This window comes from Xyrauchen texanus, chromosome 16, assembly GCF_025860055.1.
Source record: "Xyrauchen texanus isolate HMW12.3.18 chromosome 16, RBS_HiC_50CHRs, whole genome shotgun sequence".
NCBI classification, from domain to species: Eukaryota; Metazoa; Chordata; class Actinopteri; order Cypriniformes; family Catostomidae; genus Xyrauchen; species Xyrauchen texanus.
In genome coordinates this window covers 45,639,301-45,754,587 of record NC_068291.1, presented here as the reverse complement: position 1 = coordinate 45,754,587, position 115,287 = coordinate 45,639,301, and the positions used below count along the sequence as shown (strand labels likewise).

Here is a 115,287-nt window from a genome sequence, read left to right as displayed (position 1 = left end):
ACACACAAACACACAACTTCAGCTGACAACACACAAACACACAACTTCAGCTGACAACACACAAACACACAACTTCAGCTGACAACACACACACACACAACTTCAGCTGACAACACACAAACACAACTTCAGCTGATAAACACACACAACTTCATCCTGATGACACACAAACACACAACTTCAGCTGACAACACACACAACTTCATCCTGACGACACACAAACACACAACTTCAGCTGACAACACACACAACTTCAGCTGACAACACAACACACAACTTCAGCTGACAACACACAAACACACAACTTCAGCTGACAACACACAACTTCAGCTGACAACACACAAACACACAACTTCAGCTGACAACACACAACTTCAGCTGACAACACACAAACACACAACTTCAGCTGACAACACACACACACCTTCAGCTGACAACACACACACACACACAAACACACAACTTCAGCTGACAACACACACACACACACACACACCTTCAGATGACAACACACACACACACACACACAAACACACAACTTCAGCTGACAACACACACACACCTTCAGATGACAACACACAAACACAACTTCAGCTGACAACACACAAACACAACTTCAGCTGACAACACACACACACACACACAAACACAACTTCAGCTGACAACACACACACACACACACATAAACACAACTTCAGCTGACAACACACAACTTCAGCTGACAACACACAAACACACAACTTCAGCTGACAACACACAAACACACAACTTCAGCTGACAACACACACACACCTTCAGCTGACAACACACACACACAAACACACAACTTCAGCTGACAACACACACCTTCAGCTGACAACACACACACCTTCAGATGACAACACACACACACACACACAACACAACTTCAGCTGACAACACACAACTTCAGCTGACAACACACAAACACAACTTCAGCTGACAACACACAAACACACAACTTCAGCTGACAACACACACCTTCAGCTGACAACACACACACCTTCAGATGACAACACACACACACACACACAAACACAACTTCAGCTGACAACACACAACTTCAGCTGACAACACACAAACACACCTTCAGCTGACAACACACAAACACAAACACACACCTTCAGCTGACAACACACACACACCTTCAGCTGACAACACACACACCTTCAGATGACAACACACACACACACAAACAAACACAACTTCAGCTGACAACACACACACACACACAAACACAACTTCAGCTGACAACACACAACTTCAGCTGACAACACACAAACACACAACTTCAGCTGACAACACACACACACACACACAAACACACAACTTCAGCTGACAACACACAAACACAACTTCAGCTGTACACACACAAACACACAACTTCAGCTGATCACACACAATTTCAGCTGATAACACAACTTCAGCTGATAACACACAACTTCAGCTGATAACACAAACACAATTTCAGCTGACAACACACAAACACACAACTTCAGCTGTACACACACAACTTCAGCTGACAACACACAAACACACAACTTCAGCTGATAACACAACTTCAGCTGATAACACACAAACACAACTTCAGCTGACAACACACAAACACACAACTTCAGCTGACAACACACAACTTCAGCTGACAACACACAAACACACAACTTCAACTGACAACACACAACTTCAGCTGACAACACACAAACACACAACTTCAGCTGACAACACACAAACACACAACTTCAGCTGACAACACACAAACACAACTTCAGCTGACAACACACAAACACAACTTCAGCTGACAACACACAACTTCAGCTGACAACACACAAACACACAACTTCAGCTGACAACACACAAACACACAACTTCAGCTGACAACACACAAACACAACTTCAGCTGACAACACACAACTTCAGCTGACAACACACAAACACAACTTCAGCTGATAACACACAACTTCAGCTGACAACACACAAACACAACTTCAGCTGACAACACACAACTTCAGCTGACAACACACAAACACAACTTCAGCTGACAACACACAAACACACAACTTCAGCTGACAACACACAAACACAACTTCAGCTGACAACACACAACTTCAGCTGACAACACACAAACACACAACTTCAGCTGACAACACACAACTTCAGCTGACAACACACAAACACACAACTTCAGCTGACAACACACAACTTCAGCTGACAACACACAACTTCAGCTGACAACACACAAACACACAACTTCAGCTGATAACACACAACTTCATCTGACAAACACAACTTCAGCTGAGTTACACGAGCAACCACCCACAATCCTTTCTGTGATCAACACATTACTAAATGATTAGGGAGATTAACTGATTGATTATTGGTTCCGAATCTGCCTGTGTTTGGCAAATACAGTTTAACAGAAATAAATCAATAAAAATGGAACGAACCTCTCACGATCCGCTTATCTGTTTTTTCTGTTCGAAGTCTGTTCATTAACAAACCAACAGATCCATAATATGACAAACTCCACACGCAAACTAATCGATTAAAGTAACACATGAACAAAAACACGCTGAAATCTTGTTTAGGGTCCCTTTGATCAGCTACGTAACACGCGCATAACGTTTATCGTTCCGCGCGCTTCGATCCACACATCGCGCATGCGCACTAAACACTCGTACTGACCTCACAAAGATGGCGGCGTTACAGAACCAGACGCTATTTCCGGTGGAGACTTTCTTCATTTAAATTATATGAATTGAACTCAACAGCGGTGTAAACGAGTTGTCATGAATCTGTAATGTTTTTAAAAGCTTTTCCGCGCGCGCAGCTGCTGCTCAAAATAAACAACACAATCAGACGAGCACGTGATTAATTACTGACGATCAATCACTTCAACTGATCAACACGACTGATCATTTCACCGCAACGAACACGACACGAGCCGCATTAAAAACACACTCCATTCACTAGCCCATAATTCTCTGAAACGGTTCTGATGTGTTCATTGCTGTTGGATCTTCAGGTTGTGTTTAGATGCGGCGGTCGAGCACCAGAAACATCTGGAGAACATGTGGAACGTTCTTCCCAAACATCTCCTGCATCGGGTCTCACAGAGAATAACGGCCGAATCCTAGAACACGACTACACGCTTCATCACGTCACACATGTCCAGAACAAGAATATTAGTGTGAAAACTCCGGACACTCGTCCTCAACGTCAGAGAAACACAAATATCCTTCATTTCATTCGACCATTTTTACTAAATATTTCCAGCATTAAATACACGTCATTAATAAGCCACATCAAACATGGACTTGTGTGGAGATTGTTACAAGTGTCATTTTTATGATTAAAATATTTCTTTATTACTAAACATTTAATTCTTTGTGTGCAAAAGATCCATTTATAATCACAATTCTGAATCCGATTTCAACACTTCTGTTTTTCATTCTGTCAATATCATCACAATCCTGATCATTATTTTAATAAAGAAACCTGAAGTGTGTTTAATAACTCAGCGACAGATTCTTTTAAAGTTCATCAGACTTGATTAAATAACTGAAGATGGGTTTATTAACGGGTTTTAGTGAAAGTGTTCTCCCTTATTTTCATTTCTTTTGTACAAGAATAGAATTCATGTGATGGATTGTGAATAAAAACAAAGCTTACGCCATGTTTCATTCATTCTGTTATAAAATATAACTTTTATTTGAAATATTTAGTCATTGAAAACACAATTATAAGCATCTCTGGAGTTTCAACAGCTTCACTTCTTCTTGACTGTTACAAGGTTCGGAGCAGAAACCTTCACTTTTCCCGGCATGTTTCTGGACAGATCCGTGTCCTGTAAGACAGCAGCATCATGACATCACAGAATCATGATGATCAACGATCAGACGCAGGAAATATGATAATAATACCTTCACACTGCGGAACAAATCTTTCTCTCGTGTGCTGACGTCTTTCGCTCGTGTGAAGTTCAACACGGCCGTGCGGGCAGCTACAGTCCAGAGATCACACGTTATATTCACACTTTACATCATCACATTCAACTTCAAAACAATCTTTACCTTTGCCCTTTTTCTGTGTCCCAGGAGTTAATTTGACTTTGAACCTGAAGACAAAATAGAGCACATTTTCTTCAGTAACTCGTTTGACATTATTCGGATATTTTTACTAAACAGGTTTATGTTTTTTTTTTGAGTCTGCGGATCGGTGGGCCGCACGTCTGTCCCTGAATGTCGACAAAACAGGAGAGCACAAGGTGACCGTTCTCCGCTGAACATCGATGGCTCCTCTATGGAGATCGTCAAAAGCACCAAATTCCCAATACTCAGAGACTGGTTTGACACACACGTGTCCTGAGTTGCACTTTAATTACTGTCACTTTATAACTGTCTGCTACCTCAATAACTGCTATGTGCATAGAACATTATCTCATAGTATGTTATGTTTACATTTTTAGAAACTGTCATCTTTTGCACTACTGAGTACTGGTCAGCGCTGCACTGTCTCTCACTGTGTCTCACTGTCTCTCACTGTGTCTCACTGTGTCTCACTGTGTCTCACTGTCTCTCACTGTGTCTCACTGTGTCTCACTGTGTCTCACTGTCTCTCACTGTGTCTCACTGTGTCTCACTGTGTCTCACTGTGTCTCTCACTCTCTCTCTCACTGTGTCTCTCACTCTCTCTCTCACTGTCTCTCACTGTCTCTCACTCTCTCTCACTGTCTCTCACTGTCTCTCACTGTCCCTCTCACTCTCTCTCACTGTGTCTCACTGTGTCTCACTGTGTCTCACTGTGTCTCACTGTGTCTATTGTCCTGTTCATTGTTAGTCATTTATTGTACTGTCCCGTACATTTTGCACGTTTGCATGTGCACTTTATATAGGTATATATAGGTATGTTATTTAGTCTGTGTAGTCTCATGTGGTTCTGTGTTGATCCTATGTTGTTTTATGTAGCACATGGTCCTGGAGGAACATTGTCTCGTTTCGCTGTGTACTGTACTAACGGTATATGGTTGAAACGACAATAAAAACCACTTGACTCTGTGTGCCGTGCGTCTGCGGACCGGTGGGTTCTGTGTTTGTGTGTGTTCCTGGTCGGATCAAAGAGTTAAATGGGGGTAAAATGTACTTGTAGTTGGAGAGTGCCATGTACGGAGCACAGACTGGCACTGCGAACATCAACACATCATCCGTGTGTGGCACACCGGTCAAAGAGTCCAGAATGTTTTCACCTTCCTGAATGACAACATAAAAACAATCAAATCACAACATATTGTGTCTCTATAATCTGACTACAGTAACCCACACTGTGAAATACTCTCCGATACAGTTCTGTTACTTGCATTAAACTTTGAGACAAAATATCCATGTTATAAATCCGTTATAAACTTAATTACACTGTTATAAATGATTGAGAATTCATCCTGCAGCACATGAGAGTAACACACGCGGATGCCGCTGTTCTGCACAAAGCGACAACTGAACGAGTATTTATAAAACAAGAGCACGGCATTCTGGGTAGCAAGATGTTTTTATCTTCACTCACTTCAGCGGCGGGATTCTCCATGTCCTCCGTCTCCTGAAACACAATCATGACATCATCAGTCAGTTCCTCTGTTTCTGATATTCAGTCAATAATTCATAATAATAGCATCAATCATACAGAGAGACCCAAACATCTCCTGTAGAAGTGTGTGACCTTCTCGTGACCTCCTCCGAGCGGATCTTCATGATCTTCGGCAGGTTCTCCGATTGTCCCGCTGCTCGTATGTTCGGGTTCTCGTGGTTTCACCGCAGGTTTCTGCGGAACTTTCTTCACTCGTTCGACACTCTTTTTATCTTTCTTGCTCTTTTTTTCTTTCTCCTCTTTTTTGGATCCTGCGGACTGATGACATCACGTGTGAACGACACGTTTATCTGATCATGTGACTGAAAACACGTATGAAGAATGACAGTGACATGCAGAACTGACCCCCAATAACCTCATCATCATCTGCCGGTCTTCTTCATCCTGGTCTTTATATTTGTCCTTCATCTTCTTCAGTTTGTTCTGATGATGAACAGAAGAATCATCATGTGATGTCATAATGTGTTTCATTGATTACATCATATAGAGTTTGTTTTCAGACCTTCTGTCCTCTCTTGAGCGGCTGATTGGCTGTTGAGCTCTTACACGCGTGTGCGTCGTCACTTGTGCTTTGCGTTTCCTGTTGTTTGGCATCTGTTTCCTGCACATCATCCGTGTGGTCATGTGTCTGCTTCTTCATGTCTCTGATGACAGTGAGGATGTTTCATTAGTTTGTATGTGTTCATGTAATCGTTGTTTTTACATTTCCTCTTAGTTACCGTCTCTGTCGGGCTGTCAGGTGTTTTATGCCGTGTGAGTCTGTGTTCGCCTGCGGGACAAACAAACATTTATTCGTCACATTTCAAGCAGAATCTTTATTGAAGTGTGTCATGTGATCTGACAGTTTGAAGCCCACCTGATGTGACACTTCCTGTTTGAAGGCGTCGCTCTGAAGCGTCCTGCAGCGAGAGACACAAACACAAGTCAACACACGTGTGTGAACACATGATCTTCTGAACACAACACATGTTTGTTTGTCACCTGTTGTGCTGGAGGTGTGACAGTGAGATGTTGGTATCAGGGAAGTGAATCTCTGCACTGGAATCTTCAGCAGTTTCTTCTTCATCTTCCTCCTCAATCTTCTGATCTTCAGTCTCATCTTCATCATCTGCTGCGGTTCTGCTGGAATCCTCTTCCTCGTTCCCACTGTCTTCACCTGACACACAATAAACACGTCATGAACGGTTAAGAATGAGAGGATCTGAAGATGGTTGATGACATGAATGTGATGTCACACCGATGAGCTCCTCCTCTTCCTCCTGCACTTCTGTGTTGGACGTCACGTCCTGCTCTTCCTCCTCCAATGTCTTCATCTTTCTCTCTCCACGATGTCTAAAGACACTCTGATCATCCACCTACAATCAGAAGAAATCATGTGACAGGAAACGGAATGTCCTTCTGGTCACATGACCGCAGCCGCAGGAAGTACAGCACACGCAGAACATGATGCGTTACGGGCTTCAGTGTGTCGATCCAGAACTCTTACTGGGTTTGAACCTACAAGCCTTCAGTTAGCAGCACAGACCTTTAACCACTTAGCCACATCATTTGAACAGTGATGTCATTGTATCATGTGGCGTGATGTCATCGTTTGATGTTTTACCTTGAAGAGAAACCCGTAGCCCATAATCAGATAAGACGGCGGCAGAAAGTTTTTCTTCCCTGTGTAAAATATGAAATATTGAATAAGACATCATGAAACTCCACACGCATCAGAATGTCACATGACATGAACACAGATGATCAATATTCACCTCGAATCATGAAGCTTCCGGTGGTCAGATATTCTCCTGTCGGCGCTGTTTTAGAAACCTGCACACAATAAAACACTGCAGTGCATGTACACACATATCTTATATAGTGACATCACACACATGATGAAGATGATTCTGCACACAGTGACTCTCACAACGACTCACATGTGGCGGTTTTAGTATGTTGTGTCCTGAACTTTAGCAGAACTGCTGACAGCAGCGATTCAAGCTCTTATAAAGATCCGGTTCGGTGTTTGTGAACACTCACAACAAGCAACAGATGACGACTAGCAAAGCTGCAGCGGAGGCTCAACTGAATCATGTCAAAATGGAAAAAGCAGGTTTGGAAATTCTTTGTATTTGAGGCTGATGAAAAGGGAAACTTCATCGATCAGGAAAACCCTGTTTGTAAACGGCGCTTTCGCAATTTTCTGACGAAAGGAGGAAACAGATCAAACTTAATAAAGCACCTGAAAGACAGACACACGGATTTATTCAAGCAACCAAAGGAGGCGAGTTTAACAGCACATTATCATTTGCATTAGCGCTGAAACATTTAGTCGACATTATCCACATCGTCAAATACAAAATTGTCGAGAAACATTTTCGTTGTTGAATAGTCGTTTGATCTCATTAAACTGTAACGATGAAGCGTGAGAGCCGCAGTTCAGAATAACACAGACGCACTTGAAACTTTCACAGCTTCATCTTCATCAGACCCTAACCCTATTGTATGCTTGTTATTTAGGTTTTGTTTTTTAGTACTTGGTAAAAACTTAACAAGTTACAAAAGTTGAAGCAAACCTTATAGAAGTGTTCAAACATACTTTAAGCACATTGTTCAGTTTTGTTATAATTAAAAAATAATATATTTAATAATATATATACATATTTCTGTTCTTAGTTCTGCTGTTGATGTTTTGTTAACTTTATTAATAGTGTTGTTCAGAAACCTGTTTCTGTGTTTTGCTTTTGTACAGAAAATGTATCGAGTACCGTAAAACTTCACTGGTATTGGTACCGACTACTGAAATGTTGGTACCGTGACAACACTGATGAAGATGGTTTGGCATGTTTGTGCACACGCTCCGTTTAGACTAATCCAGATTTATTAACAATAAACGACAGTAAGAACAAATTCATGTGAACACAAACTTGTGAATGTTTCAGTTGATCTTTTCCGGTCCGTATAAGAACATTTTCACCATTATTGACCAGGAAAGAAGATGCAGATCATTAAACACGTGTGGACACAACTGTGGCGTGTTGTCACACTGTATGGGGTAAGTTGTCACAGGTTTTATGTGAACATTAGGAGGTCACTTTCCCCACATCATCACCACCAAAACACAATCTAACCCTACATTTAAACACAGGTAAACACCTGCCCCCAAGAAAGTGTGACAAGATGCCCAAACTTGACCAATAAAACCTTTGTCCCATAAGAACACATTTAACCCTCTTCTGTCGACTCGTGTCTTCATGAGGACAGTGTAATCTCATTATGTTTGCTTGTTCACTGACATTATGATTGTGAAAAGTTACTTTGGAGAGTAAAAGTCACAAAAATGGATGAATTTAAGAGTGTGTGAGACACTAAACCTCTGCTACAGAAAACCCATTTGTGCAATCAGATTGTTCAGATCAGTTTCTAGAAAAGACACAGAACAGAATCAAACTATCATAACATTCAATTTAATAAATGTGCAAATAGCACTCCGACAAAATGAACTTAACTGATCAATATTTAAATACATTTTTACTATAAAATCTCCTCCCTGCTCAGTCAATCTCCACTTTAACTTTTACTTTCTTCTTCTTGTGCTTTTGGTGATTCATATCTTTGTGTATATCGCCCCCTTCTGGGCAGGGAGGAGAATTTATAGTAAAAAAGGATCAATATTTCACCGACACCTGTCATATCACTTCTGAAGACATGGATTAAACCACTGGAGTTGTAGGAGTTACTTTTATGCTGCCTTTATGTGCTTTTTGGAGCTTCAGAGTTCTGGTCACCATTCACTTGCATTGTATGGACCTACAGAGCTGAAATATTCTTCTAAAAATCTTCATTTGTGTTCTGGTGAAGACAGAAAGTCACACACACCCATGAGGGTGAGGATGAGAGACCATTTTTTGGAGAACTGTCCCTTTAATGAATCACATGTTTGACACATAAATTAGGACAGTTCACATATGATGCTGCCGTATCACCTCACCTGATTGTGATGGACCCACCACGCGCTGGTGATCACTTTAGCGTCCCACGCGGCGCTGTAGCACACGGCCATCGTCCCGGCTTCAGTTAGCGTTCGGGGAGCGGCCTCACCTGAGGAACCAAAACAACTTCAGCACCATCATGAGCAGAACAACAGCTGTGTGTTTGAATGAAACAGTCTCACTCATAGACGACAGCTTCAGACTGACATCTGACATATAAGAATGATAAATGAATCATGAGTGTCTTCTGATCATGATAATTGTATGTGTTGAGATCATGTGATGTTCTGCACCAGACGGGTTCTTGATCACGCAGCTCGTGGCTCCGTGAAGATCCGCGTGAACATAAACGTCTCCTGAGGAAACATAGAATCACAGCAAACGATTAAGAACATAGAAACGGTTTATTCCATTAGAGCAGAATGACGTGCCGTCGGGCACACCTGCTCTCAGGTAACGTTTGACGATCAGCTCGTTCTGCTGCTGGTCTCGTCCTGCGATGAGCAAATAATTCTCTGAGCTGATGAACCACAGAAACTTCTCAAACCTGCAAATAAACAATGAGTAAGAAATGAACACAACATTTGATTGTTGAGAGCAGTGGTTCCCAACCTTATTATAATGCGTTTCCATGCCAACAAGGTATGTACTTTTTATATGTTTTTAGCAGTTTTGCAGTGCAGGGTTATGATGTTGCAGTGCGCGGTTTGGACGTTGCTGTGCGCGGCTTGGACGATGCAGTGCACGGCTATGACGTTGCAGTGCGCGGTTTGGACGATGCAGTGCGCGGCTTGGACGTTGCAGTGTGCGGCTATGACGATGCAGTGCGCGGTTTGGACGTTGCAGTGCGCGGCTTGGACGTTGCAGTGCACGGCTATGATGATGCAGTGCGCGGTTTGGACGTTACAGTGCGCGGCTATGACGATGAAGTGCGCGGCTATGACGTTGCAGTGCGCGGCTATGACGTTGCAGTGCGCGGCTATGACGATGAAGTGCGCGGCTATGACGATGAAGTGCGCGGCTATGACGTTGCAGTGCGCGGCTATGACGTTGCAGTGCGCGGCTATGACGATGCAGTGCGCGGCTATGAGGATGCAGTGTGCGGCTATGAGGATGCAGTGCGCGGCTATGAGGATGCAGTGCGCGGCTATGAGGATGCAGTGCGCGGTTTGGACGTTGCAGTGCGCGGCTGCGGCGTTGCAGTGCGCGGCTATGGTGTTGCAGTGCGCGGCTATGGCGATGCAGTGCGCGGTTTTGACGTTGCAGTGCGCGGTTTGGACGTTGCAGTGCGCGGTTTGGACGCTGCAGTGCGCGGCTATGGCGATGCAGTGCGCGGCTATGGAGTTGCAGTGCGCGGCTATGGCATTGCAGTGCGCGGTTTTGACGTTGCAGTGCGTGGCTATAATGTTGCAGATGTGTAGAGAGGCTCTGGTCGGTTGAGTGATATTTCATGAAGTTTTTGAAGAGTGTTTTTGGTCATTTTTTATGTTGAGATTTTGCTTATCATGAGTTAGACGAGAAAGCTGACATGTTGTCTTGTATTGCACATTTTATCAATCTTTGACCCCCTCAAAGTGCTTGAGGTTCCGCGCCCCCACGGTCATCCCAGGTTGGGAACCACTGGTTTAGAGGACAGACAAACAGACGGGATGTTCAGCTTTACCAGTAGATCTTCCTGGCTTTCTGAATGCTGGTGACTGTTTGAACTTCTTTCAGGGTTTGTTTGGTCTTTTTCTCAGCAGATTTAAAGGCCTGTGAGACAAAAGCACACACAGAAAGTTCATCAGATGTGCGGTTATAAAAACAGATTCTGGAGTCGTGTCTCTTTTTACCTTTTGTGCCGCCTCGACAGTTTTCTGCTCTTTTTTGGCTGCAGTTCTCTTGTTGTCGTAATATCTGAAATAATATATAAGAGATCCTCAATTTTCTCCTCCATAAACATGTTTTGCAAACATCGCATCTGATCACACATTACAGTATTCATATAAACGACTCACTTCTTTGCATTAGCGTAAGCAGAAAGATTCAGATCGACGTCCACTAGAATCGGTTTGTTCTTCTCAATCTTTCCCTTCTGTCCTTTATCTTTATTTTTATTCTTTTTTCCCTTCAAAGCGTCTGACAGCCCCACTGATGATGTCACATCCTCCTGATCGACCTCACCTTCCTCTGAGCTGACAAATGGGTTCCTGTGTAATTAATTAAAATTAAAGTGTAATTGTGTCTCTTCCAAAGTTTGGATCCAAAACCGTAATGAAACAGACATCTTTAATGTTCATGTCTCGTACTTGAGCAGCATGGTCATGTGATTGCTCTGTAGTTTGAGTTCTTTAATGGCGCAGGCGACGGGGTCACCGGCCGCTTGAGCTTCTTTTACAATCTGAGCGATCTCAGTCCAGTCCACCTGATTGGCCAGCGCGCTTTGCACCACCTGTAGCGCTCGTTCAACCATCTGAAGATTCATTTCTACCAGCTCACCCTTCAACCGGTCCACTTCCTGCAGCACAACACATCACACAATCATGTTCATGTACTGTAAAGAATCCACTTCCTTTTTTCTCTACACTAACAAACTCCTTGTGGAGTCAAATTTGTCTTGTTCACTGAGGGCCGAAAGACATTATAAGGCCGTATTCACATATACTCCATGAGCGGGGCGTGACCAGAGCATTTGTTTCAGCGCCGATATTAACAGATCACAGCCTTCACATTCAGAGCAGGAGCCGCGAGGTGAATCTTCAGCAGTGAGCAGATCGTTTCAGTGTTGTGTCTGTTTTAGCCGGGCGACTCAGTTTAGGGTTAACAACATTAATCAATCACAACCAAGTACACTGATGAACATAAACAAGTGCACCTGTCTGCCGACCGTTGTCATTGAAGCAACAATTTAAAGGAATATTCCGGGTTCAACACAAGTTCAGATCAATCAGCAGCATCTGTGGAATAATGTTGATTAATTTCGACTCGTTCCTTCTTTTCTTTAATAAAGCACAAATGTGTGTTCCAGTGAGACACTTATAATGCAAGTCAATGGGGTTTAATCTGTACACATTAAAATACTGTTTCACAAGTATAAACACAAGACATAAACAATATGTGTGTGAACATGATTTTACTGTCATTAAATCACTTAATAACCACATCTGTGTGAAGATATAGCCAAACAATATGTGTGTTTAAGTCCTGGTGAAGTGACCATCATTCGTTTGATGACAGCTAATCTATTAGTTCAATCCAATTCAATATACTTACACACAGTCCATCCGGACAGTATTCCCAGAGCTTCACTTTTAACACATGTTTTTATTTTACATACCTTATTCAAAAATGGGTTAAACAAAATTCTACAAACAATACCCCATAATGACAACAAAGGTTTGTTTGAAATTTTTGCAAATTTATCAAAAATAAAAAACAAAAAATACAACATGTACATAAGTATTCTGTTTCCACTGATCATCTTTGAGACGTTTCTACAACTTGATTGGACAACTTGATGGTTCAAAACGTCTTTGCAAAACAGAGCGTGAAATTGCGATGCTACAGCCCGGATTAGGCAAAACTGAATGGAAGCAGACAGTAGCTAATCCGGGCAGTAGCATCGCAATTTCGCGCTCTGTTTCAGAAGTATGCGAAACCTAGTTGTCATGGCAACTGAATAAACAAAACATGGCCTGCTCAATATTTACTGGTAAATGCCCTGACTATTGTAATCTATTGTGCTGTAGGTGTTTTGGGTTTAGTGTTAAAACTGAATGATATCAACATTGAACATTATTATATATTTGTTTATTAATTAGAAGATGAATCCATGTAGGGATACATGCAGTAGTCCCAACAAGCATTTTCTTATTTTAAATGAAACTGTGTTTTTTTAATTGGTAGATCTTATTGAGTTGGTCATTTAAAAGTAGATCATCACACAAAAGTGTGGACACCCCTGGTCTAGTGTTAGGGGATGGTGTTTTGTAGTTGGTAATGTCTCTCAGACCTCTCCACACTGATGCAGGGCCGTTAGCTGAAAACTTTTTTTTCAGCTTCTCAGATTTGCGAGTTGTGAGTTATAAAATGCTGTAAATGCCTCAGCATTTCTTAAACAGTTATTTATTAGCAAGGAATTGGTGTGGCATGCAGAAGCTTGGTCAGATTTGTACATTAAGTTCATGTTTTAATTTTCTGTTGTGTGTCATGCTTTCACGTCGTAAATTATAGTCTACTAACATGGTTTTGTCAGGTGATTTAATATAACAATATAAATATAGCTTTTATTATTGTTATAATTTTATTTTCCTTATAAATTTTTGGGCTGTTGGACTGGATGTAAACTCTTGATGCAGGTACACAACAGTTTGTGTCCTCTGACTGAAAGCACTCAATAATGTATGGGGGTGGGATATATGTAAATTATTGCTATTGTGATGTAAATGTGATCCTCCACATACGAAGTAGAAATTTGAATCAATTACCGCCTCTCAAAAAAAAATTTTTATATATGGCCTTTAAAGAACATAATTGCTGAAGGAACCCGGAGATCATTTATTTCCCAGTGCACCTCCGCAGCTCAGTCTCGCAGAAGCCGACGCCCCCTCATGGAGCTCCAAAAATATATCAAACAAACAACACTACAGATATGCACAACACATCTCTCCTGTTTGACCCGTGTGTACTGACATCAGAACATGTGAAGATCACACCTGAACCTGATGAAGAGCCTCCAGTCTCTGCTCGTGATCTCGTCTCACGTTCTCCAGTTTTTTTAAAGCTTGTTTCTCCTGATGGAGCGCTTTCATGTCCAACTTCTGACCCTCCATCTTAGAGAAGAACTCATCCACCGCCTGCCATCACACACACACACACACACACACACACACACGTCAAACCTCCAGCCATCATCTCCACACAGAAACGCTTTCAAGAGTACAAACCTTATTAAAAGACTCAAACTCCACATGAGGACTTTTTACATGTTGGCAAAAGAGAAACGGATGAAACTCTTCATACCTGTTCAACAGAAGAGAGTTTTATTCCTGCACAACAACATGATAAAACATGAAAGAAGTGAAAGCAGAGATCAGATCATCATACGTGAGCAGTTCTTCATCAGGTCGATCCGCACACATGCTCGGCTTCTTCTCACTCTTCTGTACGATGAAGCCCTTAAAGTGAACAGACGGAAATGAAGCTTCATCCAGACAACAGGAAATACATCAGTGTTCTTTATTCCTAACAGAGGAAACACCTTTCCACAGAAGTTTGCCGTCTTCTCCATGTAATCTTCAGCCATCTGTAAAGCCTCCAGGATTTTAGGACCCGCTGCAGAGAACGGAAAGATCTTTCCGTGAGGAATGTTGCGTAGGAGATCATAATAACTCTTAACTTTATAGATAAATAACTGCAATGAGCTGATTTTACCCAGAGAAACATCAAACTGACTGTCTGTTTTCATGAGTCCGGGCAGTCCGAGCGCCATGAGACAGTGTTCGATGAGAGGACCGCCATACGCTGCACAAACACAACAATATATGAAGATATATATATATATATATTATAGCTGGAAAATATAAAAAATGATGTTTATGACACGTGACATACGGAGGTGAGGATTGAGAATCCTTTTCACTTGCTCTCCATTCGGAGCGCTCGACAAGATCTGTGTGAGTCTGAGGAGACACAAATGAGAAGATTCAGTCTGACTGTAATAAACAGTGTAACAGGAGTTATTACACTCCAGCGGCGACACGCGGCGCATGTGGCAGGGCATCCAGGCCATCACCAACTACAGGACAACATCAGTTGCCTGTGACAAAGATGCCTCCCTTCCAGATGCGCTGAACGACTTCTACGCTCGGTTTGAAGTGCAGAACGACGTGATGGCGAGGAAGTCCACCCCTCCTCCCAACGACCAGGTGCTCCGTCTTACCACGGTGGATGTGAGGAAAACTCACGGAAGGCTGCTGGACCAGACAACATTCCTGGCAGAGTGCTCAGAGGATGTGCAGACCAGCTAGCAGATGTTCTTACCGACATCTTCAACATCTCTCTGAGCAGCGCCGTCGTTCCAACGTGCTTCAAGGCCACCACCATCATCCCCATGCCAAAGAAGTCTTCAGTGTCCTGCCTCAACGACTACCGTCCCGTCGCACTTACACCCATCATCATGAAGTGCTTCGAGAGGCTCGTCATGAGGCACATTAAGACCCAGCTGCCCCCTCACTAGACCCACTGCAGTTCACGTATCGTTCAAACCGTTCAACGGATGACGCCATCACCACCACCCTCCATCTGGCCCTCACCCACCTAGACAATAAGGACTCATACGTTCGAATGCTGTTCATAGATTTCAGCTCAGCATTCAACACAATCATTCCTCAGCACCTGATTGGAAAGCTGAACCTGCTGGGCCTGGACACCTCCCTCTGCAACTGGATCCTGGACTTCCTGACTGGGAGACCTCAGTCAGTCCGGATCGGGAACAGCATCTTCACCACCACCACACTGAGCACTGGGGCCCCCAGGGCTGTGTGCTCAGTCCACTGCTGTTCACTCTGCTGACTCACGACTGTGCAGCAATGCACAGCTCGAATCACATCATCAAGTTCGCCGATGACACGACCGTGGTGGGTCTCATCAGCAAGAACAACGAGTCAGCATACAGAGAGGAGGTGCAGCGGCTGACTGAACTGGTGTAGAGCCAACAACCTGTCCCTGAATGTCGACAAAACAAAAGAGATGGTTGTTGACTTTAGGAGAGCACAAGGTGAACACACTCCGCTGAACATCGACAGCTCCTCTGTGGAGATCGTCAAGAGCACCAAATTCCTTGGTGTTCACTTGGCGGAGAACCTCACCTGGTCCCTCAACACCAGCTCTATCACCAAGAAAGCCCAGCAGCGTCTCTACTTTCTTCGAAGGCTGAGGAAAGCACATCTCCCAACCCCCATCCTCACTACATTCTATAGAGGGACTATTGAGAGCATCCTGAGCAGCTGCATCACTGCCTGGTTTGGGACTTGCACCGTTTCGGAGCGCAAAGCCCTGCAGAGGATAGGGAGGACAGCTGAGAAGATCATCGGGGTCTCTTTTCCCTCCATCAAAGACAATTACACAAAACACTGACCCATCCGCAAAGCCACCAGCATTGTGGACGACCCCACACACCCCTCACACAAACTCTTTATCCTCCTGCCGTCTGGCAAGAGGTACCGAAGCATTCGGGCCCTCACGGCCAGACTGTGTAACAGCTTCTTCCCCAAGCCATCAGACTCCTCAATACTCAGAGACTGGTTTGACACACACACACACACATGCAGTTCACACATACACACTACTGTCACTGTTATAAGCTGTACTGCTACCTACTATAGAACATGCTATGAGATAGAACATTATCTCATAGTATGTTATGTTTACATTTTTAGAAACTGTCATCTTTTGCACTACTGTGTACTGGTCGGCACTGCACTGTCTCTCACTGTGTCTCACTGTCTCTCACTGTCTCTCACTGTGTCTCACTGTATCTCTCACTCTCTCTCACTGTCTCTCACTGTATCTCTCACTCTCTCTCACTGTGTCTCACTGTCTCTCACTGTGTCTCACTGTCTCTCACTCTCTCTCTCACTGTGTCTCTCACTCTCTCTCTCACTGTGTCTCTCACTCTCTCTCACTGTGTCTCACTGTCTCTCACTGTGTCTCACTGTCTCTCTCTCTCTCACTGTGTCTCTCACTCTCTCTCACTGTGTCTCTCACTCTCTCTCACTGTGTCTCACTGTCTCTCACTGTGTCTCACTGTCTCTCACTCTCTCTCTCACTGTGTCTCTCACTCTCTCTCACTGTGTCTCACTGTCTCTCACTGTGTCTCACTGTGTCTCACTGTCTCTCACTGTGTCTCACTGTCTCTCACTGTGTCTCACTGTCTCTCACTGTGTCTCACTGTCTCTCACTGTGTCTCACTGTCTCTCACTCTCTCTCTCACTGTGTCTCTCACTCTCTCTCACTGTCTCTCACTGTGTCTCACTGTCCCTCACTGTCTCACTCTCACTGTGTCTCTCACTCTCTCTCACTGTGTCTCTCACTGTCTCTCACTCTCTCTCTCACTGTCTCTCACTCTCTCTCACTGTGTCTCACTGTCTCTTACTGTGTCTCACTGTCTCTCACTGTCTCACTCTCACTGTGTCTCTCACTCTCACTCTCTCTCACTGTGTCTCTCTCACTGTGTCTCACTGTGTCTATTGTCCTGTTCATTGTCAGTCATTTGTTGTACTGTCTCTGTACTTTTTGCACATGTTTGCATGTGCACTTTATATAGGTATATATAGGTAGTTTATATAGGTATGTTATTTAGTCTGTGTAGTCTCATGTGGTTCTGTGTTTGTCCTATGTTGTTTTTATGTAGCACCATGGTCCTGGAGGAACATTGTCTCGTTTTGCTGTGTACTGTACTAACTGTATATGGTTGAAACGACAATAAAAACCACTTGACTCATATATGTACCTGTCCAGACTGATGAGCGGTTCTGCTGGTCTGGCGTTCTCCACAGGATATCTCTCTCTCACGGCGATCTTCACGTCTTCAGCTTCACCTTCAGCCGTGCGGAAACGCAGCAGATTCAAGATGAGGAACTCGTGATCAGTCAGAATTATGTTCCCCTGAAAAACAACCATTAACTGATTCATGACACTTTTATAAACACAATATGAACTATTGCACAATAATATGAACAATTTCTCACAAAGTCATTGTGGATGATACTGTCAGTGAATGTGTGTTGATGGATCTGTATGTTCAGATGTTTATAACATGTTAATAACAGTGTTGTGATGAAGTTCTCACACGGTCATAAAGCTCCAGAATCAGATGATACGCCGCCTCCTCTGATCCGAACTGGATGTCGATGATTCGGTCGACACCGAGCTGCTTCACATGAACCAGACGCCTGGACTTCAGGTGTTTTCGACACTGACACATTCAACACAATCACTCAGTAAAATTATAATGACATTTATGAACTTATAATATAATAATGAATCTTTACTTTCATGGCAAATCCAGATGGCATGATGTTTTTCGGCCAATCAAACTCAGTGCGGTGAATCCTGATGCCAGACTCGATCAATAACACGGATTTAGTGTCCGGCCTGAAGAAACATTCACACATTATATCTGACACAGTGTGTGTGTGTGTGTGTGTGTGTGTGTGTGTATGACTGTGTAATTGTTTGTGTGTGTGTAATTGTGTATGTGTGTCACTCACTTCTGCAGTCTTATCAAGTATGTTTTATTATCAATGTCATAGATGTTGTTCACCCGCATCCCGACACAGCTGCACAAATAAATCACACAATCATCATGAAACATATTAATAGTGATTAATAACGGCGGTATATTAGCATGAGTGACGTCAGTAAACCTGATCAGATCCAACGACACATCAATAAGGTTAAACTTGTTACTAAAAGGAAATATTAAAGATTATTGTTCTTACTTGGCGTTGATTTCAGCAATCACCGCTCTGATATCCACCGTATTAAACCTGCCCTTCATGATTACTGATTATTGATTAATGTATATTATAAACTCTGATTTCAGACATCTAACACGCGTGATGTCTCTACGCAGACTGAGTGCGCATGCGCGTCTGTGCGTTACGGAAGCCCGTTTGTGTTTTATTCCGAAGCGATCAGTAAATAAAATAATAATAATGAAACAAAACGCGCTTTAATGGATTCATGATCTAACGATAATAATAATCAATACATTTATAAATGCGAGGTGTTGCGACAGCTGGATTAAGAATGTCCTGTGATATGTGTTCATTAAATGGACATTTGTTCTGCTGTAATTCGACATTCTAAACGCTTTGAAATGAAAAACTAAATTCAGTGTAAATGTGTATAAATGAGACGCGTCAGACTGAATCAGCGATGGAGCGCCGGAATCACCTTATACACAGAGGTGAGAATCATCGATTCATATCGAATAATATCGTTCGGTGGGAGGGGTCATGTGCATGGTGACCTCGGGCTGCAGGTCAGAGTTCAGGCGCGCTCCGTTGTCATGGTGACCGCGTGTCTCGCGCTGAAGCTGCATTAGAATGAATGTTTGTGTAATGAACACATTAATTAAATGTCGCCTTCGTTTATTCGACATATAATTTAAGCGTCCATTGTGTGTGTGATGCGGAATGAACAGTACGTCAAATCGATAGAAACATTCACTCTTTTAATGTCATATACTTCATCTGTGTGTGTTTGATTTACAGATTACAGAATCATCAAGAAGATCGGAGAAGGAACGTTCTCTGTGGTGATGAAGGTCCAGAGCTTGAAGGACAGTAAACATTACGCCTGTAAAACCATGAAACAGACCATCAAGAGGTATGACGTCATCTCAGCCTGCCCATGACACTGAGGTCACATGTTTAACCCCTTCATATGCTTCACTCGATCAGTAATATGTGACTTGTTGTCAGTGTGGATCAGGCTCATAATCTGAGAGAAGTTCAAGCCATGAAGAGGTTGAGTCCACATCCAAACATCCTGCTGCTTCATGAACTCATTTAGTGAGTATTGATCACCGCTGCAGTATGAGTCCCAATATCTGCAGATGATTGACAGATCCAGCTGATCACACTGTTGTTTTACAGCGACCGTGACACTGGAACTCTGTCATTGATCTGTGAACTCATGGAGATGAACATCTACGAGTTCATTAAAGGTGCCGTATGTTTATTTCACTGACATCATTGTGAGGTTTAGGATTTATAATGTGTCATGAATTATGATGTTCACCTGCAGGGCGGCAGAACCCGTTACCGGAGAGTAAAGTCAAACACTACATGTATCAGCTGTGCCGGTCTCTGGATCACATGCACAGGTGACTGTAGTGTACACTTCACACCCTCAGTAGTGTGCATCATGTATGACTGTAGTGTACACTTCACACCCTCAGTAGTGTGCATCATGTGTGACTGTAGTGTACACTTCACACCCTCAGTAGTGTGCATCATGTGTGACTGGAGTGTACACTTCACACCCTCAGTAGTGTGCATCATGTGTGACTGTAGTGTACACTTCACACCCTCAGTAGTGTGCATCATGTGTGACTGTAGTGTACACTTCACACCCTCAGTAGTGTGCATCATGTGTGACTGTAGTGTACACTTCACACCCTCAGTAGTGTGCATCATGTGTGACTGTAGTGTACACTTCACACCCTCAGTAGTGTGCATCATGTGTGACTGTAGTGTACACTTCACACCCTCAGTAGTGTGCATCATGTGTGACTGGAGTGTACACTTCACACCCTCAGTAGTGTGCATCATGTGTGACTGTAGTGTACACTTCACACCCTCAGTAGTGTGCATCATGTGTGACTGGAGTGTACACTTCACACCCTCAGTAGTGTGCATCATGTGTGACTGTAGTGTACACTTCACACCCTCAGTAGTGTGCATCATGTGTGACTGGAGTGTAACTGTTGATCTCTGTTGCAGTAATGGAATATTCCACAGAGACGTGAAGCCTGAGAATATCTTGATCAAAGTAAGTGAAATGACATGACTCCAAACTGTGGTGAAGAGCTTTTAAACGTGTCAATAGCGTGTCTGTTCCTCACAGGATGACGTGTTGAAGCTGGCAGACTTCGGTTCCTGCAGGAGCATCTACTCCAAACCTCCACACACCGAATACATCTCCACACGCTGGTACCGCTGCCCGAGTGTTTGCTGACAGACGGCCATTACTCTCAGAAGATGGACATGTGGAGTGCTGGATGTGTCTTCTTTGAGATCTTCAGGTGAATGATCATGTGTCATGTGTTTGTTGTTGTCATCATCCTGTTCTGATTGGTCGTTCCAATGTCTTCTAGTTTGACTCCTCTGTTTCCTGGACGGAACGAGTTGGACCAGGTCAACAAAATCCACGATGTTCTCGGCGCTCCAGACGGTGCACTGCTGCAGAAGTTCAAACGGTAAGTTTATATTAAAAACAAGATATGAATAATTCTTCTATAACTACACAAGACAGGAGAGAAGCGCTTCATCTTGGGATGTCTGTGTCTGTTGAAGGTCTTGTACCACACACTTTGATTTCCCTCCTCGTAAAGGCTGCGGGATTTCTCCGCTCATTCCTCATTGCTCTGCAGTCAGTCTGTCTCTGCTGCACCAGATGTTGACCTATGACCCCGACGAACGCATCAGCGCGCGCACGGCACTGCAACACTCCTGCTTCAGAGAACTGCGGTGAGCTGCGACTGACAACCATCTTGACTGTTTCATACTTCTGATCTGTCTCTGAAACAGGAACATTTATGAATGTTGTCTACAGCGGTGCCAGAGATGAAGGGTTCATGTTGTCTCTGTTGAACAGTAATTGGCATAGTAACACCCATCCCGGTTTGAAAACACCCATTTTGTTTTGCAGAGACACAAGTATAAAGATTTCTCTTGCTTGAACACAAGATATAAACATGTTCATCTGTTCCTGCAGTTTAGTCACACATGACCTCTCTCGACCTCAAACACAATCCCTCTGTCACAAACACCCCCACAGAGGAAGTCTTGCATCGTTTACGCTCGTTCTTTCTCGTGTTCTCTCGTAGGATGGCCGAGAGAAAAGCAGTGAGTCTGCGTAAGGTGATCGGGACGGTAGAGGGAGAATCGAGCAGGACGCCCGCATCTGTGGATCAGCTGTTGCGAATGGGACGACATGGCAGAAGACAGGTGACGTACCCGATTGGCTGATTAACTGAAGCACTAACTTCACCGAGTGTCCTTCCAGAATCTACTGTCAGTCATATTCCTGACAGAACATTCCGGTTCAGTTCAAGTTAAGCTCAACCAGCAGCATTTGTGTCATAATATTGATTAATTTGGATGCGTCCCATCACAAATGTGTGTTCCAGTGAGACACTTATAATGCAAGTCAATGGGGTTTAATCTGTACACAGTATTTTAATGTTTCACAAGTAGAAACACAAGACATAAACAATATGTGTGTGAACATGATTTTACTGTCATTAAATCACTCACTGACACATCTGTGGAGAGAGAGACAATGTTACAACTTCATTACCATGACGACATAATGTCAACAAACACTACAAATATATAATAACTGTAAATATGATCATTTAAACAACTTTTTTGTTTTCAAATTTGAAAAATTCTAATTTTAAGTGCTTTTATTAAATTATAAGCGTCACATTTCTGCCTTTAAACCCTGTAATAATTGCCCCCATTGACTTCCATTATAAGTCTCACTGGAACACACATTTGTATCTTTTTTATTAAAGAAAAGAGTCGAAATGAATTTTTTTGCTAATCAACATTATTCCACAAATGCTGCTGATTGACCTGAACTTGTGTTGAACCCGGAATATTCCTTTAAGGGAAAGTACACAACATCACACCATTAATTGAGCCAATATTGTTATAGCAGAATGTTTATATATATATGGTGGATATATATTCATCACCATTATATCAGCCACTCAGCTCTCTCGATATCAGTATCAGACATTATAAACACATATCGGTCCAACACTTCTCTTAATGCATTTCATCTTTAAACCGGTTCAGATTTGTTTAGTGTTATTGATGGACTTCCTCTTTGCAGCATCTCAAACTCACAGGCGACCCTCTCAGCAGACGCCATCATTACCCTTTAGAGCTCCCGAAACTCAACGTTGTGGTCCCGACTCCAAAAACCCTCCATCCAGTGTCCACCTTCCCAACTCGGAGCATTTCACACCGCGGCTCTCTTCCTGCCATCTCCAAAAAGTGCCACTCGCGTGTGACTAAAGTAAACACTTCAGATGTTCACATGTGATTATGAAGAGAGTTTTAACAGTTGTTAGTGAAATATCTGTGAATCTCTTCTCTTTGTTTCATGATCTGAAAAGCCCAAAGAAGAGACGCATCGACTGAAGAGTTACTGCTTGCCGCCGCTACAGCACAATCAAGAGCGTTACTGAACACAACCGATGATGAAGTATTATTGCCACTTAAGGCCTTCGACCTACAGTTTTCTATTTGCTCACTTCAATTAAAAAGGTTTATTTTGTTCCTGCACTTTTTATGTCATGTAATATTAATCCTTGAGCGCGCACACACACACACACACACACACACACACACACACACACACGCTGTTTCAGACCAATAAAACTCATATTTATATGGGTTAGTGGCAGATCAATGCAAACTATTATTACATCCCCATACAGATATTGATTACATCATTGCACTTGTTTTGTTTCAGAAACTAATTAGAAAGAAATGTAAATAAAGCAGCAGACATTATAAGTTGAATTCAGAAAACTGAATCCCTCTTAACAACTCTGATTAATCCGCGCAGCTCCGACACGTGTCGTTCGTTTCCGTCAACGGCACGTGTCGTTTGTGCCAATCATTTCTGTCAATGACACATGCCAATCGTTTATGTCAGCGACACGTGTCGTTTGTGCCAATCATTTCTGTCAATGACACATGCCAATCGTTTCTGTCAGCGACACGTGTCGTTTGTGCCAATCGTTTCTGTCAGCGACACGTGTCGTTTGTGCCAATCGTTTCTGTCAGCGACACGTGTCGTTTGTGCCAATCGTTTCGGTCAGCGACACGTGCCAATCGTTTCTGTCAGCGACACGTGCCAATCGTTTCTGTCAGCGACACGTGCCAATCGTTTCAGTCAGCGACACGTGCCAATCGTTTCAGTCAGCGGCACGTGCCAATCGTTTCGGTCAGAACGGCACGTGCCAATCGTTTGTCAATGACACGTGCCAATAGTTTCTGTCAGCGACACGTGTCGTTCGTGCCAGTCGTTTCAGTCAGCGACACGTGCCAATCGTTTCTGTCAACGACACGTGTCGTTTGTGCCAATAGTTTCTGTCAACAACAATTGCCAATCATTTCAGTCAGCGACACACACGTCAGTGTCGTTCGTGCCAATCGTGTCGTTCGTGCCAATCGTTTCTGTCAGCGACACGTGCCAATCGTTTCTGTCAGCGGCACGTGTCGTTTCTGTCAGCGGCACGTGCCAATCGTTTCTGTCAGCGACACGTGCCAATCGTTTCTGTCAGCGGCATGTGACGTTCGTGCCAATTGTTTCTGTCAGCTCTTTGTCGTTGGTGCATATTGAATATTTCAAGAGATTGTACATTGACTGTTATTGGTTAAATAAAGAGTTAATTTGCTTTTAATGCAAATCACCATGTTTTTACAACATATTGTTGTATTCATCATAAATTGGTATTTGCTTTAATGATTTCGTACTGTAACGGTCACTTCCGTTTACTGATTCACAGAACAATTAAATCTAAACAGATATTTAATTATTGCTTTGTATTTTACAGTAAGAATGCAACCAAACACATTACAGATATTATTTACCAGCAAAACTCAAACAACAAGCTCTTTGTTGTGATGGAAATATGAAATAAAAATATGATTTTGTTTTTTAAAGCAAGGAATGTTGGTTTACCCAGCCTGAGGTTGATTTGTGTCCAAACAAACATGTTTATTTAACTATCCTGAACCATCAAATAATGTTTCAACCCAGTAGAGGTTCGGTCCGGTCAGGTCCAGTGAATTAAACATCATCTAACACAACACACACAACACAGAACATCCATAGACTTGTTTTTAATGAAGATGTGAAATGTTGAGCACATGGATCAGAAACATGAGCACATGGTCGCCTCTCCCGGTTAGTGTAAATTATGAACAATGATTGAACATTATAACGTTTAATAGTGTCACACTGTAAGATCCTACAGATCCACATTCAACGGAGTTTCTAATGGGCATTTCTGAAGCGTTGCCTAGAATAACTTCAATCTCTTTCATAACTAGTGTTTTCTATGTCATGTAAACTTTTCGTCATACATGTGATTAGCAGCGTGAGACGCTCTGATGTCACGTGACCACGTTTGTGGACCAACAGTTAATCAAGCGTTTCAGCTCCGTCCAGCCATACATTAATCTCCTTATCAAAATACACATGAATTCTGTGCAAGAGACAGGAAGAAAAACAGAAACCTGCATATTTGAGATTATTTTTAATATTATTAATTAGTTTTTCTGCTTTAGAAATATCACTATTTCGTGTAATGATGACAAAACGTCCTCTAGAGTACTGATCATTTGCTTTTGTCCCATTAAATCACTGATTTACAATATTATACATATAATACAAAGCAGATTTTATCTGAAACAATATTAAAATAAATGCTCAATAGATACAAAGTTTTAATCTTAGTTCTCCGTTATACCAGTCCGTGAGTCCTCGACACAAATGTAAAGCCATTCTCTTCTAATAAACATTTAAGTGCAAACTAATTTTCTTTTAAAAACTATGATTGCAGCATCCAGCCTTTCAGATTCCCATTTCAAGAGAAGATTAAAGCCAAGAGCATCAAGGCCTTCCCCGAACCTTTCTTTTTATCCTTTATCACATTTACAAATCATCAGTGCACTTTTCAACATCAGGGCTGGAATCTGTTCCGTATGAAAGATGAAAATAAACTTTATTAAAATGGGATCGGGATGGAAGCGAGTCTCGGGTTCGTCCACTAGGTCTCGCGGTGTAGCGAGTTCAAGACAGACTCGTATTCCACCCTTGATTAAACAATTTCCCACACCTTCACCAAGCTTCAAATACACAAAAATCATAAAGTGAGAGTGAAAACAACAACAAAATGCAAATAAATACTTGGGAAAAGAGGGAAAAACTAAAGAAACTGCACTTTCCACTGATGCACACGGGCCACCGGCGAGGAACATCTTGAGCGGATTAAGAAGTGAAATCCATGAAGAGCAGGAATATTGTGGCTATACCACAGTTCCGCTCGGAGAGTTGGCTTGATTTTGTGATGACAATAAACCCTGGAAAAAAGAGAAAGTTTCTGAGAAGTCATAAATGGCATGTCTATACTGACACGCATGCAGCATTATAACACAATGATCTCCTTTTCCTCCAATGCAGGAACATTTCATTAATGAAGAGAATGAAACATGATCACTCAACACTGAATCATTGAAACACGTTTATATGATGAAATCTGAGATGCTCTGATACTGAATCACACATGTAAAAGGACACCTGCCTCTGTGTGACATGTTTATTGTGTACGTGTTAACATACATACCTAACCCTAGTTATCTGCCCTGCTGTCTACATAGGGAACATCCGGAGATGACAGCGCTCCAACTTACAACCGCTTCCAATACAGCAAATTCAATCATACTTACATAAGCTTAAACATATTGTAGGTTGCATGTTAACCGTCTACACTATAAGCGAGCTGCGCGACATATAACGAATCCAAAATATTCCTAAATTATGACTATGTTCTAAAGCTTGTTTTCATGAGTCAAGTGATGTTTCTTCAGCATGTAACAGAGATGAAACAAAGTGTTTGTGCTTCAGACTGTTTCAAGCTTCAGTTGTTTTTATGATTGGACTATTGACTATGGAGAGTGTTATTGACCTTCTCTGATTGGTCAATGCGGTTTCACCGCTCAACAGATATGTCAGGAATTAGTGAGAATACTCGACCTTTGACACAACAGCAGAACACTTATCTGGAGTGATGTAATCGTCCGGTTTAATGACTAGTTAAATTACATTAAATGTAATTGTAATCTCAATTACATCTTTGAATGTGTCGCCTTATCAATACGAGATATCTTAGAAAGTATCTGAGGAATTCTAGCAGATTTAAGGCTGGGCAATATCGCAAAAAAACCAAATCTTGACCCTAACCCAAGTACTCCACTAAAAAGTAACTTCAACATGACTGAAATTACATGTTCTTTATTAGAATGCAACCTCGTTAAAGAACTCAAGATTCATTACAGAAAACAAACTGCGACATGCAGGAAGATGTCAACATGGTGTAAATGTAAAAAAAATGTCTTTATTTAAAATAAACCAGATGTTCAGAAATAAAAGCATAACATAAAAACTGCAAATAATTTATTTTAATTAAACCAACTCTTTCTAAAAAGTTATCTAGAAATCAATATACAGAAATCATTAAGTTTATCTAGAAAGTGCTCACTGTAAATCAAACAATTAGTATGTATAATCATAAACCTTAGCAGATAGTTTAGATATCAGAAAATAAAAATAAAAAATTCCCAGTTTAGAACAGGAAATAAACTTGCGTTACATGCGTGAATAAATGGACATGTAAAAAGGTAAAAAACTAAACGCTGTTAGGTTAGGTCATTAATTCTGCACAACCGATTTAATAAAGACTGAAATCACGAAATGGCCGCAAGCAATTACTAAACATTAAAAGACTGCGTTTGAAAATCGAACTGTGTATTTACTACAGTCAGTGAGCACGCGGCGCCCTCTAACGGTTGGGTTCTCAAATGTTGGCTATATATGCAGTACACTTGAAACACCTCGCGTAAAGCAATAATTAGCGATCTCTGAATCCTCATGGTAAAAGAACTAGCTGTGGAGGCAACATCAAGCCAAATGCTTTGAACATTTTTCTCTTCCTTATTCCATTACAAGCAAAACCTAGATTCAAAAATATTAAATAAAATATTGTTTAAATGTCAATTTGAATTAATCAACAAAATTGAAGAATAAAAACAAAATATTGCCCAGCCCCAAGTGCAATCTACTAGAATTTTCTCTCTCTCTGTGTGTAATATCAGTGTTATATAGCTTCTTCACGTCAAATCTGAATACATCAATACAAGAGAAAAGTCTCAAATCAAACTACGTCAATGTGGGATGCATTCAGCGGGAAGGGGAACGTGCGATTCAAACAGAACTTACCACTTTGCCGGGTCTCGCCCATGTGCAAATAAATCCTTCTTGACAAGCGGTAACGATACAGTCTTCTAGAAAGATGAGAACTGTGAGTCTCTCGTGTGCAATCTTTTTACAGATGAGCGGTTCGAGCAAGGGCACGTCCTCCATACGAGGGCACAGCTGCGTGCCCAGGGTCTTGGCGGGGTCCGTTTTGGTTTTGGTGAGCAGGTTAAGTTTATCGCTGCTTTTGCTGCTTATGTGACCCATACTGTGATTGCGCTTGTGGTCTTTTTCGGGATGCCGATCTTTGCGGTCGTGCAGCGAGAGCGTGGCGAACTTGCTCACGCCGGTGGCGATGGGGTTATCCGAGACGGCGCTCTTGCTGTTGCCGGCGGCTGAATGTGGAAGGCTGTTGGAGCGTGGCAGCGTCGCTGGGAGCGAGTTGCCCGGCGTGTTTGAGCCGCTGTTGTTACTGCCATTGGCGCTCGGGTTGTTGGTCATCGTTGACACCGTGCCACCACTGCTTCCTGTGGCAGGCGGGCTGGTGGCGTTCATCACGTTAGTGTGCGTCCTCGTCCGGGAGAGGGGAAGGTGAGGGAAGAGGATGTCCTCCGTGAGGTCCCATAGGCAAAGCTGAGTGTCCTGCCCCACCGAGCCGAAGCGGTACGTGACACTCACTGGCCTGCTGTCCGTCGAGTTGCGTTTGGAGAGGCGTGACTGCGTGCTGTTAGCCCGGTCGCGGCCAAAGTGGATCTGATCTTGGAAGTCCTCGTCGCTGCCGCTGAACTCCATGGGGTCACTCTCCTCCACGCTAGTTGTGTAGTGATCGAACGCCACAACGCTAACCCAAGACTTGTGTCCATGTCCACGCGCGATCACTCGACAGTCCACGAATGACCACACGGTCACTAAATCGTCCTCACCGCCTGCTACGATGTACTTGCCGTCCGGGCTCCAACACACACAAAGAAGCCCGCCGAAGTAACTTTTCATGGTCCCGTGCAGTTCGACCGCATCAAAGTTAAAGACCCGCAGGAAACCGTCCTGACTCACACAGGCCAGGAACTTCCCATCGGGAGAGAAGGCAAACTCGTTCAGCGCTCCCTCCCCGACCATCCACTTGAGCAGGGGGTTGCGTGTGGACTTGCTCTTGCAGGTGTGAACAGCGTAGTTGTTGCCCTGCTTGAGCAGCTGGTAATGAGCGCTGTGGTGCCGCACGTGTGCTCCACGTTATACAGGTACATGTTTCCACTGGAATGAGCGACTAGGAAGAGACTCTCGGAGCCCGGCACCCACTTCACACACGTTACTCTGGATTTATCTATAAGTCTCTGAGTGTTGAAGAAGATGAACGGGAGAAAAGCAAAAGAGATCTGTTACGATATGTAGACAATGCCTCCAACATCTAATACAATGATTTACAATCAACAATATGTAATAATGGCAGCACTTACTTCTTCATTAAAGAGTTTGCTCGTCTCTTTCTTGATGGGGTCGATGAGCTGGACCTGCCCGGCTGAGAAACCCACCAGCAGCGAGACGCTCTCGGCCGTGGCGGTGAGATGGTTGAAGTCATGACACGTGGGCTGCGTTCCCTTATATATTCTCTTGTCTATCGGCTTACTCAAGTCAGCAGCCTGTGGCCACAAACACAGAACTCAAGACTTTAATACCAGCAACACCTCAAAACAACCATTTAAACTTAACCTAACCCTATTTCTAGTCAATGTCATACTGTATGAGCAGCGCAGCAGAACCGACACATACAGAACAACATTTGAGAACTTGATCATGTTTCTGTTACAGGAAGACTCTCACACCAGACGCCATTCACAAATTCTACAGACAAGCTGATGAATAAAAAGGACATGAATCGGTGGCTCGTATTTAGTGTGTTTTAACTGTGGATCTAAACATGATACATCAATGAAACATATGTAACAGTCTAAACCTAAAATTAAACACTATTATTAAAACTGTAGATTATCAATACAAACAGACCTTGTCAATTTCGATTTATTGATCCTTGATTTACCTTCGCTTGAGCCCTAAAGTTCAGTATAAAGAGTCTAAGGGTGTGTTCACACTTGGCAGGTTTGCTCAAATTGTTCTGTTAGTGCGGTTCATTTGAACAAATGTGAACGCTGCCATCCGAACCTGGTGCGCACCAATCAAGCGGACCCCCCCGTGAATAGGGGGTCTCGGTCCTCTTCCAAACGAACTCTGGTGCGGTTCGACTGATATATGAACGCAGCATGGACCAAAGATGTCTAAACGGACCAATAACAGGACGGACAAGATACAACCCTATAAATCATGTGATTTGATCACATAGAAAGAGCCGTAAGAGCGGTGTACGCAAAACTAAATGAGCAGAGGGCAAACATGGAGCCATGAGGTGGTCAAGTTCCTTATTAACATTTGTCCGACGAGCATATTTACAGTATACATATTTACAGTATACATGTTTACAGTATACTACAGTAAACAAATGCACAAAAATGCTCAAATGTACAAAATGTTCAGTGATGGAGGGAAAGTGGCTCCAACGAGCACATTTATCCAGCAGACAGCATTGTTTTGGATATTCAGTATGTTCTGTCACAAAATATACATAATAAAAGCTGTCCAATAATGTCGTGACCTTATCCTGATGCCTTTTGTTTTGTATCTTTAGGTTCGGTGTTATAAATGCCAGTGTGAATGCTAAACGAACCAGGACAAAATATAGCACACCCATATAGTGAACCAGAACACAGTTTTAAGTGAACCAAACCCAGTTCAGTTTAAGTGAACCAGAAAGGGAACCAGCTGCAAATGTTCCCGGTGCTTTTGGCGTTCACAATGTAAGTGGACTTAAAACAGGACCTAGACTCTTTTATGGTCCTCTTCACATTATTGTGATCTCTGACCCCTTGTTGATCACCACAGCTCCTTAATACCCCTTTGCAGCGGTCACGATTATGACATTTGGCTGACAATAATTTTTCATAAATAACTGTATTTATCATGAATAAGTGATTGTTATACAAATTGTCATACTTCTTAAAGTTCACGTATGTTTATTACAGATAGACCTACACCTTAAGAAGTAATTTATTGGGGGTCTGGGTATCTCAGCGAGTATTGACGCTGACTATCACACCTGGAGTCGCGAGTTTGAATCCAGGGTGTGCTGAGTGACTCCAGCCAGGTCTCCTTAGCAACCAAATTGGGCCAGTTGATAGGGAGGGTAGAGTCACATGGGGTAACCTCCTCGTGGTCGCTATAATGTGGTTCTCGCTCTCGGTGGGGCGTGTGGTGAGTGACTCCAGTCAGGTCTCCTTAGCAACCAATTTGACCCGGTTGCTAGGGAGGGTAGAGTCACATGGGGTAACCTCCTCGTGGTCGCTATAATGTGGTTCTCACTCTCAGTGGGGCGTGTGGTGAGTGACTCCAGCCAGGTCTCCTTAGCAACCAAATTGGGCCAGTTGCTAGGGAGGGTAGAGTCACATGGGGTAACCTCCTCGTGGTCGCTATAATGTGGTTCTCGCTCTCGGTGGGGCGTGTGGTGAGTGACTCCAGTCAGGTCTCCTTAGCAACCAATTTGACCCGGTTGCTAGGGAGGGTAGAGTCACATGGGGTAACCTCCTCGTGGTCGCTATAATGTGGTTCTCGCTCTCGGTGGGGCGTGTGGTGAGTGACTCCAGTCAGGTCTCCTTAGCAACCAAATTGTCCCGGTTGCTAGGGAGGGTAGAGTCACATGGGGTAACCTCCTCATGGTCACTATAATGTGGTTCTCGCTCTCGGTGGGGTGTGTGGTGAGTTGTGCGTGGAAACCGGAGATTCGTCCTCCACCACCCTGAATGAGGCGAGTCACTACGCCACCACAAGGACTTAGAGCGCATTGGGAATTGGGCGTTCTGAATTGGGGAGAAAAAGGCGGGGAAAAAATCTAAAATAATAATAATTTAAACAAAAGTAACTTACTTACGCTTAACTTGAAATCATATAATAAAATAGAGTTATATGATTACTTTTAAGGCTTTAAAGTATATTGAAGTTTTCAGTAAACATTATTGCACAGGGATGGAATTACATAAATATTGTGTGTTATAGAGGTCGACTGATATATTGCCGATTAATCGGCACCGATAACGTGTCTGGAACTATCAGTTATCAGCAAAAATCCACACCGATAGTTTTCCCCATTGCGCCCGGTGCTGGAGTGGCTGGGACGGGTCCGCTGTCATTGTACAGTATGAGAGCGTCCTCTAGAGGCGAAATAAAACACTTCACTGATGGTGCTGTTTGTTTGTTAGAGGGTTAGCGTTAGGCTAACCCACGTGAGACTACATGGAGGAACAGATACAGATTTAAAACATCAACAACTAAAAGGTATGTATACAGTACACAACACATCAGATCATTATAAAGTAATTAATATGTTGACTAGATGCTGCATTAGTGGAGAACAGCAGTATGTTTGCCGACAAGGCTGAGAGGATGCTAACATTAATGCTAACTCTAGTGGTTAGAACAATGTGATAAAAATACATGCAAGTCCTGCTTAAATGTTTAAATCTCATGATTGTTCTCATATATTACCATCTATTTGCATTCGTTTATATCCAGCTGGTGATGTTTATGCATTCGTTAGTCAGCTAAGTCACATAATTAAAGCTAGTGACATGAGAAAGCAAATGAATATCTTCATGCAGCCGAGAGAAACATATAAACAAATCAGAAATGCATCTGATTTCAATTACATGTTTTTATCCTCACTGTAATACTTTGACTTCAGATCAATCACATTCTTGTGCTAATAAAGGCGAGACACAGCACAACAAATTCAGGTGTCTCATGCTTTTAAAGTAAAAAAAACAAAGAGTAATGAAGGTGTTCATCTAGCACACTTTTACATTGAAACAAACGTATGGTTGCAAAAGCTCTCGGTGTGAACAGCCCCTTAGAGTTGGTGGAGGCCTTTGGCCATTGCGTCTTGCACTCTTAAGCATTTCTCAGATTATAAGTTGTTTAAATGCTTTGTCAGGAAAGAGGTTCAACTTGGAAATGTATCTCGTGATCCTCCCTTTCAGTTCCAGTCTGTTGTGTTTCGTCTGATTGAACAGCCCCTGACCTGTTGTGTTTCGTCTGATTGAACAGCCCCTGACCTGACCTGTTGTGTTTCATCTGATTGAACAGCCCCTGCCTGACCTGTTGTGTTTCGTCTGATTGAACAGCCCCTGACCGACCTGTTGTGTTTCATCTGATTGAACAGCCCCTGACCGGTTGTGTTTCGTCTGATTGAACAGCCCCTGACCTGTTGTGTTTCGTCTGATTGAACAGCCCCTGACCTGTTGTGTTTCGTCTGATTGAACAGCCCCTGCCTGACCTGTTGTGTTTTGTCTGATTGAACAGCCCCTGCCTGACCTGTTGTGTTTTGTCTGATTGAACAGCCCCTGCCTGACCTGTTGTGTTTTGTCTGATTGAACAGCCCCTGCCTGACCTGTTGTGTTTTGTCTGATTGAACAGCCCCTGACCTGTTGCGTCATCTGATTGAACAGCCCCTGACCTGTTGCGTCATCTGATTGAACAGCCCCTGACCTGTTGCGTTTCGTCTGATTGAACAGCCCCTGACCTGTTACGTTTCGTCTGATTGAACAGCCCCTGACCTGTTGCTTCGTCTGATTGAACAGCCCCTGACCTGTTGCTTCGTCTGATTGAACAGCCCCTGACCTGTTGCGTTTCGTCTGATTGAACAGCCCCTGACCTGTTGCGTTTCGTCTGATTGAACAGCCCCTGACCTGTTGTTTCATCTGATTGAACAGCCCCTGACCTGTTGTTTCGTCTGATTGAACAGCCCCTGACCTGTTGCTTCGTCTGATTGAACAGCCCCTGACCTGTTGAGTTTCGTCTGATTGAACAGCCCCTGACCTGTTGCGTTTCGTCTGATTGAACAGCCCCTGACCTGTTGCGTTTCGTCTGATTGAACAGCCCCTGACCTGTTGCGTTTCGTCTGATTGAACAGCCCCTGACCTGTTGCGTTTCGTCTGATTGAACAGCCCCTGACCTGTTGTGTTTCGTCTGATTGAACAGCCCCTGGCCTGTTGTTTTTTGTCTGATTGAACAGCCCCTGGCCTGTTGTGTTTCGTCTGATTGTACAGCCCCTGACCTGTTGTTTTGTCTGATTGAACATCCCCTGACCTGTGCATATATTCTAAGCCGCTTCACCACTGAGTTCAGCCGGATACTTCTGCTATCTGTGAATATTGCTACTCTACACACAACTGCACTGAATCAAACACAATGTGATATTTCACTGGTATTATGAAGCTTGAGTCTGGAGGAGGAATCAGTGCAAGTGTGACATCATGTGAACGGTCTATTGAAGCAGTTCCCGCCTCATTTTACTTTTGACTTCACATTTGAGAATATGGACTGACTAAAACTTTTTATTTATTTATTTAATGCGCATTAGTTGAAAATGAAATGCTCTTTTTTAACAGGCAGGATAGGGATGTTCTTTGCAATAATATATGGGTGCTGAATGATTTATGTATTTATTGCACCCTCTTGTGGACTAAAACAACATCAATTTAAAAATAAGTGGAGTTTGAAATTAGAATATTAGTTCATATATATTAATATTTATTTCATTTAAAAAAATAACAAAACATTGTCATAGTTCAGTCAGTACGGTTTATTTCTGTAATAAAGTTCAGCGCTATTTTACATTGAGTGTCAATTTTAAATCTATTGGTTGATTAATGTATAATGTATTTCTGTCTTAAATTCTTCACTCTCTCACATTATGGTAATTATGGTATATCTACAGTATATTCACTTATAATTCCCATCTGTGGGCAGTAAATTGTGACTGGAATATGAAATATGTAATGCAGTTATGTATGACAAGCTACGAGGTACTTGTGTCATAAAGTGCAAAGCGGACTGGTACCTCTTCGCTTTCACATCGCACAAATCAAAACCACAAACAAACCGTACTCAGACCCCCTCCTGAGGTGCTGCTTTTGGGTCCTTTTAGTGAATCCGAGAGCTCATGGGTTGTTCACATACACACGTTATACCGCTCTGAGAGCTCATGGAGAACTCAAACAAACTAGGTGTGAAAACATCCTGACACACTCGATTGAGCTGAAATTCTGTCTGCACCATCAGAGCCACAAGATGTGTGATGATGTCACATGAACAATAAACTGAACACACTCGTTAGATCATACATGATCACACATGCATTACATGCCATACTGCAATAAACACTGCTGCCAACATTCATGCTTGATCAGGTTTAATGACAAACATGAGATTAACACATGTACCATCCTCAAACTCACTCACCAGCACAAAACACACACACACACACACACACACACACACACTCACTCACTCACTCACACACACACTCACTCACACTCACTCACTCACACACACACACACACACACACACACACACACACACACACACACACACACACACACACACACACACACACACACACACACACACACACACACTGACTGACTGACTGACTGACTGACTGACTGACTGACTGACTGACTGACTGACTGACGGGTCACTTTGATTGGCACGTCTGGAGTGAAACAGCGCGTGACATTCACACATGACGAGTTGCATGAAGTTTAATAAGTGTTTAAATAAAAGAGTGCCGCTCTCACCTTCCGGACGCCTTTATAGATGTAGAAGTAAAGCTCCCGGCCCACATTAAAGCAGATTCTGTCGCCGTTCCCGGACTGGTCGTTGACGTTGACGAACGTGACTCGGACGGGGTTCGAGCCCTGAGAGTTGAAGGGCACGCGGTTCGGTCGGCTGTATTCGGAGTGCGTGAGGAGTTTATACGCACCTTCCCGCGTGCTGAACTGACTCTTGATCTCGTTCATCTCCTTCCCTCCTCCATCCGCCGCCATCTTTAACATTTACATTCATCTTCCGCAGACCCGGATCTGACGCGCCGCGCATGCGCAGACACTGCTGGGACAGTGACGTTTACTTAATATTACACAAGAGCAATATAGTTTAGCCCGTAACTACTTTACAAATGGTAAACAAATATTGGCACAATTTGGTATTTTTTTCAACAGCACAATAAGGCTATTGTGCATTTATTTTGGCCATGTTTCTGTGGAGAGACCCATTTTATAACTGAAAATGAGTTTTGTTGATTTTAGGGGAAATGATTTTCTTTATTGGCACAATAGGTTGGAAATCTGACGGAATGTAATGTTCATAAATGTCCATTTTCTATCCAGGTGTCCATTTTCTCTGAGTAGATTGAGATAATCTAGTAGTTTGCATCACTCTTGACAATTATATTTCTAGTGTGCTTGCTTATTTAATTATCTTTTGTGATAGATACATGTTTAAATCCTAATAAGTGAACGTTTCTTCTGATGAGAACAATAAACAGTGAATATTTGATATAAATAATAATGATGAACGCGCCGCGCATGCGCATCACCATACTACGATAAACGCGGCACATAAACATGTAGTTTAATGCGCTTTTTCTTCTAAAATATTTATATGAACTTCTTCTGAACTTAGATATACAATTGGTTTCGTGTACCATATAGTCACTGGATAATTATTGTGTGGCAATTGTTATTACAATTTAAATCAACCCTTCCTCATTGAAAGTGATATTAAGGGATATATTGGCACACCAGTAGTTAATATGAGGTTGAATATATTGATGAGTGAAGGCCTCGACTGAAGCCTCAGCACATGCACACAAACACACATGTGACATGAGAGGAAGGGTTGTCTACATGTTGAGTTCAGAGATGTTTGTGATGCTCAATGACATTTACTCACAGTGATCTGGAATGGAAGAATTGATCAATACAGGTCTGTCAGATGTTGTTGGTAGACTGGCATTCAACTACATGGTGAGAGATCCCAGATTCGTTTTTTAATTATTGCTCCTGTTAATGACTTCATTAAACTCTGCAGATTCAGCAGAATGTGTTTATCACTTCATACAAATGAATTCTGCTGCATTTCAAGTAACACGTGTGATTTTCTGTCAGGAGATGTGCAAAGTTGAGTCCAGTTTAGACTCTGAATCAGAGACTAACCCGAGATGGTCTGATGTCAGTAGTGAAGTATTCTCATGATAACTTCCTCCAATGCTTTCATGAACTGAACAGATTATCTCACATAAAGTCTATGAGCTCTTCTTCTCTCTCTTCAGGCTTGTGAAAGCTGCACACCAGAGAAACTCCAGCGTTTAAGTGGACAAAACTACCAACAGGTCATTGAAACTGTCTGTGAATGGAGATAAATATCTAGAAAATCAAATGTTCTCTAAACTAATGTGATGTTGTTTCAGTGTTTGGATCCATATGATGGGAGTTCAGAAGACTCTGATTCCTCTAATAAAGGTGCAAAGCGTCAAAGGATGAAAGGAAGAGGCCATAGATCGGACAGAGACGTGAGGAGAGAGGCAACGAGACGGGACCTCCCAGAACATCATGATGTGGACATCCAGATGAGGTCATCCAGTGACTCTGAGCAGGACTTCTGGTCTCCCTGTCAGGCCATCACATGTGTTAAAGTGGATCTGTCCGACTCTGGCTTCAACACCAGATCCTCCATCAACTCGCCTGCAGTGCCGTCAGGAACAGAGACCTCCAAATCCAAATGGATCCAGTCTGGATGGGTTCAAGCGAGTCCCGGGTCACCTGAGAGTCCTGCGCTCCATGGTGCATTTTCCAAACGGAAGTTCTTTCCTCCTTCGGGTGACATGGATGAGGGGATGCGGAGGAAGCGGCCGTGCATCAGTGATATGGAGGTTGAACATGTTGCTTTCTGAGATCGTTGAGAACCTGAAGACAGAACTGTGTTCAAATGAACATTGACTCCCTGTCTGACACCATTTGCCTGAAACGTTTCATTTGAGAAGTGAATTTTGAGCCAATAATTCTTTCAATGATTATTTTGTCATTTGTGAGCATCTGCAAAAACACAAAGTGAGATCTCATGTGTTGAAGATGCTGTTGCATGAGATGTCTGTCACTGATGTCACAAAGTTATTTCATTATTTATGATCATGATTTCATTTGTGTTCCCTGATCACAGACATGTTCATGTGTACATACCAGCGGTTGCACACAGATGAAGATGTTTGTGGACAGTTTTGTGTTTCTATATTGTTAGTGTTCATATATGATTTTCTTCTGTAGGTGTTTGAGTGCTGCAGACATTTGATTTTAAGTTTGTTATCTGCTGCACACTGTATGTCGTTTGCATTCCTCACGGGTGACAATAAAATGTGCACTTCACGATGATGTGTTCCTGTCATTAGAGAAGAATCCTTCAGTCTTCTTGCAAACATGTCAAACCCATCACAGCTGTAATCATTCACATCTACACTACACAATACTACACAAGACAATACTACACAACACTACACAACTACACACAACACTACACTACACAACACTACTGACACTTCTGATGCACAGAAATAAAGTTACCATATCAGGACACAAGGTGGCGTGATATGTTAACTTTATTTCTGTGCATCAGAAGTGTCAGTAGTGTAGTGTAGTTGTGTAGTGTGGTGTTGTGTAGTATTGTGTGTAGTGTAGTTGTGTAGTATTGTGTGTAGTGTAGTCACATTCTGACTCATTACAGAATTTAAACGGGGTCAAATCGAATTATTAAAATGTGGAATTTGGACAAATAGACAGAAATAAAGGAAGAGCTTCTGTTCCATGTATGAGAAAGAGACTGATAAGAAACTTTAATCAATTACATTTGTGGTTTTATAATTAATAACTACTCGCTGTTCTAAACTTAATGTAAACATTTATTCGATTGAAGTAAATCTAAAGAAAATCAGCAGCTATATAAACTGCCAAAGCAAAAACTCTGACAGAACTTTAATATTTGTATTTACATCGAATGTATGAAAGTTGTTCTGTGAAATGGATGAAATTAAACATTCTTCACATCAAATCTGGAGACAGATTCAGCAGATATTCTGGGATGGCACTGAGAAGTGTTTCGTTTTTATAATTGGTACCAAAAATTGCACTTTACATATTATTGCAATCAGTAAAAACTAGGGCTGTCAATCAATTACAAATTGTAATCAAATTAATTACATGGTGTCCCGTATAATTAATCGCATTTAATCGCATATACAAATATTTGCTGAGAAAGCCCCTCATATAAAAATAACTCAATATATAATGATGAAATAATTATACAGTTATCTTTAAATATTTATATATATATATATATATAATACAAAATTTATATAATTAAAATGTAGAAGAGTTAATCATTAATAAAACAAAAAGCGGCTTTAGAATTCAATGTATTGTTTACTATCATATTATTGATCATAAGTACATTTACATTTATAAATGGGACAATCCCCCCGGAGCAACCTGGAGTTAAGTGTCTTACTCAAGGACACAATGGTGGTGACTGTGGGGATCTAACCAGCAACCTTCTGAGTACCAATGTATTATACAGAGCACTTATTACAGAGACAATCCCCCCGGAGCAACCTGGAGTTAAGTGCCTTACTCAAGGACACAATGGTGGTGACTGTGGGGATCTAACCAGCAACCTTCTGAGTACCAATGTATTATACAGAGCACTTATTACAGGGACAATCCCCCCGGAGCAACCTGGAGTTAAGTGTCTTACTCAAGGACACAATGGTGGTGACTGTGGGGATCTAACCAGCAACCTTCTGAGTACCAATGTATTATACAGAGCACTTATTACAGAGACAATCCCCCCGGAGCAACCTGGAGTTAAGTGCCTTACTCAAGGACACAATGGTGGTGACTGTGGGGATCGAACCAGCAACCTTCTGATTACCAGTTATGTGCTTTAGACCACTACACCACCACTCCAACCAATAAGTCAATCATTGACACACAGTTCACAGTAATCCATTACACAAGTGAATTTATCAATCAGAGATTTATTATGAGGGCTTGTTTAAGGACCGTCAATGTACACCTGCATCAGACATGCTTGTGTCGCGTCTCGGGTGTGTTGTGTCATAAATATACATGTTTAGTTCACTGTGTCCAGTTAAATATAGTTTAATACTCAGAACACATCTTGAGATCTCTTAGTTCAGATTTGTGCTCATCAAGTGTTTTGAACACAAGAATGTAACACACGTTTGTGTTGTTCTGCTGAAGTGTTTCTTCACTGTATAAACTGTGTGTTGCTAACACAGCTGAAGTTTCACTTACTGCCCCCTGGAGTAAACAGGTGGTACTACAAGCATTTCTCAGGAATCTTCTTATTACAATTGGGGGTCATTGCGATTAATTGCGTTAATTTTCTTAATGCATTATTTTTTATAAAATGAATCTCACTGAATTAACACATTAAATCGACAGCCCTAGTAAAAACATCAATCTGATCAAATATTCATGTGTCATATGTTGTTGGAAAGATCTCAGAGGAAAATATAACCAGACTATTTGTTTTACTCACAGATAAACATATAGTGAGTATAATAGCTTAAAATATGTCTTTGACAATTACGTTTGTGTTGCTTATATGCAGCATTTTCGCTTATATTTTCATGATATATAAACAGAACATGAAACATCACATATGATTATTTAGAGTCTGTGATTATCTTTCAATGGAGTCCACACACAAGATAATCAGATGTATAGATCATTAGATAATCCACATGAAGCACAATGTTACATATGACCACCAGGAGATGGCGCCAAATACACAGCACAGACTCAATGATGACTCAAATGACACAGAATGAAACTCATTCTGTGAAATCTCATGAGTAAAATCATGTGTGCATGCTATGCAAACCTTTAGTCATTGTTGTGTTTGCATGTGTAATTAGTTCTTATGTACAATTATTATCTTTTATTTGTTTGGAGATGTTTTTGGACACTATGATCAATTATATTTGTAATGTTGGAACTTTTGATTGATTTGTCGTATCAACACAAATGTTTCTCGGATACAGTCGACATGATTGAGAACAAAACAAAAGCAGTTGGTCACCTTATTTACAGATATATATGTATAATGCCAAATAATTAAAAAAAAAAAAAGAATTTTTGGCTCAAGTTGTGCATGTCAGAATGTTTCATAATCTATACATTTAAAAAATGTCAACCAAGTTTTCTTTACAATTTTTCCCAAACAACTGATTTCTCCAGTTATAAGATTTTAATTTTGGGTACGCCACTGAAACAGGATATCTGTAAAAACACCTCCAGAGATTAAAGGGTTAAACAGATCTGATCAAAACAGCGTTTACAGAAAAAACACATTCGTCCATCATGGTTTAATAAACTTCGTTTCAACAATAATTCTGGAGATATTTCTTCAGGCAGCTTTATTAAAGCTTATCGAATGTTGATGCAAAACGTCCCCTATAGATGCTCAAATGAGTGAAGACACTAAACACACTTCATTAGAATATTACATACATCATTATAATAAAGGAGACACACAAAATCAGCTTTATTTGGAAACCATCATGTCAAGCTTTAATCAACTTCCATTTTCCATCTAAAACACATCCATATTCCTTCCACTAAAATCAACATCCGTCTCACAAATCCAAACAATCCATCGTCCAACCTGCTTCTGACTTTCTAAACTCGTCCCAGAAAAACATTTTACATGCAGAATCACCATTTCACTACATCAACCGTCCGTCTACCACACTATTAGGAATGATTAGCATAAGTGAATAGGATTAATTATGGGTTATTAGTGTTGTGGTTTAGGAATGATCTAATCCGTGCAGAGGACGGCGACTCCACGCTCATAGAAGTGATGAGGGTCTTCTTTAGTGGCGATGTCAAAATCAACCGTGAATATGAGATCAGCACGTGTGAAGTTCAGATACACGGGCAGAGTGACCTGTAGGTATACCAGAGAGAGAGAGAGGTTAGATATCAGGAATGCCGGCACGAGTGACGTCAGTGTTTGTCTCATGACTGACCATGTTCCTCTTCTCAGTGTTGCTCTGCTTCAGCCAGTGCAGCTGCGTCAGAGGAAGTTCAGTGGAGATCGTGGCGGACAGAGAGAGCTTGTTGTTCGCACACGTGGCGCCCTGAAGCTTCAGTCCTGTTTACAGACACACAGAACATGATGAACAACGGATTTACACAGGAGGAATTCTTGGACTCGTGTTCTGCTGGCCGCCGTCTCTCACCCTTGATGCCGAAGCTGCAGGAGTCGAGCGCCACTCCCTGAGCCGACGTGACGTTCACCTCCAGACAGAGTTCCTCCAGAGACCAGCTGTTGACCTGAGCCACATACTGACGTGTGGCGGTGATGTACGCCTCCGGAACAAACAGACTGCCCAGATTCACGTGGATGTTCTAAAGAGGATCAAAACGTGTTGATAAACGGTAAATGTTTACGTTGAACTCTACTGATTTAAATGCCGCACACCATCGGCACGTACAGTCGAAGTGAACTGGTTTATTTAATAAGAAGCGTTTGAGCTGAACCTTGAGCTCCTTCGCGCCGCCGCTGGCCGCTCCCTGCGAGATCTGCTGCAGCTGTTTAATCCTCTCACTGAAGTCGGCGATCCACTGGATGACCGTCATGGCCGCAGGGACGGTGTAACGGCACCAGCTGCGAGGGAGAATGCCTGAGGAAAACCACATTTCAATCATCTTTTGTATAACGCTAAGATGAGCACAAATAAAGTGTTTGACACAAACACAGCGTTACCTTTAACGAGGTCATTGATGAGCGTGCGCAGGTCGTTGGTCTGTTTTCTCTTCCCCTCACACACCTGCACTACATCAGTGAGATCCTGACGAACGTCCTGCAGCATACGGGAACCCATCTTCACCTCCCGCTCGAAGAAACGGAACAGAGGATCCTACAAACGGAGAAGATGCAGGTGCTGTTATTCAGATCAGTTCAAGACAGAAAACACGAATTTTTCAAAACATTCAAATTTGAATAGAATTACTTGATATGCTGATTAATAAAAGGAATTAAATTGCCAGCAGTCCACAGCATCCATTTAGCATCTGACCTTCGCTAATATAATCACACTGAAATAACGCGTTGAATGAACAGCCTTAGTAAAAACATACGAGGTGTCCTGGTTCGGTCCAGCGCTCAAGCGTACCTTGATGTTCTCCACAGTGCGTTTGAGAGGACTGACGGACTCTGGGATGAGCTGCAGCCAGTTGCGGGCGGTGGCGAGCAGCGTTCTCATCCAGGCCGGCTGCGCGTCAGATGAAGACGTCGTGCTCGGCTTCTTCTCAGTCTCATACGCCAGATCGTCCTCATCCTCCAACATCTGCATTTTCAGCAGCTTCCCCATCATGTCAATGCCTGAGGATGGAGCAGCGGGTGGAGGAGCAGCGGGTGGAGGGAAGAGCAGGAGGAGGGGTTTGAGGTACAGGAGAATCAGGAGGGAGCCGCCCACAGGAAGTGAAGGAGGGAGATCAAATTAACTGGTGAACAAACTTGCCCGTTAAAGCACTGTGTTAATAAACGTGACAGGACGTTCCTGGTGTTCACGAGTGCATCACTAATATCACAGATCTAAAGACTGTTGAGGATCACATGCATTTAAGCAGTGCACTAAACAAACAAAACAGCTTCAAAACATCAAAGAAAACATCACAAGGGTTGCAGGAGTCAGTGACATGACGGCAGTGAAATACAGCTGCTGGAGGAAGAGGACACAGAACCGAAACACTCTCCACTGTGTACGGCCCGTTTCCTGTTAATCGAACACATCAGACTAATCCTGAACGGCCGTACACAGTCAAGCAGGTGCGTTCAGCTCCGACAAGATCAAACTTCTGCAGAAACTGACAGAATGAACTCAAGAGAGAGAGAGAACAGAGGTCAGAGGTCACGAGAACATAATGTCTCTATTGCACCCAATACGTTTAATACGTGCAGACGCTCGTACCCTGAGTGGTGAGCAGGACCTTCTCTGCGTTGCTCGGCAACCCCAGCCAAGATGGCGTCTGTGTGTCTGGCAGCATCTCGACCCAGTGTATGAACTCTTCACGCCTGACAAACACACAAGGAACACGTCACGAGAGTGCATCACCTGCAGTGTGACTCAAACACAGAGACAAATACACGGAGTATAAAAGCATGTTTGTGCTGACCGGATGCCGTCGGGCATTTTGATGTCCTTGTGTCCGTCCACTTTGAGCGCCAGCTTGAACTCGCTGTCGAAGCTGCTGGTGGTGAACAAACGATCAAGGAAGGTGATGAGCAGCCGCTGGTCAAACTCATTATCGATGCGGCCGCCGTAGATAGACTGAGCCATCAGGGTCTTCAGCGCCGCCCACGGGATCTTATCTGGAGAAATGTTTTGACGTCCCTGTAGAGAACAACATGCAGTTCAGCTGATTATCATCAATTACGGTTTCATTTTACAGCAACATGCCTCTAATCAGACCGAAATACATGAACACACTGACCTTTGCGGTGTCGTCCAGCCAGGTGTCTACAGTGTCACAGGCGGACCGCAGATCAGACTCTCCAAACTCGTATTTCTTAGACCAGCCCAGCGGTGCATAACGCAGTCGCTCCTGAATGACTGCATGGAACCAGGCCAAGAGGAAGTACAAACGAGCTCGTTCATTTGGAGACTGCGACAGAAAACAGACAATATGATTGACGGTTGAACTGCTCAATGACAGAGAAACAACAACTGAAAACTCACAGCGGTCGCTCACCTTGCACATGCGGGCCACTGGAATATTGCTGAACGTGCGCAGCATGTTGGCCTTCACGCCAGGAGGCGGCTCGAAAACAAAGATGCGTCCAGCACGCAGCAGGTTCACAGGGACCTGAGGGAGATTCAGTCAGAGTCTGTTGATAAATGTCAATCACCCTTCATGACATTAAACACAAAACACAATGACCTCTGACCTTTGGGTTGATCTCCATGGTGAGGAAGAGACGGAAACTAGCGTGTGGCTGCATGGAGTGAAGCTTCTTCTCCAGCTGCATCAGCCAACCAGGAGCCAGATGGACGTTCTCCAACATCACCCACCTTCAACAAACCCAAGAGAACATGAGCCCCTCCTCATCCTCATCATCATCATGAGTAATGAGGGATCGGTCACTCTCACCTGCCGGACTTCACGGCTGTGTTGATGTCTCTGTCGGCTTTATTGAATCCTTCAGCAGAACCTGAAGGTGTGTGTGTGGGGGGTGTTAATAGACATTTACGCTCTTCACAGTTTAGATGTTTGTGGAAATTGAAGGTTCTTACCGATGGAAATGGAGGTGATGTGCTTGTTCTGTTCGGCAGCGAGATCCCGGACCAACCCGCTGGCATCATAACCCGGCACAGAACACATGAGGACTGGCGTTCCGGGCTTCACCTGTAGATTCAAACATCTCCATTAATGCATGACCAGCATCCATCACACTGACAGCAAATAATCTCCAGTTCATGATGAGAAGAGTGTGAAACCTAAACTCCAGAGTCTCATCTTTACCTCACTGTCCACAATGTTGGCCAGGTCAAGCGGCTGTTCAATGATGGCCATGAAGTTTTCTCCCATGACTTTAGACACAAAGATGTGTGTCATGGCCAACAGACGATCAGGTCTGAACGCTTGAATCAACAGCAGCTGATGCACAGCCTGACCAATCACAGCTGAGGACAAACATCAACACACACATTACTTCTGTACACTCCAACAAGACGTTTAGTGTGAAAACGCATGAACACTTACTGGACGCCTTCTCTTCAGTCCACAGATACGGCACAGACAGTTCTGGAGAGTTGCTCTCAATCCACATAAAGAATTGCTGGAGAACAGAAACATTTCACATTTAGACACCGTATCAACCCATGTGATCCAATTCATTTCTGTGACAGTGGAATGGATGGACGGTCACCTCATCAGCCTGAACTTTAGACACCAGTTCATTAAACGCTGGCAGACGGCTGAGGCGCACCATGGCTTCCGACTGCTCGGTGGTCAAACCCTTCACCTTCGGCACGGTCGTCCCACTCAACACAATCTCCTTTCCACGCAGAAAGTGCTGGAACTCTGCGTCAAATGACGGTTCGCTGGAAAACACCAGAGCAAAGAGTGAAGCAAATTACAGGGACAGATTAAATAAGCAAAACAAACTCACTCGTCACATACAGCAGGACCGCTCTGTCTTTCAACACTCAAGTCTATTTGGGAAATCTAGAAGTTGTAACCGTTCTTGATGGTTTGTACCTGGTCAAGCCCTTCAGGTTGATTCTGGCGAGCAGCATAGCAAACGTGATGTGATCCTGATGCAACATTCCTCGAGCAACTCTGTTGAAGGCAACCTGAACAGAAAAACACCACATCACAATATATTACAACACAACTAGGGCTGAAATGATTCGATAAAAAACTGCCGAGAAACATTTTCATTGTGGAAAAGTCGTTTGATGTCATTTAATGCAACACGACGTCACATTAAACTGTAACTCTGTGCGCAAGCTGAATAATCGGTTAAGAGCTCATGATTAATCGTTGCAATAATCGTGAATAGTCGATTAATCGATATAATAATCGCTAGATTAATCGATTATCAAAATAATCATTAGCTGCAGCCCTAAACACCCCCTGAATAAGTCCTTCAAAGACATCTTCCTCCTCTCGGAGTTTGTCTGCTTGTGTCTGAAGGCTGGTCATCCCTCAATCTTTAATTAAACAAAGATGGAATAATTGGATTCAGGAGTCTGACCTGGAACAGATCTTTAGTGATGTGGGACAGGCGCTGGGTGTGGTCGCTCACACTCTTAAGATTAGAGTTCTCGTATAACACCGTGTGGTAGATATCCAGGAAGAAATGCAGCGAGTACTGATACAGGAAATGCATCTGAGAAAGACACAAAAACAGCGTAAATGAAGAGGAAGTGTAACGAACGTCACAACAGACACACAAAACCATAAGTCACATTAGATATGTTCTGCCTAGAGGAAATCACTTGAGCATTATTAATGATCCAGATGTTTGTGTCACCTGGTTTAGAGACTCCATAGTGAAATAGATGCTGCTGCAGGCCGAAGACAGAGACAGATACTGCTGAGACACCGTCTCCACTTCCTGCATTATGATATCCGTTTCCTCCACCTTCCTGGTCACTTCTGCTGCTTCCTTCTTCAGGTTCTCTAGAGTGGTGATGATGGTGTCATCGTCCAGGATACGACCCTTGACCTCGTTCAGGGCCTGCAGCAGAGATTTCTCCAGTTGACGCAGACGCAGCTGGAATTCACCTGCACAGACGGTGGTCATGTCAACATTATTAACACGGCAGAACTTGAACAGTCCCTTCCATAGCGATCCGTAAATGTGCTGTGGCGTTCCCAGTCACTCACCCTGCAGTTTCAACAGGTCTGATCGTTTCTCGTCCACGTCTGGACGCTCCGCCTTCAGGACCTCATTGAGACACTGACTCTGCAGGCTGCTGCGGGTCACGGTGAAGTTCACAAAGGTCACACGTGAGCAAAGATCTGGTGGGAACTCAACCTGTGAAGACACGTCAATCAATACATGCTTGTGTGTTTCAATACTGGTTTATAATTCACAGCCAGTCTGAAGACAATGATATCCATGTCATCAGATCATGTACCGTTGGGTCTCGTGTGGAGAGGAAGATGACAAATGAAGGAGACAAGTCGATGTCCTGATCTCCGAGGGTGATGAGAACACGCCCGCCGGTCCTGCGCACCTCTCTGTTCAGCACTGGGTTCAATATGGGGTCGTAACTCTCCACATCCTAAGAGACGATTGCACAAAACCTTGAATCATGAGCAATAAATGATCCAAATACCAGATTGACACAGTTGACAGACATTAAGGCATGATATAGATAAAGCTGTTCACTGGAGGATTAAAACATCACAGTTTTTCTGTAAAGCTCCTTTAAAATGATACATATAACAAGACACAAAGTTTCTATTATTTGTGAGTTTAAACATGGACATGAAATTCTCCATTTGGTACATTCAGGTCCAGACCAGATCAACCAGTTCCGTGAACGGCTCCATACCTGCACCAGCAGAGGGTTGCCGAATCTCAGAGCACTCTCCAAATTCTTCCTGAAGGCATCGTCCAAAAAGCTGGTGCGCGTCATCTTTTTGTCTTTGTATTCGTTCATGATGAACTCAGTGGCTTGACCTGATGGATCTATTATCAGTGGATACCTGCAGAACAAAGTCATAACCAAATTACCCATCTTCACCCATGTCAAGTCATAGCAGTACTCTTCCCATGTACTCCGATGAGGTGCATGAGGTCACTCGCGACACTCACCTGTTGAATCTCTTGAGCATGATGGCGTTCTCGGTGCAGAGGTCATCAGCGGGCAGCGAGTTTGCCTGCCAGCGCAGTCGCTCATCAGCATTAGACAGATACTCCGTCCTGGCAATGTCTGTGCGGAACTGGTTTAAAAACAGAAATTGACTTTAATAAATGTTAAACACTGAGGATTACTCTGAGGTGGCGCGTTTTAATCCTCTGTGGTGTCATCTTCATGGTCGTGTACCCATACCTGAATATTGGCCTGTTGGAGATGATGAGACCAGGTGGTGAAGAGGTTCTGCCTCATCTGCTGATCAAAATAGCCAGCGTAAGCGATGAAGGCAGCCGAGAGGAGACAGTCTCCAGCGATGGTGGACATCTGATTCTTGAAGGTCTCGCTGGTCTTTTCCCAACGCTCTCTCTCGGCAGATAAACTCTTCAGCAAAGCTGTACTGCGGTTCACCTGCAGAATAAAAACACAATTACTGACTGCTGATCATCATGCTAGTGACGTCAAATGTTCTGAACATACTACAACATCTTAAACTAGCATACACTGCGCGCGCACCTTTGGTAGCCATTATAACAGCAGTTAAATCTTGTGCTAATCGTCTCAATGTGCTAAAGTAATGAAAGAGACACAAGAGGACAAAGAGAAAGAGAGAGCAGTCCATGAGGTCCCTGGTGTTGTACCTTTGCCTCCACAGCGGCCAGATCCGCTTTAATGGCCTGAGCTTCAGAGATCAGCACGGCGTACTCCTCCTTATAGCGAGCAATGCTGGCCTCCAGATCCCTGATCATCTGCTCAACTTCCTCCGCCTTCGTCTTGTTGTCTGTAGCGTCATCCTCCAGTTTCTGCAGCTCATTCCTCAGAGGCTCGACCCGCTTCAGCATGTCTGCGTAATTCAACTGAACACAAACATCTGTCATGACCAGAGTCACTGCGGTCACAGCAGAGGTGCAGCAGTCCAATTCATGAGTTCATACCTGAGCAATCGCCCATTTGACCATCGGCCCACAGGCCAGAGAAGCACGGTTGACCTGCTCGTAGTTGTAGCTGGGGTTGGACATGTAGTTCTTCTTCATCTTCTCACGTATGGAGTCACTGTGATGAACAAGAGTTCGTTAGAATTACGCTTACAGGTTTTGGCTGTAATGACACAGAATTAGGAAAGGACTAAAGCATCTACACTTCTGTCAATAGTGTCTGGACTACTGAATATCTCTTCACTAACACAGTAATAACCAATCAAAACAAGTTCATGTGATGTGTGATTAGCCTGTGACAGTATCTAAGAGTCCATCTCTTGTACCTGAGAGGATTATATAAGTATGAGAAGAGATGATAATACCTCGTGTCCTCAGAGACAAAGTTGACTATGCTGGAGATGAAATTGTCTCTGATTATAACTTGTCTGATCTTTTTCCAGTCATTAGTTTCCTCCCCCAGCAGCAGACAGATAGACTCTAGAGCCAGTTTAACAGCTGCCGGCGGGTTCGCCATAGCACGCACTTCAACAAGATGCTGCTTCTTTATAGAGCTGACCGCTAAAGAGGAAATGGAGGGGTGGGGAGGTGGGGGTGGTTTAGGGCCATGAAGGATGAACGGGTTCATATGGCGGGAGCAGAACAGCCACGGCGGTGAAAAGAGGGACTGTCATGTGACCTGCTAATCTGACTGATTGGGCCTGATTCTGGGTCTATACACGATCTGTATTTATTTGATCACGAGGTGCAAATGATTTATGAACAAACAGTTTTCCTCTTTTAAACACAACGGCCGCTGCTCCACACCAAGCACGACAGTCACCTGATCTCATCAGCAGAAAAGTTCACAATAGTGGGGATGAAGTTCTCGCGCATTATGATGGAGCGAATCTGTTTCCAGTCGGTGGTGCTCTCGCCCAGCAGCAGGCAGATGGACTCCAGAGCCAGTTTAACTGCCGCCGGCGGGTTGGCCATCGACCGCACCTCCACTAAGTGCTGCTTCTTAATAGATTTAACAGCTAAACGGGTCACAAGATCATGAGCAGAGAGAAAGGGTGAAGACAGATGGAGAGCAGAGACGTTACCGCAGTGAACAGAGTGAACACCACTGCCAAACATACAAAGATAAGAGGCGAGAAGAACTGCAGAAAAAACAGAGTTTCACAGAAGGAAATATTCACCATTTTCTCACATCATCAAACCAGTGATGCTTTGCATTACCAGGTAGCATCACCAGTGTTTACATTTCTCTGTTAAGAACACCAATATTCTAATATAAGTGAGTTGAGACATTATACAGCAGATGATGTGCCTCTTCAGGCCCTCGAACATCACACGGAAAAATGGTGAATATTTCTTTAGAAGCAGAAGATCACAATATGACAGGAAAACATAATATTTCACATAGATATGAACTTTAATCAGGGTCATTTACTGTAATCAAAATGTAAAATCATACTGTGGCACGGAGGAAAGTGTGATAATTCATCGTTCATACCATTCTGAGCTTCAATAACAGCCGGCTCCACTTGATCCAAATCCTCCTTCACACTCAGCTGCTTGTCTTTAATCACTTCCTGTTGCTTGTAAACTGCTTCCTGTATCTCTTGACTCATGACCTGTTGACCGAGATGAGGGTTATGAGACTTATTTTAACCAGTTGAACACAAGGACGTCACAGGTATATGTAATCTCTCCTCTTGCCTTTTTCTTCTCGGCCTCCTGCTGATCTTTCACCATCTTCTTCAGTTTGTCGTTTGCAGCAGCGTTCTTCACCTCCAGCTCTTGACTCTTGATGCGCAGGTCACGCCGCAGCTCCTCCACCTGTGACAACACAACGTCAACGCTTATAAAGATGCGTTCAGGTCACATGAGGTGTTTGTTTGCTCAAGTGATGATGTCACGACATACCTGATCTACAGTCTCTTTTATTTTGCGCAGTCCCACGTTGAGATGCATCTGCTGCTCCTCCAGCTCGCTGCGTTTCTCATTGAACAGGTTAGCGTAGTGGTTGATGAAGTCCAGGTAGTGTCGGGGGGTGATAGCCATGGTGCGACCGCCACGCTTAGCCAGACGATTGTTCGCCTAACACACACCAGAGTAAAACACAACCGTGTGCTGCAGGTCACCAAATAAAACTTCTAAAGAAACAGATCACGTGACAGCAGAGCGCGTTTCTGACCTGGTGCAGCGTCTGATGCACAAACACGCAGCCGTTGACAATGGCCTCACGGTGAGTGGGCAGCTGGGGCAGTTTGTCGTACACTGTGGGCATGTAGTCGGGCACTTTGTAGTTTGGTTTCTCCAGGTCCATCTTGCTGGTGAACTCTTTACCCACCTGGTAGAGTGCTTCAGTGGACCAATCACCAAACCAGTTCAGCACACACCTGCAGAGAAACCACCATCAGTCCAGAGAAACTTTGACCCATACAGACACACATCCAACACATGACACTCTGCAGGAGATACTGGCTGAGAGCACACGTCAGTCAGATCAGTTCTCTAAATCACATGAACAGGTTAAAAATTGCTGGCATTTGTAGTACCTGTTGAAGAGGGCGGGTGATGTGGCCGCACGGTCCTTCAGGCCCTCTGATGAAGGATTCATGGTGAAGACCACATGCAGGTTCCTGATCACTTGACTGGTGAACCATTTGTAAAGCTCCTCATGGGTGTCTAACATCAAGCCCTCCTTCTGCGCGCCCTCCTTACACTGAGTCATCAGGGTGGCATATTCATCGCCTTCAAACAGGCCGGGCACCTGCAGCAGCACATGCACTTCAGAATGCTGAACTCAAAACAAACATCAATGGAGGGCTGCGCTTCAAACGTGTCTCACCTCTCCGTTGGCCAGCAGCGTGTTCATGCGCTCCAGGAAGCCAGAGTCCAGCACGTTAGACTCATCCATGATGAAGGCGATCTTCTCATTCTTACATCCAGACCGACGAAGAACCGTCCGCAGGTCTTCATCAAAGTCCTCTCCGGTGTATTTCCTGTGTACCTGTGAAGATGATCAAGGTTATAAACCCTAAAACACAGACAAGGCAGCACAAGTTTCTCATGGTGTTCATTTGGTCATTTTCACCTTGATCTGATAGACACTCAGTCCGTTCATCCAGGCCACAAATCGAGAGAGTGTCGTCTTTCCAGCACCGCTGACTCCAATTAGGAGCAGATGACCCTGCGGCTGACGGAAGATTCTAGAGAGAGAATCAGCCAATCGTTAATGACCCATCAACAGAGTGAAATCATGCACAGTAACATTGATTGTGACTCTCCACACCTGTCGATCCGCAGCACGTGATCCAGAACCTCATTGAAGAGCACCAGAGGAACGTCCAGTTCCTCCTCGTAGAAGACCTTCAGACGGGCCTTCACATAATCACGCAGCTCCTCCTGCTCCACAGGAACATAGTCCTACAGGAGAACAGAAACCGCTTAATCATCTCAAAGAGTTTACTGGTGACCTGCAGAAGTTCTGTTGACGTGTCTCGTCCACTCACCTTTGAGAGCCAGTTGCTGTAGAGGATGGGTCTGTTGAGGCCTTTGTCACGGTCGACGTTGGGAAAGTGTTTGAGGGCCACAGTGTCGATGTTCTCATCGGTCCAGCGTCTCTCCTCGTCCTCCACCAATCTGTCAGAACAATCAATTCAATCACTGTGCAATCTCACTAGAGTAAGACACGAGATCCGACAGAAACATTTACTCCTTTCCAAACTCACCGATCCTGGAAGAGTCGCAGAGCTTCATGCGCCCAGATGCGAATGAGACCCTCCACAGGTAATGTCTCTAGCGGGCGTAAAGCCTCGAAGATGCCCCTCACCCAGCGGGTCATCTCTCGAGGGGAGTAGATGTAGTGCGGCTGTGTGTCCTGAGTGAAGCGCTCCTGATTGGAGAAGAGATTGTTTTTGAAAAAGTGGTTTGTTCATTTTAAATTCGTTTACTTCACAGACAACTTTCATCGAAGTGTCTTTCAGAGCATTTGTATAATCACACATTTTATCAGTATGTTTGTTCCCTGGGTATTAAACCCCTGATCTTGGCATTATTAGCGCTTTGCTTTACCAGCTGAGCAACAGGAGCTGATAAGGTGTGTTCAATATTCAAACCTGAGACATCGTGTAGAACTCCACCATGGCAGCGGTGAGCGGTTCAGCGAAGGTTCGCAGTGAAGGAATCAGTCTGAGCATCGCTCTGTTGAACGTGCCGTAGATCTGCGTGAGGGAAGCGGGGCCAGGATAGTCCACGTACACGACCGGCACGTGCCGCAAGAATCTGCAAATATGCACATACATATATTCTCATGACATCACTAAACAAACACTATATGTAGCATTTTAAAACAATGCAGATCACATGACATGTGAACCTGTGAGTGAGGGGCTTCCTGCCGGGGTCGGTGGGGGGGTTACAGGCACCGACAAACTGGATGCGTTCGAGTTTCACCCACGTCTGATCGGAGGTGCGATAGAAGCCGCCGTGCTCCACCATCTGAAGTCAAAGACACAATTGCGTTAAACTCCTCATCATGAACTGCTCATCACAATGACATCACTTGCTGGCGTCACACCTGTCTGATGAAGGAAATGACGCGCTGTGTGCCGTATTTGTCCATGTCGGGCAGGTTGATTTCATCACAGAAGAGCACGAGCCATTTGCCCAGCTGTACAGGAGCCAGAACGACGCCGTTGGGAGTCCTGCGGTACTCGCAGTAATGATCAAATGTCTTCAGCAGCAGCTCGGGGGTCGTGGCACTGGAGAAGTTCAAACCTACAACCTGGTGACAAACAAACCAACACTCTTTATGATCATGCCAAGCAACAAGACACTCAGGAAAATCTATTTTAGGGGTCGAGCACTGGATGAGTGTAGACACCTGCTGCCGTTTCGGTTAAGAGTTCTCATTACTGGCAGGCCATTGAACCGTATGTTAATGTTTGTGAACTTTTAATGTTTAAAAAGTGTAACTATCATATTTGGATTTGTAAACATGAAATTACTTTTAATGTACTCCGAGACAGTGACTCTACAACTCACCTCCATGTCAGGCAGGGCTCTCAGGGCACTGAACAGGGTCATGGTTTTACCGGAGCCCGGCGGGCCGCACAGCACCAAAGGCTTGTGTTCAGCCAACCAGGTGTACAGAAGAGCTTCATGACGCACCGTATCCAGAGTGGGCACCACCACATCCGGCGACGCCACCTTGTGTGTCTCCACCTCAATCTGAGGTACCTTACCCTGCCAGGACTGCCACTCGCCAGAGATGAACACCTGATGGACACAACAGTTCAGTGTGTCACATTAACCTCAAAAAAACACAATGAATCCCTGAAGCAGTTTGAGTCTTCAGATGACGCGTGCATCTGTCTGTTCACACCTCATAATCGATGATGGGAACGTTGGGTGCTGACGGAAGTGAAACCGTAGTGATGCGGCGAATGTATTCTCCAAGCTCCGCCCTCATCTTCAGTCTGCTGTCACCCGAGAAGGACCACAGGACAGCGTAGATCAGATATTTCTGTGCACAATGGAGAACATTAGCATGTTTTCTGTTCATAGCAGGATTCTCTAGCATCTATTCTCAAACATACGCTCTTTCTGTACAAGAATGAACATCCGTTACACACAACCGTCTCTCGTACACACCTGCATGTATTTCTCCAGCTGGTCGATGGGCATGGGGAAATCCGGGTGGTTGTTGTTGTACAGGGCAACGTTGCGACAGGCCTGATGCAGCATGGAGAAGAGTGACCCCAGCGACGCAGGCGGGTGAAGTCCATGATGTGCTCCATTTTTGAAGCGTGCTCCAGAGCTTTGATGACGAGTCCAGTGGAGGTGAAATATGGCTGCAGAATCGCAGCGGAGTCTCTCTGGATCTGTCAATCAAACACAATGAGATGTAAACGCTGATATAAAAACAGACTAAAACTGAACGTGTGCAGCACCTGCACTCGTACCTGCAGCATGGGCGACGCAGACTCCTCCCCTTCTTCTTCAATGCCCTTCCTCATGCGCTGAGCCTCGTCTTCACCCTCATCCAGCGGGATGCTCCGCAGACGTGCAAGGAAGTTATTGAAGATCATGTCCGTGCTGAGAACGTCCTCGCTGAACCAAACCATCCCGCAGCGAGACACCGTGGCCAGTGTGGCGTATTTCAGGTCCTGCACTTCAAACATGATGCGCACCTGTGTGATGAAGGCAGTGACATCATTATGACACGCTACACACTCACAACAGACAACAATCTGAGTGTAAACCGTTTCAGTACGTTTGGCGGCAGACTGAGACGCTCTCCGTTGGGAAGAGTCAAGAGTTTGTTGTCGTCCAGCACAGAGTTCAGATTCTCCACCCACTCGGGATCCACGTCACCATCAAAGATGATCCACTGTCTCTTCTGCAGCTCTCCACGGACATTATCAATGATCCTCAAATCAAACACACAAACAGTCAGTGACTTCAGTGTGTGATCTGATCAATGACTTAATGAGGCCTGACACAAATAAAGCTGCTAATATACAGACATTTAAACTCAAGAGTCCCTTCAAACACCAATGACACATCACAACAGTCTCCGACACTCACTTCCTGAGCACATGTGTGAAGAGTCCGTCGGTCCACTCGCGTGTGTTGGGGTCCAGGGTTCCGTATAGGTGGTCTTTGCTGATGGCTTTGGGGTCGATGATGTGGGCGACGCCCTCCAACCCCTCCAGTCTCTCCAGAGCTTTGAGGAGAACTCTCCAGGCCATCGTCTTACCACTGCCTGACGGGCCGACCATCATCAGACCATGATTGATCTGAGTGATCTGATACAGCTGCAGCACCTGAGGATCATCGAGATAAAGAGGAGTCACTCGTGATGCAGTTTTGGGTCAAGCGTGCTTCTCTAATAAAATGTTCCTTACCTTCTCGACCCACATGCTGCCCACATCGTCTCCGTCTCCATACGTGAGGTACATCTCAGCACAAACCTTCTTGAGCTCGTCACGGAGCGCAGTCATCTCTCCTCGCATGTACTGAATGCCAGGGAAGACGTCAGACAGCAGACTGAAGAGCAGAGGAATGTCTTCTGCCACCAGCTTCGGCACCATCGTCTCACAAACGCTCTGGATCAGAATCTGACACATGGGAACATACGGGGAACAGGGTCAGAGGTACAAGGAGACACTCTTATGTTTACTCCTGTAACTTCTAAATAAAGTCATGAAATCAAAATGTGATTATGTAAAAGGAATTTCAATCGATTACATACAATTTCTTTGTAAAGAATGAAAACGTCCTAAACAAGAAACATTTCTCTGTTCCCAACCCTACATTTGATTTCTCTTTGAATATTCGTTTCACTAACAAATGCGTCACATTACTCAAGCAAAAGAGTTTGTGAACACCATTTCATGTTGATGTTAGCTCAGTCATTTGTACCTCCTGCTCCGGAAGATTCTCTGCAATCTCGTTCTCGTCCACGTCCTCTCCTCGTTCACCCTTCTCTCGTTTGATCTTCTGGATTCGTTCTCGCTTCACGTTCCCGGCGCTGATCAGCACACTCTTAAGCGCACGCAGACCGAAGTCATAATGCGACTGAGACGACAGCTGCTCGTCACACAACCTGCAACGACGAGATGAACGTCACTGTGCATTCCTAAAAACTTCATAAAGCTTCTGTAATCAGTGCACAAACCATAATGCATCTGAAATTCAGCTGGCAACAGTGGATCATCAACAGCTGAACTACATGAATACTGAACAATAGCTAAACATTGGCATACTTGAAGAACGGGACGATCTTCTTGGCGAGGATCTCGGCGGTTCGGAAGCCCTGCGAGTAGAGCATGACCTGAGCGATGAGCTGTCGGTCCGGTTTGGTCATGGCTAAACTTCTGAAGAGCTTCTTCAGGTTATCGGGCAGGTTGGAGCGTCCAGCGTAACCAGGATTCATGGTGATGAAGATGGCCATCTCAGGACTCACCTTCACCTGTTTGTTCAGCAGCTCTGTGGTGATGGGCACACCTGAACACACACACACACGATCTGATCACCTTCATTTAAACAATGGAACTGGATTCCAGATAGGACTGGTTCCTAAACAAAGCATTTCACACCAACATATGGGATGTTTGTACATACTGCGGTCTCTGTTGGGGTTGCTGTGTTCTCTCAGCGCCACCTGGATGAACTGAACCTGCTGAGATACAGCAGACAGCATGCGTTCCTCCAGACGGTTGAACTCATCAAAACAGCCCCATGCGCCCACCTGACACAGACCCACAAAGATACGGCCCATCGCCTGAAGAACACACACGGTTTCAACATGATTAAAAGACACGCGTTACAAACAGTCCCCTGATATTCAGCCAATCCTCTGACGTGCATAAATAGAAGTTATGGACATATAACATGTGTAATGGGTCAATTCAGCGCAGACTGATTCTTATTTAACCTCTAACCTGAGCAGGTTTATATGCCATCACATTTCATGAATGCAGGTCAAAGTAAAATGTTCTGTACCTGGAAGTCAAAGGTCTCGTCGCAGTTGAAGACCAGCACGAATCGTCCGAGCTGGTGACCGAGAGCTTTGACAGACTCCGTCTTTCCTGTTCCAGCAGGACCTACAGAACAAGAACAGCTTTTATAACAGCTTCACCTCACGTGTGCGAACATCTAAATGCTGCTCCATTCTAGAAGACAGCTTAAAGAAGTTCTGAAACTGGACCGACCGAAGGGAGATCCGCCCAGACGGGCCTCCAGCGCCTGTGTCATGGTGAGGTAGCAGCGGTCAGTTAGAGGCGTTTGCACCAGCTTGTCCTGCACCCCCAGATACTCAAAGCCATAGTTGAACTTTGCGTTGGCCATCTGAATGGAGAGCTGCTGCAGGACGTCCGTCTGTTTGGGGTCAAAGTAGAAGCGCATCTGACAGAGCCACTCGAAGGATTTGGGGTTGTCAATCTTGTTCTTGAGCAGAGTTCTGGTCACGTCTCTCTGGTGGACCATCTCAGTGATCTAAAAACAAGGAGGAAATCAGAATAGTTGGAAGGGAGCCATTAGTTTCAGTCATAAGCCTTCCTTCCTGTCTAAGTGGCCGGTTCTCAGCTAGAATAATCTGTAAAGCGGACCAGACTACATGTCCATTGGCAGAAGTCTGGCTCTGCGAGACTAAGAAGCCCTTATGAGATACTGTGTCATGATTAACCTCACAAACATGTCTAAAGCTCCAGACGAGTGCAGCACTAACAGTGTTCATGGGAAGTTGTTTGTGGTCTACATGTACCACTCAAGGTTCCCAGACTTCCCACTCTTGGATCAGGATTTTTCCAGTATTTCCAATGACAGGATAAGGATTTGTAAAAATTATTTTAGCGAGGTAGCACTCATGAAGAACACTTTTAGCCAATTAACTATTTTAGTGAAATTAAATTCACTGAAACACATTTTTCATGACTTTAAGGTTTAAATTCCTTAATAAAATTCCCTGGTATGTACAGGTTTTCCATGACCGTGGGAACCATATCTGAATGCACACATTACAATATACAGCATCTGTGGTTTGAAACAATCAATATGAGCTTCTGATGTTCTGACCAGATGTTCCAGTTTCCTCCTGCGTAGCGGCGGCTGCTCCATCAGAACCGTGTCGGCCAGCAGGTTCAGAGTGGCCTCCACATTGGCCAGAACCGCCTGCAGTGGAGCCAGGTTCCCTCCGCCCGCAATCGTGGTCAGAGCGTTCTCCACATTCTCAGACCAGTCGATCTGAGTGGACAGAACCACCAGCTGGGCCTGAATGGTGCAGACAGAGTTAAGATTGAGTTTGTGTTGTGTGTGTTAACTTAGATACTCTCAGAAAGCTGCTGACCTGGTATCTGTCAATCCAGTCGATGTAGGTGCTCAGGTCGACGGCGGTGCCCTTGTTAAAAGCGCCCACCTCAGTGACGGACTCCGCCAGCAGTTTAGCCAGCGTCACTCTCATCTCGCGCTCCACCAGCGTGAGCCACTCGTTGATCTTCGGATGCTCCGTGATGGACACTGGAGTTTTGTAAAGCACCTGAAATTAACAGTGTACATGTGAGAGACTAGCGCCGTTTTACCTCTGAACAAACAAACGTTCAGAACGTTTCATTAGGATGATGGATTTAACAAGAGGCTTCTGATTTCTTCTGTGTTGTACCTCTTCTCCCTCTCTGGATGAGATACCCAGCACTTCAGTGTTGTCCTCGTTCAGCAGGATGCTGGAAACGCCAGCAAACATTTTCTTGAAGTGTTTCTGCAGTTTGGCCACGTTCTTACTGTTGCCGATAATCTCCAGCAGATCTTCATCACCGACAAAGTAGAACCTTCAGGAAACAATATAGTTATAAAACAATCATCTCTATGGGCAAATCAAACTAAAACCTAAAACACTCAGTGGTATGATGGTGATTACAGCACGGCAAAATATGTACCATCTAGAACATTCTGCACAATTATGAAGGTCGTTTCAACTGAAATAACAAGCTTAATTCATTATTCACCGCATTTACCCAGTCTGATTATGTGTCGTGCATCAGCAGATGTGACGGACACTACACAGCTGATAAAATATCTGACCTGGGGAAAGAAGAGCGCTCTCTCTCCAGATATTCTCCCAGCGCTTTCTGGATCTTTCCCAGCAGATCTGCAAGTCTCTCCAGTGACCTTTGAACCCCTTGAATGTTCAGGACGTCCATGACCAGCGGAGACTTGGTGACTTTCTTCATTAGAGCCAGAAACTCCGTGCTGATGCTGGGAAATCAAGCACATGTGTCACACGATCAGGTTCACACTCTGTTGTGCGGTACATTAATCCATTGCATCATAACACTCACCTCTGGAAGCGCTGCGTCTCCACTGGCAGGAGGTGTTTGATATCGGCACTTCCTGTAAAAATGCCTTCGAGGTAAACCCAGCGGCGCTGCACATCAATCCACACATCAAACAGAGCCATGATGCGGTTCAGTTTATCCTCCCAGCTCAGAGCGTCTTCTTCAAACACCTGCACGGTCAAGTCTTTAAATCAACACAGACCTTTTCACACAACCTGCATCAGAGAAACTAAATCTAACTACATTACCTTGTAGTAAGGAGACAGTTTCATGGCCGACACACTGTTGATGTGCTCCTTGACTTTGTTGAACAGATCGTCCCATCCGCGAATCAGGCGACACTTATTCTGATAGTTGACCAGATCGAGCTCGTAGGAGTTCCACACTTCACGAATCTACAGTTCAAGAAACAGAGTTTGACCTTTGACACAAACATCTCATAAAGATCCCTAAAGTCAATGGAGTTATGAGATATAGATACAGCATTATAGATGAGAAACCTGTTTGAGGAACTCCTCGAGCGCCATCTCTCCCTGAGCCACCAGCAGCACGTCCTTCACCACCATCTCGTTCTTCTGCAGGTCCACGTCCCAGATCTGCCCCAGACTGAGTTCTGACAGAACCCAGTTCACATGCAGACGCTTCATTAGCTGCTTCCAGTGACGGTCCTTCAGAGCTTCAGACTTCAGCTCGATCACCAGCATGTTCACCTGGAGACCAACACAGAGTTCAGATGGACCACTGCAAGACCACAGTCTCTCACCCAACGTTCACCAGCGCAAGTGTCTCACCTTCATGTATCCTTTGAGCATTCTCTGCACATGCTCGTATGAAGCGTACTGCCGCAGACGAGCGGGGAAGTTCTTCAGCTGGTTGAGAAGAGCGTCTAAATTCTGCCGCAGCTGTAAACACCAACATGAAGTCAGTAACACAAACGGACTGATAATCAGGTGTCACGCACTGAGGTGCAGGTGTGTCGTTCACCTTGCGCGGCTGCACAGAGACCCACGGCTGCTCCTTCATCTGATCGATCTGCTCCCAGACCTTCGACAGCTCAGACCAAACGCCCTTCAGATCCTGAAGCTCCTCCAGAGCAACCTGACAAACCACACACACACACACACACACACACACACACACACACACACACACACGATCTCTAGATCCACTTTCTATCCTGTCAGTCTTTTATAATAAGCATTTAACCAAAAAGTCAAACTTCACACACACACAAGTTTTCTTCAGGAATGACATCACTTTTGGTGGGAAACAACAGCACAAGTATCCTATCCTGTCTTATTTGATAAAATTACAAATTGGTAAGACAGCTGCAGTGTTTGAGCTTGAACGGAGCACATTTCTGAAAGTCTGCTGCACTCATTTAGAGTAATACTTCATTACAACCCAAAGCAAAACTATAGATTATTTTAAAGGTTAGGGTTTTAACGGGAGTCACCTGCACTCTCTCCTCACTGCTGCTCAGTAGACCCGTGTCCGTCAGCTCTAACGCCTCTTTTGCTTTTGCACACTTCTCTCGGTCATCCTTCAGACGGCCAAATTTCCCCTCATAGATGGTGAGCGACTGCAGCGCTTCCTCTGGACGCAGACTCCCCTACAGATCAAACAGCAGAGAAACACTCAAGACCTGAAATGAACTTGTAACTGCTGCTGGCAGATGGTTTACACAAATGAGCTGAACATACCGCCACTGGTTTGGTCTTCTCCCAGTCTGACAGCAGGTCTGTGGTGCGGTTCTCCACTGCACGATCCTCCTGAACGATCTTCATCTGAAGGTTAGCCACCTGCTGCTGGATGGCTGTGTCCTTGCGCTTCATGATGTCACTGAACGCGCCCCACTCGCCCTCGATATTATCAATGTACAGCCACGAGGGGGGGAACTGGAAGCGCTGCTTTTCCAGAAGACGCTGGCCATTACGGAACAGCTTCAGGGACGAGAAGATTTGTGTCATGTTTCCTCAACAGAAATACATTTATGAATCTAAATGTGGTGGATTACACTCACATCTACTTGCTTCTCAAACTGTTTGATCTTGCGTTTGAGGGTCTGCACGTACGTAATGAAGGTGACGGCGTCGGAGGTGCTCGCCGTGTCAACTGAATGCTGCTCCAGTTCTTGACGAGACTGAAGAATCACACAGAATTTCAGACAAACTCACATGGACGAACAAACACGACGCTTCAACGCTGAGACCTGCACTCACCTTAGAGATCTGAGAGTGGAAGTCCAGCATGTTGTTGCCCAACATCTGCCCAAACTTACTCAGAACCTCCTTATGCCACGAGTCGTACTTTAGATTCACCTTGGACTGAACCTAAACCATCAAAGATGAAGCATTGACAGAAGTTTAGCAAATGACAACACTGAACACATCATGAAGAATGGAGATGCAAGCGGTCACATTCTGACCTTGCCGTAGTCTATGATGACGGGTCCAAACTCTTTCCTGGTCTCTGCGTTGTCAAACGTGCCTCGAGCTTTGCGGATCTGCACGAGCAGCGCCTGCCACTTATTGAGATCTTCTCCCAGACGGTTATAAATATTCTCCGGCTGCATGTCCCACAGACACTGATACTGCAGCCACACCTAAAGGAGGAAACACAATCAGTCTGCTTGTTTCTGTACAAAAATAGGACAATCTTTAAAAAGCCCAATCAGAGCAATGAACATTACCTTCACATATTGCTCCACCTCAGACACATTTTCCTTCACGGCATTATAAGATTCCTCCAGCGCCGCCGGCCCATCAGGCATTCTGGTCAGAGCATTCCTGTAGAACTTTTCCTCTTCTGATAACTCGTAGTGAACACCAACCTGTTTCAAGAGCAGAAGTTAACACACGCACGCACGCACGCACGCACACACACACACACACACACACACACACACACACACACACACACACACACACACACACACACACCTGATATCTCTGACTCTGAATTCTGGGCAGTGACAGAATGACCATCTTCCAGTAGAACATCTCCTGATAGAGTCTGTAGCGGCAGTCTTCAATAGGCGGGTTCAGATAGATCACTTGGTTTGTGATCCTCAATTCATGGATGACGTTCTGTTTGGACAAAAGACAATAATTCAGTGTAATCGAGGTAAAACAGTCTAGGGTTACAGCAGCGGTTTCTACACATAAGCAGAAATGAGGGGTCAAATCTACGCTGTGATGCCTTGCCTTGATCTTTGGTTCTCCTCCAGGCTTGTGACTGAGTTGTGGAGTTTCAGTGTCCATGTCCACATCAGCCTTGTCCTCCATCTGTCCCCTGAGGACCTGCGTCCAGGCCTTGAGTCCCGCCTGCAAACGCACGCCAAGGATGCGCTCGATCTGCAAATGAAACATGGACCATGTCGATTTATTCTGTGAATGCCTATTTTGCCATTTATGCTGCGTACATTTGAGTTAAGTCTCATGTGTCAAACGTCTGATTAATGTCTCCTTTACGTTTAGTCCAGTGTAACTCACCTCAATGTCCAGTTTATTGACCCAGATGGGCAGATTAGAATAAGAGTGCAAGTTGAGGTCATCAACAGCTTTCTGAATGCGGCTCAGGATCTCATTGAAGGTCTTATTTTCATACATGCAGGTCTCAAGAGAACGAACCTCCAAATCAATCTTCTCCTCAATCAGTAGAAGGTCATCCACCTACAATTCAACATCACATTCACACTTTGTCTTTTTCTCTTGAATGTAAACATGTACCATTGCACAGGTCTTTGACTGACCAACCTTTTCCTGGAAGTTGAAGACCGTTTCCGCCAGACGCTGGACATAAGGGTCGAGTTTGTAGGACTCCCAGACCAGAGCGATGCCCTCAGTGACCAACGCCTGGACCTCCTTCTTCAGTCCTGCCACCAGTAGAGAGATGGACATCCGTTCTTCCACCTTCTCACAGGTGCGCTCATACGTGCGGACGCTCTCGATAAGAGAGATGGCGAATGGATACAGCTGATTGGCCTGATGAGCTTTGTTAACGATGGCCAGCGGCACGCGGAAGCTCAGCCACTTCAGGTTGCGCACTTCCTTGGAGAGGGTGATGATCTCGGGGAGGAAGTTCACTTTGAGCTTTAGCACGGTTCCCGTGCGGCCGCGGGCACGCGTGTTCTCGATGGTGAAGATGCGGCCAGACACGCCGAGGTTGCGCTGCTGCACCTTGCGAGCCCAGTCATCAAAAATCTCCTGCGTGTTGAGTTTGGCACGGAAACTGTCACCATCCTGCTTGAGCTTCAGACCCTCCACGTGATTCTCCCAGCCCTTTCCAAGAACATCCTCCACGCGCTTCATGTAGGCGGTGAGCTGTCGGTCGATCTGTTTGGCCCAAATAATGGATCCAGAGACCGGAGGCAGATCTCTCACATGACTCATCTTACAGGACTGGCTCTGAGGGTATTGAACTTTGAACTTGTCGTGCAGCGACTCGATGTCATCTTTGACGCGCTGGATGAGCTGCGTCTGGTACTCTCGGATGGCTCCACGGATGTGTGGACGGACAAACAGGGCGTTAAAGCGAGAGAATATACGGAACATTTCATTGGCGTTCTTGGCGGTGCCCAACTGGTCACGCAGGCGTGCGGTGATGCGGGTCTCCACGCGGTCGATACGCTCATCGTAGCGCTTCATAGCTGCTTCCCACGCCTCCATTCCCTCCTTTGACACGTCCAATCCATCAACCTCCTTCACATTTTCATAAGCCAGATTCACTTCCTCGATGGCGTTTGCATCTGCAGCATCGAACAGAACCTCGGTCACCTTCATATCGGGCTGTTCGGCAGTCTCCCCCTGAGCATGCTGGGGCACGGCAGACAACTGCAAATGAAAACAGAACAATGAATGAGCCCGTTATACAACGATTTAATGCTTTAATGGAAAGTGTTTCACACCATTAGTTTGTATTCATCTAAACATTCGATTCAAAATCTCTTGACATTGACTTTTTTGGCTTGTAGTTCATGTCTGTTAGCTTTGAGGTCAACTATATGCTAAATGTACCAAATATACTGATGTCATCCTCTTGCACTCGAGGACCTATAGAACTGTCTGTCCAGTTAAATACTCTCTAGGACGAAAATGTCCCTCCATTAATACCATCTCCAATAGCAAGTAGCACATCATGGTTTTGCTGGACTGTGACAAAAGTTTGCAAAAAAATAAGAAGCCCTTCAATAAGTCTATTCCCAACCTCCTGTTTCAAGAGGAAATACATCAGCACAACGAAAACTTCTCTGAGTTCTAAACTCTTCAAATAATAATCAGATTTAGTACCTGAGGTCTCAGCACACGAACAATAACTGCTCTGAGCTGCTCATGTTGGCGTCTGAACCGCCGCATGTGGTCCAAGCGGGCCTGAAGCTTGCGGTGGGCGGGGCTTAAACGCCATACCATCTTCAGATTCTCCTCTCTCTTCCTCTTCACAATATCCCTCAGGAGTACCTGAAGTTTCTCATACTCATCCTCCCACGTCTGGAAGACTTCAAAACACGCCACCATCACCTGAGGACGACACAAGAATATAAGCTGTGAGCTGCAGGTGCACCGCTGCAGAATGAACGAGACCTGAACAGCAGCAGTACCTTCTCAAACTCTTCATAGGCCACATGCATGAGCTTGCGAGTGCCCAGAACTTTGAGCAGCTGAGAGCTGAGGTCTCGCGAGATGGCCTCCACCAGTCGTAACGCACGCTGGATGGGATACTTGGTGTTTCGGATCTTGCGCAGGTGGTTGAAGATGGCTACCAACGCCTGCCGTATCTTGTCCAGCTCAGTGGCTGACAGAAGGTCGTTGAGGGGAAAGTCTTTCATCAGGGGGTTGTAATCATTAACAGTCTCCACGGCCTGCTTCAACCCTGAGAAACACACATTACGACAGACCCAAATGTTAGAAAAGCAACACATAATTAGATGACACTTGAGATAACTCCTGCAGGGATTTAAAGACACCTCACCCGTGTCCGTGTCGAAGCTGACTGTGGCGTGGAAGCGTTTGCCGTGTTTCAGGATGTCTAAGGTGAGCAAGACCTCTGGGCTCTCTCTCTTCTCCTGAATGCGGTTGAGGGCACGCTCGAGGTTCAGCCAGAAGCTGATCTCCTGCAGGGCGGTCCCAGAGGCCGGGTCACGGTCCAGTTTAGTCACCTGAGAACAGGTCACAGGTCAGAAACCGCAGCACAAACCTGAGATCACAATCATGTTTTGGACATTTTTTCCCAACTACCCACAACTCCAATAATGTTTCTTGCACAGTAACACTATTTGAACGCAGTAATGCTATGAAGCTCAAACCTTCTGGATTTCTCTGATCCAGCGATTGACTCCAGACTGCAGCTGGTTCAGGAATGTTGGATCCTCCACTTTGTCACCAAAGTCAGTGACCTTGGGCTTTTCTGTGGCTCAGTAGCACTGCTTCGCCACATTAGTGATGATGGGGTGGATGAGCAGACTGATCTCTGGGATCTCAATATTCTGCTGCAGGTGGAGGAGCCCCATCTCCAACTCGGCAATCTTCTTCTCCACTGAGGGAGCCATCTTATCTCCATCCCTGAACCAAACACACACACCTGTTCTGTTCAGTAATGCTGAAAGGTGACTGATATACAAGTTAATGTATACATGCTTAAAAAGGGCAGTGCTGCATTCTCTAAACATCATCCATAAGGTCAGAGGTGACGTTACCTGTCGGCTTTGCCGGACTCTCGGATGTAGGATTTGAAGTATGGAGCGACCGCATTACTGATGAAAGAGTGCAGTGTCTCGTATGGAGAATCCTCACTTAGAGTCAGAACTCGCACCTGAGTCGAGATGGGTTTGTCTGCATCAATAACTCCTGTCCGCTTGATCAAAGCGAGGCTGAAAGATCATGTGTCCCTGTTAGTCGCGGAGTGAAAAGCCTCATCTCACATAACACACTAATTCCATTAGATAACTAATATCATAAATCAATTATAATCTAAAACTCTCAATATGAGCTTGTTACCTGTTTGATTTGAGCCCGTAATGAATGTCAATGCTGATGCTGTAGGAAATACACTCTTTCTCCTCTTCACCTTCATCACCAACATCCTCTGCAGTCCAAACAAGTGTCAGAAAAAACAACTAGCAGCGATTTTTGACATTCAACATTCAAAATGAGAAATCACTGAAAACATACACTATAAATAAAACAAAGAAAGCATGTGACCGTGACATCATGGATAAAACTGAGAGAGTTCATGTTTGTTCAAATCTGCACAGAAACAACAGCAGACCCAACACTTAAATAATATAAAATATAAATGAGAAAAACATCAGATGATAAAAGCAGTGTTGAATGAAAAAAAAGCTTCATTTTGAGGCCTGAATGTTCCTCATGTGATCACTCATCTGATCTGAGGCCTGTACCATAGTCAGGGTATCAGGATTGGTGGAGTTGACCAAACCAATCAGGCTACTGTTCAGTTTAAGATTAGCGCACGCACATGTGCACCTGAATGAGGTTTGACAGATCCTGCGTGTTGTTTCTGCACATCTAAACGGCTGACGTTAAACAGCGCACCCTCTCTCTGGACTGTAATGTAACTTCTAGTTAGTTTGTAACCAAGTCAGTGCCTAATTTGGTTAAAACACTTTAACAATTGTCCAACCTTCAATCCTACTTTTTTCCACAAAAGGAGGAACGAGTTGAAATACATTTTTGCGGTAATCAACATTATCCCACAATTGCTGTCGATTGATCTGAACTTGTGTTGAACACAGAATATTCCTTTAATCTATTTTATTAGCTTAGAAATATAGCCTAATGTTGTATAATGTTTATAATTTCAAAGATGATTCATGACTGAAGTAGGTAAATGAAAACAAATAGTGTATTTAAATAGAATATCAGAATCCATCTGCAGAAAAACTATATTTCAATATTTCATCATGAAGAGTGCGCTTTAAGACGGGGGAGTGGCTGCACAGACAGACTTATCTTCAAATATTGACTATAATAACAAAAATACAGTAACATGAGCTTAAAGTGCTTAAAAACTGGTAAACTGAGACTGAGATGGACAGATTCACTTCTCTTCAATGATTATGCTTTGCACCATTTATTTAAAAGTAATATGTCAAATAAAGTGTTTTCTTCTGAACAATAACAAGTGCTCAAAGTGCGAAAGAACTGAACTGCTAAACTGAAGATTAGAAGTGAAAATCAAGGCCATTATCACTTATTTTTTATTTTTTTCTGGGTTGTAAGCAAAGTCCTGCAAACTTTCTTTTGAAGACATTTGGACCAGAAGATGGAGTGTTCATGTAACTCGCATGTTGATTTGAAACCGACAGGCTAGTTAATGCTTTTTTGTCTTCTGCTAGTTTTCTACACAGGGTGACCAGTGGCTGCGAAATTCTGAATGACAAATCATGTTCTGCACGTATTTTTAAATCGCAGACAGGGTCAGTCATAGACCACGGTGTGTCAGCTGTAACAGTTGCTCCCGGCAACGTCGTGGTACGTTTGAGTGCACGGACAGCGGCTTTATGACCGGAGTATAAATCATGACGAGCAAGCACTTTCTTACAGCTGCTGGCATACAGTAGCTTCCTCGAGCAAATCGGGCTCTCTCAGTTTCTGGCACCAACTGCCAAAAGGCTCGCCATCTCTACTTTCTTCAATCCACGCCCAGCGCCATTTATTTTTGAGTCCTTTATCTATTGCTAGGACATCATCCCCAGGCTTCATAAACTTGCGCTCCATTTCACCGACAACGCTAACGTGAGATTGATATATGGGTGTCAATCATACTGTGTTGCCAGGACCCGCCCTTCTCTGCTTCTGATAGGCTTGTAACGTTAATTAGAGCTGCGTTCCTCTCATATGATTGGTAGGTGAAATAAATTGACTAGAAAATATTAAACCGCATGCGCAGGTTCCCAAATATTATTTTATTTTTTTCCCTCACGGCTGCACGCCGGAGATCCGGCAATACTTTAAGCACTGTGATTGGTTCAGCATCTGTTGACATGCTGAAGATCCGTGAGTTCTTGTCCATGTGAATGCAATTTAAATTTGCACAGCAAAGCTTAAAAATATTATTAGCCGGACCGGTGTATCTCACGAGTATTGACTCTGACTATCACACCTGGAGTCGTGAGTTTGAATTCAGCGTGTGGTGAGTGACTCCAGCCAGGTCTCCTTAGCAACCAAATTGGCCCGTTGCTAGGGAGGGTAGAGTCACATGGGGTAACCTCCTCGTGGTCACTATAATGTGGTTCTCGCTCTCGGTGGGGCGTGTGGTGAGTGACTCCAGTCGGGTCTCCTTAGCAACCAAATTGGCCCGGTTGCTAGGGAGGGTAGAGTCACATGGGGTAACCTCCTCGTGGTCACTATAATGTGGTTCTCGCTCTCGGTGGGGCGTGTGGTGAATTGTGCGTGGATGCCACGGAGAATAACGTGAAGCCTCCACACGCGCTACGTCTCCACGGTAACACGCTCAAGTCACATGATAAGATGTGCGAATTGGCGGTCTCAGACGCGGAGGCAACTGAGATTCATCCTCCGACACCCGGATTGAGGCGAGTCACTACGACACCACGAGGACTTACAGCACATTAGGAATTGGCCGTTACAAATTGGGGAGAAACATTTTTTTTTTTTGCACAGCGGTTGAGTGACAGGTCGAACTTGCAACCTAGAAGTCCTTGTTTTCACCAGACTTGCACTTGGGAAATCTTGCACATATCCACTATCGTGAGCATATACAATTATAACAGATCCACCTAAAATGTAGCCGTAGAACTGAAACAAATGCAAGTATGACAAATAAAAACAGACCATGACAGAAATTTGAAAACTTGGTCCGTCAAAGTGATAAAAATGTTTTTCTAGCACAACCCATATGGCAGAGAACAGCATTTCTGCAGAATAATTCCCAGTGATGTGGTTGTGAATAATATGGGAAAAACACAGTTTTAACACGACCGTTTTCTCCAAATGTGTAACGGCTTCATGAAAACTCTGTTTACATTGATCGTGTGAGCTGTAACAACTTCTCTTGACTGGTCAACTTCAGGTACGTCGCCAAATCGGCCCAAATTTTTTAAACATTTAAAAAAATGATCGGGTGGTCATGAGCTGCTCGTAATTCCTCTCACACTATGTGAGCCGCGACCACACGAGTGCCGACGATTTCCATGTGATCTCTCCCGACTGGAAAGATTCGGTCAATCGCAAAGTGTTCGCCTGCCTTAAGAGGGACTTTAATGCCCAAAGTATACTTCACCTGTCCGTGCACCATCCACGAAACTTCATTTTCGTCATCCGGAGTGTCCGTGTGCTGCCAGATTTGTCTGTCCATGTGGAATGTGTGTGGAGAAATGCGCAAGAGGAATTAATGCTTGACAACTGTGTGTAAAGTCCCCTAGTGTATCCCTTTCTCAGTCAACATTGTGCATGAGCATTTCTCCGCACAGACAGAACAATCTGTCTGCACACGGACACTCCTGATGAAAATAATGACGTCACACAGAATAAGCACGGACCACCGTGGAACGCGGACAGGAGTACACTTTAAGCTTTAGGGTTAGGTTAATTGATTAATGTACCGCACTTATAAAAGTGAGAATCCAACACTTCTCTAATCGTTCTCAACATTTTTACAGCGTTTTAAAACCATTTGCATATATATATATATATATTTTTTTTTTTTTTTTTTAGTTAACCTACATTTTACACAAATTATTTTAAGAAATCAAATAAAAAGTGAATGCACATTATAAAAAGTGATTTTTTAGACTGTATGAAATAAACCAGTAGAACTGAAATGTGTATTGTTTCGACATTTTATTCAGTGTATTAACGGTAGTGGACAGTTACTGTACATTAAAATATATAAATCTCTTTCTAAAAAAGAAAATCATCAGCGATAACAGACAATTTTAATGGAGCTTTTAAGATTATTTTGGGTAGTTCTTGGAAAACTTTGCTCAGATTCATCTCATGGGATTGAATTAGGGCCACGGTTGTCAAACTGGGGTACGCGTACCTCCAGGGGTACGTGGACTGATTTCAGGGGGTACGAAAGAATATCTAAGGGACTGTTCGTTTTTTATTTAAGGGGCTACCGGAGGAGTTTTGAGATCTGTAGTCAAAAAAAGACGTGACCCTCCCTTCGCCAGCAATATTTTTTTTCTATAACCCTCCAAAATGATAGTGAAAAAAGGCATGACCCTCCCCGATAATTTATTGATTACTTCTGTACTGGTTTGCGCTTGGCAAAGATGTTCAGATAGCCATTGTTTTTTTTACAACCAAACGACTAAACTCCTGCTTTCTCATCTAACTAGGGCTGTAACGATAGACCAAACCTACAATTCGGTTCGAATCACGATTTTTGGTTTTAGATTTGAAAGAAATCATGTTTTCGGTGCTGATGCAGTGGTGACGCGTTCATGTAACATGCAAAGGTGGCGCTGCCAATAAAGTATCTAAAAGCTGCCACAAAGAACCGGCAAAAGTAATGATTATGAATATGTCAAATATAGCAAGGAGACATTTTAATTGTTTATTAATAAACAAGTGTTTGTCAGTGTCGGCTGCAAAGATGAAGTTGGCGATGTTGACTCGCGATCTTCAGTAGAGAGAAATGCACATTTCATACAGATTACATAAGCAGAGAGTCTGATTTCTTTTGTTTTGAATTGTTCTGTTAAAAAGTAGACATTTCAAGTTTTCTATATTTCTCAGGCCTGTGAGGCAAGTACCTTATACGCTGTGTTTCGGTTCATTTATTAGACGAGAGTCCAGTTCACGCGCCGCGCCTCCGTGTCATGATGATCTATTTTCTACTATATTTACTTCTTATTTATTAAATCCAGGCACTTGGTTGATGAAACATTGATTAAAATTAAGATACAATTAATAAAAAACGAAATTCACTTTAAAGAAAGTTTTAAAGTCACTTTCAGAGCGGTCATGTTGGTAACATTGTTTTTTCCCTCATAAATGCGAACACGAAAAATTAAATAAAAATAATATTTTAAGTTCTGTGGAGGCCGACCCTCATCCGGTGGGTAGCATTACTTTTGTTTTGTGCAGTGTAGTTCATAGAATTACTAAAACATATTTTGCCACAGGTCTAAAAGTTAAAGATTTTTTGTGTCACGTCACATGTGTATTTCCCTCATCCATCCATCTTCAACCGCTTATCTGAAGTCGGGTCGCGGGGGCAGCTGCTCCAGCAGGGGGCCCCAAACTTCCCTATCCCGAGCCACATTAACCAGCTCTGACTGGGGGACCCCGAGGCGTTCCCAGTCCAGTGTGGGGATGTAGTCTCTCCACCTAATCCTGGGTCTTCCCCGAGGCCTCCTCCCAGCTGGACGTGCCTGAAACACCTCCCTAGGGAGGCACCCAGGGGGCATCCTTACCAGATGCCCAAACCACCTCAACTGACTCCTTTCGACGCAAAGGAGCAGCGGCTCTACTCCGAGCTCCTCACGGATGACTGAGCTCCTCACCCTATCTCTAAGGGAGAAGCCCGCCACCCTTCTGTGGAAGCCCATTTCGGCCGCTTGTACTCGCGACCTAGTTCTTTTGGTCATGACCCAGCCTTCATGACCACAGGTGAGGGTAGGAACAAAAATTGACCGGTAGATCGAGAGCTTTGCCTTTCGGCTCAGCTCTCTTTTTGTGACAACGGTGCGATAGAGCGAGTGCAATACCGCCCCCCCTGCCCCGATTCTCCGGCCAACCTCCCGCTCCATTGTCCCCTCACTCGTGAACAAGACCCCGAGGTACTTGAACTCCTTCACTTGGGGCAATACCTCATATTATTTCCCCTTATTTCCCTCACATTAAATATAAAACGCATGTGTATATTAAATGCATTTTCTGAGAATTTATATTTCAAGTTTTGTCTGCAAATGTCACGTCCATAACGCTGGAATTGCCCAATTTTAAAGAATTTATCCTCAACTAGTTTTTTGGCGTAGGTCTACGTATTTTATTATATTAACTTCTGCTAATAGTTATTTAAAAATGTGGTAGCCCTACATCTAACACATCACACTCCACTGTTATGGTGGCAATTTCAGTAGATTTACTCACTAACATTGTTGTGGAAACACAATAAGAATGGAAACTAAAATATGGCAGTATCGTGCTACAGCGCACACATCAGCTACAGTTCTGGGTCCTCAGTCCCAATACTATAAAACTCGACGTAGCCTACGTTCACTTCACATGTTAATGCAGCGGTAGAGTTACACTCACATGACACTGCACTTATTCGCAATCACAAAAGTTCATTATTTGCTCGTGCTTTAAAGCTTTGGCGGGTAAACCTTTCATTGGCGTTCTGATCTGACATGATCACACTTTTTCTATTAACAAAATATTCGAGAGTGGAGATTGGGTTCATATCTGTTTAAAATCATTATATTCAGCACATTTGTATCATATGTTGACTTTTGATGAGATTTGTATCATAGCCTATTTGTATGATTCTATTCACTATTCTCGACAAAATTGATAAAAATAAATATTAAATAAAAAAAAACTTGTTGTTAACAATTGGTGGTGTTGGGGGTACTCCGGAAGATCTATAATGTCTCAGGGGGTACATGCCTGTTAAAAGTTTGGGAACCACTGAATTAGGGTTATGGTTATAATAATAGTAAATGTCATCAATACCATTATAAACAGTGCCAAGAACGCTTTGTAGTGAGCCGTTTATTATGAGATATAACTTTCACCTCACGTTTTTTCAGAATCGAAAACCAGGAACCGGAGACGATTCCCAAATTTGTGGAATCGAACAGCCCAACCTGAAGTAGACCGTTATACAGGAAGCAGTTCCACGTTGCGCATGCGCACCAGAACAGAACAGCTGACCCGAATGGAGAGTTCACACTACACTATTTTAAGCCCAATTGTTTCTCGCCGACAAAAGCCTGAAATAGTGGGCAAATCGGAGCTCGCTCCCGTGAGAGATGGTCGCAATGTATGAACTATCAAAGACCCGATTTGAGAGAAGCGCAGACGCGTCGCCGATGTCAGCGAGATATCTAGCATGTTAAATATCTGGACCCGTCTGCGACTCCAAATCATGCAATGTGAAATGTGTTTCGACTGAATGCAACAGCAGCGTTGAGCTACATCCAATGAGAGAGCAGGAATCGATTCAGTGGGAGGAGTCCTGATGTACCTGCAACAGAACATCAACTAGCGGCTGCGGTATCAAGAGTCTCATTGGAAATGGAGGATAAATTAGAGGAACATTGGCAGGAACACCAGCGACTATTTGATGTTTAATCTGAACTGTAGCACAACCGGGTGGAGAAAGAGATGAAGAGAAATCGCCAATTCTCTTGGACAATCAGGTCAGCAAATAGGGAGATTTTACAGTAGGAGGCACTTTTTCATATTGTAACCAATAAAATATATGATTAAAAACACACATCATATTCTGAAATGCATAACATATGATCATGCATTAGTTTTCGTGTCTCGTATCACTTCTCGCGTGTTCTCGGTTGAGAAATGTAATTTGGAGTTCAGGAAGAGTCGTGTAATGTGTTCACCCCTGTCGCCGATTCCTCGTGTAGTTTGAAAACGCTACGACTTAATTGACAAGACAGACAGTTGTGTGATATGAACGGTACCACAAACCGACGTCTTTGAAGGTCGTGAAGTGTGTAGGAGGCATTATTACCCTGACCCAAACTCATGGTACAGACCCTATAGTGCAGTCGAGACACCCTCTCATCTAATGTATTATTCATCACTGATCGGATTCAAGCAGCTTTATGGTCTCATTAAAACCATGTTATGTTTCCTTTAATAAACATATGAGAACTTTCGTTCTGATCATAACTACACAAACATTGCGAGAATGTTAGTTTAATACTGACATATGATGACTCAGAACCGCAGACATTAAAATGACGTCATGTAAATGTTGTATATGTATGTAATAGGAGTTTAAAGTCGTTAAGATGCTGTAAAATGAAAGTTTTAAACCTTTCAAAGCGTTCCGCTCCACCAGGATCGAGTGAATTTGCGGGTCTGACAGGAATTTTCTCATCTGCTCAAGCGCGCACTTCTCCTCCAGCGCGCTCTCGAGTCCCGCGGGCGCGTCCCCGCCATCTTCCAGCAGCAGCGGCACGAGTTTACGGATGTGTTTCTGCAAAACAGACGCGTCCGCCACCGTCTGTACGGCCGCAGAAACCTCCATCCCGCCGCTGCCGTCGTCTCCTCCGCCACTGTCAGACATTTCACACAGAATAAAGCGCCAGAAACCGCAGATTGAGCTGTGACAGAGCGCGCGAGCTGTATCACGGTCACTGACTCACTGACCAACGCCCAGTGCAGACAGGATCTTTATTGTTGCATTGTGTTCTGGGATATGTAGTTTTCCACAACCTGGAAGTCATGAGTAGTCATGACAGATGAACTACAACGCCCAGATAGCCGAAACACAGCACAAGCGCAATCGTCAGCCCATCTCTGCGGCTTTCTGCCATGTCATGTGTTATTGAACGTGTATAAACTGAACATTGTTAGAAAAATTATGTTTGGCGTGCCAATAAAAACTGTGAATAAGAATAATATCATCAATTGATGCTCAACCTTTTAGACAGAATTTGTCTGATGTTGTGGATGGAAGACAATTAGTCATTTATTAAATTATATGATGAATCCATTGAGATGTTGAAGAAAGCAGGTTTAGAAAGAAGCGACATGAAGAATCTCGACATTAAAACACATGTACACTTGACAATAATGACATGCAAACATGTTGTTATGTACATGCACATAGGTCTGGGTATGCTTGTGCAAGTGGTATATAAAAACAAATATTTTTACATTTTTATAAGTAACAAGTATAAATCTGAATTTATATATTGCACATATTTTGATACAGTCTATTATAGTCTTCATCTGTTGTAGTTTATTAATGACTAATTTGGGACAAGAGGTTCACGTGACAGGAACCCCATAATAACCCTAATGCACCTAACCCTGCTGCTATCACGTCACTGACGAATCAGTGTGTGTTGTGAGCGAGAGAGTGTGTGTGTTGTCAGCAAGAGAGAGAGAGTGTGTGTGTGATCTCACAGGCATCACAGTTCTTGTCTCACACACACACACACAATGCCACATAAGTCAAAGAAAGAAAAGGTAGCTATATGTTGAGAAATGATTGTATATATCTGTCTGTGTCTGCTGTAAAATCTTAATGGTCCTGAACTGTGTTAGTCTGTGAGATCCAGCAAAAGTGGAAGAAAGCAACACCAAGACAAGCAGAACTCAGAAAATGAGGTAAATATTGATTATTATTTCTTGGTAAAACATATATGGAGTGATTATAGTCTATGTTTTGTGAGAATAGATGTTGTTAATGTGATTTGTTGTAAGAGTATTACATTATGTTTCCATGAACATTAATAGTTTCTCAGGTTGTATATTTATGACACAGAAGATGTTTACTGCTATCACAATTAACACAATCCATTAAACAACACTTAGTTTAATTACAGGTAATACAGACTTTCAGTTGATCATTTGTTTTTAATTGTAGCTGGTGAAACATCACAAATGTCAGCAGAAGTTTCATGTGGATGGAATGACATTGTCTTAGTTTAGTTGTACAGATCAGATCAATAGATTGTTGTGCGTGTGAGAAATCTGACTCAATGTGAATAAATGATCTGTGAAATGAGGATTGTATGATGTGACTCTGCTGTTTCTCCAGGGTTCGACCAGTGATCCTCCCGTCACACATGTGATGCGTGTCAAGCAGTCGTCCTCTCAGTGTGCACTGAAGACACGTTGTAGACTGAGCACCTCGTGTTTCCCCATCAGCAACAACAGAGAACTGCTGACACTGGCCGCTCTGAGAGGTAGAGAATCGTCTGACACACACACATCATCTCAGATGTTCATGGAAAGGTTTTGATGGTTTGCTCAGACAATAGGACAGATGAAGGGTTGGATGCATCCGTATGCAGTAGTTTGGGTTTTAAATTAAGAATTAATGCTCTTGTGGATGTCTTGTCTTAATGAGCAGGATGTTATGTGATGCATAATTTAAAGCGCAGGGGATATCAGTGAATGTGACCCTGAATCTCAATGACACTTTATCCACCAGCTCAACACAACAACAGAGTTTGTGTGTCACCGACATTTATAATGATAAACTGTGATTGATTCAATCTGATTGAACTGCTCAAGACATGAAGAGCTCTATTTGAATTCTGTTCTTGTGTGTTTAAACCTCTCATCTTCATCATCCTCTTCATAATCTTCATAATCTTCATCATCCTCATCAAAATATTCATCCTCTTCATCATCATCATCTTCATCATCAGCCTCTTCATCGTCTTCATCATAATCTTCATCATCCTCTTCATCGTCTTCATCATAATCTTCATCATCCTCTTCATAATCTTTATAATCTTCATCATCATCATAATCTTCATCATCTTCATCATAATAGTCATCCTCTTCATCATCTTCATCACCATCATCATAATCTTCATCATAATCTTCATCATCATCATCATAATCTTCATCATCTTCATCATAATATTCATCCTCTTCATCATAATCATCTTCATCATCTTCATCATCATCATCTTCATCATCATCGTCATCATCATGATCTTCATCATCATCATAATCTTCATAATCTTCATCATCTTCATCCTCTTCATCATCCTCTTCATCATCTGCATCATAATCTTCATCCTCTTCTAGAATTAGAATGATTCTCTTACTCCATCTTCAGAATCAGAATGATTCTCTTACTCCATCTTCAGAATCAGAATGATTCTCTTACTCCATCATCAGAATCAAAATGATTCTCTTACTCCATCTTCAGAATCAGAATGATTCTCTTACTCCATCTTCAGAATCAAAATGATTCTCTTACTCCATCATCAGAATCAGAATGATTCTCTTACTCCATCTTCAGAATCAAAATGATTCTCTTACTCCATCTTCAGAATCAGAATGATTCTCTTACTCCATCATCAGAATCAGAATGATTCTTTTACTCCATCATCAGAATCAAAATGATTCTCTTACTCCATCTTCAGAATCAGAATGATTCTCTTACTCCATCTTCAGAATCAAAATGCTTCTCTTACTCCATCTTCAGAATCAGAATGATTCTCTTACTCCATCTTCAGAATCAAAATGATTCTCTTACTCCATCTTCAGAATCAGAATGATTCTCTTACTCCATCTTCAGAATCAGAATGATTCTCTTACTCCATCATCAGAATCAGAATGATTCTCTTACTCCATCTTCAGTATCAAAATGATTCTCTTACTCCATCATCAGAATCAGAATGATTCTCTTACTCCATCTTCAGAATCAAAATGATTCTCTTACTCCATCTTCAGAATCAAAATGATTCTCTTACTCCATCTTCAGAATCAGAATGATTCTCTTACTCCATCATCAGAATCAGAATGATTCTCTTACTCCATCTTCAGTATCAAAATGATTCTCTTACTCCATCATCAGAATCAGAATGATTCTCTTACTCCATCTTCAGAATCAGAATGATTCTCTTACTCCATCTTCCGAATCAGAATGATTCTCTTACTCCATCTTCAGAATCAGAATGATTCTTTTACTCCATCTTCAGAATCAGAATGATTCTCTTACTCCATCTTCAGAATCAGAATGATTCTCTTACTCCATCTTCCGAATCAGAATGATTCTCTTACTCCATCTTCAGAATCAGAATGATTCTCTTACTCCATCATCAGAATCAGAATGATTCTCTTACTCCATCTTCCGAATCAGAATGATTCTCTTACTCCATCTTCACAATCAGAATGATTCTCTTACTCCATCATCAGAATCAGAATGATTCTCTTACTCCATCTTCAGAATCAGAATGATTCTCTTACTCCATCTTCAGAATCAGAATGATTCTCTTACTCCATCATCAGAATCAGAATGATTCTCTTACTCCATCTTCAGTATCAAAATGATTCTCTTACTCCATCATCAGAATCAGAATGATTCTCTTACTCCATCTTCAGAATCAAAATGATTCTCTTACTCCATCTTCAGAATCAAAATGATTCTCTTACTCCATCTTCAGAATCAGAATGATTCTCTTACTCCATCATCAGAATCAGAATGATTCTCTTACTCCATCTTCAGTATCAAAATGATTCTCTTACTCCATCATCAGAATCAGAATGATTCTCTTACTCCATCTTCAGAATCAGAATGATTCTCTTACTCCATCTTCCGAATCAGAATGATTCTCTTACTCCATCTTCAGAATCAGAATGATTCTTTTACTCCATCTTCAGAATCAGAATGATTCTCTTACTCCATCTTCAGAATCAGAATGATTCTCTTACTCCATCTTCCGAATCAGAATGATTCTCTTACTCCATCTTCAGAATCAAAATGATTCTCTTACTCCATCATCAGAATCAGAATGATTCTCTTACTCCATCTTCAGAATCAGAATGATTCTCTTACTCCATCTTCAGAATCAAAATGATTCTCTTACTCCATCATCAGAATCAGAATGATTCTCTTACTCCATCTTCAGAATCAAAATGATTCTCTTACTCCATCATCAGAATCAGAATGATTCTCTTACTCCATCATCAGAATCAGAATGATTCTCTTACTCCATCTTCAGAATCAGAATGATTCTCTTACTCCATCTTCCGAATCAGAATGATTCTCTTACTCCATCTTCAGAATCAGAATGATTCTCTTACTCCATCATCAGAATCAGAATGATTCTCTTACTCCATCTTCCGAATCAGAATGATTCTCTTACTCCATCTTCAGAATCAGAATGATTCTCTTACTCCATCATCAGAATCAGAATGATTCTCTTACTCCATCTTCAGAATCAGAATGATTCTCTTACTCCATCATCAGAATCAGAATGATTCTCTTACTCCATCTTCAGAATCAGAATGATTCTCTTACTCCATCTTCAGAATCAGAATGATTCTCTTACTCCATCATCAGAATCAGAATGATTCTCTTACTCTATCTTCAGAATCAGAATGATTCTCTTACTCCATCATCAGAATCAGAATGATTCTCTTACTCCATCTTCAGAATCAGAATGATTCTCTTACTCCATCATCAGAATCAGAATAATTCTCTTACACCATCTTCAGAATCAAAATGATTCTCTTACTCCATCATCAGAATCAGAATGATTCTCTTACTCCATCTTCAGTATCAAAATGATTCTCTTACTCCATCATCAGAATCAGAATGATTCTCTTACTCCATCTTTAGAATCAGAATAATTCTCTTACTCCATCTTCCGAATCAGAATGATTCTCTTACTCCATCTTCAGAGTCAGAATGAAGCTGAAAAGCCGACGTGTAATTGCGAAGCTGAAAAGCCGACGTGTTATTGCGAAGAAAAAAGCCGACGTGTAATTGCGAAGCTGAAAAGCCGACGTGTATTTTCGAAGCTGAAAAGCCGACGTATATTTTCGAAGCTGAAAAGCCGACGTGTAATTGCGGAGCTGAAAAGCCGACGTGTAATTGCGGAGCTGAAAAGCCGACGTGTAATTGCGGAGCTGAAAAGCCGACGTGTAATTGCGAAGCTGAAAAGCCGACGTGTATTTTCGAAGCTGAAAAGCCGACGTGTTATTGCGAAGATGAAAAGCTGACGTGTTATTGCGAAGATGAAAAGCTGATGTGTTATTGTGAAGATGAAAAGCCGACGTGTTATTGCGAAGATGAAAAGCTGATGTGTTATTGTGAAGATGAGCCGCTGATGTGTTATTGTGAAGATGAAAAGCCGACGTGTTATTGTGAAGATGAAAAGCCGACGTGTTATTGCGAAGATGAAAAGCCGACGTGTTATTGCGAAGATGAAAAGCTGATGTGTTATTGTGAAGATGAAAAGCCGACGTGTTATTGCGAAGATGAAAAGCTGATGTGTTATTGTGAAGATGAGCCGCTGATGTGTTATTGTGAAGATGAAAAGCCGACGTGTTATTGTGAAGATGAAAAGCCGACGTGTTATCAGCTTTTCATCTTCACAATATCGTCGCTTCATCTTCACTAACACGTCGGCTTTTCATCTTCACAATGTGTTATTGTGAAGATGAGCCGCTGAGGTGTTATTGCAAAGATGAAAAGCCGACGTGTTATTGCGAAGATGAAAAGCCGACGTGTTATTGTGAAGATGAAAAGCCGACGTGTTATTGTGAAGATGAAAAGCCGACATGTTATTTCAAAGGTGAAAAGCTGATGTGTTATTGTGAAGATGAGCCGCTGATGTGTTATTGTGAAGATGAAAAGCCGACGTGTTATTGTGAAGATGAAAAGCCGACATGTTATTTAGAAGATGAAAAGCCGACGTGTTATTGTGAACATGAGCCGCTGATGTGTTATTGCGAAGATGAAAAGCTGATGTGTTATTGTGAAGATGAAAAGCCGACGTGTTATTGCGAAGATGAAAAGCTGACGTGTTATTGTGAACATGAGCCGCTGATGTGTTATTGTGAAGATGAGCCGCTGATGTGTTATTGTGAAGATGAAAAGCCGACGTGTTATTGTGAAGATGAAAAGCCGACGTGTTATTGTGAAGATGAAAAGCCGACGTGTTATTGCGAAGATGAAAAGCCGACGTGTTATTGCGAAGATGAAAAGCTGATGTGTTATTGTGAAGATGAAAAGCCGACGTGTTATTGCGAAGATGAAAAGCTGATGTGTTATTGTGAAGATGAGCCGCTGATGTGTTATTGTGAAGATGAAAAGCCGACGTGTTATTGTGAAGATGAAAAGCCGACGTGTTATCAGCTTTCATCTTCACAATAACGCGTCGACTCATCTTCACAATAACACGTCGGCTTTTCATCTTCACAATGTGTTATTGTGAAGATGAGCCGCTGAGGTGTTATTGCGAAGATGAAAAGCCGACGTGTTATTGCGAAGATGAAAAGCCGACGTGTTATTGTGAAGATGAAAAGCCGACGTGTTATTGTGAAGATGAAAAGCCGACATGTTATTTTGAAGGTGAAAAGCTGATGTGTTATTGTGAAGATGAGCCGCTGATGTGTTATTGTGAAGATGAAAAGCCGACGTGTTATTGTGAAGATGAAAAGCCGACATGTTATTTAGAAGATGAAAAGCCGACGTGTTATTGTGAACATGAGCCGCTGATGTGTTATTGTGAAGATGAAAAGCCGACGTGTTATTGTGAAGATGAAAAGCCGACGTGTTATTTCGAAGATGAAAAGCTGATGTGTAATTGTGAAGATGAGCCGCTGATGTGTTGTTGTGAAGATGAAAAGCCGACATGTTATTGTGAAGATGAAAAGCCGACGTGTTATTGTGAAGATGAAAAGCCGACGTGGTTTTTCGAAGATGAAAAGCCGATGTGTTATTGTGAAGATGAGCTGCTGACGTGTTATTGTGAAGATGAAAAGCCGACGTGTTATTTAGAAGATGAAAAGCCGACATGTTATTTCGAAGGTGAAAAGCTGATGTGTTATTGTGAAGATGAAAAGCCGACGTGTTATTTAGAAGATGAAAAGCCGACGTGTTATTGTGAAGATGAAAAGCCGACATGTTATTTTGAAGATGAAAAGCCGACATGTTATTGTGAAGATGAGCTGCTGATGTGTTATTGTGAAGATGAAAAGCCGACATGTTATTGCAAAGATGAAAAGCCGACGTGTTATTTAGAAGATGAAAAGCTGACGTGTTATTTAGAAGATGAAAAGCCGACGTGTTATTGTGAAGATGAAAAGCCGACATGTTATTTCGAAGATGAAAAGCCGACGTGTTATTGTGAAGATGAGCTGCTGATGTGTTATTGTGAAGATGAAAAGCCGACATGTTATTGCAAAGATGAAAAGCCGACGTGTTATTTAGAAGATGAAAAGCTGACGTGTTATTTAGAAGATGAAAAGCCGACGTGTTATTGTGAAGATGAAAAGCCGACATGTTATTTCGAAGATGAAAAGCCGACGTGTTATTGTGAAGATGAGCTGCTGATGTGTTATTGTGAAGATGAAAAGCCGACGTGTTATTGCGAAGATGAAAAGCCGACGTGTTATTTAGAAGATGAAAAGCCGACGTGTTATTGTGAAGATGAAAAGCCGACATGTTATTTCGAAGATGAAAAGCCGACGTGTTATTGTGAAGATGAGCTGCTGATGTGTTATTGTGAAGATGAAAAGCCGACGTGTTATTTAGAAGATGAAAAGCCGACGTGTTATTGTGAAGATGAAAAGCCGACATGTTATTTCGAAGATGAAAAGCCGACGTGTTATTGTGAAGATGAGCTGCTGATGTGTTATTGTGAAGATGAAAAGCCGACATGTTATTGCAAAGATGAAAAGCCGACGTGTTATTGTGAAGATGAAAAGCCGACGTGTTATTGTAGAAGATGAAAAGCCGACGTGTTATTGTGAAGATGAAAAGCCGACATGTTATTGTGAAGATGAAAAGCCGACGTGGTTTTGTGAAGATGAAAAGCCGATGTGTTATTGTGAAGATGAAAAGCCGACGTGGTTATTCGAAGATGAAAAGCCGATGTGTTATTGTGAAGATGAAAAGCCGACGTGGTTTTTCGAAGATGAAAAGCCGATGTGTTATTGTGAAGATGAAAAGCCGACGTGTTATTGTGAAGATGAGCTGCTGATGTGTTATTGTGAAGATAAAAAGCCGATGTGTTATTGTGAAGATGAAAAGCCGACGTGGTTTTTCGAAGATGAAAAGCCGATGTGTTATTGTGAAGATGAAAAGCCGACGTGGTTTTTCGAAGATGAAAAGCCGATGTGTTATTGTGAAGATGAAAAGAGATATTTTGTTGAAAGCTGAAGACAATTATTTTAAACGTTGACTTACATAGACTTTGAACTGCCTGCTGTGTCCTTCCTGCTTGAACCTCCTTACAATTTTAAATCAAATGAATAAGCCTGTGTGTTCTTGTTGTGGGCTTATATGAATTCACTTATGCATTGATATACAAACTGTTTTATATTTTATCATATTTATTATTTGTTTGCAGCAGTCCTTTTGAGCTCTCGGAACAGCTGCTGTTTCTTGTTCTGTAAATGTCTTTAATTGCTTCATAATTTAACAGTTATCCCTTGTACTGTATACATCATGTGTTTGAAGTTTTTATGAGATAGTGTGAGAGAGTGTGTGTGTGTGTGTGTGTGAGTGTGTGTGTGTTACTGGAGGAAATCAGTTGCTGGCGTTACTGGAGGAGATCAGATCAGATACTGGTGTTACTGGAGGAGATCAGATCAGATGCTGGTGTTACTGGAGGAGATCAGATCAGATGCTGGTGTTACTGGAGGAGATCAGATCAGATGCTGGTGTTACTGGAGGAGATCAGATCAGATGCTGGTGTTACTGGGGGAGATCAGATCAGATGCTGGTGTTACTGGTGGTGGCGTAGTGGCTAAAGCACAGGGCTGTTAATCAGAAGGTCACAGGTTCTAACCCCACAGTCACCACCATTGTGTCCTTGAGCAAGACACTTAACTCCAAGTTGTTCCAGGGGGATTGTCCCTGTAATAAGTGCACTGTAAGTCGCTTTGGATAAAAGCGTCTGCCAAATGCATAAATGTAAATGTACTGGGGGAGATCAGATCAGATGCTGGTGTTACTGGGGGAGATCAGAACAGATGCTGGTGTTACTGGGGGAGATCAGATCAGATGCTGGTGTTACTGGGGGAGATCAGATCAGATGCTGGTGTTACTGGGGGAGATCAGATCAGATGCTGGTGTTACTGGGGGAGATCAGAACAGATGCTGGTGTTACTGGGGAGATCAGATCAGATGCTGGTGTTACTGGAGGAGATCAGATCAGATGCTGGTGTTACTGGGGGAGATCAGATCAGATGCTGGTGTTACTGGGGGAGATCAGATCAGATGCTGGTGTTACTGGAGGAGAACAGATCAGATGCTGGTGTTACTGGGGGTAACACCAGCAGAGAATAGAATCCTTTATTTTGGTCACACATTATACACACAGTTTTTTGCATATATCAGTGAAATGTATTAGTTTTCACATATCCCAGCTTAGCTGGGGTCAGAGTGCAGGGTCAGCCATGATACGGCGCCCCTGGAGCAGATAGGGTTAAGGGCCTAGCTCAAGGGCCCAACAGTGGCATCTCGGTGTCAGGAGCACAACCTCTCACTCAATGTCAGTAAGACCAAGGAGCTTGTGATGGATTTCAGGAGGAAAGACAGAGAACACAGCCCCATCACCATTAATGGAGCACCGGTGGAGAGAGTCAGCAGTTTCAAGTTCCTCGGTGTCCACATCACTGAGGAACTCACATGGTCCGTCCACACTGAGGCCGTTGTGAAGAAGGCTCACCAGCGCCTCTTCTTCCTGAGATGGAAGGGAGTTTGGAATGAACCAACACATCCTCACACGGTTCTACACCAGCACTGTAGAGAGCATCCTGACTGGCTGCATCACCGCCTGGTACGGCAATAGCACCTCCCACAACTGCAAAGCCCTGCAATGGGTGGTGCGAACTGCCAGGAACATCATCGGAGGTGAGCTTCCCTCCCTCCAGGACATATATAACAGGCGGTGTGTGAAAAAAGCTCGGCGAATCATCAGAGACTCCAGCCACCCGAGTCATGGGCTGCTCTCACTGCTACCATCAGGCAGGCGGTATCGCAGCATCAGGACCCGCACCAGCCGACTACATGACAGCTTCTTCCCTCAAGCAGTCAGACTGTTGAACACTTGATCTCTCACGATCAATAATTAGCACTGCACTTTATTAATCTTATATCTCACACTGGACTATCATAATTATATTCTCCACAATACATCTACTGTATATTTTTTATACACTCTTTATTTTTTATTTTTATTGTATGTGTATTGTATATTGTGTGTATTGTTTACTGTACATTGTATATTATTATTGTGTTGTGTAAGTATGTGTACATTTGATTTGTAAATTGTGTTGTGTAAGTATGTTGTTTACTGTAATTGGTATATGTCTCGTCACTGTCATGACTGATATGTTGCTCGGAACTGCACACAAGAATTTCACCTACTGTTGCACTTGTGTACATGTGTGACAATAAAGTGATGTGATTTGGTGGTGCTGGGGCTTGAAAATGTTTTATTTTCTTATGTTCATAATGTCCTGTTAAATGCTTATTTTATTTTATATTGTATAGTGTATATTGTTATTATAGTTTTTATTTGATTCATTGCACCATATTTTAATTCTATTTTTATTATTATTTGTCTTGTTATTATCTGTTTTGTGTATTAATGCTTTGGCAATATATGTAAACACAATCATGCCAATAAAGTACTTTAAATTGAAAAATTGAGAGAGAGTGAGTACTGTCTGTGTGTGTGTGTGTGTGTGTGTGTGTCAGTAGGTTTGTGTTGAGCTGCATTTATACAAGTGCTGGAGGGGCTGTTGCTCATTAGTCCCGCCTCCTTTTCTTCATAACCAATAAACTTCTGCTTCAACGGCCAGTGTTGTGATGTCACCACTCTTTGGTGCAGTGGACCAATGATTTGCCTCCTGCCTGTTGACATCACAGAGCCGTCGGTTCCTCCAGCAGCAGCAGCAGCAGCTTCATTTTCTCTGGATCTTTTGTTAAAATGGAGGCTGTTGTGCTGCAGTAAATGGACAGGATGATTGTAGACGCTCCCAATTCTAACGGGCCGTACCCGCCTGTGGCTCTAGTGCACTTCAGAGGTGAGTGATCGAGACTGTAGTACATACTGTGATCAACTGTGTGGCTTCATTGAGTTTCAGTTTTCAATGTGTGTGTTTACAGTCGATTAGAAGCGTTACATTGTGTTATTCAAACGCTGAATGAAAGAGAGACAGAGAGTGAGTGAGAGAGCGAGCTTTACCTTTAGTACCTTCCGCCCATCCCCCCCTCCTTCACTCCAGCAGTGATGTCACAGGACAGGAAGTGAGGTCACAGCTGAAGGCTCCAGTGTTTTTCTCTCATTCTAACTCAGATATGAGGGAAATTAAACTGTCAAATGTTCATCAGACATATGTGTATATATATGTGTGTGTGTGTGTGTGTGTGTGTGTGTGTGTGTGTGTGTGTGTGTGTGGTGCGCGCGCGCGAGTGAGTGAGTGAGTGAGTGAGTGAGTGAGTGAGTGTGTATATGTGAGAGTGTGTGTATGTATATATGTGTGAGTGAGTGTGTGTGTGTGTGTATGTATATATGTGTGAGTGTGTGTTTGTTTGTTTGTGTGAGTGAGTGTGTGTGTATATGTGTGTTTGAGTGAGTGAGTGTGTATGTATGTGAGAGTGTGTATGCGTGTTTGAGTGAGTGAGTGTGTGTGTATATATGTGTGTGTGTATATATGTGTGTATATGTGAGAGTGTGTATGTGTGTTTGAGTGAGTGAGTGTGTATGTATGTATATATATATATGTATGTGTGTGTGTGTGTGTTTGTGCGTATATATATATATATATGTGTGTGTTTGTGCGTGAGCTGATTATTGATTGATCTGTTGATTTGAAATAATAATTGAACAAACTTGTAATACAGGTGTGTGTGTGTGTGTTGATTATAGATGTGTGTTTGCATATTTAATAAAGATCTGATGTTTCCAGCTCATTAACACTTAACTGTTTATTCATATATTGTTTATATCAGTCGAGTATTTTGTAAACAAATTCAGTTCTTTAAGTCTTTAATTATAGATTTACATCAGATTCATTTGGGGAAATAACCTCCATCAGTGTCAAACCGCTCACCTGATGATGATGATGATGATGATGATGTTTAATTCACAGCTGTTTGTGATTCAGTGCAAAGTATGTTTTAATACTTTAGCATAAATAGAATGTGGTGGTGGTTGTTGTTGTTGTTGCCCTTTTGCACAAACAGAAGTCCGATAATGTTTCCTTGAGTTGTGTTTATTTTGCGTTCTGTATCTTGTCATCAATATTCTCAATAAGCAACTCTGTTAGTTATAATAATAATAATCTTCTTGGATAAATGATATTAAAGCACAAATACAACATGTTATAAATACTCTATTAATACACCTGTGAGCATCACATGCTGCTGTGTCCTCTGAAGGGTATTTTGGTGTTTTTCATCAGATAACATCAGAACTTGACGAGAAGAACTCCACATCATCTCTGGAGATATTAATGAAATAATAAATGCTCTGAAAGTTATGGATCACTCTTTATCAATCATCCGTTGCTGGCAAATGTAGTAATTTAAGAGTCCACCATTGAAAATCCCTTTTCAGTTCAGCACTATTTATATATGGGTTATAATGTATGTCACATAATACTATATAACAGAACATTAATTCATTAAAGGGACAGTTCACCTTAAAAAAAGACAATTCTGTCATCATTTATTCACCCTCATGTCGTCCCAGATGTGACCGACTTTCTTCTGCAGAACACACATTAAGATCTTTAGAAGAATATTTCAGCTCTGTTGGTCCATACAATGCAAGTGAATGGTGACCAGAACTTTAAAGCACATAAAGGCAGCATAAAAGTAATCCATAAGAGTCCAGTGGTTTAATCCATGTCTTCAGAAGTGATCCAATCGGTTCTGGGTGAGAACAGACCAAAATTGAACTTTTTACTGTATATATTGACATCAGTCTCCATGACATTCATTATTCCAAGCTCGATTATTCTTCAACATTCACTTATTGTATGAACCAACAGAGCTGAAATATTCTTCTAGGGATCTTCATTTGTGTTCTGCAGAAGAAAAAAAGTCAAACACATCTTGGATGACATGAGGGTGAATAAATGATGACAGAATTGATATTTTTGATGAACTGTCCCTTTAAAATCACATCATATTCCCACAGTCATGGAAAACCTGGAAATATCAGGGAATTTCAAAATGGACCCTTTTAAAAACAAAATCATGGAAATGTGTAAATTGAATATATATTTCCTTCACGGCTGTGAGATATTGTCAGACGTTGCTCTTGTGTTTTATACAGTAAATCTTGCTCTAAAGATGTCCGATCTGTGTAAATGCTTCATTAACCAGCCTAATTAACTGGATTGTTTCTAATCATCATAAACACATGAGTGATCCGAGACTGTGATGATTGGGATGACTGTGATGACTGATGACTGTGATGATTGTGGTGATTGTGATGACTGTGGTGACTGTGATGATTGGGACGACTGTGACGATTGTGATGACTGTGATGATTGTGGTGACTGATGACTGTGATGGCTGATGATTGTGATGACTGTGATGATTGTGGTGACTGATGATTGTGATGACTGTGATGATTGTGATGACTGATGACTGTGATGATTGTGGTGACTGATGACTGTGATGATTGTGGTGACTGACTGTGATTGTGATGACTGTGATGACTGTGATGATTGTGATGACTGTGATGATTGTGATGACTGTGATGACTGATGACTGAGATGATTGTGGTGACTGATGACTGTGGTGACTGATGACTGTGATGATTGTGGTGACTGATGACTGTGATGACTGTGATGATTGTGATGACTGTGGTGACTGACTGTGATTGTGATGACTGTGATGATTGTGGTGATTGTGATGACTGTGGTGACTGATGACTGTGATGATTGTGGTGACTGACTGTGATTGTGATGACTGTGATGATTGTGATGATTGTGATGACTGATGACTGTGATGATTGTGATGACTGATGACTGTGATGACTGATGACTGTGATGACTGTGATGACTGTGGTGACTGACTGTGATTGTGATGATTGTGGTGATTGTGATGACTGTGGTGACTGATGATTGTGATGACTGATGATTGTGGTGACTGACTGTGATTGTGATGACTGTGGTGACTGATGACTGTGATGATTGTGGTGACTGATGACTGTGATGATTGTGATGATTGTGGTGATTGTGATGACTGTGGTGACTGATGACTGTGATGATTGTGATGACTGATGATTGTGGTGACTGACTGTGATTGTGATGACTGTGGTGACTGATGACTGTGATGATTGTGGTGACTGATGACTGTGATGATTGTGGTGACTGATTGTGATGACTGTGATGACTGTGATGATGACTGTGATGATTGTGGTGACTGATGACTGTGATGATTGTGGTGACTGACTGTGATTGTGATGACTGTGATGACTGTGGTGATTGTGATGACTGTGATGACTGTGATGATTGTGATGACTGTGGTGACTGATGATTGTGGTGACTGACTGTGATTGTGATGACTGTGATGACTGGTGATTGTGATGACTGTGGTGATTGTGATGACTGTGATGATTGTGGTGACTGACTGTGATTGTGATGACTGTGATGACTGTGGTGACTGATGACTGTGATGATTGTGGTGACTGACTGTGATTGTGATGACTGTGGTGACTGATGACTGTGATGATTGTGGTGATTGTGATGACTGATGACTGTGATGACTGATGACTGTGATGACTGTGATGACTGTGATGATTGTGATGACTGTGATGACTGTGATGACTGTGATGACTGATGACTGATGACTGTGGATGATTGTGCGTGATTGTGATGACTGTGATGACTGTGATGACTGATGACTGATGACTGTGGTGACTGATGACTGTGATGATTGTGGTGACTGATGTGATTGTGATGACTGTGATGACTGTGATGTGATTGTGGTGACTGACTGTAATTGTGATGACTGTGGTGACTGATGACTGTGATGATTGTGGTGACTGATGACTGTGATGATTGTGGTGACTGACTGTGATTGTGATGACTGTGATGACTGTGATGATGACTGTGATGATTGTGATGACTGTGGTGACTGATGACTGTGATGATTGTGGTGACTGACTGTGATTGTGATGACTGTGATGACTGTGATGACTGTGGTGATTGTGATGACTGTGATGACTGTGATGATTGTGATGACTGTGGTGACTGATGATTGTGGTGACTGACTGTGATTGTGATGACTGTGATGACTGTGGTGATTGTGATGACTGTGGTGATTGTGATGACTGTGATGATTGTGGTGACTGACTGTGATTGTGATGACTGTGATGACTGTGGTGACTGATGATTGTGGTGACTGACTGTGATTGTGATGACTGTGGTGACTGATGACTGTGATGATTGTGGTGATTGTGATGACTGATGACTGTGATGACTGTGATGACTGATGACTGTGATGATTGTGGTGATTGTGATGACTGATGACTGTGGTGACTGATGACTGTGATGATTGTGGTGATTGTGGTGATTGTGATGACTGATGACTGTGATGACTGTGATGATTGTGATGACTGTGATGACTGATGACTGTGATGATTGTGGTGATTGTGATGACTGATGACTGTGATGATTGTGGTGACTGATGACTGTGGTGACTGATGACTGTGATGATTGTGGTGATTGTGATGACTGATGACTGTGATGATTGTGATGATTGTGATGACTGTGATGACTGTGATGATTGTGATGACTGTGATGATTGTGGTGACTGTGGTGATTGTGATGACTGTGATGACTGTGATGATTGTGATGATTGTGATGATTGTGGTGACTGATGACTGTGATGATTGTGGTGATTGTGATGACTGATGACTGTGATGATTGTGATGATTGTGATGACTGTGATGACTGTGATGATTGTGATGATTGTGATGACTGATGACTGTGATGATTGTGGTGACTGTGGTGACTGGGATGATCACTGTTCTTCATGTTGCAGATGTGGCTCCAGCGGAGCAGGAGAAGCTGTTCCTGCAGAAGTTGCGTCAGTGTTGTGTTCTCTTTGATTTCCTGTCGGATCCTCTCAGTGACCTGAAATGGAAGGAGGTGAAACGAGCGGCGCTCAGCGAGATGGTCGAGTTCATCACTCACAATCGCAACGTCATCACCGAGCCCATCTACCCCGAGGTGGTGCACATGGTGAGTCACGCTGCTTTGATGTTTGACCGCCACACAATGAATCTTGTGTTTCCTTTCTGTCTGATCTGGAGTCAGTTTATATAGCGTGTTCTTTGAACAGATCGTACACATGTCGCTTTAAATGCATTTGTGTAGAAACTCTCAATCACGTGACATACGAAACATCTGCGTTGTCACTATGATGTCATTTACTCACACAATTCCTGCTAATACGTAGTTTTGCTAATGTGTTGTTTGTGCTCGTTACCCTCATTAAGACCCATAATGCACCTGTGCTCAATGTTTGATGTCACAGTGAGCCGATTGAACACTTCTATAAACACTAATCGTGAACTGTCTAGAGTTACTGATGAAGACACGAGTGGCTCATCTTACCCTCATATCTGCATGTTTACAGTTGTAAATAGAGATTGTATTTAATGTAGGAGTTATGCAGATATGTTGGCCTAACGATTATAAATAGATATCATAAATAGATATCATATATTGAATCAGTCTCATGCTAACAGCTGCAGTGCTTAAGAATTAGATTTATACTTTATAAACAGTGATGGTTTATTTCATAAGTGTGTGTGTGTGTGTGTGTGTGTGTGTGTGTGTGTGTGTGTGTGTGTGTGTGTGTGTGTGTGTGTGTGTGTGTGTGTGTGTGTGTGTGTGTGTGTGTGTGTGTGTGTGTGTGTGTGTGTGTGTGTGTGTAGTTTGCGGTGAACATGTTCAGGTCGCTGCCGCCGTCGGCAAACCCCACAGGAGCCGAATTTGACCCGGAGGAAGATGAACCGACTCTTGAAGCGGCGTGGCCTCATCTACAGGTGAATCCTCCAGAGTTTCTTACACAAATGTTGTTGCCACATTTAAAATGCCCATAAAGACCGTATGCTCTCACTTAAAGTGGATAAATGTTTTCTTCAATAAGAAGTCATGCACATAAACTATGATGGAAACACATTTACTGATTATATTTCTATAGGGTTTATATAAGACTATAGATGCACATTATCCTGCGGAGACTGGAGTGTGACTACTGTGTGCATTATACATTCCCCTTTTACATTTGCAACTAGAAGCATCTAATAAACATGACAAAATATTTATTTCCTAAAGATCAATGTCCTCATATTCAAGACTGTGAAATTTTAAATCACACCAATCTATAGAAAATCAGATTTTTTTTAATCAAATAGTTTCTGATGTTTGCAGGAGTGTTGATTATTCATGTTTATGAGACGTTACAGACATTACATCATAAATTATCATAATTAATTCAGATTGAAAGTAACGTCCAGCATCATCCAATCACTGTCAATCATGTTGAGTGTCCAAACATCATCTGCAGCCTGAAACTGAACTTCTGATCCGATTTTAGGAGTGAACGCACTTAACTGCATAGAGAGATATAGGATGCTCCCTTGCTCCCTATTTAGTGCATGACTTAACTGCATAGAGAGATATAGGATGCTCCCTTGCTCCCTATTTAGTGCATGAGCTATAGGATGCTCCCTTGCTCCCTATTTAGTGCATGACTTAACTGCATAGAGAGATATAGGATGCTCCCTTGCTCCCTATTTAGTGCATGAGCTATAGGATGCTCCCTTGCTCCCTATTTAGTGCATGACTTAACTGCATAGAGAGATATAGGATGCTCCCTTGCTCCCTATTTAGTGCATGACTTAACTGCATAGAGAGATATAGGATGCTCCCTTGCTCCCTATTTAGTGCATGAGCTATAGGATGCTCCCTTGCTCCCTATTTAGTGCATGACTTAACTGCATAGAGAGATATAGGATGCTCCCTTGCTCCCTATTTAGTGCATGACTTAACTGCATAGAGAGATATAGGATGCTCCCTTGCTCCCTATTTAGTGCATGACTTAACTGCATAGAGAGATATAGGATGCTCCTTGCTCCCTATTTAGTGCATGACTTAACTGCATAGAGAGATATAAGATGCTCCCTTGCTCCCTATTTAGTGCATGACTTAACTGCAGAGAGAGTTATAGGATGCTCCCTTGCTCCCTATTTAGTGCATGACTTAACCTCCAGTGTGCTGTCTGTCTGCACTGGTCTCAGAACAGTTATAGAGAGCTATAGGATGCTCCCTTGCTCCCTATTTAGTGCATGACTTAACCTTCAGTGTGCTGTCTGTCTGCACTGGTCTCAGAACAGTTATAGAGAGCTATAGGATGCTCCCTTGCTCCCTATTTAGTGCATGACTTAACTGCATAGAGAGATATAGGATGCTCCCTTGCTCCCTATTTAGTGCATGACTTAACTGCATAGAGAGATATAGGATGCTCCCTTGCTCCCTATTTAGTGCATGACTTAACTGCATAGAGAGCTATAGGATGCTCCCTTGCTCCCTATTTAGTGCATGACTTAACTGCATAGAGAGATATAGGATGCTCCTTGCTCCCTATTTAGTGCATGACTTAACTGCATAGAGAGATATAGGATGCTCCCTTGCTCCCTATTTAGTGAACGCACTTAACTGCATAGAGAGATATAGGATGCTCCCTTGCTCCCTATTTAGTGCATGACTTAACTGCATAGAGAGATATAGGATGCTCCCTTGCTCCCTATTTAGTGCATGACTTAACTGCATAGAGAGCTATAGGATGCTCCCTTGCTCCCTATTTAATGCATGACTTAACTGCATAGAGAGATATAGGATGCTCCCTTGCTCCCTATTTAGTGCATGACTTAACTGCATAGAGAGATATAGGATGCTCCCTTGCTCCCTATTTAGTGCATGACTTAACTGCATAGAGAGATATAAGATGCTCCCTTGCTCCCTATTTAGTGCATGACTTAACTGCAGAGAGAGTTATAGGATGCTCCCTTGCTCCCTATTTAGTGCATGACTTAACCTCCAGTGTGCTGTCTGTCTGCACTGGTCTCAGAACAGTTATAGAGAGCTATAGGATGCTCCCTTGCTCCCTATTTAGTGCATGACTTAACCTTCAGTGTGCTGTCTGTCTGCACTGGTCTCAGAACAGTTATAGAGAGCTATAGGATGCTCCCTTGCTCCCTATTTAGTGCATGACTTAACTGCATAGAGAGATATAGGATGCTCCCTTGCTCCCTATTTAGTGCATGACTTAACCTCCAGTGTGCTGTCTGTCTGCACTGGTCTCAGAACAGTTATAGAGAGCTATAGGATGCTCCCTTGCTCCCTATTTAGTGCATGACTTAACCTCCAGTGTGCTGCCTGTCTGCACTGGTCTCAGAACAGTTATAGGAGAGTTATAGGATGCTCCCTTGCTCCCTATTTAGTGCGTGACTTAACCTCCAGTGTGCTGTCTGTCTGCACTGGTCTCAGAACAGATATAGAGAGCTATAGGATGCTCACTTGCTCCCTATTTAGTGCGTGACTTAACCTCCAGTGTGCTGTCTGTCTGCACTGGTCTCAGAACAGTTATAGGAGAGTTATAGGATGCTCCCTTGCTCCCTATTTAGTGCATGACTTAACCTCCAGTGTGCTGTCTGTCTGCACTGATCTCTGAACAGTTATAGAGAGCTATAGGATGCTCCCTTGCTCCCTATTTAGTGCATGACTTAACCTCCAGTGTGCTGTCTGTCTGCACTGGTCTCAGAACAGTTATAGGAGAGCTATAGGATGCTCCCTTGCTCCCTATTTAGTGCACAACTTAACCTCCAGTGTGCTGTCTGTCTGCACTGGTCTCAGAACAGTTATAGGAGAGCTATAGGATGCTCCCTTGCTCCCTATTTAGTGCGTGACTTAACCTCCAGTGTGCTGTCTGTCTGTACTGGTCTCAGAACAGTTATAGAGAGCTATAGGATGCTCCCTTGTTCCCTATTTAGTGCGTGACTTAACCTCCAGTGTGCTGTCTGTCTGCACTGGTCTCAGAACAGATATAGAGAGCTATAGGATGCTCACTTGCTCCCTATTTAGTGCGTGACTTAACCTCCAGTGTGCTGTCTGTCTGCACTGGTCTCAGAACAGTTATAGGAGAGTTATAGGATGCTCCCTTGCTCCCTATTTAGTGCATGACTTAACCTCCAGTGTGCTGTCTGTCTGCACTGATCTCTGAACAGTTATAGAGAGCTATAGGATGCTCCCTTGCTCCCTATTTAGTGCATGACTTAACCTCCAGTGTGCTGTCTGTCTGCACTGGTCTCAGAACAGTTATAGGAGAGCTATAGGATGCTCCCTTGCTCCCTATTTAGTGCACAACTTAACCTCCAGTGTGCTGTCTGTCTGCACTGGTCTCAGAACAGTTATAGGAGAGCTATAGGATGCTCCCTTGCTCCCTATTTAGTGCGTGACTTAACCTCCAGTGTGCTGTCTGTCTGTACTGGTCTCAGAACAGTTATAGAGAGCTATAGGATGCTCCCTTGTTCCCTATTTAGTGCGTGACTTAACCTCCAGTGTGCTGTCTGTCTGCACTGGTCTCAGAACAGTTATAGAGAGATATAGGATGCTCCCTTGCTCCCTAATTAGTGCGTGACTTAACCTCCAGTGTGCTGTCTGTCTGCACTGGTCTCAGAACAGTTATAGAGAGATATAGGATGCTCCCTTGCTCCCTATTTAGTGCATGACTTAACCTCCAGTGTGCTGTCTGTCTGCACTGGTCTCAGAACAGTTATAGGAGAGCTATAGGATGCTCCCTTGCTCCCTATTTAGTGTATGACTTAACCTCCAGTGTGCTGTCTGTCTGCACTGGTCTCAGAACAGTTATAGGAGAGCTATAGGATGCTCCCTTGCTCCCTATTTAGTGTATGACTTAACCTCCAGTGTGCTGTCTGTCTGCACTGGTCTCAGAACAGTTATAGGAGAGCTATAGGATGCTCCCTTGCTCCCTATTTAGTGTATGACTTAACCTCCAGTGTGCTGTCTGTCTGCACTGGTCTCAGAACAGTTATAGGAGAGCTATAGGATGCTCCCTTGCTCCCTATTTAGTGTATGACTTAACCTCCAGTGTGCTGTCTGTCTGCACTGGTCTCAGAACAGTTATAGAGAGCTATAGGATGCTCCCTTGCTCCCTATTTAGTGCACAACTTAACCTCCAGTGTGCTGTCTGTCTGCACTGGTCTCAGAACAGTTATAGGAGAGCTATAGGATGCTCCCTTGCTCCCTATTTAGTGTATGACTTAACCTCCAGTGTGCTGTCTGTCTGCACTGGTCTCAGAACAGTTATAGGAGAGCTATAGGATGCTCCCTTGCTCCCTATTTAGTGCATGACTTAACCTCCAGTGTGCTGTCTGTCTGCACTGGTCTCAGAACAGTTATAGGAGAGCTATAGGATGCTCCCTTGCTCCCTATGTAGTGCAGTACTTAACCTCCAGTGTGCTGTCTGTCTGCACTGGTCTCAGAACAGTTATAGGAGAGCTATAGGATGCTCCCTTGCTCCCTATTTAGTGTATGACTTAACCTCCAGTGTGCTGTCTGTCTGCACTGGTCTCAGAACAGTTATAGAGAGCTATAGGATGCTCCCTTGCTCCCTATTTAGTGCACAACTTAACCTCCAGTGTGCTGTCTGTCTGCACTGGTCTCAGAACAGTTATAGGAGAGCTATAGGATGCTCCCTTGCTCCCTATTTAGTGTATGACTTAACCTCCAGTGTGCTGTCTGTCTGCACTGGTCTCAGAACAGTTATAGGAGAGCTATAGGATGCTCCCTTGCTCCCTATTTAGTGCATGACTTAACCTCCAGTGTGCTGTCTGTCTGCACTGGTCTCAGAACAGTTATAGGAGAGCTATAGGATGCTCCCTTGCTCCCTATGTAGTGCAGTACTTAACCTCCAGTGTGCTGTCTGTCTGCACTGGTCTCAGAACAGTTATAGGAGAGCTATAGGATGCTCCCTTGCTCCCTATTTAGTGCAGTACTTAACCTCCAGTGTGCTGTCTGTCTGCACTGGTCTCAGAACAGTTATAGGAGAGCTATAGGATGCTCCCTTGCTCCCTATTTAGTGCAGTACTTAACCTCCAGTGTGCTGTCTGTCTGCACTGGTCTCAGAACAGTTATAGGAGAGCTATAGGATGCTCCCTTGCTCCCTATGTAGTGCAGTACTTAACCTCCAGTGTGCTGTCTGTCTGCACTGGTCTCAGAACAGTTATAGGAGAGCTATAGGATGCTCCCTTGCTCCCTATCTAGTGCAGTACTTAACCTCCAGTGTGCTGTCTGTCTGCACTGGTCTCAGAACAGTTTGAAATCTTATTTTCATCATAACTCCATATAAAGCCTCTGAAAGACACATTTATCAGTTTTAGATGATGTATTAATTCTCAATGACCCACAGATGAGTTTAAAGTTATTAGAAATAAATAACATGTTTTTCTACTTTGATGCACAATCAATTGTTGGATTTAAAGCGGCATATCAAACAAAACTAGAGACTCTGGACTTTACAGTCAAACTGGTTTCAATGAATAAACATAAAGAGATTTCTTACCAGAGGCACTTTTGTTGGAGCGCTTCATGGAAATTGACGTCATGCTGTTGTGTTTGACTCTGTGCGGCAGAAGTTTATCAGAGTCCTGTGAACAATATTCAGTCTGTTTAAATTACTTTAATTATGTGTTACATATAGCAAAGCCAAAACGCATCATCCACGCACTGTGACGATGTCATCATGAAATAAATAAATAAATTGCAATTAATTGTTCATCTGTCTTGTATTTATCAGTCATCTGTGAAATAAATCTATGATAATTATCCACAAATATCAAAGAAATGTCAAAATGATGGAACTACAGTCATCGTTCTATATGTCCTGAATAAAGATGGTGATGTTTTTAGTCTATCAGATGGCGGCAGCGGTCGGGTGGCACTGAGTGAACCACGCGGAGCTCCTCCCGAAGACTCCCGCGGTGATTTATTGTTTTATCCGCGGCAAGAGTGCTTCCCGTCGCCGTTGTACTGGATCGGCCATCATGGATTACGCAAAGGAAATGATCCTTGTCATTATGTGACTAGCTGTCGGTCGTTGAGATGCTGCAGGGAAATCAGTATCACTAGTATATATTCATGGACACGGGGTTAAAACATGTCATGCTTTATTGCTAAATATTGCTCTAATTATTGTCAAATCAAAATGATTGTGTACGATCAGCTCCCAAACACGCTCTTACTCCATACATACAAGATCTGTCGCTGAACGCTTGCATACATCAAGTTCATCACAATGTTTTGACTCATTGCATCTAATAAAAGTGATGATTTTGTTCTCTTAAACACATGGGATAGAAAATGAGTTTTCTCACATAAGTTAAAGTCGTAACTTGTGTGGAAACGCATGAGATTATATATAATATATATCTGACACAACAGCCGCATTATAACCGTGAGATGTCTTAAATATTTCACCTGTTGCTCATTAAAGCATCTTTCTGTTTGTTCTTGAAGTTGGTGTACGAGTTTTTCCTGAGGTTTCTAGAGTCGCCCGACTTCACCCCAAATGTTGCAAAGAAGTACATTGACCAAAAGTTTGTGATGCAGGTAAGCAGAGGTGTGTTCACTGTGAATGCGTGCGGCGGGAGTTCAGTGTGTAACTAAACGTGTTTGTGAACTTCAGCTGCTGGATCTGTTCGACAGCGAAGATCCTCGAGAAAGAGACTTCCTGAAAACAACACTGCACAGAATATACGGGAAGTTTCTTGGCCTGCGAGCTTATATTAGAAAACAAATTAATAACATATTTTATAGGTGAGGATTCAGTTTCATTTGTCTTGTTTGTATGATGTGAGAGATGTTGTTGTGAATGATGATGTCGTGTGTGTTTGCAGGTTTATTTATGAGACGGAGCATCATAATGGAATCGCTGAGTTATTAGAGATCCTCGGCAGGTGAAGCACTGAATGAACTCATCTCTCTGTCTGTCTGTCTGTCTGTCTGTCTGTCTGTCTGTCTCTCTCTCTGTCTGTCTGTTTGATGGAAATATTCAGTCTGAAGCTGTCTCTCTCTCTCTGTCTCTCTCTCTGTCTGTCTGTTTGATGGAAATATTCAGTCTGAAGCTGTCTCTCTCTCTCTGTCTCTCTCTCTGTCTGTCTGTTTGATGGAAATATTCAGTCTGAAGCTGTCTCTCTCTCTCTCTCTCTCTCTCTCTCTGTCTGTCTGACAGTATCATCAATGGTTTTGCTTTACCGCTGAAAGAAGAGCACAAGATTTTCTTACTCAAGGTGTTATTGCCGCTTCATAAAGTGAAATCTCTGAGTGTTTATCATCCGCAGGTGAGTCGCACTGAACGCATGATGATGATGATGATGATGATGAGGTCACTGACAGTTAATGCACGACAGCAGATATGATCTGTAACTATATAATCATGTTGAAACGCACTGAAATGTCACACAAAGCCCCCGTCACTAGTAACAATACGACTGCAGACATTAAAGCGCACATGTGACTGGAGTGACCCGTGTGTCTGCTTCTCTCCTGTATAGTTGGCGTATTGTGTTGTTCAGTTCTTGGAGAAGGACAGCACGCTCACTGAACCAGTAAGACTTCACACTCTGGACAATATCTGATGATCTGAAGATGTAAAGTTAGAACGAGGAGCCGTTTGAGTTTGTGCTTGAATTAAATGTTATTTAAGTGCTGCCAGTGTTTCACCTGTGACGTCTGCAGGTGGTGATGGCTCTTCTCAAGTACTGGCCAAAGACTCACAGTCCAAAGGAAGTGATGTTCCTCAATGAACTGGAGGAGATCCTGGACGTCATCGAACCATCAGAGTTTGTGAAGGTGATGGAGCCGCTCTTCAGACAGTTGGCCAAGTGTGTCTCCAGTCCACACTTTCAGGTGAGGACATACATACGTGGACATGCTGCTGCCGCACGATTAAAACAAGCAGATCTATCACCAAGACTTTTGTACTGCTGCTGCTCCGAAGAGTCATGTGCATCGAGTGCATGCTAGCTAAGTGTGCCAAATGCCGTAATGCTAATGAAATACATTTCTATGTGTGCCTTGGCCTGCTTAACTGGCTAGTGACACAACTCATTATGTGTATCTGGACCATGTAAGAGAGTTTATTTATCTAGTGACTTTGACTAGCTATGCTGAAGTGAAACGGCTTGTCTGCTAAACTGATCCAATTAAATGTTAGACAGAGAGAGAGCATGCAAGATGATTGGCTAATGATTACATGTCAAGGGATCAATCAGCTTCACCATGTGAACCGATTGGCTTTACATATCACATGTGAGTGAGCTGATTGGCTAACAGATAACAAGTTCAGACGACAGCTTGTGCTACAGTCACATGGCTGAACTCATACTGAACTGCGGGAGAAGAGCAAATGATCGTGACATCACACACTATCATGATCTTTTGAGCAGCAGCAGCTTTCAGTGAGCAACAATGTGATTTTATTAATCTGATAAGCATTATATAGTCTAATAATTTTCTGTTAATAAAACTTTATTTAGGGATATCTGATTTATAATGAAATATATGAAGGTTCTTTCTGAACTAATCCAGTTTTAACTAGTTTTAAGAGGCCTGAATAATTGAATCATGCATGTAACGGTTGATGAATACACATGGTCACATGCTCAACACACGTCTAAAGCTGAGAAATGTGCCATATAATCATGTGCATCTTTACTCCATCTATTTCTCCAGATACTGTAAATAATAACATGTGTGATCAGATTGAACCTGCGTTCAGAATAAATGCAAAGGCATTTTAGGAGTGGTACATTATTTGTATTTACATATCCATTCACAAACATCGTATTTAATCATATATGGCCACGTTTCTGTCACTGCGACAGCACTTTGGAAATTAAAAGCAGCCGTTTGCGTAGTTTGTACGATTCCTTCATTCAAAGTTAAATCTACAGCAGCCACGGGCCAAACGCAGCTAATAGAGCAGATGACGTGATCTGTGAAATATGTTCATTTATGTCAAATCATGAGTGTGTCCTGATCCACTGATCCTGTTGGAAGAAGCCCAAATCTCAGATAAATGTTCAGAAACGGGGGGTTTGATCAATGCGGCCATTGAAAACAGTAACTTAATCTATAGAAACTTACTTTTATCGTTGTTTGGATTGGTCTGTCAGGTTGTCAAATTGAATGAAACATTATTGCTAATTCTGTGTACGCAGACTTGATCAATAACTTGATATTATGGCACACACGTGAGACGTGTTCCAGTACGTTATATTGAGTGTCATATGGGGCGGTAGACATGATATACACTATAAACTACATCATGTATATTAACGCTCCTATGGGATTGAAACCTAAGACGTCCCTTTGGTATACGCGGTCATTATTGACCGGAATCAGTGTGGCCTTTTTTATGATGATTATGATTTCCTCTTCCCTGAAGTATGAACAGTACAATTATGCATTTTGGTAGATTTTGTGCTATTTTGATCTTATTTACATGTACATTTCCAAATTTTACCATTAATTTACATAAATAAGCAAAACAAAAATTGTATAATTAAATAAACGTAAAAATTCAGAACCTACACTTCTATAAGTTCAAACATGTAGAATGTGACATAAATTGGAGGCAGATTGCTGCCATCTGTTGAACAAAATATAAATAACATTACTTTAACATACTGAGTGACTCCAGCCAGGTCTCCTTAGCAACCAAATTGGGCCGGTTGCTAGGGAGGGTAGAGTCACATGGGGTAACCAAATCGGCCTGGTTGCTAGGGAGGGTAGAGTCACATGGGGTAACCAAATTGGGCCGGTTGCTAGGGAGGGTAGAGTCACATGGGGTAACCAAATTGGCCCGGTTGCTAGGGAGGGTAGAGTCACATGGGGTAACCAAATTGGCCCGGATACTAGGGAGGGTAGAGTCACATGGGGTAACCAAATTGGCCCGGTTGCTAGGGAGGGTAGAGTCACATGGGGTAACCAAATTGGCCCGGTTGCTAGGGAGGGTAGAGTCACATGGGGTAACCAAATTGGCCCGGATACTAGGGAGGGTAGAGTCACATGGGGTAACCAAATTGGCCTGGTTGCTAGGGAGGGTAGAGTCACATGGGGTAACCAAATTGGGCCGGTTGCTAGGGAGGGTAGAGTCACATGGGGTAACCAAATTGGCCCGGTTGCTAGGGAGGGTAGAGTCACATGGGGTAACCAAATTGGCCCGGATACTAGGGAGGGTAGAGTCACATGGGGTAACCGCCTCGTGGTCGCTATAATGTGGTTCTCGCTCTCGGTGGGGTGTGTGGTGAGTTGTGTGTGGATGCCGCGGTGAATAGCGTGAAACCTCCACATGCTCTACGTCTCCACGGTAACGCGCTCAACAAGTCACGTGATAAGATGCGCAGACTGACGTCTCAGACGTGGAGGCAACTGAGATTCATCCTCCACCACCCGGATTGAGGCGAGTCACTACGCCACCACGAGGACTCAGAGCGCATTGGGGAGAAAAAATAATATAATAATAATAATAACAACAACATGACTTTAAACCATGTGATGCCAGTAACAGCAGTAGATGACTGTAGACACGTACTGTGAGTCTGATGACGTATTGTAAACTAATATTATATTTTAAATATAAATTTAAACATTATCAAACTATTATTTGTATAAGTTATTCGTATAACATGAGTGTGTGTCATTTACACGAGTGTGTGTTATTTAAATCAGTCCTCGATATGTTTGTCATGTGATCATTTAATGTGTGTTGATGTCAGGTGGCGGAACGAGCGCTTTATTACTGGAATAATGAATATATAATGAGCCTCATCAGTGATAACGCAGCCAAGATTTTACCAATCATGTTCCCGGCGCTGTACCGAAACTCCAAGAGCCACTGGAACAAGTGAGACTCCACGAACACCTCAGATATATTTCCATCTGGATTATTGCTGATTATCTGATACTGTTATTAACAATGATGTACAGTGTGCTGTATGATTGAGTTATTATCTCGTCTGTGTTTATAATGAATCTCCGGCTACAGGACGATTCACGGTTTGATCTATAACGCACTGAAGCTCTTCATGGAGATGAATCAGAAGCTGTTTGATGACTGCACACAACAGTTCAGAGCTGAGAAGAACAAGTGAGTTCAAACACAACACTTTCATGACAAAAACACTGATGAAGATGATGATGATGACGACGATGATGATGATGATGATTACAGAGAGAAGGCGAAGTTAAAAGAGCGAGAGGAGGCCTGGATCAAGATAGAGAAGCTGGCGAAATCAAACCCGCAGGTGAGTTTTTATCATCATGTGAATTTCTCTCATCAGCCGGTGGTTACTCATATAGAACTGTATAAAACACGGCGTTCAGCACCAGCACGTGTACTCTACACACACACACACACACACACACACGCATAACACCATTATTGTTCATGGGGCATCTGGAGACATGGATCATGTTCATTTGTCTGACAGTAAACTGATTCACTCTCTAAACATCATCCTTTCATATGATCTTCCGTCTCTCTCATCTTTTATTTTCAGTCTCTTGCTTATAACTTCCTGTTTGTGTCGCGTGTTTTACGTCCACTAGTACGGTTCATATGTTGATCCGTGTAGACTAAATGCCGTTCAGGTAAATCCAACTGAACATATGGACAGATCATCTATAACTTGACATGAACAACAGTGTGTATACTTCACTAGTTTTACTGTCATGATCTGATATCAATAAGCAAAGTATTGAACATAAAGGTGAAACTTTTGTTGATCCGGAGCTGATTGAAAATGTACATCACTACGGCAAACCCCTTCAGCATGTAATCATGTGCAGGATATGAATTATAGATATCTACAATTATGACCCGTTTCCACCTGGTATTAAGATGCGTTTCCGGTTGATCAGATCACATGTGGTCTAAACGGGGTCTAAAACGCATGTGACCAGATCGCATTTGAGGTGTAAACGCTAATCCGTCCTGTATGCATCCCCGGCCCTCACCTGTCAATCAACCGCTGCGCTGAAACAAGAGTTGAAACGTTTCGTTTACGATGTCTTTAAAAGGAAACAACCATCTGATTGGAAAGTATTAAAAAGCGGATACATACACAATCACAAGAGCTTCAGGGATCTTCTTTAGTGTGTCTGATATCAGCACAATTAGCAAATTCACCAAGGAAATCAGAATACTGCCCAGGTGATCTGTACACTGTAGCAAGGGTAAAAGATACATTTTTTTATTTATATCTGACGGTGTCACATTAAGCATTATCAGTTCAAAAGACTTTCATATATATCCTGTCCTCTCAGTAACACCAAAAACTTCACTGTAAATTGTAGCAACACCTCCTCCTCGACCCTTCAGAGGAGGCTCATGTTTATAACAATAACCTGGGGGAGTAGATTCATTTAAACTAATATATTCATCCGGTTTAAGCAGGTTTCAGTCAGAGCGCATCCAATCTATGATTGTAATCATTTCATTAACAATTAGAGATCTAATGTTTATTAGCCCTACCTTTTATATGATGTTTATCTTCATTTCTTTTTTAAGTTTGACCTTAATAAAAAATGTTCTAAATTATTTAGTGAGGGTTTTGTGTTTGGTAGTTCGGGGAACAGACACAGTCTCTATGAGATATCTGCGTGATACAGTCTCTGTGTTGTTGTTTATGTGACCTGTGTGACTGAAGGCAGCTAGCAGACGTTCGGATTAGCCAGTTTGTCTGCTTCCTGACCTGGGCCCCAGTTAGTCAAATATTATCATTATTAAGACTCTGAGCCAAATTATGAAAATGTAATTGTTATATCTATAATTCATATCTTGCACATAATTAGAAGTCATTTTGTCCTGCCATAAAAGCAGCTGACATCATCAACAGATATTTATATTGAATAAAGAGTGTGATCAGATATGTTGTTTATAAAAGAGTTGATTATTGAAGTAGTTTGACCTCCAGTTCGTGTGTGTGTGTGTGTGTGTGTGTGTGTGTGGATCCAGAGAGATCACAGGATGGATCGGCCGCTGGTCAGGTGTAAATCAGATCTGCCTCAGGACTCGTTCACCACTAAAGCCTTGGAGTCGCACCGGCGCACTGAAGAAATGATGACCAACCACGACGGACACTAACTAACAAACTAACTCACATGTCAAGCTGTAAATGCAGCTCCATCAAAGTCTCTGTGTTTATTTGAGATCTTCTGCATCTTCAGTGTTTGTTCTGAATAATCCAGCGTGAACGGAGACCGCTGGCAAACGGTTATAAATCTTTATTTTCAGAGACACGAGGACTGTCACCAGTGCCAATACTGTCATGATTATTAACTTCCTGTTTCAGTAGTTTATTGGTATGTTTTCTGCTTATGTGGTGTTTTAGACTAACGTGTTAAATCTGTGTGAATACTGCAGACCCTGAACTATCATGACTTTGACTTTAGGACTCTGAAATGAGTTCAAACACTTCATGAACTCTTGATTTCAGTTCAACTTTGTGTCTTTAATCGACGACTTCTGATCAAATCTGCCACTCGTGTTTTCACATCATACACACGGTTAGTGTGTGTGTGTGTGTGTGTGTGTGTGTGTGTGTGTGTGTGTGATCAGCTGATTCTACTGAACATTTCTGTACAAGAATCTTCATCTCATGAGTGATTCTGTTCATCAGTGAATCATCTGAGATGAAGCGAGTCATTATGATTCTGCACATCGTCAGTGAGAAACACTTTTCCAGAAAGATCTCCGTGCCTTTACAGCTGATTCTGTGAGGAGTCGTTTAAGTGATTCACTGGAGTGTTCAGATGATATGAACACACACACATCAGTGTGAAGTCGACACATCGATTGTTTTTCATTTCATTCTGGATAATTATTGAGTTTATAAAACTACCTAAAGCACTTCCTGAAAACTTGAAAACTCTAAAACCTTTTTCATTGTGTGTCTATAACATGCTTACAGATCCTTTATAAACAGCTTCTCTTTTCTATAGGGCTGTTTGAATTTCTGTATGTTTTACTGCCTGTCAATCATTTTATTTGTTTCCTTTGATCTATTAAATAAATTCATGCAGTATATAAATGTATAAAATACCCATTTCCACTTCCTGTTCCACACACACACACACACACACACAGCGTCATTGCGAGTTCCAGCGATTTCTTTTCTTAAACTTTATTGTGTGTTGATGAAACACAAAACATTAAAATCAATATTAAATTCTGTCTGAATTAATCTAAATTAAGAAATTGTTTTCTTTGATTCTGTAGTAAACGTGTGTGTGTGTGTGTGTGTGTGTGTGTGTGTGTGTGTGTGTGTGTGTGAGACATTTAGTAAGAACATTCTTGTCCAGTTCAAGCTTCCTCTTTTATATAGAAACTCTTAAAGTATGACAATGTGGTTTTTACAAAAATGAGATGTCGAATTTTAATTTGGAAAATAGATTCAAATTTATATCATTTTTGAGAATCGAGGTGTTTTGACTGTAAAGGTGATGTAGATCTGATCTAGTTCATGTTTACTGGTCAGTTGTACATGAATAATCTGTGAGCGCCACTAGAGGACTCTGTGTGCTGATAAATCAGGACAATCGCAGGATCTCACAGATCAGTGATGCTGAATCAGAATTACATTTACATGAAAGTTCATTAAAAATGGAAATGTGATCATAATTGTGTTCTGAACCCGTATGACAGCCTTCTGTGGAAGATGTTTCACAGAATGTTCATACTGATGATCTCATTTGACTTGTGCTTTACAGCTTGTGTGAGGAACAGTCATTATTATATTATTGTGTTATTCCTAAACAAGTCATTTATGATTTACTACTTTAACCCTTTAAACTCTGAAGGTGTTTTTAAAGATGTTTCAGGGGCATACACAAAATTAAAGGATTATAACTCGACAAACAACAACAAGGAGGATCAATTGTTCGGCATCACTGTAAATAAATCTTTTCTCTTTTTTAATGACACAGATAAACTTTTTCTTGTTTGGCATTATATCTGTAAATATGCACACATTCATTCATTCACATAATAATATACTCACATTCAGTGCAAATGATCGATGATAATGAAGAACTCGTCACAGAAGCGACAGATTGAACCCACAGTGGGAAAACGGCTTCTTGCCAAGATAAACACCATCAGGGGTCGCATCATCAGGACTGAATGCACTGAAAGATCATTGTGTGCGTCTGGATCATTCATCACATGAACATATTCAAATAAAGATTTGAAGAGTATTTCTAGTTCATGAATGTGATGTTAGAATCACGTCTATACTGTGAGCTTTCTAGAGGTCACCTGAGATGACACTATTCTGATTATTATTCATGAGGCCATCTGCGTTTCTGTAAATGAACTGCACGGGCCAAACTGCCACATAACTATGTGTGACCTCTGATCTGAGAAACCCGCTGATCTGCAGCTCCTGGAAAAGAGACTCGTCCGAACTGTCCAAATGAGAGAAAGAGAGTCCAGCACAACACTGCCAAACATAGAGCGAGTGAACAGAAGCTCTCTTTCTCGGGTCAGCCGACATACAAAAGATTGTTGTGCTTTTGGAGAAATGCAGCACATTCGTTTCTTAATTTGTTCCTAATGAGAAAAATGTATGTTGCCTTTATGTGTTTTTGGAGCTTCAAAGTTCTGGTCACCATTCAGAGCTACAGAGCTGAAATATTCTTCTAAAAATCTTCATTTGTGTTCTGCTGAAGAAAGTCAAACACATCCGGGATGACATGAGGGTGAATAAATGATGACAGAATTGTCTTTTTTAGGTGAACTGTCCCTTTAAATTGTTTACACTAAAAGCAGACCGCACATGTCGAACCTGATCATCTTTATTATTGTTGTTTTATTACTATTATAAGAACAACAAAACACAAGCCACATCACATGTCAAAATAACACAAGTGTCAATGTAACGTGGTTTGACAGAAATCATGTCAACAAAAGGACAACAGGACATCTTATTAAAGCAATATGCAAAAATGTGTCATTTAATTTCTGTTGTCATGTAGATGCTGAAGCGCCGCAGATTTGAGAATATCTTTTAATAAATCTTCATCTTCCTCTCTCCAAATGTCTGTCTGTAGTTTACAGTAACTCAGTGGTTTGATTATCACAGAACTTGGAACGTTTTTCTGCAAAAGCCCTGACCAAAACGAGTGATTCCCGCCACACACAGTGCGCTACTCCAGTCGTTCTGATGGTGGCGCTGCAGAGCTGCAGCTGCTCGAGTGATGCGAGGTGAAGTGAGGAGAATAAAGTCTCCAGCTGCTGAACACACAAATGTTTATTTTTTTCTCCCCAGTTTGTAACGGCCAATTCCCAATGCGCTCGTGGTGGCGTAGTGACTCGCCTCAATCCGGGTGGTGGAGGACGAATCTCAGTTGCCTCCTCGTCTGAGACCGTCAATCCGCGCATCTTATCACGTGACTCATTGAGCGTGTTACCATGGAGACGTAGAGCATGTGGAGGCTTCACGCTATTCTCCGCGGCATCCACACACAACTCACCACACGCCCCACCGAGAGCGAGAACCACATTATAGTGACCACGAGGAGGTTACCCCATGTGACTCTACCCTCCCTAGCAACCGGGCCAGTTTGGTTACCCCATGTGACTCTATTCTCCCTAGCAACCGGGCCAGTTTGGTTACCCCATGTGACTCTACCCTCCCTAGCAACCAGGCCAATTTGTTTACCCCATGTGACTCTACTCTCCCTAGCAACCGGGCCAATTTGGTTACCCCATGTGTCTCTACCCTCCCTAGCAACCGGGCCAATTTGGTTACCCCATGTGTCTCTACCCTCCCTAGCAACCGGGCCAATTTGGTTACCCCATGTGACTCTACCCTCCCTAGCAACCGGCCCAATTTGGTTGCTAAGGAGACCTGGCTGGAGTCACTCACCACACCCTGGAATCAAACTCACGACTCCAGGTGTGATAGTCAGCATTAAATAAACATCAGATTATGGTATTTTTCTGGGTACATAGTTTCAGATGACTTCTAATTTCTTGACAAACCAACCTTAAATTAAGTATGTACACACACACACACACACACCCACTCAAAAACAGACACACACAGTCACACACTCACACATTCACACACACACACACTCTCTCACACACACACTCACACACACACACACACACACACTCTCACACACACACACTCACACACACTCACTCACACACACACACACACACACACACACACACACACACACACATACACACACACACATACACACACACTCACACACACTCACTCACACACACACACACACACACACTCACACACACACACACACACACACACACACACTCACACACACACATATATACACACACACTCACACACACACATATATACACACACACACACACACTCTCTCACACACACACACACACACACTGCTGATTAAAATAATTACCAATATTCTCAACACAATCAATAATAATGTAACAATCACAACTGTAAATTGCAGGTCATCGCAGTGAAATTAGTGCATTTTTTCTGTTTGTCGTCCAAAAACCAAAACCGTTTCTGACTGTGTTCATCACATGTTAGAATTAATTAAAGTAATAGTTCAGAAGATTAACAGAAAACACAGAAACAGTCCAGAATATTCCGGGTTCAACACAAGTTCAGATCAATCAGCAGCATCTGTGGAATAATGTTGATTAATTTCCACTCGTTCCTTCTTTTCTTTAATAAAGCACAAATGTGTTCCAGTGAGACACTTATAATGCAAGTCAATGGGGGCGATTATTACAGGCATAAATGTGAAGACTTTAAAATACTGTGTACAGATTAAACCCCATTGACTTGCATTAGAAGTGTCTCACTGGAACACACATTTGTGCTTTAATTAAAGAAAAGAAGGAACGAGTCGAAATTAATCAACATTATTCCACAGATGCTGCTGATTGATCTGAACTTGTGTTGAGTTATGACAATATAATTGTTTGAATATAATTTCTTATAAAGTTCTGTGAAAATAATGAAACAATCCCTTTATATTTATAACTGTAATTGAAAGTGAAATAATGATATTCTGCATTATTAAATATAATATCATTGATATAACTGAAGGGAGATCCAGTTCTGTGACACATTAATGCTTGAAATAAACATCAAATATGAATTCAGTCTTTAAGAGTTTTAGTTCACAGATTTATAAAAGAAAAACATTATTAACAGATAAATGACATCTGAAACAAAAGTGATAAAATCACACATTTATTCACATTTAATCTCAGTTTAATGACAGTTTTGCCGTCTTCAGTTAATAACAAATATTAAATAATAATTACAATAATTGGCGCATTTATAATAAATCTGCACCATTTGTCAAATAAAGTGTTTGAGATGCAAAAGTAAAAGTATAATCCTCTTTATAAAAGACTGAAATATTATAAAAGAACACAAAGTGATTCTCCCGTATTCACACATCAGAGCCGATTTCAGCTGCGAACCTTTAAAACCCGGCCGTCACAAATAACACGGGAGAATAATATTAATAATCATAATAATAATCATAATCTATAGCTGCATCTGTGAACACACGAGACTGTCACGTGATGATGCTCTTAGATCCGTTAAAACTCTCTGATGGACATTTACACCGGAATCACGGCAGGTTCGTGAAGACGCGTTCGGTACTGATGGAGCCAGAGTCTGATCTCAGAGATCCGGTAACTCTCCGGTCCTCTCCCGCCCTGATAAACCACCTTCCCGTCCTGAACGATATAAAGTCTGTCGAAGAACGCTCCGTACGCGCTGTTGGACGAGTTCTCCATACTGTCCGCCACGATCACGCATCCCGGGACCTTCCGTTCCATCAGCCGCGCCGCGAGCACCCGCTCCTCCAGATTGCGGTGTTTGCGGATCTGATACGGAGCGTCGGAACTGATCCATCCGTCTGACGGATGCGCCTCCTCGATGTAAACCAGCAGAGAATCGGCGATGTCCGAATACTGACGGACGAGTCGCCGGAACGCCCGGAGACGCGTCATGAACGGCGGTCAGCTGCAACTGCCGAAATTCAGCACCAGCGGCCGGTTGTCCCGGACGAAGTCAAAGATCCGTTTGGGCTCCGAGTCGGCGAGCTGAACGACTTCACTATTCGGCGCGTCGAGCCCGAGATCCGCGGATTTCATCCAGTCCAGTTTGTGTCCGTGGAAGACCGCTTTGAGAGACTCCCAGCTGAACATGCGATTATTATCGGAGATGCAGAGCGGAGGGTCTTCATCATCATCATCATCATCATCACCTTCCTCATCTTCACACTGATCCTTCAGGTGAAATAAAACTCTCTTCCTCACGCACAGAAAGTCGAGACACCACAACATGAGCGCTGCGGCGAGGAAACGCGGTAAAATCAGCAAACACGCCAGCGCGTTCTTCAGCGCCTTCACAGTCTTCATGATCAATAATGTCACGCAGATCTGTGACAGTGAGACTGAGTGAATCCTTCCGATCTTCAGCGGCTTTTATATGATGAATGAATGAATGTCCGTGAGTCACTCCGCCTCCAAACACTCGCTGGAGGAATAATGTGCGATAAACTCATTTATTATTCCATCAACAAACACAAACGGATCAATAATCCCTGTGATCAAACTCACTCATTCAACAGATGATGACAGAAAGTATTTAAACATGTGAAGAGTTCACAAGAGTGAAGCATCACCTCACAGGGACATTTAGGGGGACCTCAGACTGTTTCAGTGGCACCTCTCAGGATCACTCCACCAAAAGAGCAAAAGAGTTTTTATTACTTTGTCTTTTTGAACAAATCCAGATCAGTCTTGTGCACAGGCACTCATTAAAGGGGTCATAAATGCTCTTTTTTTTTATCATTTATTTTCTTCCCTGAGACCCACCGATAATGTTAGGAAAGTTGTTTTTTTTTTTTTTTTGCACCAAAACAGTCAATGTAGTAAAATAAGATCTACATTTACATTTATGCATTTGGCATATGCTTTTATCCAAAGCGACTTACAGAGCACTTATTACAGGGACAATCTCCCGGAGCAACCTGGAGTTAAGTGTCTTACTCAAGGACACAATGGTGGTGACTGTGGGGATCAAACCAGCAACCTTCTGAGTACCAGTTATGTGCTTTAGACCACTACACCACCACTCCAATATTCCACCCTGTTTCTGGCCCTCTGTCTGAAACACTCTGTTTTGGTCTAAGTGCCTCTTTTTTTCTCCCAATCTGGAACGCCCAATTCCCAATGCGCTGTAAGTCCTCGTGGTGGCGTAGTGACTCGCCTCAATCCGGGTGGTGGAGGACGAATCTCAGTCGCCTCCGCGTGTGAGACCGTCAATCCGCACATCTCATCACGTGACTTGTTGAGCGCGTTACCGTGGAGACGTAGCACGTGTGGAGGCTTCACGCTATTCTCCGCGGCATCCACACACAACTCACCACACGCCCCACCAAGAGAGAGAACCACATTATAGCGACCACGAGGAGGTTACCCCATGTGACTCTACCCTCCCTAGCAACCGGGCCAATTTGGTTGCTAAGGAAACCCGACTGGAGTCACTCAGCACGCCCTGAATTCAAACCCGTGACTCCAGGTGTGATAGTCAGCGTCAATACTCTGACACACAGACCCTCTCTAAGCACCTCCTTAAAACCTCAATGTATACGCCCACTGTTCTGATTGGCTAACATCGTGCAGCCCCTCAAATACAACCATATTTGAATCTCAATCGGAAGAGAATGAACAAGCACTACAACATTATAAAACATTGCATCCGAATATATAAACCTGTTCACTCAAGCGCAGCAGCAAATACTCTTGACATCTGAAATATTCATGAATGAAACTGTTTACTCACGGTTTGTGATCGAGTCCTAGAATGACAGTTCCTTTGCAAAGCTTGAGTCATATTATGACATATATCACCGGAAGCACATCAAATCGGTCAAAGACGTCCATCTAGTGCATACTTACATACACCAACAATTAAAATAGCAGAGATGTGCGAAAGCACGCGTCCATGACACAATTGTGCTCAAAACAACAAGGTGCAGCAGCTGAATGAAAGAGAAAGCTTCCCCTCTTCAGAGATGTAACTTCACACTGCGTGTTTTAAAAGCGGCGAGATACATGAATGCGGTCAAAGATGTCTGTATAGTGCACGGGTATTCAATTAAATCGCAAGAGTTCCAGTCTCTAAATTTCCTTCCCAGAAAAGGTCCATGCTGTCAGTAGTCAGGATAGCTATGAAATGACATAAGCAATGCTAATTGTTTTTAAATAGTAGGGCTAATTGTACATTTCCAGATTAGCAGTAATAGTACTGTAGTTCATTAATCAAGAGCACTTTGTTATTAATATTAAAAGATAAAATCAATGGTTCATTTTGAAGCTGAATGAGAACAGTCCATGTGAATGTTTTAGATCCTCAAGGGGTATTGGAGGCCTTGCGACTATTAAGGTTATATATTGTTTGGGGGTTCAGTGGAATCCCCTCAGAGAACATTTTGAAAATGTAAAACTCTGAATGAACCTTTAAAACGAAAATCTACCAATTACAATCAATGTACGGTACAATAGTGAAGCTTAACAGTCCTGCTAGCTAACGGTGAGTTGGCCAATAAATGCTCAGACTATCAAATAATGGAAACATTCTCATGAGAACGCCTCTGTGCTTCTAGTAACATCAAATTTTTGGTTATTTTCCCTTGCCATTTATGCGAGAGATGACCTTTAATGTTCACAAACATAATCTGTTTGTGAAATGCTGGAAACAAGCTGATTAATAAAGCAAATTTTAGATGAATAAAACATGTAATTTAAAGTTAAAATAAATGTATTATCTTCCCTGAGGTCCACTTATAATGTTAATATAGATTTTGCACAAAAACTGTCATAATTTATTCATATATATTAATTTTCCACCCTGTCTCTGGCCCTCTGTCTGAAATGTTCAGTTTTAAGATGTCTGGCCCTTTAAGATTTCAATGTAAATGTCCACTGTTGTGATTGGCTAACGTCATGC

General features: G+C 42.9%; 5 protein-coding genes and 1 pseudogene across 5 annotated transcripts; 2 read left to right on the top strand and 4 right to left on the bottom strand.

Annotated features, from left to right (window-relative positions):
- Positions 1–3,026: 3,026 nt before the first annotated feature.
- Positions 3,027–19,272, bottom strand: LOC127656841 (ribosome quality control complex subunit NEMF-like). The gene is made up of 32 exons (XM_052145330.1): positions 19,112–19,272; positions 18,881–18,949; positions 18,662–18,764; positions 18,460–18,585; positions 18,121–18,275; positions 15,222–15,289; positions 15,042–15,131; positions 14,869–14,942; positions 14,715–14,785; positions 14,555–14,630; positions 14,324–14,464; positions 11,918–12,126; positions 11,627–11,818; positions 11,462–11,525; positions 11,293–11,381; positions 10,073–10,176; positions 9,923–9,985; positions 9,629–9,738; positions 7,410–7,467; positions 7,259–7,317; positions 6,893–7,010; positions 6,637–6,811; positions 6,512–6,554; positions 6,375–6,424; positions 6,158–6,299; positions 6,001–6,078; positions 5,728–5,913; positions 5,575–5,607; positions 5,158–5,264; positions 4,089–4,132; positions 3,939–4,018; positions 3,027–3,862 (listed from the first exon to the last, which is right to left on the bottom strand). The coding sequence occupies exons 1-32, from the start codon at positions 19,168–19,170 to the stop codon at positions 3,785–3,787; spliced, it is 3,114 nt and encodes a 1,037-aa protein (XP_052001290.1). The 5' UTR covers positions 19,171–19,272; the 3' UTR covers positions 3,027–3,784.
- Positions 19,273–19,295: 23 nt separating this feature from the next.
- LOC127656840 (MAPK/MAK/MRK overlapping kinase-like) lies at positions 19,296–24,217 on the top strand. Its single transcript, XM_052145329.1, is given in 13 exon segments — positions 19,296–19,581; positions 19,889–20,003; positions 20,099–20,188; positions 20,273–20,343; positions 20,424–20,502; positions 21,122–21,170; positions 21,246–21,336; positions 21,339–21,423; positions 21,496–21,597; positions 21,695–21,868; positions 22,228–22,348; positions 23,244–23,429; positions 23,530–24,217. Coding segments are annotated over 13 exon segments (1,302 nt in total). The 5' UTR covers positions 19,296–19,514; the 3' UTR covers positions 23,602–24,217.
- A 447-nt stretch (positions 24,218–24,664) lies between these two features.
- On the bottom strand, positions 24,665–36,350 carry LOC127656879 (WD repeat-containing protein 20-like). Its single transcript, XM_052145405.1, is given in 5 exon segments — positions 24,665–26,509; positions 28,425–29,605; positions 29,608–29,731; positions 29,855–30,037; positions 36,081–36,350. Coding segments are annotated over 5 exon segments (1,800 nt in total). The 5' UTR covers positions 36,339–36,350; the 3' UTR covers positions 24,665–26,455.
- A 4,987-nt stretch (positions 36,351–41,337) lies between these two features.
- dync1h1 (dynein, cytoplasmic 1, heavy chain 1) lies at positions 41,338–75,820 on the bottom strand. The gene is given in 79 exon segments (XM_052145058.1): positions 41,338–42,309; positions 42,392–42,516; positions 42,605–42,773; positions 42,906–43,048; positions 43,132–43,285; positions 43,541–43,749; positions 44,339–44,442; positions 44,544–44,761; positions 44,862–45,032; positions 45,120–45,233; positions 45,316–45,439; positions 45,519–45,579; positions 45,662–45,773; positions 45,891–46,051; positions 46,131–46,206; positions 46,297–46,471; positions 46,629–46,723; positions 47,128–47,262; positions 47,407–47,660; positions 47,763–47,913; positions 48,017–48,163; positions 48,437–48,590; positions 48,700–48,827; positions 48,938–49,150; positions 49,381–49,596; positions 49,675–49,792; positions 50,498–50,693; positions 51,173–51,293; positions 51,379–51,498; positions 51,586–51,759; positions 51,857–52,061; positions 52,221–52,435; positions 52,514–52,675; positions 52,760–52,874; positions 52,958–53,091; positions 53,178–53,307; positions 53,397–53,560; positions 53,784–53,949; positions 54,044–54,165; positions 54,245–54,451; positions 54,712–54,945; positions 55,052–55,192; positions 55,321–55,433; positions 55,436–55,550; positions 55,632–55,859; positions 55,943–56,099; positions 56,257–56,495; positions 56,577–56,789; positions 57,094–57,277; positions 57,438–57,678; positions 57,796–57,955; positions 58,177–58,277; positions 58,386–58,668; positions 59,248–59,442; positions 59,519–59,707; positions 59,831–59,996; positions 60,250–60,423; positions 60,507–60,673; positions 60,752–60,898; positions 61,004–61,213; positions 61,295–61,405; positions 61,488–61,601; positions 61,960–62,115; positions 62,207–62,446; positions 62,527–62,646; positions 62,726–62,836; positions 62,932–63,108; positions 63,196–63,336; positions 63,446–63,592; positions 63,710–63,859; positions 63,998–64,177; positions 64,262–65,338; positions 65,795–66,022; positions 66,103–66,374; positions 66,474–66,660; positions 66,808–67,063; positions 67,198–67,371; positions 67,499–67,586; positions 75,503–75,820. Coding segments are annotated over 79 exon segments (13,926 nt in total). The 5' UTR covers positions 75,756–75,820; the 3' UTR covers positions 41,338–42,180.
- An 11,231-nt stretch (positions 75,821–87,051) lies between these two features.
- Positions 87,052–107,456, top strand: ppp2r5ca (protein phosphatase 2, regulatory subunit B', gamma a). Its single transcript, XM_052144953.1, has 13 exons — positions 87,052–87,208; positions 92,187–92,386; positions 93,085–93,195; positions 99,749–99,841; positions 99,918–100,048; positions 100,129–100,188; positions 100,464–100,572; positions 100,786–100,839; positions 100,970–101,140; positions 104,014–104,141; positions 104,283–104,384; positions 104,469–104,541; positions 106,254–107,456. The coding sequence occupies exons 1-13, from the start codon at positions 87,136–87,138 to the stop codon at positions 106,380–106,382; spliced, it is 1,434 nt and encodes a 477-aa protein (XP_052000913.1). The 5' UTR covers positions 87,052–87,135; the 3' UTR covers positions 106,383–107,456.
- A 3,783-nt stretch (positions 107,457–111,239) lies between these two features.
- Positions 111,240–112,808, bottom strand: LOC127656574 (thyroxine 5-deiodinase-like; annotated as a pseudogene).
- Positions 112,809–115,287: the final 2,479 nt, after the last annotated feature.

What these genes read in the sequence shown, in the direction of transcription:
- LOC127656841 (XM_052145330.1), bottom strand. Translation starts at nt 19,170, where the DNA reads ATGAAGGGCAGGTTTAATACGGTGGATATCAGAGCGGTGATTGCTGAA. An exon ending in GGTGGGTCCATCACAATCAG is followed by an intron (nt 7,468 to 9,628) that starts GTGAGGTGATAC and finishes TATTGTGTGCAG; the next exon opens with GTTTCTAAAACAGCGCCGAC. An exon ending in CGGAAGCTTCATGATTCGAG is followed by an intron (nt 7,318 to 7,409) that starts GTGAATATTGAT and finishes TATTTTACACAG; the next exon opens with GGAAGAAAAACTTTCTGCCG.
- ppp2r5ca (XM_052144953.1), top strand. Translation starts at nt 87,136, where the DNA reads ATGGACAGGATGATTGTAGACGCTCCCAATTCTAACGGGCCGTACCCG. An exon ending in ACAGCACGCTCACTGAACCA is followed by an intron (nt 100,840 to 100,969) that starts GTAAGACTTCAC and finishes TGACGTCTGCAG; the next exon opens with GTGGTGATGGCTCTTCTCAA. An exon ending in TTCAGAGCTGAGAAGAACAA is followed by an intron (nt 104,385 to 104,468) that starts GTGAGTTCAAAC and finishes TGATGATTACAG; the next exon opens with AGAGAAGGCGAAGTTAAAAG.